The 143,263-nt window shown below is 43.4% G+C and overlaps 8 protein-coding genes across 21 annotated transcripts in view; 3 read left to right on the top strand and 5 right to left on the bottom strand.

The window, feature by feature from the left end:
- skap1.S (src kinase associated phosphoprotein 1 S homeolog) overlaps positions 1-35,175 on the top strand; it is a 152,045-nt gene extending 116,870 nt beyond the window's left edge. Inside the window, exons 5-12 of one of the 2 annotated variants that reach the window (XM_018238028.2) lie at positions 7,139-7,207; positions 8,572-8,655; positions 8,761-8,885; positions 9,636-9,699; positions 10,064-10,222; positions 16,444-16,503; positions 17,877-17,989; positions 34,919-35,175. In XM_018238028.2, the coding sequence (XP_018093517.1) occupies positions 7,139-7,207; positions 8,572-8,655; positions 8,761-8,885; positions 9,636-9,699; positions 10,064-10,222; positions 16,444-16,503; positions 17,877-17,989; positions 34,919-35,011 (767 nt within the window). In that variant the 3' untranslated portion in view covers positions 35,012-35,175. Of the gene's footprint in view, positions 1-7,138; positions 7,208-8,571; positions 8,656-8,760; positions 8,886-9,635; positions 9,700-10,063; positions 10,223-16,443; positions 16,504-17,876; positions 17,990-31,675; positions 32,310-34,918 lie in introns of those variants that run through there. The other variant, XM_018238029.2, reaches the window with a different exon arrangement.
- Positions 35,176-36,278: 1,103 nt separating this feature from the next.
- Positions 36,279-43,640, bottom strand: snx11.S (sorting nexin 11 S homeolog; the record flags this gene model as incomplete). Its single annotated transcript, NM_001094006.1, is given in 7 exon segments — positions 36,279-36,473; positions 36,566-37,402; positions 38,832-38,930; positions 40,548-40,648; positions 41,424-41,510; positions 42,451-42,502; positions 43,590-43,640. Coding segments are annotated over 5 exon segments (498 nt in total). The 3' UTR covers positions 36,279-36,473; positions 36,566-37,218.
- Positions 43,641-43,705: 65 nt separating this feature from the next.
- Positions 43,706-48,960, top strand: cbx1.S (chromobox 1 S homeolog). 3 transcript variants are annotated; one of them, XM_018237486.2, is made up of 6 exons: positions 44,776-45,014; positions 45,650-45,764; positions 46,344-46,513; positions 46,642-46,816; positions 47,495-47,589; positions 48,154-48,960. In XM_018237486.2, exons 1-6 carry the CDS (start codon positions 44,797-44,799, stop codon positions 48,296-48,298), a joined length of 918 nt encoding a protein of 305 aa, XP_018092975.1. In that variant the 5' UTR covers positions 44,776-44,796; the 3' UTR covers positions 48,299-48,960.
- A 3,990-nt stretch (positions 48,961-52,950) lies between these two features.
- nfe2l1.S (nuclear factor, erythroid 2 like 1 S homeolog) lies at positions 52,951-65,246 on the bottom strand. Of its 4 annotated transcripts, NM_001086544.1 has the most exon segments (7): positions 52,951-54,855; positions 54,857-56,118; positions 56,284-56,442; positions 56,528-56,602; positions 56,689-56,871; positions 59,992-60,518; positions 64,787-64,837. In NM_001086544.1, coding segments are annotated over 5 exon segments (2,156 nt in total). In that variant the 5' UTR covers positions 60,469-60,518; positions 64,787-64,837; the 3' UTR covers positions 52,951-54,855.
- A 13,288-nt stretch (positions 65,247-78,534) lies between these two features.
- On the bottom strand, positions 78,535-89,701 carry cdk5rap3.S (CDK5 regulatory subunit associated protein 3 S homeolog). 2 transcript variants are annotated; one of them, XM_041578045.1, is made up of 14 exons: positions 89,610-89,701; positions 88,703-88,748; positions 87,044-87,175; positions 85,427-85,527; positions 84,514-84,562; positions 84,250-84,428; positions 83,680-83,816; positions 81,511-81,661; positions 81,312-81,422; positions 81,139-81,220; positions 80,054-80,133; positions 79,398-79,603; positions 79,115-79,286; positions 78,535-78,640 (listed from the first exon to the last, which is right to left on the bottom strand). In XM_041578045.1, the coding sequence occupies exons 1-14, from the start codon at positions 89,613-89,615 to the stop codon at positions 78,575-78,577; spliced, it is 1,518 nt and encodes a 505-aa protein (XP_041433979.1). In that variant the 5' UTR covers positions 89,616-89,701; the 3' UTR covers positions 78,535-78,574. The 2 variants fall into 2 exon arrangements, with proteins under 2 accessions (XP_041433979.1, XP_041433980.1); XM_041578046.1 differs by lacking the exon at positions 89,610-89,701 and adding an exon at positions 89,362-89,575.
- Positions 89,702-99,971: 10,270 nt separating this feature from the next.
- On the bottom strand, positions 99,972-112,567 carry pnpo.S (pyridoxamine 5'-phosphate oxidase). The gene is given in 8 exon segments (NM_001092859.1): positions 99,972-100,504; positions 101,002-101,209; positions 101,289-101,359; positions 101,442-101,570; positions 101,772-101,825; positions 103,491-103,590; positions 103,714-103,838; positions 112,390-112,567. Coding segments are annotated over 7 exon segments (687 nt in total). The 5' UTR covers positions 112,435-112,567; the 3' UTR covers positions 99,972-100,504; positions 101,002-101,046.
- A 155-nt stretch (positions 112,568-112,722) lies between these two features.
- Positions 112,723-121,744, top strand: XB5788060.S (uncharacterized XB5788060 S homeolog). Of its 2 annotated transcripts, none has more exons than XM_018238023.2 (7): positions 112,723-112,883; positions 114,814-114,949; positions 115,041-115,525; positions 116,182-116,252; positions 116,369-116,680; positions 118,725-118,971; positions 121,218-121,744. In XM_018238023.2, the coding sequence occupies exons 2-7, from the start codon at positions 114,819-114,821 to the stop codon at positions 121,469-121,471; spliced, it is 1,500 nt and encodes a 499-aa protein (XP_018093512.1). In that variant the 5' UTR covers positions 112,723-112,883; positions 114,814-114,818; the 3' UTR covers positions 121,472-121,744. The 2 variants fall into 2 exon arrangements, with proteins under 2 accessions (XP_018093512.1, XP_018093511.1); XM_018238022.2 differs by having other exon boundaries at positions 114,769-114,949.
- A 1,177-nt stretch (positions 121,745-122,921) lies between these two features.
- On the bottom strand, positions 122,922-133,969 carry sp2.S (Sp2 transcription factor S homeolog). Of its 6 annotated transcripts, none has more exons than XM_018237627.2 (7): positions 133,822-133,969; positions 131,800-131,868; positions 130,483-131,346; positions 130,020-130,305; positions 124,709-124,883; positions 124,416-124,612; positions 122,922-123,842 (listed from the first exon to the last, which is right to left on the bottom strand). In XM_018237627.2, exons 2-7 carry the CDS (start codon positions 131,860-131,862, stop codon positions 123,742-123,744), a joined length of 1,686 nt encoding a protein of 561 aa, XP_018093116.1. In that variant the 5' UTR covers positions 131,863-131,868; positions 133,822-133,969; the 3' UTR covers positions 122,922-123,741.
- Between the last annotated feature and the right edge of the window lie 9,294 nt (positions 133,970-143,263).

Genomic DNA, 143,263 nt, shown 5'->3' with positions numbered 1-143,263 from the left:
AAAGTAATGTCTACACTGTGTAACGCAATTGCACTGTCCAAAGCCTATTTTATTCTCTGTATCAGCTTTCTGCCATTGGGTATTGTAATGCCCGGTGAAGCCTATAGCACTCTGGGTGTTTTGACTGCCAAGGTTTTCTCATGGAGATGGAAATCTCCAAAATGCTGTAGGCCTTGTGGGTAATATATATACAGTTATATGCTTGGGGGTATAACAAAGATACCACAACCTAAAATTCTGATCCAAACAGCAACTACTGCTCAAGCTGGAAATATTCCTTCCCATAGTCTTCTAATGTCAGAAATAACTGAACATGTATTACTGCAATCCATGTAAATAGATCTGTGTTACTTACCCTTTGTACATCCCACAGGGGAGCAACACAATGGGTTGGTTGTTAATCATCTCAGTTCCAGCCACGATTCCTCTAAAGAGACGGGTATTTAGTAAGTGACTTCCCAACAACATATTAACATTTGACTTACACTATAGCGTCAAACCTATTTCCAGAAGAGAGAGATGGGGAGATTGATGGAGAGAGATTGATGGAGAGAGAAAGCTTGATGGAGAGAGAGTGAAGAGAGAAGGTGCACACACTTAAATAAAAATGAGGGGTGCCAATCCATAGGGGACTCCCCATAAGGGTCTCCAGGTAAAGCTGCACATCTTCAGAGTAATGGATAGTACACCCAATTATAGAAAGAATGAATACATTTATTACAAAAAAAGGAAAACAATCACAACAACAAATAACGAAAATTATACAAAAAGATATTGGTGAGCCCAACGCGTTTCGACCTTAAGGGTCTTCCTCAGGGGCACAAATAATCAAAGAAAAAACATCAAAAAAGGCCTTTTTGATATTTTATTTGATTATTTGAGAAAGACCCTTAAGGTCGAAACGCATCGGGCTCACCAATATCTTTTTGTATATTTTTTGTTGTGATTATTTTCCTTTTTTTTGTAATAAATGTATTATTTTTTTCTAAAATTGGGTGTAGTATCCATTACTCTGAATATTTGATGGAGAGAGAGAGCTTGATGGAGAGAGAGAGAGAGAGAGAGATTGATGGACAGAGAGATTGATGGACAGAGAGAGAGAGAGATTGAAGGAGAGAGACTGAGAGACTGATGGAGAGAGAGAAAGACTGATAGAGAGAGTCTGATGGAGAGAGAGTGATAGAGAGAGAGATTGAGAGATCTATACAAAGATAGAGAGATCAATACAGAGATAGGGAGATCGGGAGAGATAGAAGGCATGATACAATGTGGTGCAATACACAGTATAAGAAATTGTTTCCATTCTCTTATTCTTGCACGGAGAAGTCTGTAGAAATAATAGAGGGTTTGACATTTACCATAACACATAATGTAGGTTATTCACATGGGGAATAGAGAGATGCAGGCAGTATATACGCTGTATGTTTAATGGGATTCAAGGGAATTCTTGAGGAAGATTGATTTGGGTCGTTAGTGTCATTAACAAAACGGCAGCTCGTTGTCAGTCTTACTCAAAATAAGTAAGTACAATTTCATAGAAAGAGGCAGTCGATTCACATGGAGACAGTATGGCTTTGCATATTCTTGTGCTCCCAGACTCCCTGAACCCCCCAAAAAATCTAAAGCAAGGAAGGCATTAACACTACTACAGTAATAATAATAATATATTAATTAAGGACAGACAAATTAATATTATTTATAGGCATGCAGGAGCTGAATATTAAACATAAACCCTACAAAGGTTTTACAGCAACAGGTTTCATATAGGGAATAGGCAAAATGGTAATGGGGATCAGTGTGAGGGACTGGAGTTACACAAGTGACTGACTCAGTACAGCTTTGGGCTGGGATTACCATTAGCAGGAGTCGTGCTTGTCATGCTCAGTGGTTAGTGCCCATAACTGGAACTGACGTTGCCACTGGCACGGGAGTGATTGCCATTAGTTCTGGAGCTTTCCACATGAACACACCTTTGCCTTGTCAGCAACTGATTGTGGATCTTCAGCAGCCTCACTGGTACTGGGAGTCTAGTGAAACATCTATACATCTTCCTTTGGAGCTGGAGTCAAGGGATATGTAGTATCTGGCAAATTCACTCTCACTGGTGTCTCCTTTCTCCTCCGTGTCCAGGACTTGGAATTACTGTAAGCAGAGCTGTATTGGGCCGTAGGCCTTTCTGTAGGTCCTGATAGTACTAGGACTCACCACCAGTTCTAGGTACAACAGAAAAAGCAGGGAACGTAGAAGATGACCATAAACCACATCCCGCTCTGAAACCAGTTTATTCCATTTTCTTTATTTCTATTCTCAGCCAGTGTCAGACTAAGCCCTGCAAACCCCACCTGAGAATCTGATACTGAGGTCACACCCTGACAAACATTAGAGCTTGTGCAAAATGGTATAGCTGCTGTGTAGGTCTATAAAGGAAAAGGGCCCCATAGGACCTGAGCCTACCAGTAGATTCGGTGGTACTTTGTTACATTGAGGGGCTCAAGAGGTTTTGGGGGGGGGGGCAGGAAGGCATGTCTGATAAGCACTATCCATATATAGTTAACTTTTATTATACCACTAGCTTACATCATAACTCTCTTCCCTTTGTCCTATCCCATCTTCATCATACTTATCTTCATCATACTAATCTTCATCATACTAATCTTCATCATACTAATCTTTATCATACTTATCTTCATCATACTAATCTTCATCATACTTAGTCTTCATCATTCTTCTAGTCTTTTACACTTTATTCTTACCCGGTTTTTACTCCTCCTGCTCTTGTTACCAGGAATTGTTTGCTCATTATGCTGGAACGTTCCTAAAGCCACTCTGTTGAAGCAATTTTATCTTTGTCCCTCTCTGGTGGTCTCTCACCCTCCATCTTGGCCAAGTATTCTCTTCTTTTTCTTCCCTGTTGACCCTTCTCTCCTCTGTCATTCGAGGATGATTCCCATGGGGGGCATGTAGAGTTGCTGACCTGGTTGCTCCTCTTAAAGCAGCTCATTACAGCGTTGACTTACAATTTCTATAGACAATTTGATATAAAGTGACCCCATACATTTCGTGGTAGGAAATCAGCCCTGGCACCACTACCCTCTTTGATCTTCTACCTCTTCACGCAGTTCTCTGTGCTGTGTATCTTTTCTTCCATTGTTTCTTCCCATCAGCATCTTCCACATTTATTTTGTTCCCTTTGCTTGCCACCTCTCTTCCCATATATATGTATATAATACTGCTTTCAAATAACGAAAGGTAAAGGCAGTGCTATTGTATTGTCATTAGCTTAATAGTGTTGGTTGGGAAAGACCTGGCTTTGCTTTTCCGCCTTCTACTCTCTGTCCGAACTCAAGTTTAAAAACAGCAGCATGTTTAAATCGTTGCATCAGGGATGGGGTTAATGACCCATTTGATGACATTTCCAACCCATTAAAATATATTTTGAATTACATTCTGTTTTTATTTTAGAATGGGACAAAAAACTAATTTTGCCAACATTAGAGGGGCTTGGGGAAAGAACGAGGATAAAAGTACAAAACGCATATCATTTTATGCAAACATTTTTGATTGTAAGCTGTAATGAACAGGGTTTTATCGCAATTATTGGGGAGCTAGAAGGGGTCACAGCACCAAAATACTCAAGGGAGATCCACCAGTTCTGGTGTTTCTTATAGAAAGAAATGGAAGTCAATGGCTGAGGTATGGGACCACCCAGTGTGCCAGGCCTTTACACTCAGTAGTACACTCACTCCATAGCTAACCGCGTCCCCTACAGTGTGATGTGGATATGTTACAGGAGAGAGGATGAGTGTTGCTTTCTCTTTATCCAAATCCCACTATTAATTGCAGATGTCAGAATTCAGCTCAGCAGTGCACCAGTAGGAAGCCATTAACCTGCCTTGTATTTTCAGTAGCCTCATTAAGGCCGTTTTCCTTGCGCATGTTCTTCCTTTTTCCTTCCCTCTCCCCAAAGTAATTGGCACAAACTTCAGTTTTTGACTTTGAGTTTATGGACAAAAGGTGATTATGCATTGTGCTCCTGATAAACGAGGGAGCCGCTGATCGGTATCTGTACGGTCTCATGATCACTGTCTCTCTGCATGAGGAACGCCTGTCTCCGCTGTTAATCTTCTGCCTGATGGTCTCGGGCTAATCCGCACATTTCTGTCTTCTCACTCTCCAAAGTGCTGTGGTTTGTCAGCCATGACACCACCTGTCTCCTCTCCCTTCTTCGTGGTGCACAAACCTGAGAACAGCCATATTTTAGGTCACTGGTGACTGTCGGAGATTTGCACTGATCAATGGTTGGATGTTACTATACAAATTCCTTTTCCAATATATATGAACCTGCACAATTTCATGCAGATTGTAATCCTTTTTATTAAACCAGAAAGGCATTCACAAGAGGTCTTCTAGTGACCTTGCTAGACTACATGCAGCATAGGAAGGAACCAGGAGGCAGATTTCCTCCCAGGCTCGCAAATGGGAGACAGAGACAACTAAATAATAGAGGGATCACCCAAGTGAGCTCTCATATAGAGCAGTGGTTGGGCAGTTTAGCTGATATGGGCTGAAATATGCCAGTTTTAAGCTCATAAGCAACACGTAGCTCATCCCCCCTTAAATATTGCTCCCCTCAAAGCAGGTGCTCATTATCCCATGACTTGGAGAACAAGCAAAGAAACAAAGGCTGCTACTAACTATGAAAATATCCAATCGTATCCCTTATTTATCGACTCCCTAGCAACTCTATTCATACTCACATAGATGTTGCAGATTTGAATGAGGCGTATGAATATAAAAGGCTGGAGACCTCTTCTCTAGGGTTATTTATACCGACCTTGAACATTCATTCAGTCATTGTAGGTTGGATATTGTGTCTTCTTGGACCATCATCTGGAGGGTCACCAGTTGCCCATTTTGCTTTGTACCAATAGGTTTTTAGGACTGTTTGGAAGGAGTAAAGTGTCAGCAGAACGTGTGTTTTTCATGAATAAAAGTTTAGTGCACTGCATTCAACCTATCGGGGTAAGCTGCCTGCAGGACTTAAAGGAGAACTAAAGCCTAACTAAAGATGTAGGTAGAAATGGTGTACATGATGTTTTGTGCTTCTGTACCAGCCCAAGGCAACCACCGCCCTTTAGCAGTAAAGATCTGTGTCTCCAAAGATGCCCCAGTAGCTCCCCATCTTCTTTTCTGCTGATTCACTGATTCACATGCTCTGTGCTGCTGTCACTTACTGAGCTTAGGGAGCCACTCACAATATACAGTACACATAGAATAGAAATGTCACAATATAAGGCTGATTAGTAATTAATACACATAATTACTACATGGCAGCACAGAAACCAGTGCAATTAGCATCAGAATTGAATAATCAGCAAACCTGTAGCATCAGCTTATATTACAGCCAGGGAAGCTCATTTTCTGCTGGATAATTAGTGACGAGCCCTAAGCTTAGCTTCTCAACAGCCAATCAGAGCCCACTGAGCATGTGAGTGTCACAGACACTTTCCAAGATGGTGACCCCCTGTGACAAGTCTGAAGTCCTGGATCATTGCTGCTATTGACAAGCTCAAACTTTAGCCTCGTGCAATATAAATTTTTTAGGGTTTAGTTCTCCTTTAAGGAGATAATGATGCTCCATTTACATGTAGTAGAGCTGACATTTGGCCTTGTGCAATTATTTGACGCCCCCCTGCCCCAGTTATCTTGCCCCACCCCCTAACAAGCATGCTGGGGTTAGTAAATGACCCCCTTAATTGCCCATTATTAACCACGTTTTCATGTTTTATCTGGAAAATATAAAGTTCTTAATCGGGTTGGAAGGTAAATCACCATAGAACAAGAGCAGATCCATTTTATGAACAGGAAAGTGTTGGGAACACTTGAATGCGAACGATAAATACAACCTCTTAATTTTAATGGGGCCAAATCCTTCTCCCAAACTGTCAAATAAATACTGTCAGCCGAGGCAGGAAACAATAAGGGCCGAGTCCTACGAGGCCGAGGGAACGGGGAACAAACCTTTTGGTGAACCAGACTCCTGGGTACGTGGCGCGGGGCTTATCTTCCTGTAATTTATACAACATTTTCGTGCCTGTGACATTCTTGTGGGGATACACAAAGCCCCATGCTGCTAATGGACTGAAAGTAAATGAAATTAAATAAGCGAAGCAAGGCTCATCAACATCGTCTCCCCCCTGGGTAATTCAATTCCTGAGTGCACACTGATGGGAGCGACTCTGCAATCCTGCTGCGGGCGGGAGACTTAACGTGGAAATAAAACTTTTACAGCGGCATTTGTTATGCTCCTGCCAGCAGGGTCTGTACTCTGGTGTGGGGGGGACACTAATGTAATATTCATATTTTGTCACATGTTGTGCAAGCCACATAACCAGATACTAAATATTCCATAAATATACATTCCAGCTTAAGTAACGACCTTTGCATTTTCATTTCCTTGTCGACGCTTTATTATTAACCATTCCACCCCCCCAGCAATGTCACATTCTTCAGTCCTTCTTCAAATAGATCATTTGTTCCCAAAACTTCCTGGGCGCTGTGCCATGTTCTATCGCCCCTATTTACAGTCTGCCCTTATTTTTGCACTTACCGTGCCATGTTTTCTATACAGGTATGGGATCCATTATCCGGAAACTCATTACCCAGAAAGCTCCGAATTACGAAAAGGCTGTCTCCCATAGACTCCATTATAACCAAATAATCCAAATTTGTAAAATGATTTCCTTTTTCTGTGTAATAATAAAACAGTCGCTTGTACTTGATCCCAACTAAGATATAATTAATCCTTATTGGAGGCAAAACCAGCCTATTGGGTTTATTTCATGTTTATATGATTTTCTAGTAGATTTAAGATATGAAAATTCAAATTATGGAAAGATCCATTATCTAGAAAACCCCACGTCCCAAGCATTCTGGATAACAGGTCCCATACCTGTATTACCATCTGCTGTGCACCTCAGTTTTCATGGGTGCCATGCCCTGGCCATTCCCCTGTACTTTGCAGCCATTCACCTTGGGCACTGTATTGTATGTATATATAATTTATGTCAATTACGCATAGAAATTATCTTTCCATAACCAATAAAATAATTTCAACTCTTTATTTTTTTTTTTCCAGAGGAATCTGAAGATGAAGATATATTTAATAAAGTCTTGAAACAGGGCTATCTCGAGAGGAGAAAGAAAGGTAATGTGGCACTTTGGAGGCTGCTTTAGGAGGTGTTCATACTGAAGTAGGTTTTTTTTATCTATCTGATCTATCTGTCTGTATCTATCATCCATCTATGTATCCAGCCATACATCTAGCCAGCCATCTAGCAAACCATCTAGCTAACCATCTAGCCAACCATCTAGCCAGCCATCTAGCAAACCATCTAGCCAGCCAACTAGCAAACCATCTAGCTAACCATCTAGCCAACCATCTAGCAAACTATCTAGCCAACCATCTAGCAAACCATCTAGCCAGCCATCTAGCCAGACATCTAGCAAACCATCTAGCCAGCCGTCTAGCAAATCATCTAGCCAGCCATCTAGCAAACCATTTAGCCAGCCATCATCCAGCCGTGATCCAGACATCATTCAGCCATAATCTAACCATCTATCTAATATCTATCTACAGTATCTATCTAGCAAACCATCTAGCCAGCCATCTAGCAAACCATCTAGCCAGCCATCTATCAAACATCTAGCAAACCATATAGCAAACAATCTAGCCAACCATCTAGCTAACCATCTAGCAAAGCATCTAGTCAACCATCTAACAAACCAGCCGTGATCCAGACATCATTCAGCCATAATCTAACCATCTATCTAATATCTATCTACAGTATCTATCTATCTATCATCTATCTATCATCTATCTATCATCTATCTATCTATCTATCTATCTATCATCTATGTATCTATCTATCTATCATCTATCTATCTATCTATTTATCCTTATAAACATAAGGCATTGGGGTTCAGCTGGCTGGTTCAGAAGACTAAAGATACATTATACAAACACAGTACATGTTGGAACTAACAAAACATTTGATAAGATCTGCTCCAGGTATTGGGTCCTGAAATATTGTAGGTCTCTCTTTAAATGTTCTGTATCCTCCTGTAGACTGACTTGCCACAAGTGTTCTGGTCTTTGGAGCCTGGTGATAAATGTTCATATAATGTTTCTTCTCCCTCGATGCCAATAAGCTCGTATATCATAATACTTGTTTTGTTTGATACACAGAATACAACTGCTGCATTTAAAAAAATCTATATTGAGCCGATGTACTTTCTTCGGGAATACTCGAAGTGCACTTTAATCCTCGTGCTCTCCTGTAATTGCCACATATGACTTTGCCCTGTAGCCAGGTTTCTGATGCTTACGGAAGATAATCATTAAGAATAGGATGCAAAATGTGGAATGTGGAGACATGCCTGGAAAAACTGGTGCTTGATAAAAATCCAGCCTAAAAGATCCCCATTTATTTTCTGCAAAACACTATGCAGTTGGCTCACCCTCAGCCTTGCTTTGTATATTCATTGTGGCTCTCCTTCCTTTTATTCTAGATCACGGCTTTTTTGGATCTGAGTGGCAGAAGAGGTGGTGTGTGCTCACTAAGAGAACTTTCCTATATTATTCCAGTGAGAAAGGTAAATAGAAGTGAGGTTCATGAGTTATTGGTTAATATAAGTTTAAGAGAATGTTTGCCATGGATGGGGCAGAATGCCACCAACTATCGCCCTTTGTTATTGCAGGGAAGCAGCCCAAAGGTGGTTTTCCTATAAAAGATTCTCTAGCACAACTGACGCCTCACATTCGCAAAGACTCCCGGCGTGAAGGTTGCTTCGAAATTGTTACTCCAGACCAACATGTCTTCCAGGTAAGAGCCCGGCTCGTTTAGCAAGTATGGAGCTAATTCTGGTGCCCTGATTATTTGCACCTTGCCCCATTCCAATTTGTGTGCTGTGCCATGACGTATGTATCAATCACAATGTCTCCATTCTGCTGAGGTGGGTAGCCAGGTCCAGACTGGCAATTAATGGATTCTTCAGGTAGCTGTAGAGGAAATCGCACACCCACGACACCCGTCCAATATTGTAGTACCTGGTGCCCGGTGATGGAGGAATCGGCAAACCTCTCAAGTAGACACGAAAAAGCACACCGGCACACAGGATTTGAAGCTGCAGGGCAAGCCCTTGCAATTTTTTAATGCAGTGCAGGTGCACCTGCACTGCATTAAAAAATTGCAAGGGCTTGCCCTGCAGCTTCAAATCCTGTGTGCCGGTGTGCTTTTTCGTGTCTAATTAATGGATTCTGGCAGATTCATAGACAGTCGCTATTTATTGGATCTCTGCGTGTACTTGAAATGCCAAGGCCTTTTTAAAATACCCAGTTTGGATCTGTGGGCAGCACATGGGCATCCCTGGGAATTCCAATAGCTTGCACATCATTCGGAACATGGTGAGGTGTTCCTGGGGACACGGAGTTCAAGTTGACTTAGTTTAGGCAGTAAGTTCAAGGCTTCCTTCGGTCATTGAGACAATAATGGGCAATACAGGGTGCAGTTGTCACTTCTAGAACCACAACATCTTTCAGTTGATAACAACGGTGGTGTGTTACTGTCTTACAGTTTACTGCTTCCAGTCCAAACGATGCCAGAGACTGGGTGGAACAGATACAGTTCTTGGTGAAAGGTGAGTCAGACCAAGAATAAATAATATGTAGAAACGCGGGAGGGACACCTTTGCCAAGTCTCACGTGGGGCTCATTTATAAACACTGAATACATTTGTTCCTTGGCAGTAACTCACAGCAACCAATCAATGATTAGCATTTATCAGCCAGCTGCAGGAAGAACAATGAAAGCCAACATCTCATTGGTTGCCATGAGTTACTGCTCAGGAGCAAACCTGCCCCTGTGTTTATAAATAACCCCTATGATATGAAAAGTTTCTGGACTTTTTCAAGTTAACTTTATTAACAAAGGGAAGAAAAAGACAAAATCACATCCATGCTTAAGAGCCAAGATACCTATTATCATTATTATTTCTCTTCCCAGACATACAGTCGACTATTATTCCCTATGATGAGGATGAGGAGGATGATGATGAGGAACCCTATGATGATGTTGAACGCCCAAAATCTTCTCCAGCAGTTGGTCTTCCAAATAATATAAAAGACAGCCTGCAGGAAGATGATGTCTATGAATCGATACCAGGTGATTGGGTCTTGACATTAAATGCAGCCTGTGCCTTTAATTCCCAGTCAGAGGCTTCTCTGGTCTTTGGTTGATTATGTTAATGTGAATACAGTCACTTCAGAGGCCGTTTCTTCTGTCCCTAGCAACGCTCACACACACACACAAAAAGCATTATTTCCTCAGCAAGTCATCGTCGTTAATGAAGTTTTACAAAAACAGACACAACCAAGGAAAAATAAAATTTCACAGGTGATAAATTTTTCCAATTTCCCTGGCAGAATTGGATCAGATTGTTAAATTAAGAGTGAAGGTGTCTGTTAGACAGCAAGGAGCGCTGATGGGTAATTTTATAGAGTGGAAAATTGAATCAAATTGCTACATTAAAACCCAACTCCTGCGAGATTTTTCTCCGGCGCTGTCCATGTCGTCAGTGTTCAGAGTCCATGCACGGCTGTGCCGCGGGCTCTTCCCTTTCTGCACTGTCGGTTATCCCTCATGTAACCAAACAATGCAGAGAGGGCCTAGAGGGTGGAATAAGCTGCAGGGAAAGGGTGCAGGGCTGGCGTTGAGTGTTTGCTACTGTGACCAACACTCTATTAAGCAAAGTATTTAACCTGCTTGCAGGGGATTTCTAATTACTCTCTCTATCTAAACCATTGATGTGCACAGCAGACAGTGGCTGGTCAGCAAACTGCTAGTTAGGGTTGTGTTTAGGGCTTAGCAAGGAGGGTGTTTGCCAAGGGCAGTCCATCCTTTTGAGGTTACTAGGCTATATGTACAAATATACTGTGCATTATCATTAATGTTTAAATACAGGATGACCAACCGCAGTGCTGATAAATTGCAATAATTGCCCCCCCCCATATTAAAAGAGAAGGAAAGGCTAAAAGTAAGTCAGCTTTATTAGAAAGATCTATATAAATACACCAGTAAAGCATCAAAGTAATGCTGCTCTGAGTCCTCTGTCAAAAGAAACAGCACATTTCTTTCCTTCTATTGTGTACTCATGGGCTTCTGTATCAGACTTCCTGTTTTCAGCTTAAACCTCCAGGGCTAGGGCTTGAGCATGCTCAGTTTGTTCCTCTCTTCTCCCTGCTGTAATCTGAGCCCAGAGCTATGAGTGAGCAGGGAGAGACTCAGACAGGAAGTGATGTCACACCAAGCTAATATGGCAGCTGCTATCCTAAACAAACAGAGAGAGCTTCTAGGGCTCAGGTATGGTAAAGCATTCTGCAGAATAAATATAGTGTTACATCTTGCACTGTTGTGGCTACTGGCTTTCCTTCTCCTTTAAGGCCCAGCTTTATTGCTTTATTTTGGGGCCCCTTCTTTAATTGCTGCTATTGTCTTATTTGGAAGCATAGATTTTGTAAAGTCGGTCCCTCTCCAGAGAACGGAGATAAGGGATTGTCTCATATGGGCAACACATGGGATTTAACAAGTTGATACTTCTTAAATCCTTCTTATCATGTGAAGCTGGCCCAGCTCCCACTTCCAGAACTGCATCACAGCAGACCCAGAATACAAATAAAAAACAAATTATCTAAAGGGGGTTAGTGGTTGCCATCTTGTCCCACCTGATGTCATTTACTCAACTATTGGTGACCAGTGGCACGCGCAATTGAAGTCAGGGCCAAATCAGCATCCACTGTGCATGCTTCTGAGCCGAAAGCACTTGGAAAGTAATATCAAGTGGAACAAGATGGCGGCCTTCATCTCCGCAGCACTTCGTTCACAGACAGAGCAATTGAGGTATTTTTGGAAGTCTGCGGTGGTGCAGTTTGGTAACTGTGTAGGATTATTAAACCATTTCCATTTTCCTTTACATGGTCCATAGAACAATTTGCTAAGACAATTTCGGCAGAATTGCCCACCCATGGGACCCTATAGAGACCCATCAGCAGATACTTTTGATCCCATCTAATCATTGTCAGTGTGTGCCCTGTACCTCCCTCCATTGTTCTGTCTCCATTTATGTCTTGAAATTAATGAGCCAATTGTTCAATATTCAACTGGCCATTTTCAAGCCTGTAGCCAATAACCCTGTTTCAACAGACATTGAAAATCAAGTAAAATTATTCATGTAGTATATTTTAAATAAGACCGTTCTTTTCTGTTGCTGATGGGCTGATGGAGAGTGAAATGTTATCAACCGCTCGTTCTTCTTGTGCCAGTGGGGAGGCCTTGACCCTCCCCAGATCTGAACACGACTGTGTTATTCACACTTATGTTTTATTGTTAGAGGAATTTACCCTACTTTCGTACTCTTATTATTTTTCCACCGCTGACTGTAGAGTTTATGTGATTTTCTTTATTTTAATGACTATAAATGATCGTATAACCCATGAGCAGCCAACGCAGGTCTTGATCAACTCTCGGTGATAAAAGTACGGCTGTCAGATATAAACCCAATACAAGGCTGATTCCTTTCTCCTATTAATCTAACTCAACTGACCTTCTCTCAGCACACAAGACCTTTCCAGCCCTCCCGTCGTCTCCGAGATGAGCAGGAATCCAGCTCAGAAGACTGTAAGGCCATTAATGGCAATAAATGTGTATGAACACAGAGACTGTCTGCGATTACAGCAGGAAAAACTCTTCCCTCTAGAGAGAGACTTCCCGTAAGGCAGCGAGAAAGTGAGACGGATCACTATGAAGCCCTGTGGGACCCGCACAGCCGAGCCGGGATACTCTTACTGGCCTTCTCAGTGCGGCGGGGGCAATATCACTCAGTGTGGTGGGGGCAATATCACTTAGTGCCGGGAAACATTTTCACCTTGTGCTCAGAGGAGGGAGCAGGTGCCCGCCATGAAAGCAGGAGATTAAGAAGGGCTCAAGTACGAAGAGAGGTTTCTTTCTCCCCTGCTGTGACTTCCATTGCTCCATTTCAGGGCCTGATTTAGTATTTCTGCACATGGCGCGGGTTGCAATGCTTTGTTAATGGCAACGGCTAATTTAACTCAAGGGATCTCTGCCAACCCTGTGGCTCTACGAGATATGATCTGCATCTTCACCCAGATTTGTCTAGAAAAGGGGCAGAAAGTATGGCTGATTCATAACGAAGGTTTTTTTCTTCCATTAATGTCCCTTAAATAGACGGTAGGGTATAGATGCCAAGCTTGTTTTATTGACATTTATTATTGATATTCTTTCTGGAGGTGCCATATTACATGGGGAGATATGGAGGTGAGAGGAGCCGCATCTCAATGCCAGTTGGGCATCCAGATTTCAGATAATAGGAAGGTCAGCCCATGTCTACCTTGATACCTGTTCAGCTAAAGGCAGCCCCCAATATATGTGTTTACTCTAAAAATAAGCAAATTTATATCTATAAATCTTGCAGGTTAGGTATTTTTTCATTTACAAACCAACTACAGTAGTAGGGGCAATGCTCACAGTAGACGGTCAGATGCAGTAGAAACCCAACCCTTTCCTCTCATCCATTCACTAAAGTAATTATCGACCCCAAACGGTAAATAAACGTACATAGCGCTGAAGCAAATTGGTGGTACGTTACTCTGGCATGCAGTGCTTCACAGAGGGATTTGAGCCAAATAAGTTGGGTGTAATGGTGTGCTCTGTTCATGGTTAGCGCTTCAAATCTCAAAAGCAGAAAATACGACATTTGCCAACAAACTGCCAGCTAGACAAATGTTACATGCTGCTAACAACTGGGCACAAATTGCATCTTTGTTAAGTAAAGTTAAAACAGGGCATGGCTCTTACTGTAAGTCTTAGGTGGGGCCTTGGACTCTTGGGCATGATGGCGTCTAGAGAAAGTTTTACTGGTTTTGTTTTCTATAGTTGTGCCAGACCGATGATTTGACATGTTAGGCATCTGTGCCCCACAGCTTCTGTCCTACTCCCCTATATTAATAAGGCCTCAACAGCACAATCTCTTCCCATACAGGGTGTGGACCAGCAGGAGGTGGAGGGTTGGCTTGGCTTAACGTGTGGGGAACAGGCAAGTCAGATATTGTGGTTACAAAACTGGCACAGACATTTCTTCCAGTAATGTGCCCAAGGTTCCTGCCTCTTCCACAACTATCTATTTGGGTCTATCCTCAGGACCTGAGCTGAAGGAAAAGGACTTCCATGCAGTTGGCAGATTATGCACTATTGGGTAAATACAGGGACCTGATCATTTATATATGATGATGTTATACATAGAGCTTGGGTTGGTTGGGGGTCATGTGTAAAGTTCTGGTGGGTAACATCTGGACAGTGAGCCGCCTTGTTCTAGAGCAGGGGACCCCAACTTTTTTTTAACTGTGAGCCACATTCAAATGTAAAAAGAAGTTGGAAAGCAACACAAGTATAAAAAATGTCCGGGGTGCCAAATAAGGGTTGTGATTGGCTATTGGTAGCCCCTATGCGGACTCGCAGCCTACAAGTGGCTCTATTTGGCAGTGCACCTGATTTTTATGCAACTAAAACTTGCCTTCAAGCCAAGAATTCAAAAATAATCTCCTGCTTTGAGGCCACTGAGAGCAACATCCAAGGGGTTGGGAAGCAACATGTTACTCATGAGCCACTGGTTGGGGATCACTGGTTTAGAGGATCGTGTCTTAAGGCCTGAGAGTGGGTGGGAAGGAGTTGTGACTAAGCATGCTGAAACAAGGAGCTTGTCCGGAGCAAATTGCCATGTATTATCTAAAATGGAAACATTAAGAGATCTGGCTGGGGAGCAGAAAGCAGATCATGTTCCAGACTGACTGGTATAAGCGCGGATGATTGTGTTTGAGAAAGCCACCAATGCCATTTATGTGAGGCCAGGAAACAAGCAGACATTCATTTGCAATGTCCGTTGAATTCTTTATAAGATCCTCGCTGCTAATGATATTTGCCAAACTGCACTGTCCAGTCACGGCTCTAGGTTTTCCATGGAAAAGAATCACAGCTCGAGTTTCCAAGCACAAGGCTTGGCTATATATTTTGTTTGTATCCCACTAAATGGGAAATATTTTCTCTTGTACAGTCCCTCCATGTGTTACTGAAGAGCCATCTCTAATAGCGCTGCCCTCAAAGATTGGAAGGGTGGGGTGCTTCCCATTCCGTTGTATCCACAGCCCATTTACATGGTTGCATTTTAGAAATGCAGAATGCAAGCAAAGCCACTTTCAATAATTTATCTTCAAATCAATGGGAATGAGTTTGTGTCTGGCGGGCACAATGAAGTCTGATTTACTCAGGAGGGATGCTTCTCTCTAATGGGGGGCCGAGCCACCGATTCACTGACCCCTTTGCTTGGGATCCAATTTGTAACTCGCAAAGAGCTGACCTAATTCTCATTGATTGTCGTCGGTTAGCCGAGACAGCGGTACACGAGCATTAGCAGTCAGGTGGGCTCTCGCGCAGGAAGGAGTCTCACCACAGAACATTGCTTTCAGTGTTTGTCCTCAGACCATCTAACCGCTGAACTATACAGTGTGCCGTGTACAGGTGCTGTGCTATAGAGTAGCAGGATTTGGGGCACCCTCATATCAATGCAAATCTATGTTGCCCTTTTCTGGCACACTCTTCTAGAACAGGGGTACACTTCATTGTGTACAGGGCACCTACCTGCTGGCAATCAGGCAAACATGGAAACCTTTTGCAATATTCAATGAATTGTCCAGTCCCTCCACCTTACAGGTAGCAATGAATCCATCTCAGGAGATCCCACAATGGACTTGATGTAGAAAGGAGACTAATGCAAGGGGCGGTAGCAATGGTAGCTTGCAAGTAGCCAAGCATGCAAGTAATCTGGCCTTCATACCTGCTATAGCAAGTGCAGATCAATGGGTATTCCTGTTAAATACAACACTGCTGCAGAAGACAGGTGATTAACACATTTGTCATTTTTAAGCAAATAATCCATTTTTTTAAAAATACATTTTATCTGTAATCTGAAACGCACAACAATCTGTTAAAGCAATTGACCCCATTGTAATTAGGGATGCACCAAATTCAGGATTCAGCCTTTTTCAGCAGGATTCGGCCGAACCGAATCCAAATCCTAATTTGCATATGCAAATGTGCATATGCAAATTAGGGGTGGGGAGGGAAATCACGTGACTTTGTCAAAACACAAGGAAGTAAAAAATGTTTTCCCCTTCCCTCCCCTAATTTGCATATGCATCTGCAAATTAGTATTCGGTTCGGTATTCAGCGGAATTTTGTGCACCTGTTGTAGGACCTTCCAAGTGTCCTAATAAAAGATTTATTTTCCCGAGTTTTGACATTGTGTCTCTTCGCAGGTGAAGAAGAGTTGGAAGAATCCGAAGATGAAAAGGCGACGAATTATGAGATGAAACCAGGTAAATAAAATTAACTTCTTTCACAAGTAACTCAATTCTGCTTCAACCCTGCTCTCATATCGGTAAGATTTGTGGCTTACAAACCTGCAAAAGGATATGCAATGTTGTGGGACTTGTATTGTCTGCAGCAATATATATATTTATTTATACATACAGCCTAGACATGACGAGACAAAGATAGAGCACAAGCCGGAATCCTGCTCTTTCCACCACCTGGCTCAGTCCTGCCACGTGTTTCCTTTCCACCAGAACCTTGTACTTTCCACCTCTGCTCAGGATGAACCTCAGAACCCCGACAGCCAAGGGGAAATGCCTAGCGCTCTCTGATAACACACACCATGATTAGTCAGTGTAAGGGCCCTCCATCTGTGAGAGCCTGTGGTGGGGGGTGTAAGGAAAAAAGATCAGCAGTCGGGTATGGAGGTACATGAACTGCTGGATGGAAAATGAAGCATGGGTGCCCAGAATCGAAAGCATGGGTGCCCAGAATCTAAAGCATGGGTGCCCAGAATCTTAAGCATGGGTGCCCAGAATCGAAAGCATGGATGCCCAGAATCTAAAGCATGGGTGCCCAGAATCTTAAGCATGGGTGCCCAGAATCTAAAGCATGGGTGCCCAGAATCTTAAGCATGGGTGCCAAGACTTTACCAATGTGGGTGAAGGAGACATTATTGGCATGGAGAGAGCTGAGAGGGGAAATGCTCTTTGTAACACTTTTGGGTTCCTACGATACCAATTAGAGCATGAGCACATGTCCGGTTCCTTCAGCTGGAAAAAGAAACTACACAGAGAGTCCTACACATTAGTGGATTTTCCTTAGAGGCTGCAAAAAGGAAAAAGCCAGCAATGATGTGATCAGAGAGCGCGGATGTTACTGTTGAAGGCAGGGAAGTAAGACACTAGAATAGGAACAGTGGTGTTAGATGTATCAGTAAGTTTTACCTTTCAGAATAAAAGGGAACAGCAAATGGTACTGGAGACTGGAGGACTGTGATGGGTACTGGAATAAAAAGCAGAGGGCAGTGTGTCCATATAGAGCAAGAAGGAACCTCTCTTTTTCCACCATAAAAACTAGATGTACGGCCAAACAGAGCCTCGTGTAGGTTGACAATCCACATAGGGGCTTCCAAATGGCCAATAACAGCACTTATTTGGCACCCCAAGAACAGTTTTCATATTGGTGTTGCTCCCCCACCCCTATTACTTATGAATGTTGCTCACGGGATCAAAAGGTTGAGGATCCCTGCTATAGAGGATCTGTCAAGTCAAGAGTCAAGAGTGAGTTAACTGACTTTACTTATGAACTTATCTATCCCTTGTTCACTAATAGCCACAGAAATAAGGACATTTTTCTTCTCCCCCCCCCCCCCCAGGTGAAGCTGTGACCACCTATGGAGATTATTACCAAGGACTCTGGAACTGTTTCAGTGACAATAATGATGAGCTTTCCTTTGAGCGAGGCGACCTTATCCACATCCTGAGCAAGGTGAGTCTCTAACTGGAGGTGCCACGGAGGGAGACCATTAACCTGTGTGGGTGACTAGGGAGCTGCCAATTTGTGGCTTGATAATACGTGCAAGATCAGATGGAACATATGGAGAATAGAGGTACAGGCAAGCCCTGCTTATATAGCTCTGATACTAAGAATAAGCTATGGGAAAGGCCTGCCCATATAGTCCTGATTGTAGGAATAAGCTATGGGAAAGGCCTGCCCATATAGTTCTGATTATAGGAAAAATGTATGGGAAAGGCCTGCCCATATAGTGTTGATTCTAGGAATAAGCTATAGGAAAGGCCTGCCCATATAGTCCTGATTCTAGGAATAAGGTATGGGAAAGGCCTGCCCATATAGTGTTGATTCTAGGAATAAGCTATAGGAAAGGCCTGCCCATATAGTCCTGATTCTAGGAATGAGCTATGGGAAAGACCTGTCCATATAGTCCTGATTCTAGGAATAAGGTATGGGAAAGGCCTGTCCATATAGTCCTGATTCTAGGAATAAAGTATGTATGCAGTTTAAGCAGGGCCAGATTTAGACATAGGGTGCCCCTAACTGGGACCACTTGTTGCCCCCCATCCATTTCCCCGCCTTCATATGTGTGTGTGCATGTATGTGCAAATGTTATCTTGTTTGGTCTGAGCACAGACATTGGCACGTGGGAGATACCAAGCTAACAAATCTCCAGCATGTCCACAGTGCTTCCATATTGCCACCCCTAAAATTCTGCCGCCCCTGGCCCGGGTCCTTTGTGGCCTTTTCCTGAGGGGTAAGTGAGACATAAGGAAGGCAGGTCCCTGCCCCATAGAGCTTACAGCTGTGGCATATAGGGTTAAGGCTGCACTTTAGGGGAGGGCTCCTGAGCAGATATATTGGGGTCCATAGAAGTTTTCAGCTGCCGCCATTGGTTATTAGCGTGTTCTCCTTTCTCCCCATGGCGGAGGGTTTGTGTTAATTACTGGAATCCTGCAGCATTTCCTGATTTAATTGTATTTAGCTGGATGTGGCAGCGTCTCCATAAAGGAAAAAAAAAAAAAGTTAATTTCCTCGGTTGCCATAAATAAAATATATTTGCGTGAGTTGGGGGCGCAGAAGGGGTTTGCTGCCCTCTGCTGGACGCTTCTTCTCATCCCACTTTCCCTGGTTGAATAAGAGCTTTGTGGCCTGTGTCCTGCTGCTCGGAATGTTTGATTTGTGTCCTGGGAGAGGTGCAGGAATTGACGCATTGCTCCCCCGCTGTCACTGCTCCTCTATAGCTGCATGTGTGCGCGCTGACTCACCAGGCAGACCTGCGACTTTTGACCCCATTTATTTGCCTCAAGAGGTGCCATTGAGTTAACAGGACTGAGGGTCAGCTGGAAGGCAGCGGTCACACGCCGGTCACATTCAGCAGGTCATTCCTTTTCTCAGACAGAAAGCAATCGTCTAGAACAAGTCCTGGCAGCATTATTCCTGCCAGGTAATTCTTATAAATGAACAGACACCCAGCAAGAGGGAGAGGAGGGTGGGAGGTAATTACGGGAGAAAAATGTGCTGGGAAATCAGCGAAAGGTCCACAGAAATATACAGAAGCCCAACTACCGTCCCCAAATTCTATTTCTTCCCTTTAGTTACCCCACAAACATTCATGTCACAGGGAGATTTTATTGGTGACTTAAGTGCTGTGATTATGTTTCATTTTCATGCTAATGGCTCTTTCTATATACTCCGTGTATTGCTGACTCCCAGCTCTCCTTTCTTTAATTGCTTGGTAATTATTAATTCACTCACTTTAACCTCTGCACACAAAGGCTTTTTTCTCTTAATAGCTTTCCTGGTGTACAGGTCACACAGCTCTACCTAAACACACTTTGTAGGTTCACTTGATAAAATGTGGGTTAATGGCCTGGTATAGTAGGGAGAGATGGTGCCTATAGTAACAGTGGGATAATAGTCTCTGGGAAGGGAGTGTGACTGTGGGATAGCAGGTATAGTAGGGAGAGATGTGTCTATAGTAACAGTGGGATAATAGTCTCTGGGAAGGGAGTGTGACTGTGGGATAGCAGGTATAGTAGGGAGAGATGTGTCTATAGTAACAGTGGGATAATAGTCTCTGGGAAGGGAGTGTGACTGTGGGATAGCAGGTATAGTAGGGAGAGATGTGTCTATAGTAACAGTGGATAATAGTCTCTGGGAAGGGAGTGTGACTGTGGGATAGCAGGTATAGTAGGGAGAGATGTGTCTATAGTAACAGTGGGATAATAGTCTCTGGGAAGGGAGTGTGACTGTGGGATAGCAGGTATAGTAGGGAGAGATGTGTCTATAGTAACAGTGGATAATAGTCTCTGGGAAGGGAGTGTGACTGTGGGATAGCAGGTATAGTAGGGAGAGATGGTGCCTATAGTAACAGTGGATAATAGTCTCTGGGAAGGGAGTGTGACTGTGGGATAGCAGGTATAGTAGGGAGAGATGTGTCTATAGTAACAGTGGGATAATAGTCTCTGGGAAGGGAGTGTGACTGTGGGATAGCAGGTATAGTAGGGAGAGATGTGTATATAGTAACAGTGGATAATAGTCTCTGGGAAGGGAGTGTGACTGTGGGATAGCAGGTATAGTAGGGAGAGATGGTGCCTATAGTAACAGTGGATAATAGTCTCTGGGAAGGGAGTGTGACTGTGGGATAGCAGGTATAGTAGGGAGAGATGGTGCCTATAGTAACAGTGGATAATAGTCTCTGGGAAGGGAGTGTGACTGTGGGATAGCAGGTATAGTAGGGAGAGATGGTGTCTATAGTAACAGTGGATAATAGTCTCTGGGAAGGGAGTGTGACTGTGGGATAGCAGGTATAGTAGGGAGAGATGTGCCTATAGTAACAGTGGGATAATAGTCTCTGGGAAGGGAGTGTGACTGTGGGATAGAAGGTATAGTAGGGAGAGATGGTGTCTATAGTAACAGTGGATAATAGTCTCTGGGAAGGGAGTGTGACTGTGGGATAGCAGGTATAGTAGGGAGAGATGTGCCTATAGTAACAGTGGGATAATAGTCTCTGGGAAGGGAGTGTGACTGTGGGATAGCAGGTATAGTAGGGAGAGATGGTGTCTATAGTAACAGTGGATAATAGTCTCTGGGAAGGGAGTGTGACTGTGGGATAGCAGGTATAGTAGGGAGAGATGGTGTCTATAGTAACAGTGGATAATAGTCTCTGGGAAGGGAGTGTGACTGTGGGATAGCAGGTATAGTAGGGAGAGATGGTGCCTATAGTAACAGTGGATAATAGTCTCCTGGAAGGGAGTGTGACTGTGGGATAGCAGGTATAGTAGGGAGAGATGGTGTCTATAGTAACAGTGGGATAATAGTCTCTGGGAAGGGAGTGTGACTGTGGGATAGCAGGTATAGTAGGGAGAGATGGTGTCTATAGTAACAGTGGATAATAGTCTCTGGGAAGGGAGTGTGACTGTGGGATAGCAGGTATAGTAGGGAGAGATGTGCCTATAGTAACAGTGGGATAATAGTCTCTGGGAAGGGAGTGTGACTGTGGGATAGAAGGTATAGTAGGGAGAGATGGTGTCTATAGTAACAGTGGATAATAGTCTCTGGGAAGGGAGTGTGACTGTGGGATAGAAGGTATAGTAGGGAGAGATGGTGTCTATAGTAACAGTGGATAATAGTCTCTGGGAAGGGAGTGTGACTGTGGGATAGCAGGTATAGTAGGGAGAGATGGTGCCTATAGTAACAGTGGATAATAGTCTCTGGGAAGGGAGTGTGACTGTGGGATAGCAGGTATAGTAGGGAGAGATGGTGCCTATAGTAACAGTGGGATAATAGTCTCTGGGAAGGGAGTGTGACTGTGGGATAGAAGGTATAGTAGGGAGAGATGGTGCCTATAGTAACAGTGGATAATAGTCTCTGGGAAGGGAGTGTGACTGTGGGATAGCAGGTATAGTAGGGAGAGATGGTGCCTATAGTAACAGTGGATAATAGTCTCTGGGAAGGGAGTGTGACTGTGGGATAGCAGGTATAGTAGGGAGAGATGGTGCCTATAGTAACAGTGGATAATAGTCTCTGGGAAGGGAGTGTGACTGTGGGATAGCAGGTATAGTAGGGAGAGATGGTGTCTATAGTAACAGTGGATAATAGTCTCTGGGAAGGGAGTGTGATTGTGGGATAGCAGGTATAGTAGAGAGAGATGGTGCCTATAGTATTGACTGTATTAGGTAATTAGGTATAGTATGGAAAGATGGAAACATTAATACTTAATACCAGTGTTTTTGGTTGGTGGTGCAGGGAGCTGTAGTCCAACAACAGCCAAATGGCTATAGCTATGTAGGGTGCTTCTACATATTTAGTGTCACCATAAAGTGTCTGTTTTCCTCCCCACCAGTTAAAAGCAGCCCTGCAGATACAAGGTATTTTGGTTTCCATTATTGTTGGAAATGTATAAATGATATAAATATATATTTACAGTATATTCTGCCCAGGGTGCTGGGAGTTGTAGTGAGGAGCGTCTGTCCTCAATCAGCAGAACTTTAGCAGATTCCGATCCTTTGTCTCCTTCCTTATTGTAAGTCTTGGTGTGAATTATTTTGGGGAATGGATACAATGTAATTGCTATAGTGCTGACTAAGATATTACAAGTTCAAACCCCACGGTGGCCCTAAAATAATAAAAGAATATGGGATCCACATAGAAATCCCCCAAAGGCAGAGCCTGCAGACAAGAAACTGGCTACTTTTATTAAAGAAAATACATTACGAAACTCCCTGCAGCTCCGGCTTCTGTCAACAGTCAAGTCTATAAATCAGCAATTAAATCTGCTCATTCCAATTATCCGTACGGAGAATCCATCGTAACATAATAACTGGGAAATAGTGGGTGGGTGAGCAAAGCTGTGTGGGTGCCCTGCGCATCAGAGGTAATACCCCAGTCTGACAGGCAGAGGGCGCCAGAGAGTGACACGAAGACCCCCATGCAAAGTAACACCTCACCCCCCCTGTTATATATCAGATGTTGGCTCTTTGGCTGTAATTAGAGTTAAAGTAACCGGGACACTAGGGTGTAGGTTGCACTGCAGATCTGTGTCTATTGCTCAAAGAGGAAATGATTAAATGGCAGTTTAAAGGGATACTGTCATTGGGAAAAAAATTATTTCAAAACGCATCAGTTAATAGTGCTGCTCCAGCAGAATTCTGCACTGAAATCCGTTTTACAAAAGAGCAAACAGAATTTTTTATATTTAATTTTGAAATCTGACATGGGGCTCGACATATTGTCAGTTTCCTGGGTGCCCTCAGTCATGTGACTTGTGCTCTGATAAACTTCAGTCACTCTTTACTGCTGTACTGCAAGTTGGAGTGATATCACCCCTCCCTTTCCACCCCAGCAGTCTAAAAATTAGGGATGCACAGAATCCAGGATTCGGTTCGGGATTCGGCTTTTTTTCAGCAGGATTTGGATTTGGCCGAATCCTTCTGCCTGGCCGAATTTGCAAATTATGGATGGGGAAGGAAATTGCATGACTTTGTCTCAAAACAAGGAAGTAAAAAATGTTTTCCCCTTCCCACATACGCAAATTAGGATTAGGATTCGGTGCTGTATTTGGCCGAAACTTTCGCGAAGGATTCAGGGGTTCGGCCGAATCCAAAACTAACAACAGAGCAATGGGAAGGTAACCAGATAGCAGCTCTCTAGAGTGAATTATTCGCAGTATAAACTGTAATTTAGAGATAAAAACAACATCATAAAAATTTCCATTATTGGGATCCTTTGCTTTACCTGTTGTCCCTCCTGCTCTTCTAATCTGTTGCTCCCTCTGCCTTTCTTATTCTTTCTTTTAATTGCTCCTCTAAATTTATCCCCTATCCCCGAAATGTTACTTCAGCGTGGGTACGAGGCAGAGCAGCTCAGGCTTGGAGGGTTCCGTCTCTCTAACGCAACTGCCAGATTGGATTGGGTTTTAGAAGTGGTGTCAGAGTTGGAGGGTTCCCCCAACAGATTTTAAGGTTTGGGGGCTGAATTCAAAAGAGGATTGGACAGAATGATCCCCTATGGCCTGGGTCAGACTTGCCTTTCTGCATAACCAGAACTATCCTGGTGGGATCAGCTCCCCCTGCAGGCCGGTGCCTTAAATTGTACGACACAAGCCTTGAGTCTCATCACACCATGACTGATTAGTAGCAACGCACTGAATCTGATATTTGGGAGAAATCCTTCGGGAAAGATCCAGTTGACTATCAAACCAAATCCAAATTAGCATATGCAAATTAGTGGCAGGAAAGAAAAAAGTGGAAGAAAAATTCTTCTTTTGTGACGAAAAGTCATGTGATTTCCTTACCTGCCCCAAATTTACATATGCAAATTAGGATATGGATTCAGGTTCGGCCAGGATTTGGCAGAATCCGAATCCTACTGAGAAAGGCCAAATCCGGGATTCGGTGCATCCCAACTGATTAAAAAGTGATTTTTTAACGTTTCCCACATCTTCCCTAAGCAGAGGAACATCCCAGCAGCCTCTTTCTCCTGACGCGTTTCTCAGGTGGATCATTTTCAGTAACCGACCAGCAGGTGGCGCAGTTGTAACAACGTTTATCCATATTAACACTATGTATTTCCCTTTAGATCTTGTATTCTTAAAGAAAACGATGGATGTCAATTTGAAATTGCTTAAAATAGCAATCAACATCAATTTTACATTCACTTATTTTAAAGGTTTACTTTTCCTTTAAGGGGACATAAAGCATTTTAGAAAATCACTCTCGTCCTGTAGATAATGATAAATAATTGATGGCTCCAGATTTCAGTCTGGGTTCAAATCAATTGTTACCTTTAAAAAAAATGACCCTTTTCTGGTTACTAATTGCTCCCAGTGTTACAAATAAGCAGTGGGCGTGGCTTCCCTGGGATGTGGGCAGCCAATCACAGCTCTGTCTTCCCACAGACTGCACTTCCTTGTTCCATCTGGCTGCTGATTGGCTGCCATCCTATAATGCAAACAGGCCTGGGGTCATTTTTAAATTATTGCAAAAATTACATTCAAATGCACCTTCTTTTATTTTACTTCTATTAGTTCCCCAGAAATAGACTTTTTTTTCAATTACTTTCTATTTTCTCTTTGTGATTGTTTTTTTTTTTTTATAATATTGAAGTTGAAATTACCGTTTGTCTTTCAGAGGGGGGTCAGTGACTCTGTAACTGGTTTAAATTGATCCATGAGTTGATCCATTTCTTGTGTTTATCCCTGCTGATTCAATAGTTACTGAGAAATGGATCAACTAATGCAGCAAATTGTTCAGAATCCCGGGTCAGACTGGAACCCTAGAGACAGGAACATTTGGCTTTAGTTTAGTAAAGAAAACAGTAAAAAAAATGGGGAAAATGTCTTTTATTTCTGGTGAACAATTTAAAAACAACTGAACTCTGAGTGTTTGAAAGGAGAATGACCCCTTTAATGCAGCACACTCAAAGCAAAGCCACCCATGTGTCTCCAAGGAGCTCCAGTACTGCCAGTGCTTGGGGGTTATCTAATAAGGAAATAGAGAAATAAATCAGTTTAAAAAAAAAAGAGAAGGAATGGGAAATAGTTAAATCGTGGACTTGATAGAGAACATGTGATAAAGGGAAAGGTAAAAAGCAGAGGAGAAGGAGAAGAGTAGAAAGGTGGTGAAGAGGAGAGAAGAGAATATAGAGACATCTGAAGGGCAGAGGAAAGATGATTGTGACATAAGGAGGGGGAAATAAAAAAGAAAAGAGAAAAACAAAAGCAACGGGAGCTACAAAAAGGAAGAAATACAAAGAAAGGGAGTCAGAAGAATAGGAGAGAAGAAGAGAAATTGGGATGAAAACAGGTGAGACATATAGGAACATGAGAAGGGGAAGAAGAGACTAAACAAGATAAAGGAAGAAGAAAGGGAAGAGAGAAGATTATACAGAAGAAACATGACAGAGAGGAGGGAGGACAGAGTGAGGGAAGGTGGGGGATCCCCAGGAAAGGTATGGGGGGGAATATATAACAAGGAAACAAACAGAGAAGTTACAGGAGAAGCAGAGGAATATCTGGGACAGTTAGTAAAGCAAAAGCAGAACAGCTGAATATACCAGAGTAACTTCACTCTCTGCCACATTCTCTTTACCAACTTGGGGTGAATACAGAGAAGGTGGGTACAAGACAGAGAGAGGGTGGGAATGCCTGACTGCCCTACTCACACAACAAATACTTCTCACCCTGATCATTGCACGGAAAGAGAGAATTCAGCAGGAACATTGTGTTTTTTGTACGGTCTCTTCTCACTTTAATAATCAGGGCAGGGTATAAAGTGCCAACAGCACAGTGACTTTGCCATCAGTAATGGGCCCCTATCTTTGTGGCATTTTTTACCCGATTAAAACAATGGGATTCTCTTCTGTAACATGACGTTAATGTTATTGCTTGGTTCATGCCCAGCAAACATTTCACCGTAATATTCCGCCCACTGGGGGGCACTCTCTGCTAGTGTTTGATTAGGGAGTAAACGGAGCTGCTCTTTATTCTTGTATATGGATTCAACTTCTTGTGCAGACAATCCTTCCCTTATAGGTTTTAATGATCAATTACAGAAGAAGAAATATAAACCCTGCTCACAAATATTGCACCTTTTGCCTAACGGACCTGTATTAATTATTAATTACAGTTCAGCTCATAACCAGGGGACTAACTGGTATAGCTGGGGCACTTTAGCTGCAAACATCTCCATTCTTCATCAGTTCTAATTACAACTTCCCCTGTGTGATGGTTGGACCAGTCTTGGAGGGTTGGTTTGGGCTACAGTAGATGTGCCAGAGACTTTCCATAGATATTGCCGGAACGTAATACTCGGAAGCCATGATTGGCCTGCGAATATATCTGTGATGTCATTAGTTATAACTGGGACTTATTGAGTCACAGGACGAGGAAATTAGCAGCATAGGAACAAATTTGTTAAACCCGACCCGCATACTTACCCGCTTGGACCCGCTACCCGACCCGCAAGTACCTTATCCACAACTCGATCAGCGCCCCAATGACCCTCAAGAAACAGGAAGTGCTGTCATTGTAAACCAGAAGTGACATCATTAGAAGTAGGCGGGATCAGAAAAAAGGAGTAAAACTCGCTATTGAGAAGATCCGTGACCCTCAAACCCGCCAGAACCGCCAACCCACGTCTATACCCGCTCCTGAAACTTCTACCTGCAACCCGCAGGGTACCACTGGTTTTTGCGGGTAACCCGCGGGTAGCCGACCCGCTGCAGGACTTTAGCGTAGGACTGGGACCACCCAGAACCCCCACCCAAACAATTTTTTTTTGCAGAGGGTCCAAGTGCCCCAAGTTCTTCCCCTGCACCTTGACTTTGGCCATGGCCTGTTCCTCCTGCCTTTTTATGGTCAATAAACTCATTGGTGACTTCTAATATCCTTATATTTTACAATAGGGGGTTCATTATTGACTGAAGGGATGTTTTTATTTATCGTAGGTTGAATTTTAGAAAAATGGGAATTTTTCAAACTTAATAAATGTGATTTTATTCATAATAATGAAAAATTCGATCGGCTGTCAAATTCTTTTTGAAGTCTATGGGGTGTCATTTTTAGTTCAAGGGACCATTGACATGACCTGAGCAGGTTTAGGCGGGGGAATATTGGTATTTTTGAAGGTTTTCACTGTAATACATCTCACATTTGAATTCAAATTTGAGTGGGTGGTTTTAAATTTGTGAGTTTTGACCCAAAAAAAAATACATTTTGAAAATTTGAATTTACCATCCGAACCTTAGTAAATCTGCCTGTTACAGTGTGAACCTGTCGTTCAGCAGGAGTCAGGGGGCTGTAGTTGGACACCCCTTTGGTTTGGGGCCCCTGAAGTCTCATATCTTGTGTTTGGCCCCTGTGCCGACCCCTGACTTGGTGCAAAAAACAAAAGTTGCACCTAAAGCTGAAAGTTTTGCCTTTGAAAAATGACCAGTTTGTGCGGCTGCTCCGGGAATGTTATTAAAATGCTAATTTAAAAGGGGAGAGAAAAAGCGCGGAGTTAAATGTGTAGCAGCGGCGCAGTGTAATTGCCGCATAATGAGCTCGGGAGATGCGAGTGCCCCCGACACCCCGAACATAAAGCGCCAGTAAACACATCATTAGTATCACATCCATTTATTGTGCCGACCTCCCCATGACCCCGGAGCGGAGGGGGGAGCGACAAGCAGGTGGATCTGACTGTGACTCCCCTCGAGGGGATGCAGGAAATGAAGCTGGAAGCTGTTGCCATGGTTACCCCTGTGCAGATGAGGGAAGAGGCGGCAGTTGTCTCCTAACTGTCACCCGTCTCCGTGTTTACAGAAACCAAATGATCCCCCGTGTTAGATTCAAGCCCGAGCCGTGGCAACGGAGCCCCCCAAAAGCTGTAGCGGGTCCGGTCTGATTCAGTACAAAGTCACCTTGCCGGGGAGAGAAGCGGCCGCCGCCTGCCGGTGCCACGAGATGGAAAGCGTCGCCGTTATGTCTCCCCGTAGCAACAGATCACGCAGCAAAGCTAATTAAGAAAAAATACAAATTACGACACCCTTCGCTTCCGCCCATCTGCTAACGAGAAGCTCAATCAGAAGCGGCAGTTGTGCGAAGGGCCAACAAGAGCAGACTGGGATATTTGTCTAATAAATAGAAATTATTCCCCCCCCCCTCCCCGTGCACTTTCCATGAACCCGGGATCCGCCGGCAACGGCCCTTCCAGCGCCACGAGCCTGATGTGATTTAGGAGAAAATTAAAGGCAACGTGGAGATTGGGGGGAGCGGAGAAGCCGCAGCACAGATGGGCCAAACACATTAAACATTTCCTTCACTTTCTTCCCAAATTCTGCCGCCACCTCCTCCTCCTCTGTGATACACCACTCGCTACTAATGACTCACTACACCAGGCTGGACCATTCCACCGCGGGATGGGGGTCAGCACAATTCCCCTAAAACTGGCACTGTCTCCGGCACCTGCAGGGGTCACCCATACTGACTACTCAACAGTCTATATAGAGTGAAGAATGTACCCCCTGCTGTAAAATATAAGGATATTACACAAGGTCACCCATTCCGATTAGAAGAAAAGAGGTTCCGGCTAAATATTGGGAAGGGGTTTGTTACAGTGAGAGCTGTGAAGATGTGGAATTGTCTCCCTGAATCAGGGGTACAGGCTGATACATTAGATAGGTACAAGGAAGGGTCGGATGCTTTATTCACCAGTAGTTCCTCCCAGCAGACAGGAGGGAGCCAATGAGATTAGAGGAGGGAAAGGGGTGTTACAGGGAGAGCTGGGAAGTGAATCAGGGGTACAGGCTGATACATTAGATAGGTACAAGGAAGGGTCGGATGCTTTATTCACCTGTAGCTCCTCCCAGCAGACAGGAGGGAGCCAATGAGATTAGAGGAGGGAAAGGGGTGTTACAGGGAGAGCTGGGAAGTGAATCAGTGGTACAGGCTGATACATTAGATGGGTACAAGGAAGGGTCGGATGCTTTATTCACCAGTAGCTCCTCCCAGCAGACAGGAGGGAGCCAATGAGATTAGAGGAGGGAAAGGGGTGTTACAGGGAGAGCTGGGAAGTGAATCAGGGGTACAGGCTGATACATTAGATAGGTACAAGGAAGGGTCGGATGCTTTATTCACCAGTAGCTCCTCCCAGCAGACAGGAGGGAGCCAATGAGATTAGAGGAGGGAAAGGGGTGTTACAGGGAGAGCTGGGAAGTGAATCAGTGGTACAGGCTGATACAGGGGGAACATTATTTATTATAGTACACACGTTTCAGTGAGTCATGTGACAAATGATGTCACTACGCGCCAGTTATAACGAATGACATCACTAAGCACCGTTTATAAGGATATCATCTGCAGGATAATCTTGTGTATTATATAGTGAATATAGTACCCCCTACTGTAATACATAAGGATATTATAAATTACCAGAGTTCTGCTCTTTGCTGGGAATATTCCCTCAATTCCATTCGTTCATAACGGGAGGGATCAGCAATGGGGCCGAGTCTCTTATTCTCTCTCCTACTTCAGTCAGTCCAAGTCTTCAGTCTATTTCTTCTCCCAAACCAGGACCAGTAGTCGCCTTACGAGTTCTGCGTATGGGGGGACAGCGTTATATAAAGGGGTGCTTGTGCCAGACAGTGTAAATGTAGAGGTTTTCTGCTTTTCTACTGCAGATCAAATAATCACCTGATCACTGGCCAATAGGTTTATTAGAATATTGATCATTCGGCCTTTCCTCGTGTTCCGATTTTGGGTCTAAACTCTGTTTCTAATTGAAAAAAATCTGCTCTTTTGTCCCTGATCTATTTAAAGGGCGAGAGCCCGAGATTTCCTTGGATTTGAGGGTTAATGAGAAATGGAACTGTAACTCTCAGCGAGTGCCACTGGCTTCCTATTGTAACGCTTTCATTTGCAACAATCACTGATCATAAACCAATAGCAGTGATTGATTGGCACCCGGACGTCCAGCAAACGCTCGTTGATCGCGAGTCGCAGACAGATTTATGGATTCTTCGCCAATTCTCCGGCGTGTGGATGAGACACAATGTGGGACTTGTTATACACAGTGCAGGGCCGCACCATCAATATAAAGGGGGGTCCCACTTTTGACCCCTCTGCAGCAGTCAGGGTTGCCAGTTTTCCAGCCAGATTGGGCTACTAATTTAAAGCCCAGGCGGGTTTTGAAAGTACAAACTAGCCAAGGTGCGGATTTAGGCTACTGTTTGGGTCATTGGCTGGTTTGTACTTAATCCGTAATGTGCTGAGCCTGCGTCTCCCAATGCATGTTGGGTAATGTAGTTTTTGTGTAACAATTTGCCAAGTTGAATGTAAGACTACAATACCCAGCATGCAATGGGACTGACTTGTGTAGAAGTTGGGAGTTCCCAGATTTTGGGCTCTGTACCCCAGTCTCCCGTCACGTCTCACATTTTCCAGTCACTTTCCTCAATTTCAGACAATTTTGGGGCAAAAAATCTTCTGGCCGCCAAAATGTCTAGAGGTTCATCTGTTTTACCAATAAATTTGTCCTTATGGGGCCCCTCTGTAGTTACCCCCCCTGGTGATGGGCGAATCTGTCCCAAATTGCGTATTTTCTAGGGGTGCACTAAATCCACTATTTTGGATTCGGCTGAACCCCCAAATCCTTCGTTTTCGGCTGAACCGAATCCTAATTTGAATATGCAAATTAGGGGTAGGACGGGGAAAACTTTTTTACTTCCTTGTTTTGTGACAAAAAGTCCCTCCCCGCCCCTAATTTGCATATGCAAATTCAGATTTGGTTCGGCTGAATCTGAATCCTGCAGAGAAAGGCTGAATCGTGATTTCAGTGCACCCCTAGTATTTTCACATATATTCATTTATTTTTTGGATTTCCTTACTCTGCACATATTGGGCTATCTTTGGGCGACTATTGAGGTGCCTCTTGGCCAGTGTGGGGCTGGTTTTGTAGCCGCGACCCTGATGCAGCCGAGCAGCTTTTGTTGGTAGTTGAGCCCCGGGATGGTGAGCGCAGCACATTTGCTTGTGCCAAACACTCTTCCCTTTAATGGATTCATAAAATGAACATAATTAACAAACATCTGTATAATCCAGAGCGGTGCAATTTGGCTCAGGGAACGGGAGTCTCGATGTTATTGCCGCGAGTTTAATGTTCTTTTAATTCTTTTTGGCAGGCGGCAGTGAGAAGCTCGTGTGGCAGTGGATTTAATTAGTATGTCCCCCCCCCCGCTCTTCATTGCGCCTGATCCCGAGACCCTCGCCGGCGCCCCTTTTATGACACTTTCCTGTCCGGCTGATGTCAGATGTGGCCCCCGAGCAACACACACGGACCAACACTCGTACAACATTCATTTTATCATCCTTTCACTATTCATTAGTCTGACGCTCAATAGGCCACCTAGTTGCTAGGATAATTGGGTCCCTAGCAACCAGATAACCCTTCACATTTCAGCTGCAGAAGAAAACGCCAAATTACGAATACAATGAATAAAGACCAATAATCCATTGAATGTCGGAACTAGAAAGCGACGCTCCCACAACAGTGAAAACTTTTGAAACCCACAAAGAATTAAACCAATCGAGAATCCCACTGTCTGAATGACACTGCCCCTTTAATTGATGGAAACAGTGTGCCCCTAATATGAAGGGTGTATAGAAATATATATATATATACATGGGCCTTTTTATCCATCATTTACTTTTCCTTATTCATTTAAACAGAAGGGTGCAGTTATTATGCACAGAGTAGAGTCCAGCGCGATTAAACCCGAACCCGCATACTTACCCGCTTGGACCCGCGACCCGCTGACCATTAAGAAACAGGAAGTGATGTCATTGTAAACCAGAAGTGACATCATTGGAAGTAGGCGTGATCAGAAAAAAAGGAGTAAAACTCCCTATTGAGAAGACCCGCGACCCAAAAACCTGAAACTTCTACCTGCAATCCGCAGGGTACAGCAGGTTTTTGGGGGGACTTTAGCACAAAGCTCAGTATTAAAGTGCAGCTTTGTGGTCTCTGTCCATAGACTCAGGGAACGTTCCCCTCGGTGGCCACATTATTGGGGGGAATGTTGGACTCCTGGCACCTCTGTGTATATTCTATTTACTCTTGTCTTTTACTGACAATGAAAAAGCCCTTGGATTTGCTCAGTAGAGAAGGCAATTCACTATTTTGGATTCGGCCGAACCCCCGAATCCTTTGCGAAAGATTCCGGCCGAATACCAAAGCCCCTAATTTGAATATGCAAATTTGGGTTTGGTTGGGCAGAAGGATTTGGCTGAATCCGAATCCTGCTGAAAAAGGCCGAATCCCGAACCGGATCCTGGATTCAGTGCATCCCTAGTAGAGAGTGCAGGTGGGGGGGTACAAGACACTGAGCCCACAGTGACCCCCAAAACATAAACACAAATACATTTCCCATTGAGAAGAGAACAGTCAGAAATTTGCAGGAATTGCTCGTCCCTCCCTGGCTCTCTTTTCTCTATTGCTCCACCCACAACTAATGTCCCCCTAAACCTAGTGGGGCAGAGACCCCAACATTCTCACATGGGAAGATCCAGCCCCCCAAGACTTTCCTTCTCTCCCTCACAAATAGAATTTCTTACTAATACATCTAATAAGAATGGCTCATGCCCCCCCCCCTTACTTACTGGGGGGCTGCCCTTGTGTTCTGCACCCTCAAAAGCTGAACAGTTTCAGCTAAATCTGGCAGTGGAGCTGAGGGGAATGAGGGGCTGCACTTCTTTTTGAAATCACTGCAAGTCTGGGCAGTGTATATATCTATCGATAATTATATATAATGGCCAATGCAGGATGGGATCGGTTATCCGGAAACCCATTATCCAAAAACCTCCCAATTACAGGATGGCCGTCTCCATAGACTCCATTTTATCCAAATAATCCAAATTTTATAAACGATTTCCTTTTTCTGTGTAATAATAAAACAGTCGCTTGTACTTGATCCCAACTAAGATATAATTAATCCTTATTGGAGGCAAAACCAGCCTATTGGCTTTATTTCATGTTTATATGATTTTCTAGTAGATTTAAGGTATGAAGGAAATGAAATGGAAAAATCCCAGGTCCTGAGCATTCTGGATAACGGGGGGGGGGGGGGGGGGGGGGGGTGTGTATATAAAGTACAGTATTTTCAGCCAACTTCCATTTCAGGCTTTAGTTCTCATATAATATTGTATATTAAATAGTGACATGTCCAGTTATTTTTATTCCTATGTTATATCTATCTATATATATATGTTTATTGTATCTGGAATGTAAATTGACAGTTGTGAGATAGGAAAAGTACAGGTATGGGACCTGTTATCCAGAATGCTCAGGACTGAGGGTTTCTGGATAACGGATCTTTCTGTGTTTTGGATCTCCAAACCTTAAGTCTACTAGAAAATCATATAAACATGAAATAAAGCCAATAGGCTGGTTTTGCCTCCAATAAGGATTAATTATATCTTAGTTGGGATCAAGTACAAGCGACTGTTTTACAGGTATAGGACCTGTTATCCAGAATGCTTGGGACCTGGGGTTTTCCGGATAATGGATCTTTCCATTATTTGGATCTTCATGCCTTAAGTCTACTAGAAAATCATATAAACATGAAATAAAGCCAATAGTTTGGTTTTGCCTCCAATAAGGATTAATTATATCTTAGTTGGGATCAAGTACAAGCGACTGTTTTATTATTACACAGAAAAGGGAAATCATATTGAAACATTTGGATAATTTCATTATAATGGAGTCTATGGCCTTTCTGTAATTCGGAGCTTTCTGTGTAACGGGTTTCCCATATCTGTACAAGGTTCTGTTTTATTATTACAAAGAAAAAGGAAATGATTCTTAAAAAAATGGATTATTTGGATAAAATAGTGTCTATAGGAGACAGCCTTTCTGTAATTCAGATATTTCTGGATAGTGGGTTTCCGGATAACAGATCCCATGCCTGTAATAACGTTTCAGATTTAGGAAGGAGAGCCGTACAGGTTACAATCTAAGCTCCCCACGACTGTATTATAATACAGGTATGGGACCTGTTATTCAGAATGCTCTGGACCTGGATAACGGATCTTTCCATAATTCGGAACTACATACCTTAAGTCTACTAGAAAATCATTAAATAAAGCCAATAGGCTGGTTTTGCCTCCAATAAGGATTAATTATATCTTAGTCGGGATCAAGTACAAGCGACTGTTTTATTATTACACAATAACTATTTATTAGATGATTGGATTATAATGAAGTGTAGGGGAGATGGCCTTCCCATAATTCAGAGCTTTCTGGATAAGGGGTTTTCAGATAATGGATGCTATACCCATACACGGCTAGTTGTGCAGATGAGCCAGTAAGAAAGACAAGTAGTTTATTGTCAGTAAATACAGTGACTCCTGTGCTGTTTGTGTTACAGGAATACGGTCCATACGGCTGGTGGGTCGGAGAGTTGGATGGAATTGTCGGGATTGTGCCAAAGGATTATCTGACACTCGCCTATGAGTTATAACGAGTGCAGCGTCGCAAATGAGGAGAGCACTCCAACAAAAATTGTGTTTATTCAAGGCTACTTATAAGGAGTGCAAGCCTGCGAGCCCACAGGAAGGTGGAGGTAGAACGTCACTCTCATTCATGTATTGTACCTTTTTATTGCCAATAAATTCACCAATTGTATTTAGTCTTTCCCCTTAGTCTCACACTGCTCTAGAGATAGAATGAGATTATCATTTGTACCCATTGCTCCTGTCTCCGACTCCTGCAGCAAAACCAGTGATACAAGTCTGTCCATGAAGTGATGATTTTATATATATATTTATATAATACACAAAAGCCATGAATATCCTGTAAATTATATCCTTATAAACGGTGAGTTCTGATGTCATCAGTTATAAACGGTGAGTTCTGATGTCATTTCTGTCACATGACTCACTGAAACTTGTGTATTATAATAAATAAAGTACCCCCAGTTGAAAAATATGAGGATATTAGAAGTTACCTCGGAGTTCCATGACTCAGTAACTTAATATCCTTATATTTTACAAGAGGGGGCACTTTATTCACTATATATTATATGGACTTTATTCTCTTACATCTCATATGTCAGCACCTGCAGCCTAACTGCCCAATAGGAACCCACCGATTATTTATGTCTCAAGAACAGCACAAATTGACATTAGAATGGCCAGTTCTTGGCAACGTTTAATTTTTCATCGTTTTCTAATTATTTGCCTTCTTCTTCTGACTCTTTACAGCTCTCAAACGGGGGGTCACTGACCCCATCTAAAAACAAATGCTCTGTAAGGCTACACATTTCTACTTTTTACTCATCTTTCTATTCAGGTCTCTCCTGTTCATATTCCAGCCTTTTATTCACAGCCAATGCATGGTTGCTAGGGGAATTTGGACCATAGCAACCAGATGCTGAAACTGGAGAGCTGCTGAATAAAAAACTAGACCAAAACCAATTGCAAATTGTCTCAGAATATCCCTCTCTACATCATACTGACAGTTAAAGGGCAAACCTTATCTGTCACTTTTACTTAACTTTACTGACAGTTAGTACATGTAATAGTTGTTCTATTAGATACAGTAAAAAGCTCAGAGATCTGAGCTCAAACCTAATTTGACCAATATTGTCCTATAGGTGTGACTTTGTTATGAGATACACTGGGGGAGGGGATTGAACTAGTTAAAGGCACAAGCGCTGCTCTCAGTTGTAATTGAACTGTATATGTCGTGTGTAATGAATGACTCTGGATTAGAAGCAAAGCAAAAGCTTAACTAAAATAGAACATTTATTGAGTCCGTAACATACAGAATAATATTAATCCTCAGAGGTTTAGGGCAGAGACACACGTGGAGATTAGGGGAGATTAGTCACCCGGCGTCAAATCTCCTCTTCTTCGGGCGACTAAACTCCCCAAACTGCCTTCCCTACGGCTAGAATATAAATTGCCGGCGGGATGGCACCCAGAGATTCGTTTTCCGAAGTTTCCTCGTGAGGCAACTTTGGAAAACGAAGCGCTCTGAGTGCCATCCCGCCAGAGATTTGGATTGTAGCAGGTGGGGAGGCAGTTTGGGGAGATTAGTCGCCCGAAGAAGAAGAGATTTGTCGCTGGGTGACTAATCTCCCAGAATCGCAGCGTTAGTGATATGCGGTCGTGGTTTCCCGACCCCAACCCGCCCTCTTTCAACCCATGCTCACCCGCACTTCCGGGATCCCTTTATAGACCCGCGCTGCCGATGATGTCACAAAAGGGGCGGGGCGAGCAGGTGCGTGGCTATAAAGTTGGAAGGTGGCGGGCGGGGAGAGCAGGAGAAGAGCTCAACCTGCACCCGCAAAGAGCAGCGCAAGGTCGACCCCAACCCACCCGACCCGCAGGTATGGGGTCGGCCCGCCCATCACTAGAGCGCGTGTCTCTGCCATTGAGCTGTTTTGCAGACAGTGGAATCATGTTGCATCTTCTTTCACAGTCGTAAGAAACTTGTAACTAAGTGGCCTGTCCCTTTAACAGAAATTGCACTACAGATAAAGCGCCAGTTCTTATTATACATTAAACACAGACGTAATTCAAGTCCTTCCAGAACGAGCAGCTCCCAATATGTACAGGCAAATACTGACGGAATGGCCAGTCTATTCAGCCTCTATATATTTATATTTATTACTCGGAGTCCCATGGAGTAAAGTGCAAAGTGTCCCTGAGCCCAAAGACTCCGCTAGCTGCCTGGGGTCTCCTCTTGGGTCCAGCCTCGGTTGGATAAAGCGTAGTTGAGAATGGCTTCAGTAGCCGAGTAAGAGCAGTGGCCCAGCACACAGGCCTCGATCTCTGCCAGGGGCAACTGACTCTGAACAAACAGATGTAATCGACTGTCTGACAGCAGCACCATGTTCTGGACAATCCTGCGAGAGGATTAAACATAAGCGATTAGATAGATTACATTTAGCTTTTTATTCAGCAGCTCTCCAGTTTGTAATTTCAGACATCTGGTTGCTAGGGTCCAAATTCCCCTAGCAACCATACACTGATGTGAATAAGAGACTGGAATATGAATAGGAGAGGCCTGAATAGAAAGATGAGGAATAAAAAGTAACAATAACAATACATTTGTAGCCTTACAGAGCATTTGTTTTTAGATGGGGGTCAGTGACCCCCCCCCCCCCATTTGAAACCAGAAAAGGGTAAGAAGAAAGCAAATAATTCAAAAACTATATAATATAAAAAAATGAAAGACATTTAAAAAGTTGCTTAGAATGAGCCTTTCTATAACAGACTAAAAGTTACCTTAAACATTAAAGCTTCAGGCATGTGGGGCTCTTAAAGGAGAATTTAACCCTAAACTTAAAAACCCCTACATAGACCCCCTCCTTCCTCCCCCAGACTTAAGGTGGCCATACACGGGCCGATAAAAGCTGCCGACAGACCGAGTCGGCAGCTTATTGGCCCGTGTATGGGGGCCCCCGACGGGCTTCCCCGATCGAGATCTGGCTGAAAGTCGGCCAGATCTCGATCGGATGGGGTTAAAAATCCCGTCGGATCGCGGCCGCATCTGTTCGTTGATGCGGTCCGCGATCCGACCGCCCGTTTGCGAACGTGAAGGATCCGATCGTTGGGCCCTAGGGCCCACGATCGGATCAGCCCGATATTGCCCACCTCAAGGTGGGCATATCGGAGGGAGATCCGCTCGTTTGGCGACATCGCCAAACGAGCGGATCTATCTGTGTATGGCCACCTTAAGTGTTACCCCTAATGTTTTACTTACCCCTCGGAGCAGATTCAGGTATTGGAGTTCACAGGCGCCATCTTGAGCCGCTCCAGTAATCTTCGGAATGAGACGGCGTGTTGGCCCATGTGCAGTTGAATCACACGACTGCGTCAGAACTCACAAAAATTGCTGAATCGCCGGTCTCATTCCGAAGATTACTGGAGCGGCTCAAGATGGCGCCTGTGAACTCCAATACCTGAATCTGCTCAGAGGGGTAAATAAAACATTAGGGGCATTTGCCTGGGGTAACAGGCTGGGGGGAGGAAGGAGGGGGTCTATGGAGGGTAGGGTTTTTTAAGTTTAGGGTTGAATTCTCCTTTAAAGGGGAACTAAACCCCTGCAATGTTAAGTCCCCCTCTTAACTAAAAATAAAAATTTTGATCTGGTACCTTTGAATGAACCCAAACATCGGCCATTGTTAGTGCTGAATCGTCAGATACAGGTAGAATTCTATTGTTTCTATATGTCTATCTGACCATTCAGCTCTACACGTGTGTATTGAAACCAACAAAGAATAATTATTAAATGTAAGGCACCTAATAGTTCTGCTGTAACAATGAACTTACTGCTCCAGAAACTGCTGCAGACCTTGTCGCCTTCTCTCTATAAAATCCTCATTGTTCCCCACGAGGAAGGGAAGTTTTCCAGGCAGCGCTGGGACCGGCCTGAGGGAAAGAGAAAAAGTCGGTGAGTGTTGGTGTTTGTGTGTTAGAGACACAGCGAGTGAGGGACACAGGGAGCGAGGGACACAGGGAGCGAGGGACACAGGGAGCGAGGGACACAGGGAGCGAGGGACACAGCGAGTGAGGGACACAGGGAGCGAGGGACACAGGGAGCGAGGGACACAGGGAGCGAGGGACACAGGGAGCGAGAGACACAGGGAGCGAGGGACACAGGGAGCGAGGGACACAGGGAGCGAGGGACATCGTGGGAGCGAGGGACATCGTGGGAGTGAGGGACACAGGGAGCGAGGGACACAGAGGAGACCAGAGATAATGTGCAATGGTCTCAGGCTGGAGGAAGAACCAGACACAGACATTTTATTATAAAGGGAAAGAAGAACCAGTTGATGAAGAATAAATAGAATAGTCACATGACTACAGATTACTCTTCTCCGTCATTCCCACCAGGGGGTGCTGTGTCCAAAACATCCCATTGCCCCAGATCTAACACCCCCAGACACTCGGTGTTAAAGCCTCAAACTATTTGTCTAAACACAGAATGAAAGGGAAACACGGAGATTCCTGAGTAAGAAGCACCAGTCTCTCCTGCTCAACGGGGAGTTTTATTTACATTCAATAAAATGCTCCACAATGTTCTTCCCTTACACTATAGGAGAGAGACTGATCTGTACAACTAATACAATTCAGCAGATACAAAGTGAAAGCAGTGCGACGAGAGAGACTGTTGGGGTAACGTCACACTGGACAATTTGGGGACATTTATTCGCCTGGCGACTAATCGTCTCGACTTTGCTGCGACCGATCTCCCCAAATGTCTTACCTCTGACTTGCGTCGGCTAAAATGAAAAATCGCCTGCGGCATGACACACGTCGCTTCATATTCCGAAGTCGTCTGGCGAGGAAACTTCGGTCGACTTCGGAATATGAAGCGACGCATGTGATTAGCACTGGCGATTTTTCATTTTAGCCAGCGCAAAACAGAGGTAAGACATTTGGGGAGATCGGTCGCCACAAAGACGAGACGATTAGTCGCCAGGCGAATAAATCTCCCCAAATCACCCAGTGTGAGTTTGCCAATGAGGTGAGTTGAGGCTGACCCCCTCAGGCGGCAGAACCCCACTAGGTACCAGAGGCGGCAAAAATGCTGCTCCTTGTACTTTAAGAGCCAAATTTCCGGTTTTCAAACCGTAAATTCAGCTCTTCCAGCGCAGAGGGAGCAGTTAGTCTTTCTGTACTAATGTACTGACTCTCTCTGCTGCTGCCTCAGGTGGTGGAGGGGTCAGCATCGCCCCTGACCTTACCCTAAATAGTGTCAGCTCCTGGGCACACTCGGATCTACAAGCCGCATGGATCAAAGACATGAGGAGCAACTGGAACAATCCACCTCTTGGTATTTACAACGTGAGACGGAGAAATGACAGTTGGAGCTGCAGGAATCCTCGCGCACAGTGTGTACCCCAACATTTTATTGTTACAAACTATAAAGACTATTGGGGGGCAGAGTTAGTCACAGCCTGAGACCTACAGGTTCTATAACAAGTAACGACATGACACTGAATTCCTCTAATAATAACATCCCATCACTTGTGTTTTACTCACACTAAACCCGAATTCTTCTGCAGTCGCTTCCTCAGCCAATCAAACTCCCTGTAACGTCTCCTCACACACGACGTCTTAGCTGTGAAAGCCTTACTGTTAGTCTGAAACAACAAGATGGCGGGAGACTGGTGTAAGAACAAGATGGCGGGAGTCTGGGGAGAGAACAAGATGGCGGGAGTCTGGGGTAACAACAAGATGGCGGGAGACTGGTGTAAGAACAAGATGGCGGGAGTCTGGGGAGAGAACAAGATGGAGGGAGTCTGGGGTAACAACAAGATGGCGGGAGTCTGGGGAAAGAACAAGATGGAGGGAGTCTGGGGTAACAACAAGATGGCGGGAGTCTGGGGTAACAACAAGATGGCGGGAGTCTGGGGTAACAACAAGATGGCGGGAGTCTGGGGTAACAACAAGATGGGGGAGTCTGGGGTAACAACAAGATGGGGGGAGTCTGGGGTAACAACAAGATGGGGGGAGTCTGGGGAAAGAACAAGATGGCGGGAGTCTGGGGTAAGAACAAGATGGCGGGAGTCTGGGGAAAGAACAAGATGGTGGGAGTCTGGGGTAAGAATAAGATGAGAATGGAGACACAGACATAGCAAGTGTCAGTTCTTGGTCCCTGGGGGGGAGGGGCTGTATAGCAAGTGCCACATAACAAGACAATCACATCTGAGCTTCTATTACATTCTGCAAAATATGACTTTCCCCTCCAGGTGGCGCCAAACTATTTCCTCTCATTACGGCACCGAGAATTCCTTGTGTATTTGTACAATTCATTCCTCCCCTTGTTATGAAATAGGATGAGCCCAATCTTTATCTAATAATAATCCTTCCCGTATGTATCGCTGTGGCCCCCACGTGTCACTAACAAGGACTTACATGGAGGAAGATTTTATAGTCCACATACGAGGTCCATGATCCTTCATTCTGGAGTCTGGGATCCTGCACACGGATTGTGACAAATTCCTGCAAAACAAAGCGAGGCCACACATTGAGTTTTATATATATATATGTGCCCCCCCCAACATGGCCACCGGGGCTTCCTCTTCAGCTGTGGCTAGTGCAGGCCATGGCGGCAGAAACTAATTAATTAGGGGGCTCTAAACCCCCTCAAAAGCGCTTCTATGAGAACTTTTATCATTTACACTCGTTTTCAAGCAGTTTCTGGGATATTTGCAGCTTTAGACTGATACTACCTGTAAATATCTGGTGTTAGCGGAATAAAACTGCGAATATCCCAGAAACCAGAAAATGAACTGTAAAAATAGTGCTCAGCACTAGAAGGCTTTTTCTTTTGCCTGAATTCCCCATGCTTGTACAGGTGTGGGATCCGTTACAAGGAAACCCGTTATCCAGAAAGCTCCGACTTACGGAAATGCCGTATCCCATAGACTCCATTTTATCCAAATAATTCAGTTTTTAAAAACGATTTCCTTTTTCTGTGTAATAATAAAACGGTCGCTTGTACTTGATCCCAACGAAGATATAATTAATCCTTATTGGAAGCGAAACCAGCCTATTGGCTTTATTTTATGTTTATATGATTTTCTAGTAGATTTAAGGTATGAAGATCCAAATTACAGAAAGATCCATTATCTGGAAAACCCCAGGCCCGAGCATTCTGATCCCATACCTGTATCATATACATTACTCCCTACAGAGGTGCATTTGAGTCTTCCTAGTAATCTACAAGCAACTTTAATTTTTCGGGTTTAAAGCTCTGGATAATGGGTCCCCCTCACCCCAGTCTAATCATGCGCCCGGTCCATATTATTCTACAAACTGCTTTAAGGGAGCCATTGAACGGTAAATGTAAGTGCTGCTGAGTATCTCTGGTTATCCCCTGCACTGGCAGTTGCGACTCCTGAACGAATGTAGCAGACTCCACGTCCCTCCCAAGTCTCACCTCTGAGCCGGGATTATCCTGAGACATGTTACAGTTACTTCGGGGGAGTCATCTGCAGAGAAAATAAGTAGTAATGAGTAAAACACGAGCAGACGAGTCCAATGGAAGATAAAGCAGAGGAGCGACTACAAGATTCACCTCCAGACACAATAGGGGGAGATGCGACTGCCCAGAGATCAATCAGGAAACAGCGACAGAGAAATCTATTTGATCCCCTGTATAATAATAATAAATGTCCATTAGTCTGACTAATCCCCAACAATCAAATCAGAACTGGGCTGCAGAGCTCACACTCATGCGCACAAATTACCCAAATAGACGTCAGCGAATTGCTGCCAAACCCACTATAACCCGATTCTCCCACTTTCCTGCCTCAACCTGTCCAAAATCTGATTTGTGGCCCACCCCCCTGTCACTGCCCCTCCCCTCATGCCCCACCTACATCACTGCCCCTCCCCTTTAATAGGTGCGCACTTCTCACCCCGCCCTATTTGTGACATCATCTGTGGGGGCGGGGCTAAAAAGGAACCCACAACTCGGGCTTGGATGGTGGGTTGGGAAAAGCCTGACCCCCCCACATCACTGCCCCGCCCCTTATGTCCCCCTAACTTTTCAATTATCCCTTATTTTTATAATGTATTTGCTTCTTTCTGGCTCTTTCCAGCTTTCAATAAGGGGGTCACTGACCCCATGTAAAGAAACGATAACAATACAGACTATTTGTTACTATTTATTGCTCCTCTATCTATTCAGGCCTCTCCTATTCATATTCCAGTCTCTGATTTAAATCAATGCATGGTTGCTAGGGGAATTTGGGCCCTAGCAACCAGACAGCTGAAATGACAAACTGAAGAGCTGCTGAATAAAAAGCGAAATAAGTCAAAAACCAAAAGTAATAAAAAAGAAAGCAGCATGTGCTGGTGTAAGGGGAGGTGCAGTTGCTATGGTTACAAGAGCTGACAGCGACACTGGCGCATTTGAGGGTCAGTATAAAGGGAAAGGCGGGGCGGCGGCAGCTCATTGGTCCAGGCAGGGAGAGAACTGGGAGCAGCGGCTCCGCTTTTAGTCAGTAAAGCCCCGCGACACTCGCTTTAATGTCCCGACACCAGCGCGCTGTGATATTAAGGGATATCACTTACCTGCGATTATACAACGCTGAGCGTCCAATTCTCCGGTACCCTACTTCCGCCACGTCACAGTGACACAGCTGGGGTGGGAGGCGCTTGACTTTACTTGCGCAGTAAGGGCGGATGTCCAACTGGATACAACTTCCGCCCTCCCCTCGTGCCTCACATTCACGCCCCCAGCCAGCGATATTGGTTTGTCTTTACACTTCTATGGGATTTTACATTGAGCAAAAGTCCAGCGCTGGTGTCAGTGAACAGAATGGTACGTTCCACACGCGGGTCAGCCCATTGGCCGCTCAATAGAGGGGGGGGGGTGCTATAGGGAAAGAGGGAGGTCCCTGAGCTTGTGCTTCTCTCACATACAGACTGGGGCGGGGCCAAGGAGGAGGGATGGGTTTTCTTTAGAGGGGCGTGTCTACATTATTATTATTATTATGATGATGTATTTATAGAGTCCCAAGAATTTTTTTCTTCTTGAATTCTTTGCTTTCTCCTTTTCTGCTTTCAAATGGGGGGTCACTGACCCCATCTAAAAAACAAATGCTCTGTAAGGCTGGGACAGACGAAGCTACTGGGGGCGATTTAGTCGCCTGGTGCCAAATCTTCTTCGGGCGACTTATCTCCCTCAACCGCCTCCCGCCTGCTACAGTGGAAATGGCCGGGGGGGGGTGTCACTCAGAGCGATTTGTTTTTCAAATTTGCCTCTTGATGAAACTTTGGGGACTTCAGAAAACAAATCGCTCCGAGTGACACCCCCCAGCCATTTCCACTGTAGCAGGCGGGAGGCGGAGGGAGATAAGTCGCCCGAAGAAGATTTGGCACCAGGCGACTAATGTCCACATGTGTCTGTAAAGCTGCACATTTATTGTTACTTTTTATTGCTCCTCTTTCTATTCAGGCCTCTCCTATTCATATTCCAGGCATGGTTGCTAGGGGAATTTGGTCCCTAGCAACCAAATGGCTGAAATTGCAAACTGGAGAGCTGCTGAATAAAAAGGTAAATAAGTCAAAAACCACAAATAGTAAAAAATTTTAACTAATTACAACTCGTCTCAGAATCTCCCTCTCTATATCCTACCCACAGTTAATGTAAAGGGGAACAAGTTGAAATGTATGAGTAAGACACGTGATGTACAGGAGGGAGAGACTATAGGGGCACGTGTATTACTGAAGTGACTATGGAGGCACATGAGGAGTCACAGGAACTACACGTCCCACAATGCCCGGCGGCGGCGCTTCCTGTCGGCGCATGCGCACTCCCCTGGGTTCCTCGGCGGCAGCTCCTTTTGTTTGGAGGCGCCACATCCATTCGATTCCGGCTCGGGGGGCGCAGGCGATTCCACTGGTTCCATCTCCCGGGGGAGCCGAGTCCGCGGAGACATTTGAGCAGGAAGTGAAGCCCGAGGCACCGGGAGGAGGAGGCGAGTCACAACAGGGGTAAGAGCGGCCTCATCCAGCGCCTTTTCCTTCCAGTCCGCGTGTCGCCGCCGGGACTGCTGGGAGTTGTAGTACCTGCCGCCCTCCTGCAACTTCCTCCGTTTCCCAGCGGCCCCCCTGCTCGAGGCTTTGTCTGCCATTGGCCTGTTGCTTCCCCCGTGGGGGCTGATGGGAGTTGTAGTCCAGCACGCATGCCTCATGTACTTACAACTTTATATATATAACTAGACACATTCAGCTGCAGGGAAACCACGTGTCACGTGTCAGACTGGGCTGCAGAGCTTACATTCTTTCACTTGGGATGTTTGTTAGAATCAGCCTCGTACATTGTGTGGGGAGTCGCTTCCTCAGTAGCAAAAGTGCACAAAGGTGAGTCTGTGATAGACACAGAGTGTGTGTGGCCCACAGAGCTTACAATCTAATCAGTCTCAGTCCTACAATTTACACAGTTCAAACAATTGGAATCACACAGTGCGTCTGTCATTAAAGGGGAACTTAACATTCACTTTAACGCTTACTATGTCGGACATAGACCTTTTCTAAGCAACTTTACAATTGGTCTCCTTTGTTTTCTATGTTTCGCTTATGTATTAGCCTTCGTGTTTCTGCAATTGTGTCTGGTTGTGTTTCATCAGCCCCAGAGCTTACAATCACATTAACACGAGACTCCGTTTAAGGGTAGGACTACACCAACGTTTTTGGCGTGATGCAACAAAGCGGCAGCATTTAATTGCATGTGACGGAACTAAGGTAAGAGATAGAAATGTCGGATGAAGTCGCAGTATCTGCATCGGTCAGTCGTGTTGCGTCGGATTAACGCTGCGACTTCTTCCAACAATGCATTCACTTACCTTATTTTCATCGCATGCAATTTTACGGCGGCATTTTACCGCAGCACATCAAATTGGGCTGAAAACATGCGTGTTGTCGTACCCTTATGGTCAGCGGCCAATTAACACACGTGTATGTTGTGGGAGGAGTACATAGAGAATAACACAACCCCCTACTGTAACATATAAGGATATTACGAGTAGGGTTGCACTGAATCCAGGATTCAGATTCGGGCGAATCCTTCTGCCCGGCCGAACCAACTCCGAATTTGCATATACAAATGAGGGGAAGGAAATCATGTGACTTTTTGTCACAAAACAAGGAAGTAAAAAAGGTTTTCCCCTTTCCGACCCCTTATTTGCATATGCAAATTAGGGTCCGGTATTCGGCGAATCTTCCGCGAAGGATTCAGGGGGTCCGGTCCGGCAAGTCTAAAATAGTGGGTTCAGTGCCTCCCTAATTACGAGTGACCCGACTCTCGTGCTTCTCCCCACGCAGCTCAGCGAAGCAGATAAACTGGCGACCTCCATGGGAAAGAAGCAGAACAAGAAAAAGATGGAAGAGGTTGCGGACGAGGAGGAGGAGGAGTATGTGGTGGAGAAGGTCTTGGACCGACGGGTGGTGAAAGGGAAAGTGGAGTATCTGCTCAAATGGAAAGGCTTCTCTAAGTAAGTCCCGCCCCTTGTTCTATTTAACTAATATCTCTGGCTGCTAAAAAAAACTATTACCAGTCCACTGAGAAGCCCCTGCTAATGAGCTGCTGCTTTGTGTGTGTGAATCCCTGTGCTGTTTGCAGCGAGGACAACACCTGGGAGCCAGAGGAGAACTTGGACTGTCCCGATCTCATCGCCGAGTTCCTGCAGTCGCAAAAATCCGCGTACGAGTCGGACAAGTCAGAGGGCGGGAAACGCAAGGCGGATTCGGACACGGAGGTCGGGGAGGAGAACAAACCCAAGAAAAAGAAGGACGAAGTGAGTTAAAAAATGTATACATAATTTACATATACATAATTTACATATACATGCCATTGCCCAGGTTGAGAGGAAACGATAATAGTCGGTCTCATCAAAGCCAAATGCCCCGCCCCCTATAGGCTGGCAGTCATGTAAACCCACCCCCATCTTCCTGTTGCACAGTATCAATCACTGAGTTAAACGGGTGCTTCACCTTTAAGTTAACTTTTAGTATGTTACAGAATGGCCAATTCTAAGCAACTTTTCAATTGGCCTTCATTTTTTATTTTCTGAATTATTTGACTTCTTCGGGCACTTTCCAGGTTTCAAATGGGGGGGGGTCACTGACCCCATCTAAAAAACAAATGCTCTGTAAGGCTACAAATGTGTTGTTATTGCTACTTTTTATTTTTCATCTTTCTATTCAGGCCTCTCCTATTCATATTCCAGTCTCTTATTCAAATCAGTGCATGGTTGTTAGGGGAATTTGACCCTAGCAACCAGATGGCTGATCTTGCAAACTGGAGAGCTGCTGAATAAAAAGCTAAATAACTCAAAAACCTCAAATAATAAAAAAAAATAATAAAAAATTAAGACCAATTGCAAATTGCCTCAGCATATCACTCTCTACATCATACTAACCGTTAATTTAAAGGTAAACAACCCCTTTAATTAATTTTACATAACTAATTTCAGGCAGAGAAGCCCCGTGGTTTTGCCCGTGGACTGGAACCAGAGAGGATCATTGGTGCCACAGACTCCAGCGGGGAGCTGATGTTCCTTATGAAATGGTGAGATCTGGGGGCCCTCCACGTTTATTTGTAGCTTTAAAGGGGAACTGTCGCAAAAAAAAATTTAATATTCACTTCAGCACACTGAAATAATGAAACTTTCTAAATACAACCGAATAGTTTATCTTCACTATTCCTCTCTCAGCATCTGTTTCTCTTCATTCTGTCTTCATGCGACAGTTGGGTGTCAGATATTCACTGACACCCAACTGCTGCATGAAGAGAGAATGAAGAGAAAGAGATGGTGAGAGAGGAATAGTGAACATAAACTTGATTATTTTAGAAATGGTACAGAATTTTTGATTATATTTAGAAAGTTTATTATTTCAGTATGCGGAAGCTTATATTACACTTTCATTTTTTCGCTATAGTTCCCCTTTAAACTAGGAAAGTAGCTTTAAAGGGTAAGTAAACCTAAAGCAATCAGCAGCGTTTCATGGTGGATCTGCTTGTTGGGAGCCAGTATAGTCACATGTTCATAGAGGGTTCGCTCCCTATTCGGGGGGTACAATGCAAGTAAAGCTTCTAAATCAGCAACGGGTATATCTCCCCCCCCCCCCAAAGGAAAACCTCGGATGAAGCCGACCTTGTCCCGGCCAAGGAAGCCAACGTAAAGTGCCCCCAGGTGGTGATTTCGTTCTATGAGGAGAGGCTGACGTGGCATTCTTACCCTTCAGAGGAGGACGACAAGAAAGATGAGAAAAATTAAAGTGCCCCCTCCCTTCACCAACCATCGAAAGTTAGCGGGTGAGACATATCCGCCAGTCACTCACACCTGAGTGAGGAAGGGGGAGGAGCCATGCAGGATTCAGTCTGTCCTGGTATCCCGGGGACGGACGCACAGACAGGAGGAACTCTGCATCCTACAAGCTCCTCCTCTTCCTCCTTCCCAATAGTGTTACAGACTCTGTATTGTTACTGAGTAGCATGTCCTGTAGTGACTGATGATGAGACGGAAGAGACCACTGCGGGGCGGAGGGGGGCTTTCAAATCACTTGGGACCCTGCAACGAGGCAAAGTCTAACCAATAGCTGCAGATCCTGAACTCGCCCTTTGGCCCCTGTACAAGAACGGTTTTTGGGAATCTCGTTGCTGATTGGGGGGGTCTCCCGGGAGGCAGGAATCTAATGCAGGTGCTGATCCCATTTTCTAACACATCCCCCAAACCAGAATTCCTACACGCTGAGGCCCACGAGGTCTCTGCCATCACGCTGTGACTACATACAGGATCATTGTATAAACTGTCAGATTTGTAGTTTTTTGTTTGTTTGTTTTTTAAAGAAAAAGCATGTGTTTTAGGTCTGTCTCAATGTAAAGTAATTCTTAGTGTTTTGTCAGTCTGTCGTTGTAATAAAACTTTTAGATTTATAATTCAGTGTCGCTCACTTTCCTGCTCCCTGAGCCTCTGCGGGGAATCCCCCCGGCATTCAGCTGTCTGGTTACTAGGCTCCGGTTTACCCTAGCAACCAGGCTGTGATTTGAATGAGAGCCCGGACTAGACCAGTAGAGAGTAAAATAAGAAGCGGTACAAGGTTACCATAGAGATAACATTGTAGCCTGTCAGAACAATTGTTACTTAGATGAGGGGGTCAGTGACCCCAATTTGAAAGCTGGAGAAAGGCAAATAATTCAGTAACTATGAAATAATGAAGACCAATTGAAATGTTGAATAGGCCATTCTATAACACTTAAATTCAAACTGAAAGTAATCTAAAAACGACTTAAGATCTGTAGCACGGCAATGATACTAGAAGTCACTGAGGGGTTGTTCTGTGACCATATAAAGGCACAAGGCTGCAGGCTGAGTTATACAGGGAACTCTGAGTATCACTCATGTATTATAAGGGATAATGTACCCCCTACTGTAAATGATAAGGATATTAGAAGTCACTGAGGGGTTGTTCTGTGACCATATAAAGGCACAAGGCTGCAGGCTGAGTTATACAGGGAACTCTGAGTATCACTCATGTATTATAAGGGATAATGTACCCCTACTGTAAATGATAAGGATATTAGAAGTCACTGAGGGGTTGTTCTGTGACCATATAAAGGCACAAGGCTGCAGGCTGAGTTATACAGGGAACTCTGAGTATCACTCATGTATTATAAGGATAATGTACCCCCTACTGTAAATGATAAGGATATTAGAAGTCACTGAGGGGTTGTTCTGTGACCATATAAAGGCACAAGGCTGCAGGCTGAGTTATACAGGGAACTCTGATTATCACTCATGTATTATAAGGGATAATGTACCCCCTACTGTAAATGATAAGGATATTAGAAGTCACTGAGGGTTGTTCTGTGACCATATAAAGACACAAGGCTGCAGGCTGAGTTATACAGGGAACTCTGAGTATCACTCATGTATTATAAGGGATAATGTACCCCCTACTGTAAATGATAAGGATATTAGAAGTCACTGAGGGGTTGTTCTGTGACCATATAAAGGCACAAGGCTGCAGACTGAGTTATACAGGTAACTCTGAGTATCACTCATGTATTATAATGGATAATGTACCCCCTACTGTAAATGATAAGGATATTAGAAGTCACTGAGGGGTTGTTCTGTGACCATATAAAGGCACAAGGCTGCAGGCTGAGTTATACAGGGAACTCTGATTATCACTCATGTATTATAAGGGATAATGTACCCCCTACTGTAAATGATAAGGATATTAGAAGTCACTGAGGGGTTGTTCTGTGACCATATAAAGACACAAGGCTGCAGGCTGAGTTATACAGGGAACTCTGAGTATCACTCATGTATTATAAGGATAATGTACCCCCTACTGTAAATGATAAGGATATTAGAAGTAACTGAGGGGTTGTTCTGTGACCATATAAAGGCACAAGGCTGCAGGCTGAGTTATACAGGGAACTCTGATTATCACTCATGTATTATAAGGGATAATGTACCCCTACTGTAAATGATAAGGATATTAGAAGTCACTGAGGGGTTGTTCTGTGACCATATAAAGACACAAGGCTGCAGGCTGAGTTATACAGGGAACTCTGAGTATCACTCATGTATTATAAGGGATAATGTACCCCCTACTGTAAATGATAAGGATATTAGAAGTCACTGAGGGGTTGTTCTGTGACCATATAAAGACACAAGGCTGCAGGCTGAGTTATACAGGGAACTCTGAGTATCACTCATGTATTATAAGGGATAATGTACCCCCTACTGTAAATGATAAGGATATTAGAAGTCACTGAGGGGTTCTGTGACCATATAAAGACACAAGGCTGCAGGCTGAGTTATACAGGAACTCTGAGTATCACTCATGTATTATAAGGGATAATGTACCCCCTACTGTAAATGATAAGGATATTAGAAGTCACTGAGGGGTTGTTCTGTGACCATATAAAGGCACAAGGCTGCAGGCTGAGTTATACAGGGAACTCTGAGTATCACTCATGTATTATAAGGGATAATGTACCCCCTACTGTAAATGATAAGGATATTAGAAAATATGTGTTCCCACTTACACATTAACCTCTTGATGAATGAGTGGCATTTATCAGAGGTGGTAGAGAAGCCCAGTGGGGGGGGGGGTACATCTGAATCCTGATACCCAGGAAGCACTCGCTGTATTTAAGGCTGTGGAATTCCCTGCATTGCAATGACTGGTGTAGCGGAGCACTAGGTATTTTCCTCTTATTAATAACCTCACATCCAAGAAATAGGAGTGTGTTTGCGTTTGCTTTGTGTTTCTGCACCCTCTGCACTCCAGTCACTTTATCTAATCCCACAGAAGTAATCTCACACAAACTCCTGGTTACATTTCCATTCAATGCACGAGGGAATGTTGGGGGATTTTCCTGGGGTTAAACATTTAACTGGAACAAACGTGTGCAAACATGGAGATGTGTTTCAGTTTCACCATGAACAGCCTATAGTGTAAATAGCTACCGAGACATATTTGAAGCACCTGCACAATAAGGCATGTAGGGTGCAGGGAGTTGGAGTGCTTCCTGTTTCGGTCATTAAAGGAGAAGTAAAGTGTAAAATAGAATAAGGCTAGAAATGCTGTATTTTGTGTACTAAACATAAACATGAACTTACTGTACCACAAGCCTAATCAAACTAATGATTTATGCTTTCAAAGTTGGCCACAGGGGGTCGCCATCTTGTAACTTTGTTATACATCTTTGCAAGACCAAGACTGTGCACATGCTCAGTGTGATCTGGGCTGCTTAGGGATCGACATAAATGATCAAAACAGCACAAGTCAAATAATATCTGCCAGAAGCCGATACAACAAGACTGATTAATAATCAGAATATACAGACTGCACTGGGTCCTGTTGTCATGTAATCTAATGTGGATTTTATAGTTTTTGTATTGTTTAATACAAACTTTATCCAACTCTGCAGAACCAGTGGCTGCAGCAAAATAATCCTCCAAATAGAATTATATTTAAATCTGGCTCCATGATCTTTGTCCCTGCAGCTGGAGTTGGAAACAGTAAAGGGGATGTAAAGGCAAAAATAAAATCAAATACTAATCTCTACACAGTTGCTGACTGCTCTACAGTGAAACAAACAAAGCTGCTTGAGTTCTGCATGGCTGGGAAGTAAGGCGGGGGGCTCCCCCTGCTGTTCATAAGTATGATTGTTTCCCTGCAGAGCAGTTAGGGACCGTTTGACAATTCTTATTCACAGCAGTAAATGAAGGGAGAATTTTACTGCATACAGTCAGGTTTCTTCTAAAAACGGTACACAATTCAATTTAATTAAAGTATATTTATTTTTTATTAAAAAAAGTAAAAATGGGATCTTATTTTTTTGCCTTTACATGCCCTTTAAATATTTAAAGGGGTTGCAAGGGAAATAATGGCACCTTGTTTCTTTAAAATTAAATGAAAGTGTAACTTTGCTCTTCTGAGCAATTTTGCAGTGTATAATGAATGATTCTCATTGTAATTGATAGGATACGTTGGATAAGTTAAATTGTACTTACAGATCAGAAGTTTTTTCTTGTTGCTGCCGGGATCACGGTCTAGGAGAGAACGGAATATGCTGGTGGTGTCCCCAGTCTGCACGTGCTCCTTCCCTGGGGAGTGGTTTCAAAAGTACATGTACTCAGATGTGGGTGCAGAGGCCACCCTCCATTTTTCAGATTATGACATGAAACCCTGAATGCCCAGCTCAAAGCTGTCCAATCGCCAAGTCTTCATTTTTATTCTATCCAACCCACGAACATGCAGCTTAACCAATAATGGGCACACTAACTGGATCAGAACCCCCCCCTAGTCATGTGACTTTTGAGCACCGGCCAATTAAAGACGGGAGCCTCAATCCCCCCGCCCACATCTTACTAACAGAATAAAGACAAAGCTGCAGAGAGTAAGAGAATATTTTATAATCTGTTTATTCCTCAAAAACGTTTGCTTTAATTTCTTGTTTTGGGGACAAAGATCAAATCTTATAACAATGCTGAACAAGTTCCGGGATGACACTTATGGAACGTGCATATTTCCATCACTCAGAAGAAGAAAAGAAACAATAAAACAGCAAAACCTCAAAGCCAGTCGTTCTCCATGTCAGTAATTGGGCCTCGCTGGAACAATGGCAGAGCAATATTTGCCATCAGCCAATTTTACATGGGTTGCTATGACAACAGAACATTCGCTCCTTTTAACCCCCCCCCCCCCTAATGTTTAATTGGTGATAATAGCTCACTTTAAGGGTAAGGGCACACAGGCAGATTAGTCGCCCCAGCAACAAATCTCTTCATTGTGGCAACTAATCTACCCGACCTGCCTTCCCACCGGCTAGAATGAAAAATCGCCAGCGGGATGCCACTCGCAGCACTTCGTTTTCCAAAGGTGCCCAAAGTTGCCTCCTTCCCTAAACTGTGGGATTTGCCAAGCTTTGAGATAAGGGATGTCTGGGACAGTTAAGTTGTTTTACAATCTGCTCCTCCTCAACCAAAAAGTAGAAGTGTTTTCTTTTTATTGAAATAAGAAAAAGCCCAACACATATCTTAATTGAAACAACAGGCAAAACGTGCGTTTATCACCAGCCCTAATGTTAAGAGGAGGGTACACTTCCCCTTTAAACCTTACGTTCAGCACCCAAGCCAGTTATTCTATAGGGACTTTAGCCTCAATATGAGACATTTTAGTCACTCAAATGATATTTACACTCAAGGGGGCAGAGAAGAGACACACATATTCCAACATACTCTATCAAACAACCTCCCCAGCAATGTCTAAACCCAAATATTAAAGCTTCTTCTGCCAGAAAGCAGTTCTGACTTTGTTACAGCTGTAGATTCTTATAACACTAAAGCAAAATCTTGGGCCTATACTGGTATATCTCAAGGACTGACACGGAGATGGACGGCTCCAAATCTTAACAGATTTCTTCTACTCTATCAAATGTGGTGGGGAAGGATTCATTTAATCAATACTGTTGTTTCTTCAATAAATACACTTCCTGCTACTAGCATTTATAGTACAACACACCATCTTTTCTACTACACGGGATCTCGTGAAGACACAAAGCCTTGAGCAACACGTTGTTGTTGTTGGTGGGCTGTTACACTGTGCCGGGCAGTTGAAGGACGTGGCCAAAAAACACTGGATGATGTTGGGGAACTTTTATGAGGAAGTAAATGACCCTTTTACTCACTTTAGACAAATATGGAGGATCCATGGACACCAACTCCCCCCCCAAAAAACCGTCCCCTCTCAATTGCATTTAACTTACACTGGTGTTCTTCTGGTAGATCTCTCAGCACTAATAGTGAGAGAACACTATGCCCTGCAGGACAAAGCATCCGGTATGTTCCTTATAACTGGCAGCATATAAAACCCTACTGCCCACCTGCTCCTCAGGATCTCTGTACAGTAACACTGACCCATCCAGGGCACCGTACCCCAGGTCTCTGCTCAGTGACTCTATGGGGTACCACCTGCTCCTTCTCATGCAACATGACACTTCAGTCCCTGACGCACAGCTGACTACATTTCAGACAAGTTTTAGGATCAAGAATAAAAAAAGAAAACTACTTTTTTTTTTTTTTATAACCCTCCCTTTGTCGGTTTCGTAAGCTTTGCAATTCCTGGGCCGGACAGGCCTCCTTCTCATTTCTGGTCAGATGGGCTACACAGCCCTTGATATATTGACTTAGGAGACCTCTTCTTGGTCACTCACCGGGGTCAATCTTGTGTGAAAGGTTTGATAGAGGCCTGAATGAAAGCACAGCCCACACCCCCTGTCCTGTAATTTTCCTAAAGTCAAATACAGACCCCCTCACTTCCTCCGATCCTTCCTCTCAGCCCTGCGGCCCTGTTGCCCGTCAGCATTGCGAGGAGTGAGTATTACGCTGCCGTTGCTTGTGTAGTGCAAGGCATATTGCTGGGGAGAATATGGACGGCCATTCTGGTCTCTCAATTGGCTAAACACTTCCTGATACAGATGCTCTACTTCCTGTTTCATTCTCTGCAAGGATCTCAAGTTTTCTCCTTTCTCACGAAGCTGCGAGTTCCGTTCACGATTAAGGTGTTTCACTTCTTGCTCCAGGTTCAAAATTGTATCCAACTTTCTCTTGCGGCAGTTTTGAGCTGCCATTTTGTTCTTGCCTCTCCTGCGAATGTCCCTTATCAAACAAAGCTGTGCCTCGCTTAACTGGTACTTGGCAAGCAAGTCGTTAAACTCCTCCACAGGCAGGTTAATGATCTTGTCATTAGTGAATGGAATCTTCATAGCCTTGGCCCTCTGTTCATCACGACCAGCCTGTCGGTCTAGAAAACCTGCCTGTCTCCGGCTGTTCTTCTCCACTATTGGCTGCATTTCCTCTGGCTCCTCGGGAGCCATATTGTATGTGTGATTGTGCCCAACATGCTCCAGGAAAGGCAGGTGTCTGAATCGACTGGGATCCTGGGAGCTCATCCGACAGAACTTGCTGTATTGTGGTTGATAACCACTGGCTCCTTCAGACTCCTCTAGCTCAATCATTTCAGAATCAGAGCTGTAACCCACTGCTCCCTCTTCAGAGAATGAAGAGGATGAAGAGGATGATGAGCAGGAGGAAGAGGTGGAAGATTCAGATCCACTTGGAGACAAAGGGCTGTGATGAGAATCCAGGGACAGGCCAGAATCTGAATCCAGTTCTTCCTGGAGCTGTGAAGCCTGAACCTGACTGAAACCTTCTTCAAGGGCTAGCTCCATCAAGCTGATTTCATCCAGCAGAGCTTCATCCAGAAGCCCAGAAAGAGTGTCCGGCATGGTGGTAGGGGATGTGATGTTTCCTGTATTGTTCAGCTGTGACGGGAAGAGGAGTCCAGTCAGATTAGTAAAGCCAAAAGTTGAGTTTAGGTCAGTGGAATTGTGGGAAGAGAGTTGTGGCACGGGGGACTCAGGAGTGGAGAAAGGCTCTAGGGTGGGAGTGAAAAGGGAAGACGTATTGTGAGAGCAGCCTGAGAGAGAAGCCTGATCCAGATTCACATCCTGCTGAAGTGGTGGATCCAAACTCAGATACAAGGGATCCTCAGCGGAGCTATCCACTTCCATTGCCTGAGAATACAGAAATAGCACAAGAGATCAATAACTGCACTGCGGAAAGGAAAAGCCAAAGTGGAGAGTAAGACAAGTGCAAAATGTCCTGAATTTATATTCACTTTGCCATGCTAAGTTGTAAGAAGTGACAATCAAAATTTCAAAAATGGCTGGTGGTGATACCTGCATATCCACGAGAGACATTAGGTCCTGCCATTGTTGCTCCAGATCCAAAGTGCCACTCATGTCTGCTAGTAAAGGGGACAATAGGAGGTCTGTTCTGTTAGACACCACAGGGCATTGCTCAGCATCCACAAGAGCAGAGGTGTCAGATGCAGGAAACTAGAGGACCAAAGAGAAAGTTATTAGACAGAGGAGGCCCAAGGCACAAAACCAGCAGAGGCTCAGGGAGTGCAGAGCAACTCACCTCAGGAGAGTCACCAAAAGGAAAAGTTACATCCAGGAGACTCAGACATTCCTCCAAGGAGAGATCAGTCTGATCCTGTGAGGACAAGGACACTCAGCTCTGCACTCAGACACAGCGAGGTCACTACTACTACTACTACTACTACTACTACACACACTTACCTGACGTATACTCTCCCCGGTCTCTCCATCCACCTGCACGGCAGCCTCCAGGGGCTCTGCGCCATCTCTTAAGGGCTCCCACACCTCCTCGTTTTCATTCTGCTGTTGCCGATTCTCAAAATCTTCACGGCCGACACCCAAGTCAATATCCTGGCGCCACAATATATCAATCAGGTCAATATCCTAGCAGAAAAAAAAAACACAACTTAAGAGTAGAAATAGAAAGTAATTGCCATATAGAAAGAACGACAGTTGTCACATAACTTACAGCATGTGGGAAATGACTCAGATATTGAATTACGGTATAAATTCCAATGTTGCTTTATGTTTCGCGTTTTGCATTTTCTAAGGGCGCGTCGCGCTTCAGCTCACCGACTGTCAGTGAAACCCGAGGCAAGAAACCAACAGGCAGCAGCAGAGTGTGGTTAGAGGAATATTCTATTACTGCCTGGACCTTTCACTTTCTAAATTAATGAATTGCTCACATTGGAGGGAGATTAGTGCCTACCCAAAGGGGAAACTAACAGGATGCAATTTTTCCCTAATCCAACCGCCCACAAGGGAGATATGTGCGTGGCACCTGAACTATATAGAAGTATTACAAAGAACAGTCATGAAAACAATGTATGCCACACTTATTTGTGGAAAATACAACATATACTTTCTGCTCTATCATGAAACACTAAGGGGCCGATTCAGAAAAGGTCGTTATTCCTTAACGCACTGTTTTGTGCGTTATTTAAGGAACGATTCATCAGAGTATTTTCTCATGCGTTAATAGACATATTGAAGCGTTAATTCTACATTTCTGCACAGCGTTATTCTAATTGCATTGCTATACTTATAGAATTAATCCTAACGCATTATTCACGAACATCTTTTAAGCGATAAAAGCATAAAATAGTGCGATAATTACTATGAAATTTTAACACCTCCTAGGAGTAGGCGTTACTAAACAACATCAGATGGATTAATAGAGGAAGATGTATGAGGAGCTGTAGGGCAGCATTTAAAGACCTTTATGAGGAACTGGAGCCTTACCTACAGCCATTAACACATTTTCATGATACCTTGGGCAGGTCCAGAATTAACTGCGTTCTGTGTCATGGAATTCTATTAAGTTTCCCAGGGAAAGGAATGAGTAGAATACTGTAAAAAGAGACTTCTACTCTGCCAGTGGCACCCCAAATGTCTTCAGTGCTATAGATTGCAGTAATAACGTGTGACTGTATTAAACGCCCCCAAAATATCACATGCTATAAAATACCGCACACAATTCAGCTAAAATGAATGTAAAAATATCACTTGTTATGTTAGACAAGTAGACTTTTAGTGAATCGATCGCTAAAGCTGGCCATAGATTTTTAAAAGATCAGATCTTGATCGTGAGACCACGATCTTTTCAGAACGATCGTACGAATTTACCATCAACTAAAAAGACCAATTTGGCAGGAAAACAAAGGGGAGCTGCCTGCTTGGCCCTGCAAACATAGATACATTGCACTGGGACCCACAAAGATTTTTTGACCTGGCCGATCAATTTCCTGACAGATGTCGGCCGAAAAATCGGAAGATGTACAATCGTTCGAATCCCACTAACCGCATGATAATTTCGAAGGATTGGCCGGACTTCGCTAAAATCGGTCGTTCGGCAAGAAGAATCGTCGCGTCTATGGGGAGCCTAATTCTAAAAATATAAGGGATAACATTTTTACGCCATGCTATAAATAACACTTTATCGACCTTTAGTGAATCGACCCCTAAGTCTTTAAAACCTGGTGGATAGACGATACCGACATGCTTCATCAGTGTTATCGTACTTCTTCAATAGAATATTGAGATCTTTTATACCACAGAAGCTCTACATTCCCTTACAAGTGTATACTTACTGCTATATTATTTTCCTGATAAAAACAAAGGCCACACGGTAACTGCTTTTCATTATAAATAGCATTGCCAGTGTCTGCCTAAAAGACAGAATCCCAGAGTGATCCCTTCCTCCCATGAATGATGCAGGACCTGTGCAGCTCCCAAGGTCAGGCTCATTGTCGCATCTCATTTCCTGCAACAGCTGCACGGTGTTTGGGATGCATGGGTGGAATTCTAATAGAACCTCAACTGGTTTGCACCTACAGGGGGACAAGAGCTCCCCATATCTGAACCCTAACACAGCTTGTAGTGTTAGATATACAGTTCTATATACACACACACAATATGTTAGAGACTGCTAATCGGTGCTGTGTCTGAAGTCACATTCCTAGCCTATAAGCATACGAGCCAAGCCTAAGAAGAAGTATTTACAGACTTATTTTAAGATGTGAGTGGGCAGTTACCCTGCCTTGTTTCCGTAAAGCAAGTGCTTGCATATAAACAAAGTCATAGGACTGTCCCTGTCTCCATGTCAGGCTTTTGCTCCCCAGTGGATATATAAACAGGTTATATGACTGTTCCTGCCTGAGCCACAGTATTGTGTGAGCCCAGACCTGATCTCACACACACACCTGTCCCCACTTGTCATATAGTGAGAGTAATAGCAGCTGTATTCCTCAACATTTGAGGGGTTGTGCATCTCTAAGTTAACTTTAAGTATGTAGAGAGTGATATTCTGATACAAAAAATCAATTGCAAATCATTATTTGTGGTTTTTGACTTACTTAGCTTTTTATTCAGCAGCTTTCCCAGTTTGCAATTTCAGCAATCTGGTTGCTAGGATCAGAAATACCCTAGCAACCATGCATTGAGATGAATAAGAGACTGGAATATGAATAGGAGAGGCCTGAATAGACAGATGAGGAATAAAAAGCAGCGATAATACATTTGTAGCCTTACAGAGCATTTGTTTTTTTTATAGATGGGGTCAGTGACTGGAAAGAATCAGAAGAAGGAAGGCAAATAATTCAAAAACTATAAGAAAGAAAAAAGTAAGACCAGTTGAAAAGTTACTTAGAATTAGCCATTATATAACATACTAAAAGTTAATTCAAAGGTGAACCACTGCAGGGACCACAAGCAACGCACAGCTTAGTAGGCATTTGATTCAAAATTGCAGATAACAGGCAAATTTAAAAAAAAAAACAAAAAAAAATGCACCTCTATAAATAAGATCTGAAAAGTGCTCTGGGATAATCCATAAAAAAAAAAAAACAAGAGCTCCTTTTGTAACATAGCTCCCCAAGCAGAGCCAAGCTCCTAGAGATGAAGAGAGTTGTAGTTCTTGTCCAGCTGAAATGGCAAAGTTTCCTTGTCCTACTCATTGCATTCAGTTCTTCAATATCCACATTATAATTGCACATAAACACTTACCTCCTTGCTCAAATCTGAACTTCCAGGCTGAGCAGTTGCCCCCAGTTCCTCTAGTCCTTGCCCGTCACGATTTGGTTCTGATCCAGAGCTGGTGAGATCCTGTGGGCTGTCTGAGGGACGACTGGAACCAGTCTGAGACACAGATCCCTCAGTTTCCCTGTGCACTAGCCACGCATCGACTTCTGTGCTGGGCACGGTCAGGCGGTCGAGGGCTCGCACACAGCCCAGCAGTCTCCTGGATGTGAAGAACTGGTCCAGATCGACACTTTTGGGATGTACCCCATAGCCATCGGAAGTGCCTCTCAGGCTGTGGAACTGGGTCTGGGTGTAGGCCGAGGTAGGTCCTAGAATAATCTCATGCAAAGGGGGCAGATGGGAAGGCAGGTAAGAATCCAGGTCCAAACGTACACCCATCAGGCTTAGCAGAATGGTGAACTGAATCAGACCCTCAGTGAGATACTTCTTCAGAGACAGCATGTCTGGGAGCCCCGAAGAAGCAGGGACCCCCAAAAACACACAATCTTTACCTAAAACAAAATGACAAGATAGTTAGGCAACACATAATTCTTAAAGGGGTCGTTCACCTTCCAACACTTTTTTCGGTTCAGTTGGTTTCAGATTGTTCACCAGAAATAAAGACTTTTTCCAATTACTTTCTATTCTCTATATGTGACAGTTCTTCTGAAACTGAAGTGTAAAGTCTAATTTTTCACCTTCTAAAGCAGCTCTGGGAAGAGGGGGTCGCCGACCCTCTGAACTATGCTAAATTGATACATTTAGTTGATACATTTGTACGGTTTGTCCCTGCTGAGCAGAATTCCCGAGTTTCATTACAGGCAGCTGTTAGACTTGATACAATAGTTGCTAATACTCCAGAGATACTGCTGAGAAATGGATCAACTAAATGCAGCAACTAAATGTAGCAACTAAATGTATCAACTAAATGCAGAAACTAAATGTAGCAAATTTGAGACAGGGACATTGAATTTTAAACTTAAATTTTGGAAAAACAGTATAAAATAAAAGATGGAAAGTAACTGAAAAAGTCTATTTCTGGTGAACAATCTGAAAACAACTGAAAAAAAGTGTGTTTGGAAGGTGAACATCCCCTTTAAACCTCTTCCAAACCCCGCCCTCTGCCCTAGAACATAAATAACCGTCCTCTGGACACTCGCAAATGATTTCCACACTGGGGGAAGTAAACAAGTCTATGGGAAACAATATCTTTCTCGTGTAGCCTGGTATTGTTATTCTTAAGCACCCACATCACTGCCATTGTTTATATTCAAGAAAAAAAGTCCCTTTTCTTTTATACACCCCACCTGCAATCAACAATTGTTTGCTATTAAAGGGGTGATTCACCTTTAAGTTAACCTTTAGTATGCTGCAGAATGGCTAATTCTAAGCAACTTTTAAATTGGTCTTCATTATTTATCTTTTTATAGTTTTTTTAATGATTTGCCTTCTTCTCCTGACTCTTACCAGCTTATAAGGCAACAACATTTATTGTTATTGTTCCTTTTTATTACTCAACTTTCTATTCAGGCCTCTCCTATTCATATTCCAGTCTCTTATTCAAATCAGTGCATGGTTGCTAGGGGCATTTGCATTCTGGCAACCAGACTTCTGAAATTGCGAACTGGAGAGCTGCTGAATAAAAAGCTAAATAAGTCAAAAACCACCATTAATAAAAAATGCAAATTGTCTCAGAATATCCCTCTCTACATCATACTAACAGTTAATGTAAAGGTGAAGAAACTCTTTAATAGTATATTATTACTTTTAATGTGCCTAGAGAGTATCTGTATTGTATCCACCTAGGAGTTTCATGATCTGCCTTATAGTCTTACAACCTTCAAATTCCTGACACCCATGTCTGAAGCAGCGGTTTTAAATATATCCCACAACGTCGTCCATTTGTTGTTCTCTTTTCAGCTTTTAGGCCCCAATGCAAAAATGACTAATTCTGCTTAATTGAAATTCCCGGCATCCCACAAGAAGCCAGCCATACGATAAAGTGAGTTCTAGTAGTTATTAAAATGTTATAGTACCAAAGGCTTATTTTATTATCTGTCTGGATAGTCCTATTCGAATGCATTGTAGAGTATAAGTCACCTTGCACACAATTATCCTATTGACAGTCCAATGTCCTTGCACCGTATTGGATTAATCCAATCATCACACAGCACCCTCTTCCTTTGTATGCAAGCGGCCAATCCGGTCAGCCTTACAGATGTAGAGAACAACAGTAAATATGGGGTACGTTACCACTGCACTCTCTAATGTTTCATGTGGCCTTGGCTACTAAATAATAATTGGTTAATCCTCTTATTGTCATATAACTGCAAAGCTAAACGATGCATGCTTGTGGCTCTCTCTATCCCCTGGCACCCCAAAATCTCTTTCTTTTATGATCTCTCCACACATGCAGACATGGTCCTAGAGCCCCCTACATGTCAATGAATGCAGAGGCGTTTGCTATTAAAAGGAATTCTTCACCTCTGAGATAACTGTTAGAAGGATGTAGAGAGCGATATTTTAAGGCAATTTGCAATTGGTTTTCATTTTTTCTTATTTAAGAATTTTGAGTTATTTCACTTTTTATTAAACAGCTCTTCAATTTGTATTTTAAGCAACCTGGTAGCTAGAGTCCACATTCCCCTAGCAACCATGCACTGATTTGAATAAGAGACTGGTATATGAATAGGAAAGGCCTGAATAGAAAGATGAGGAATAAAAAGTAGCAATAACAATACAGTTGCAGCCTTACAGAGCATTTGTTTTTTTTTAGATGGGGTCAGCGACGCCCACTTGAAAGCTGCAAAGAGTCAAAAGGCAAATAATTATACAACTATAAAAAATAAATAATGAAGAACAATTGGAAGATTGTTTAGAATTGGCCATTCTATAACATACTAAATGTTACCTTAAAGGTGAACCAGCCCTTTAAGTCAGAGTCACAGAGAGGATAAATGCCACAGGAGATTATCACTTACATTCCAGTGCCACAGAGGCCCGACAACACTTCTAAACTGGTCTCTTGTTGTCCGAAGCAACAAACATACACACAGCTGACTGATTAGAACATTCTCCTTTATCTACAGTACTCACGATGGAAGAGGATTCACACACATCACTTAATCTACGTGTTACGACAGGTGAGCAGTTCCCAAGCAGAAAGCCACACCTGGTACATGTTGTAGCCCTCCCGCAATTTGCCAATCTCTCCGCACCAGTTAAGATGCCCATAGAAGTGCGGATTTTACCTTTGTATCAATGAACGAGCCGACATCGCAATCTTGCCACCTGTCACTAACCATTCAGATTTAATAAAGTAATAAAAGAACAAACCAGACGATGTGCTGCCCGACAGCAATTGTAGAAAGGTTTTGTCTGACAGATAGAAGTGACAGTCACCCATTGATATGGTCAGATAGGCAACACATGCAGAGAGATCATCGTTAAGGTGGCCATACACGGAGAGATCCGCTCGTTTGGCGATGTCGCCAAACGAGCAGATCTCCCCCCGATATGCCCACCTTGAGGTGGGCAATATCGGGCTGATCCGATCGTGGGCTCTCCTAACGATGCCTAATGGGCGGTCGGATCGCGGGACCACATCAACGAACAGATGCGGCCACGATCCGACGGGCTATTTCGTCCCATCCGATCGAAAGTCGGCCAGATCTCGATAAGGGAAGCCCGTCGGGGGGGACCCCATACACAATAAACTGCCGACTCTATCTGTCGGCAGCTTTTATCAGCCCGTGTATGCCCATCTTTAGCTGACAGAAATCTTCTAACCCATCGACTAAACAACCGATCCCCCATGGTAAAGGCCGTACACTGAGATCCGCTCGTTAGGCGAAGTCGCCGAATGAGCCGATATCTCCTCCGATATGCCCACCTTGAGGTGGGCGATATCAGGCTGATCCGATCATGGGCCCCGGGGCCCAAAAATCGGATCATAACGAAGAGTAAATGGGCGGTCACATCAATGCACAGATGCAGCCACGATCTGACGGGATTTTAACCCTGCCAATCGACATCTGTCTGACTTTCGGGCAGGTATTGATCAGGGAAGCCCAGGTCTGGACTGAGATTCAACATAGGCCCTGGCATTTCAGGTAAACAGAGGCCCAAACAGCCCCCACCAGCCCAATAAATAGTGACTGTCTATGGGACCTTACAGCAGCCCCTCTGGCATTTGCCAGAACCCACAGATTGCCAGTCTGGGCCTGGAGGGCCCCAAACACTGGCCAATAAATTGCAGATTCGGTCTGTCGGCAGCTTTTAACGGCCTGTGTCTGGCCCAGCTTAAGAAAAGGGTAGGGACGATCCAGGGCACTGATCCAGGCTTGGGTTTGTTTATCCTTAACCCAATAGGCCTATTATTGATGGGACACAATGTGACTGATGTGATGATACAGTGGGTGGAAGGAGAGTCTCTAGGCAACACTCCAGCCCATGCCAGGAAGGAACATGGCGGCAGCAAGTCATGGGAACCAATAGAAATGTGAGGGGTCCCATTGCGAGTTAAAGTGAAAGGGACTTGTCCGTGTTTGTGAAGCTTGGGGACGTAGAGGCTGCTGGGCTACAACTCCCTGCAATCTCCAGTGTGTAAAGAAGGGCTGAAGCCTGCAGGGAGTTGCAGTCTGATAACAAATAATCTCCCGCCCAATTATCATGAAGGAAAGGACAACTGCCCTCACTACTGTCTGTTATTACCTCACGGGGTCCCTCACAGTCACAGGAGGACTCCGTAGAAGGCGCACCCTATCCCCCCGGTACACACCCGCTTCTCTTACGCTCTCCTCGTGTCAGTACCGCCCGTGGGTCTCCAAGCTCCAGACTCTCACTTCCGCATCATCCGGCAACACTGAAAGCCAACGGCATCAGCCAATCAGAAGGCAGGAAGTACTGAGCCCATCAACGACAGCCAATAGCGAATAGACTATAACTCCGAAAGCCAATAGGACGAGTGGAGAAAAGGACGTCACCATCGTGTCTCTGTCACGCAGTTAGCCAATAGCGCGCCAGCAGGCTGAGTTACTTGCGGTTACATCACCCGCTGCCGCCAGGAAGCCAAGGTTAGAGTCCGGCTCGACTCCTCAGCCAACTTCCTGCTGTATCCGCTGTGCAGCTCGCACACAAACCATGTCTGGCCCCTGAATGAAACCTCACGGGGTGACAGAGAGGCCGGAAAATAAGCCGGTTTGGGCCTCGCAGTGACTTGCAAAAAAGAATGCGTCTTGCGTCACACGTTCTGGAAGGTTCCGTGCGTCTGACGTCGACGCAGGTCCATAACAAAAGCCGTTGCGCAATGGAGGCGGCGGCACGTGGTTCCGATGTCATTTCTGAATGCGTGTTTGTCAGCTGACACGTGACTGACACTTTATTGTCCTATTATTAGGGTCATAGATTATTGGCCCCTCCTCTAATAGCCACACCCTGCGCTGCTCACATTCACTTATGATAAAACCTACAGAGGGATATTCTCAGACTATTTGCAATTGGTCTTTTTTTTTTTTTTTTTTTTGCAAGTTCAGCCATCTGGTTGTTATGGTCTGAATCCCCCTAGCAACCATGCACTCGTTCAATTGAGACACAGGAATGGAAACATGAGTAATAAAAACAATAACAATAAATTTGTTGCCTTTAAGCCACTCCTGTAGGCTGTCAGTCCATATTATAGGGGCTACCAATTATTATTTGCCAATAACATCCCATATTTTGCACCCCTAGGAACTTTTTGTAAAGCTTATGTTGCGCTCCAACTTTTTACATATGAATGTGAGTTGTGACTCACGGGTTAAAGGGTCACTTTACTTGTCCTTTATATAAAAGAAAGCAATAAACCTGCATCTAACATTCAACCTGTGTCCCTACAAGTTACATTATCCTGTATCTTCCAACTCGTGTCAGTCTGAGTGCCAGTAGGGGAGGTGCTTCTGCCAGTCAGGGCCGCCATCAGGGGGTTTTCCTATACCAGGCCCGGGCCTAAAGGGGAGCCCAGCTGTGCTGCACTTTTCAAAATAGCCGGGCCCCCTTGACAGCGCTAAAGCCTCTTCTGAAGTCCCGAACCACCGAAAAGCCTAAGTCCCAAACAGACGAAGTCCCGGAAAGCCGTAGTCCAGACCCGTGAAAAGCTGAAGTCCCTAACCACTGAAAAGCAGAAGTCCCGAACAATCGAAAAGCCGAAGTCCCAAACAGACGAAGTCCCGAAAAGCCGAAGTACCAAACAGACAAAGTCCCAAACTGCTGGAAAGCCTGTGTCCAGAACCTGCCGAAAAGCCATAGTCCAGAACCGCTACAAAGCTGAAGTGCAAACAGCCAAAGTCCCGAAAAGCTCAAGTCCCAAACAGCCGAAGTCCCGAACCACCGAAAAGCCGAAGTCCCAAACAGCCGACTCCCGAACAGCCGAAGTCCCGAACCACTAAAAAGCTGAATCCCAAACCACCGAAAAGCCGAAGTCCCAAACAGAGGAAGTCCCAAACCAATGAAAAGCCAAAGTCCCGAACCACCGAAAAGCCAAAGTCCCGAACAGACAAAGTCCCGAACCGCCGAAAAACCGAAGTCCTGAAAAGACCCAAAGCCACGAAACGAGCCGAAGTTGAAGTCCTGAAGTCCTGAAAAGATCTGAAGTCACGATAGGAGCCGAAGTTGAAGTCCTGAAGCCACGAGTTCAGTTCTACTGAATACCAATGTGTCTTTTTTTTTTAAATTGTAAGGGGTACCTGACCACCATTTTTAAAAAAGAAAAAAACTATTATGGGGGGGCCCTGGCACCACATTTTTTTTTTTTTTTTAAACTTATCTGGAAAAAAATACCGGCCTTCCTATATATTTAACTTTTTTCCCTATTAATAACATTGGGCTCAACCATCATCTTTACCAGAGAGGTGGCAACCCCAGCTGGAGAACATGGATACGGCTTTGCTCATCCTGGATGAGATCATAGTCCAGGGGTGAGAGCAGACGGAGGAGGGCTCTTAGTTAGAGGCCTGTGATTTATACATATTTATAGATATATCGGAGGGGTAACTCAATGCACATTCTCTTGTCGGGATTATTCTAGAGAGCGATAATCAGCAGGTTGTGCAGCGACTCAGCTTTAAGGAAGTGACCTCTCAAGTCTCTTGTTACAAAAAGTAGACAAATTAAAGGGAACATTTTCCCTGTTACGGGTGAGAAATGTACTTCTCATACCTGGCATGAACATTCCCCTGAGCAGTGTGAGCTTTGTCCGACACATCCAATCCAAAGTGGACCTTTCCAAAGTGTCAGTTTTAGTGCCGGGAGCAGTCATTTGCCTGGGCACATTGTATTGGCATTATTACATTTAGTATAACGATTATGTAGTTCTGCTGGATCCAAACATGTGGCCAGCTGTAGCTGGAAATCTCATAACATAGGCCCTGGTCTCAGTTGCACATCCCCAGTATAATATAGTGGAGATGTTTAGGGCATATTCGGTGTATTTTGCAAGCTATGGACATCGGCCTCTTCTTGCTGGCAGTGCACCTTTAATTTCCACAAATTCTCTGTATTGGTATTGGCATTAGGGATGCACCAAATCCACTATTTATGCAAATTAGGGGCAGGGAGGGAAATTGCATGACTTTTTGTCACAAAACAAGGAAGTAAAAAATGTTTCCCCTTCCCATCCCTAATTTTCATATGAAAATTAGGATTCTATTTGCATATGCAAATTAGGATTCTATTTGCATATGCAAATTTGCATTCTGGGTCGTTATTCGTACAAATCTTTTGCAAAAGATTTGGGGGTTTGTCCGAATCCAAAATAGTGGATTGGGTGCATCCCTACTTAGAAGCACCTGCCCCAAAACATCAGGCATAGCGTGAGCCTGGATAGAGCTCTGGTTATCCTGCCAATAACAAATGGCTGAGAAATGTCTCCTTTACTCTCTGTCTGAGTCAAACAAGTGGCCTTGTGTCAGGTGACTGGCTAAGCATGCTGGGAGTTGTAGTTCATGGCAGTTGCCTTTGCCATTCCTCGCTGCTATCCGAGCTATCCAGAATCTCTTTGGATTAGTGTCGTTATTTCTATTGTTGAAAAACACGGCCAGATGTCTCTGCAAATGAGTTTTATAATTAGAGGCTGGCACTGCACCCAAATAAAGGGGAAAAAAAGCTTTCAGACAAATGTTCATCCAATTTGCTCCAATGATGTTCGGCTGGTGGGTTCAGCGAGGCAAGTGTCAGTTTTGTGAGTGATGTCTCGGCCCACTGATTGTTACCCTGGGTGTGAGAAGCAAACCTATTGGGTCACATTGTTCCTCTTCCAAGAGAATTCTCTATATTTGCTCATCTTATGGGCCCCTACTACTCCCTGCTTTGAGCCCCTCTAGGGGGTCCGACCCTATAAATTAAAGCATGTGTTTTGAGGCTCTGAACCCTTCTGGAACTTAATACTATTTTCCCCTCAAACCAATTTGTTTCTGCTGCTGCTGCCGCTGCCACCTTTTCACCATTGCCAAACAATTCTCCAGTCTCCTGCACAGTAAAAACACATTTTATACCCGCTGATATAGTAGGGAAAGTGTGTTTGATAAGAATTCTGAGAAGAACCTTGAAAGGGCAGTACGACCCCACTAGGCAGCCTGACTGTCATCTCACTGTAATAAGGCTTCCCTAACTGCCACCTTGTATCCAGTTACAATATACCTGATCATCACCAAAAGTTATCCTCTGGCGCCATCTGCTGTTCAATCAGCATTCAGAGAATATATATATATATAGGAATATATTGGTGTCCTTTCACTGATAATAAAGAAGCTTCTATACAGTTGTAGGTCAGTGGGAATATTTCTGCATCACTATCATCTCCTCGGATCTGTCACATGTGTGTAAAGAATAAGGTTACACAACAGATACATATTGTAGGATAGAGGCATATGGGGATAGACTCTCTGTTTAACCCTCTAGTGGCCAGTCTATTTATCCATTGCATTTCTAATCTCACCAGCAGCAGAACGGTCTCCCGCTCCCGCACAGCAACCTGATCATTCCGATGAGTGACCGGAAGTTTGACTTCCTGAAACTGAGCAGAAATAGGTTAATGTACATTTCTACTCCCGAATATCTCGCTTTGCCTACACAGGCAATTGTAATGTAAAAAGTGACCAGCTCCATGTTGTAGCTCCCACCCCTCCCAGCTATAGTCATGTGATCCCACTGGTGTCTAATAAAAGGGCAGCCAAGTTTGGGAGTTTTACTTTGAAAGCAGCTAGTAAGGAATATAAAATATACAGGTTCAAGGTCCTACACGGAACAGTTGGTATAAGCTTATAGTAATGTATAACAATCCTTGCTAAAGGGTGCGCGTTTGGGGCTTAAAGGTGTGTGTGCTTTGTGCTGTTTCCTCACCTTAAAGGAGAACTAAAGCCTAACTAAAGAAGTAGGTAGAAATGTTGTACATGATGTTTTGTGCTTCTGTACCAGCCCAAGGCAACCACAGCCCTTTAGCAGTAAAGATCTGTGTCTCCAAAGATGCCCCAGTAGCTCCCCATCTTCTTTTCTGCTGATTCACTGATTCACATGCTCTGTGCTGCTGTCACTTACTGAGCTTAGGGAGCCACTCAGAATAAACAGTACACATAGAATAGAAATGTCACAATATAAGGCTGATTAGTAATTAATACACATAATTACTACATGGCAGCACAGAAACCAGTGCAATTAGCATCAGAATTGAATAATCAGCAAACCTGTAGCATCAGCTTATATTACAGCCAGGGAAGCTCATTTTCTGCTGGATAATTAGTGACGAGCCCTAAGCTTAGCTTCTCAACAGCCAATCAGAGCCCACTGAGCATGTGAGTGTCACAGACACTTTCCAAGATGGTGACCCCCTGTGACAAGTTTGAAGTCCTGGATCATTGCTGCTATTGACAAGCTCAAACTTTAACCTCATGTAATAAGTTCACTATATAAAATAGGCCATTTTTAGCCACTTTCATTTTAAGGGTTTAGTTCTCCTTTAAGTTGGAGATTAACAATCAGATCCCCCATGTTCTCTCCTCATTTCCACTATCTCTGCCAGGAAAGTGCTGGTAACCGAGTCACAGTTCCGTTACCTGCCTCATTCTGTTTAAATGTTTTTCTTGTTTTTCATATTAAACAATCAGGATTTCAAACCAAAGAACAAAAGCTATACAACGAGGCACTCCGATACAACTTGTTGTGGCTAAATGCACAGAAAGGAAAATAAAATCTAGTTTTTCATTGGCCTCCTAAACCGTTTACTAGATTACAAACGAGTAAATGAAACCAAAACCAACAACCTAACTACCGAATGACGTTGAATTATCTGCAATCCTACAACAAGGAATGGAAACGACATTTGATGGACACACCAGATTAACCACTTTATAACCGTAACAAGCCCAGAATACTTGGTTTGAAATCGATTTGGTCCCAGAATATTGACGTTCGTTTCAGTAAATCTTCTTTTCAGAGGGGTTTTTCAGATGGGGTTCTGCGGATTTAATCCTTATTGCTTCTCGCCAGCAGAGTTGAAAGGGACTGAGTCTGTTAAAGGAGGATGAATTCAGAGAGACAATTTAAGAACAATCATTTCTTTGTTATAAACAACAAAATCAGGCTGAGCAATAAAATCACTTTGGGGTTTGGGTCGCCCCTTTGGATCGAGTCCTGGAGAATACAGATGTAGTGCAAATTTTGGGCTTAATTCAATATGGAGCTTAAATTTGAGACTCAAAAACGTCTCCATGGTTAACCATACCCTGTATACATTAAGACAACTCCAAAATGAGTCTACTTTTTGTTGTTTACATTTCAGACAGAAGGGCTGTGAGTCCAAATAGGTCCTGCCATTCCAAGTACACAGAGGCCCAAACAGCCCCCTACCAGCCCACTATATGTAGGGTTGCCACCTTTACTGATAAAAAAAACGGCCGGTGGGGGGCGGGTACAAAAAGGAAGCGCCCCATGACGCAACAAGGGGCGGGGCAACACAGCGTGACGCAAAATGGGGCCGAGCAACATCGCGGCAATGTGAAGAACACTGGTAAGTTCTGCGCTAATGGGGGCAGACCGAGGTTTTTTTTTAAAGGGTAACTGCATTGCTGGTAAATTTGTAATACCAGCCCCGGCCTTGGCAGGTGTGTTACCGGCTAGGCCCGTAAAATACCAGCCGGGTGGCAACCCTAACTATATGGTAACTTTCTATGGAACCATCCAGCAGCCCCTCTGGCATTTGCCATAAACCACAGATTGCCAGTCCGGGCCTGCTAGGAGCTAGGGTTGCCACCTGGCCTAGCCGGTAAAACCCCCGCCAAGTATTGCCGGTATTACAAATTTACCGGCAATGTAGCTGCCGGTAAATTTGTAATATCCCTAACTAAAGCCCTTGGCCTGCCCCAATCTGCAGAAAATCTACCTTTTCTTCGGCGCCTGGCTAGTTGCACGCCGCCCCCTTTGACGTCTTGCCCCGCCCCTTTGACGTCACATCAAATCGCACGCCGCGACTCCGCCCTATTTGCAATCACTCCCCGTCCCCTTTGACGTCACATCCCGCCTCTTTTTACTGCCCCCAGCACCAGCCGGTGCAAATTTTATTGAAAGGTGGCAACCCTACTAGGAGCCCAAGCTCTATGTCCTTTTTATACAATTTTCCATAACCCAAGTGGACCAATTTAAAGTGTTGTACTCTCCAGTTTTCAGACACCAAGTACTTGTCATTACTGGTCTCATTCACCTAATGATTTGACTTTAGTGTCTTACACGGGAGGCGTGAGATATCGGAGCTGCTGCTTGGAAGGAATCCAGTGTAAACTCATTCCCCATCCCCCACACACACAGGACTCGGCATTTCTTCTTAGTCTGATTGTTGTGTGGATTCCACCCATTAGACACACTTGTATCCAGGGGTTAATGCATGTCCATCTTGGAATGCTAGAGACTGGCACACCCATGGTGTTGGCAAGCAGAGGCAATGGGGGGTAGCTGACATTTGGGTACAATATTGGCAGTTGTACTATATTCCATTAGCTTGTCACTAGGGGGCACTGGAGATGGAGTTTTCCATTATGATCCTTATTCTCATAGGCTGAAGATAGAATGAAATATGCTCTAACGACTCTGTTGCATCTTCTCTTTGGTTCTGGTATTGGTCACAGGTCTCACCACTCCGTACCCTATTTCAGGCCACACATGGGCAGAACTATCCCTTTACCACAGCAAAGAAGCAGATGTGGTGGTTAAATTATTGGCTCCATCCAAGCAGTGTAACCTGGGAAACCCATTCATCCCATGACTTCACAGGCCAATGTCATCATCGTTTCGTTTCCTCCACGTCCAATCAGAATCCGTTTTAATTCCTGAGCACATTGAACACAGAGGTAGATAATATTGTGGCAATGCCTCTGACACTGTGACTTACAGTTATTCAGAAGATTTGGGGACAGAACAAGCTATTTCTGGATACGAGGTCCTGCCATTATCATCCTGCAGCAGGTACAAGACGGAGAGGTTAAGATGTAGAGCACCACTTGCTAGCTCCACTCCTCCATTACTAGAGACAGTGCAGGTTTCTGCTAGATTGATCAGAAATGGAGGGACAGCTCCAACTAGGTTGCCCCAAACCCTGTACTGTTGGGGGTTCTGAAGGGCAAGGTCAAGTGCAGCCGGAGGATCTATTATCAAAAACACATTGGACCTGGGGATTTCCAGATAAGGGATCACATCCTTGTACTCTGTGTTCCCTAAGATATTGCTTGAGTGAAGCGAGCCATAGACAGGCAGATCTGCTAGTTTGACGATTTTCAGGGGCCCCATGCGGGGACTGGTAAGCTGCCGACTCGGTCTAATATAGGCTAAATCGGCAGCTTTTATTGGCCTTTGTATGGGAAAAGGTAATATAAGCTTCCTCATACTGAAGTAAGAAACTTTCTAAATACAATCGATTAGAAATTCTGCATTGTTTCTGAAATAATCAAGTTTATATTGACTATCCCTCTCTCAGCATCTGTTTCTCTTCATACTCTCAGATATTCATTGACAGTTAGATCCAATATATCTTATAGGGGGGCTCCTTTCCCAGCAGATGTATTAGAGCTCACTCAAATAACTGATTCCAGTACAAACAAAATAACTGCCTTTTGCACAAATTCTGCATGTAGAGAGACATGATGTCTGGTGAGTTTAATAGAGTGACCTCTAATACATCTTCTAGACAAAAGGAGCCTCCCTATAAGATATATTGGATCATTCATCTGACTCCCAACTCCTGAATGAAGACAGAATGAAGAGAAACAGATGCTGAGAGAGGAATGGTGAAGATAAACTTGATTATTTCAGAAACAATGCAGAATATTTAATGGATTGTATTTAGAAAGTTTCTTATTTCAGTATGATGAAGATTATATTACATTTTTGTGATAGTTCCCCTTTAAATGCATGTCTCAAGAGCAAACAGCCGCATTCATTCTTCCCTCCAGACAATGGGAGACTGGGGAGAGAGGGGATATAGTGGATTGTAAAGACATAGCATTGCTGTTCTCAGTACTGGCAGACAGGGGGCAGCAGTGAGCTGGCACAGAGCTTATACTAATTGAGAATGTAGCTGACAGTCAGCACCAAGCTTTAGCCATGTCTCCAGCCTTCCATTGGCAAATATCAGGAGACTCAGCTGCTCATGTTGCTTTAGCCTCTCCACAAGCCCCAGCTGAAAAAGAAACGACATCTCACAAGATTTCTATGCCTTAAAAATTACCTAAAATCACTCAATTGTCCCCAGGATTGTCTAGAAAATCAAATAGGCACTCTATTGAAACATGGCCAACATGATGGACTCTCATTGGACAATTATAAAGCCCACTTGGGGAGCAGCCAATGGCTTAATAGTATAACATTATGATGAGTAAACATAGAGCTGCCATCACTGTACCTTTAATATTATTACATTATATTATAATCAATGTATTATCCACCCCGTCCCCATTATCCTCTGATTTAATGTATTCAGCATTGAACCCATCCCACTCCCAAGATAATGCAAATCTGAATGGCTCTGATTGGACTTGGTCTGTCAGAGGGGGTTGATGTTAGGATGATGGAAAGGGGCGGGTTCATCATTCATTGGTTGGGTTGTCCATGATGTTAATTTATCTATGAAACCATTGGCTAATGTTTAAGGAGGGGGGATCAGGACAGAGCAAGGGAACATAAGTGGGTCAGAAATTCGTAGATACTGGCCAATAGATTTGGAGGCACATTTATCAAAAGGTCGAATTTTGAATTTATGTGAGTTTTTTTTTTTAACTCTATTAAATTCGAATATACTCAAAATTGGATGGGCGGTTTTCAAAAAAAAAATCTAATCTCTAAAACTCGCACTAATTTTACCAACTCGAATTCTAATAGAAAAAAACTCAAGTGTCAGGAAGGCTGGTAACGTCCAAATTGGTCCCTGGACCTCTCCCATTGACTTATACATGAACTCGGCAGGTTTGAGGTGGCGAATAGTCAAATTCGAATTGTTAAAGGGCCAGAGTTTGATAAATGTCGAAATTAAAATTGGAATCGAGTTTGAATAATTCACTGATGGGGCCCCTGTGATTCCTGATGGGGGCCCTGTAGAGAAGTGTGTGTACAAGTCAAATGGACCCTGAACCAGCATGGCCCCCGACTGAAGCTGAGCTTTCCTAGTACACAAATTCCATACAAATAAAGCCGCTTGGCTCAGTTCAGGTTTATCACAAATACCAACTTTACTACACACTCCTGTACCACACACTCCTGTACCACACACTCCTGTACCACACACTCCTGTACCGCACACTCCTGTACCGCACACTCCTGTACCGCACACTCCTGTACCGCACACTCCTGTACCACACACTCCTGTACCACACACTCCTGTACCACACACTCCTGTACCACACACTCCTGTACCACACACTCCTGTACCGCACACTCCTGTACCGCACACTCCTGTACCGCACACTCCTGTACCACACACTCCTGTACCGCACACTCCTGTACCACACACTCCTGTACTACACAATGATGTTCCTTACAGACAGACACACAACCGTTACCTCCAGACTGGCGAGACAAGTCTATAACACACAGAGAGACACAATACAATGGCTGGCACAGCTGATAATGATGACAGGCGTAAATAAAAGGCAGTGTATGAGATCATACACACACACATATACACACACACACATATACACACACACACAAGGAGTCAGCAAACATGGCAGCCGTCAATAGAGAAGTTGGAAGGGGGAACAGACACGACAGCCAGTCTGCAGCTCGGCCCCTTGTTCTCTGACACTTTCATTGTTTCCCCCGTGTCTGCGTGAGTGACGGGAGCTGACACTCTAACAATCCCCCAATAGGAGAGGTGCCAGCTGTCAGACTGCTGCAAGAGACACTCTGTTTTCATAGAGACCGTTAATGATCAATGTGAGAACTGCCAGGGAGGCAGAGACCCGGATCAACTAAACAATAAGAGCAGGAGAAGCGCAGGCTAAATAGGAGCGACTCTTCCCACTAACCAGATCCACAAAGGGGATGAAATCCTCACATACATTTAGCAGAACAGTGTTGATAAAAGTGTAAAACAGAATTAGTAGAGAAAGACACAGCTTCAGCATTACACAGGGACTGTATATCTCCAAACTCACACAGAACGGGCAGTGTAGGTGCAACTGTCAGACAGAGTGGGGCACTAGTGATCAGACAGAGTGTACAGGGGCGATACAGAGTTATCAGATCCCAGTATGATCTGTAGCTTCAGCAGGGAGAAGGGACATAAGGAGTAAAGTGAATCAGCAGAGAAAGGAAAGGATAGTTATTGTTAAGCAAAGAAAGAGCAGCATTGGCCATAGTGTATAGCTAAAGAACAGAGAGATATGGAGAGAATATAGTAGTATTAGAGAGCAGAGGTATGAGAAGAATACATTATTATTAGAGAACAGAGAGGTATGTAGAGAATACAGTATTATTAGAAAGAAGAGACAGGTGCCATTGTGTATAGTTAGAGAACAGAGAGGTATGGAGAGAATACAGTATTATTAGAGAGCAGAGGTATGAGAAGAATACAGTATTATTAGAGAGCAGAGACAGGCGCCTGTGTGTATAGCTAAAGAACAGAGAGGTATGAGAATACAGTATTATTAGAGAGTAGAGGTATGAGAAGAATACATTATTATTAGAGAGCAGAGGCAGGTACCAGTGTGTATAGCGAGAGAGAAGAGGGGTATGAGAAGAATAAGGTATTATAAGAGAGCAGAGAAGAATGAGAAGAATACATTATTATTAGAGAGCAGAGACAGGTGCCCGTGTATAGCTAGAGAGCAGAGAGGTATGAGAAGAATACATTATTAGTAGAGAGCAGAGACAGGTGCCTGTGTGTTAAAGAGCAGAGAGGTATGGGGAGAATACAGTATGATTAGAGAGCAGAGAGGTATGAGAAGAATACATTATTAGTAGAGAGCCGAGACAGGTGCCTGTGTGTATAGTTAAAGAGCAGAGAGGTATGGGGAGAATACAGTATGATTAGAGAGCAGAGACAGGTACCTGTGTGTATAGCTAGAGAGCAGAGAGGTATGGGGAGAATACCGTATTATTAGAGAGCAGAGAGGTATAAGAAGAATACAGTATTATTAGAGCGCAGAGAGGTATAAGAAGAATACAGTATTATTAGAGAGCAGAGAGAGGTGCCTGTGTGTATAGCTAAAGAGCAGAGAGGTATGGGGAGAATACAGTATTATTAGAGAGCAGAGCAAGTAGTACTGTGATGCATGAAGCCAATCTGGCCCATGTGGAGAGAGCACACAAACACACACACACACAGTAACACACTTGTACATTCAGATTATTACACATATACACACCATGTGCTCTGGGCAGCAGTTAATTGAGGAAAGATAACACCAGAGGTTTAATTAAGAGAAAGGTCTGCGAGTCACCCAGGAGCAGATGGACTGAGCCCTAATTGGTAATTACAATGCAAGTGGCAGCTGAGAGCTGTGTGTCCTGCGCTGGGATGACACTCAGTCTGTCACACTGACATGCCACTCGCTGCACCCCCTCCCCAAAACACAGCGGAATTCTGGGTAATCTGCAACACACACACACACACAAGCACCTTATGGCAGCGAGGGAAGTGATCCCATGTGATACACAAGGGCACTGGCATATGCCAACAGTAAAGGAGTCTGAGGGCAATGCACTGGAATGTTACATATTTCATGCTGGAATCCACATCCCACACCTTCCCTGCATGAAACACAGGAATATAAACTCATTAATTAGAGATTTCTCCCTGCCTGACCTGTGAAGCAGCAGCAGCAGCAACAAATAAATGCAGTAGCGCAGAGATGGATTTCACTCCTTGCATCGATTACTCACTTGCCATCATTATACCCCGGGCCGGATCTTCCCCTTTAACATACGTTGTGGGTGTTTGTGAAGATTCTCATTCATCCAGGTCATGGGATATCTGTAGAAATAAGTCAAATCAACTGCACTTGCTGTCTTGCGGATCCCTTAACTAATGGATAGATCCAGCAACCCTATCAATATCCTGCTGCTGAACTACAACTCCCAGAATACTTTGTGACATAGAGGGCCAGGAATAAAGAGAGCTGCTGTTCTACAACAGCTTGAGCAGGTAAGATATACTACTCCTTACCAATCAGGACCTGGCTGAGGAAAGGTTCTTGGACATACGTGCAACCTGCTATAATGTATGAACAGTACAATAAAAACTGCTCCAGATTTGTACACCATTGTCCACCACTCAGAGGTAAATTCCTCTAACCCAGGGATCTAAGGTCTAGGGATGAGGGCTGCAGTTCAACAATAGACTCACATGGAATATCCCTATAAGACAACAGAGAAGGCGTTTTATACTCTTTTTATTCTACATTATAGGAATAACTAAAGAGTTCAGCGTTGAAGCATCTCATTATGCTTAGCATAGAACAGGACTGCTTGAGATATATACATATATAGGACTGACCACTTTAACAGGGTCTGGATCAGCACCAGCATCCTAACCAGTTTTCTGAGGGTCCCCAGACGTATCATTAGCCACAGCCCTGCACAGCGCCCACCCACATCTCCGCTGGTGGGGCACAAAGTGTGCAGAGCCCCGTGCTCCGGTAATGCTCCGCAAGGATGCTGATTAATAGATGCCATCACTCATTGTCCGGCTGGAGGGGGCAGCTCCCCACGAGCGTGGAGATAACAAGCAGCCAGAATAATGAGCAATGACAGGTCACTTGTCATTCTGATGGGATGTAATTAGGGAGCGAGAGAGAGGGGAAAAGCATGTATCACACAATGTGCTATGATATGAGAGAATAGGGGAACAGCAGAGACATGTATGATAAGAGAAGGGGGGGAGAGGACTGGAGGGAAATAAAAAGACTGAAAGAGAGTGGTGAGTGGGGCAAACAATAAGGACTGCAACGGTCGGTCGTGGTGCAGTGAGGCTACGTTCCATTCAGCATAAAAGACATTCAGACTTTACCAAAATAATGCTTTTTTTTTTTAATTGGAGTTGAAAACATAAAGGTCAGAGGCCTGTACCGATCAGATTGACAGGGCGGTTGTTGTATCTCTTGGACAGGTCTGCTTCAATCTGCAAAACAGAGAGGGAGAGGTAGGCCTATGTCTTTAGTGATTACTACTACAACTACATCGTCCCAGTAGCCTTTGCCTGCTCTTCTGTATCCAATCAGGACAGTCCACACCAGCCCCTATTCCAGGGGTCCCCAACCTTTTTTTACCCGTGTGCCAAATTCACGTGTAAAGTAATGTTGGAGAGCAACATAAGCATGCCATTTCCTGGGGCTCCCAAATAAACGCTGTGATTGGCTATTGGTAGCACCTAATTGGACTGGCAGCCTACAGGAGACTCTGTTTGGCAGTACACCTGGTTTTTATGCAACTAAAGCTTTTCTTTAAGCCTGGAATTCAAAAATAAGCACCTGCTTTGAGGCCACTGTGAGTAACATACAAGGGGTCGGAGAGCAACATGTTACTCACAAGCCACTGGTTGGGGATCACTGCTCTATTCTCTGCTCCAATCTACAATGCATGCAACCAGGCTCACCTTCTTCTTTAGCTCCCGGCTTCTCTCCTGTAGAAGGGACAGCCTGGGCTCCAGACTCTGCCTCTCTTCCTGAGCTGCTCTGCCTCTCTCCACCCAAGAAACACTCTTCTTCTCCAGCAGTTGTGCTTGTCGCAGGCGTTGGTGCAGATGATCCGTCACACGGTCCACATATCTAAATACAGCATCATGTTAGTAACGCCACACATTGCCCAGCTGCCAAACACATCCATGCATACCCCCACCCTCCAGTGCCTACCTATACCATGACTACTCAGGAACTCACCTGGGAGATGCCAGGATCAGGAACAGCTGGCGCATCCGTGTGTCTGTCAGTTGGCCAATCAAGCCCCGCACAACAGATAGCATGGCAAGCACTTTCCCCTGTGTCTGTCCTTGCAGGATAGATGGGGCTGTCTGGAATTGTGTTATAGTGACAATGTCTGTGTCGCAGTCCATGCTTTGTTGCCACTGGCACAGGAACAACTCTAACTGCAAAGGGAAGCAGTGATAATATTACACCGAGTAGGGAAGATGGGAAATACAAAAAGGGGGTTGTGGGTGCAACTCCAAGTTAAAATGTGTTTAAATACAATGAAAGTGCTACCTATTTGCCAAATGAATCAATGCACATTCCCTGGTCCCGTCTCATGAGTAATTCAGTATAAATGCAAGTGCACGTGTTTACAAAAACAGGGGTTTTTAGTTATGATCATAAAGTAGATAAGCCACCATACCACCAGTTTACCTCTGGTCATAGTATAAAAGGGCTTGTACCTCTCTGCATAGTAGCATTACTTGGGATAAGTGTCTCCCGAACCTTGGCATTGGTTTCAGTCTGAGGGCTAGATTTAACTTAGCCTTGGAGTGCTCCCACAACCGCCGCTTTTTTGTAAGATGGGAAATAGTGGCAGAGAAAAAAGCAAAAGACTGAAAACTCACCTCCATTAGTTCATCAACAAACTGATTTCTTGTGTCTGTACTTTCTAGGACCGACAGAGCGTCTGAACCACGAGCAACACCTGGGAGAAATAAGAAAATAGGATTCCGTTATTTGGGGCAACCGAGACCAGAGGTGAGAAAGAAAAACATGGGGTAGTGTCTCGTTGGTCTCCAGTGCCCCAATAGGGAGATTCATCTGGCACAACTGAGACCAAAGTTGGGATCACATCACTTGGAGCAGTTGTGAAAATGGGAAGGTCTAATACCGTCACCTCGAGGACTAAATGTGGCTATAGACGCACCAATAATATTGGACAAATTTTGGTATAATATTCGGTTTGTGTATAGTGGGAGACGAGCCGACCGATATCAGCAGAAGAGTTGGATATCAGTCGGCTCGTCGGGCTGGCTGGAAAATGTTGAACATCAGCCATTGTTAGTGCTGAATCTTTAGAAACAGGTAGAATTCATTTGTTTCCACTTGTCTGACGATTTAGCTCTAGATGTGTGTATTGAAATTAAAGATCTTTTCCAGGATCTTTTTCAGAAAGGTCTATGGCCAGCTTTAGACCAAAACAAAGGGATATATTTATCAAAGAGTGAAGTTAAAGATTACCACAGTCCACTAGTATGAAATTCCGCCACTCTTCATTAATTTCTAAGGGATTTTCAAAAGAGTATTTATCAATGGGTAAAAGTGAAAGTTTGCCATTTGATAATTATGCTTGTAAAAATCCCATAGAAATGAATGGAGAGTGGTAGAATTTCACACTTGTGGACTGTGGTGATCTCTAACCGTTCTGATAAATATACCCGGAAGACTCATTTTGTTTCCCTGGATATGCAGAGTCACCTAAACAACTAAGCCAGAACTATTTTAGAGTGCTAGATGTTGCCTGCCATGAGATAAAACCTGACCTAATTCTCCTTTTTCTTAGAAGACTCGTTTTCAATTACAAAAAATGTAATGCAGTTTAATTAACAATAGTAACAAGTAACGGTATTAAGAGATACTTTGCTCATTGGCGTTTACCATGGGTGCTATGCAGCGACACCTGCTGGGAGTAAAACAGCACAGAGCTTACCATCAGTTCCAGTTTCGAGCAGAGTGATCATTGCAGTAGGCTCCTCCCCTGCGTCCCAGTTTATGCCGCCCACTTCTGCAGCCTGAGAAGATTTGGAGCAATATATGATGTAGAGTTAAGCAATTAGCAAATTCATACAGATCCATTGGCTTATTAAGACATTCTCCCTGTACCTCTGGTTCTAGAGAGATGCCCCAGTCTATGTCTCCTGTAGCCATACTGTCAGGCCCTGCTTCTATTTCAGCTGTTGTTGATGGTTGCACCTCAAAATCTCCCCAGTTGATCTAATAAAGGAAAGAATGGGTCAATAACACAAGTACTAAAGACCCTATAAAAGAATGGGTGCCCCTTGACTCTGCTCCACAAACTTACTTCTCCTTCTTCGGGGCATGGTGGGGTCGCTTGTTCCCCTTTATCAGGACGCTCTACCCTCTCTGGTGCCCTCCCCACACGCCACTCATAGACAGTGGTATCTCCGCATTTCTGCACATGCCGAAGGAGGGGAAGGGCCTTTTCAGGTGAGCTGTATGGGGAAACAGAATTATTAACAAACTCCTTTCCATATATAAATCTCTGCATTTTTATTTCCCCAATGTCTTTGTTAATCTTTTCTTTAACCCTTGTCTTTCTCCATATCACAGGTAATACCTTTCTCACCGACATCTCTGTTCTTTTCACTTAAAGGGGCTCTATCGTGAAAATGAAAGTTGAATATAAATTTTATCTCACTGAAATAATACATTTTCTAAATACCAACAATTAAATATTCTGTTAAAGTTTAAGAAATAATCAAGTTACTCTTCAGTATCTGACTCTCCAGAACCTGTCATTCTTTATGCTCTCTTCATGCTGAGGTCTGGGTCAGATTTTGATTGGCAGGTAGGTCTAATATGTCTTTTAGGGGGGCTCCCTTTCTTAGCAGAATAAACAAAAGGTAACAGAACAGGCTCTGGCAAACACCATCTGGCAAAAGAAACAGGATTTACATCAGAGCCGGTTATTTTAAAGAGTGAGCACCTTTGTTAAGGGTGTAACCCCAAAGGATGTATTAGCCCTAACTGTCAATCAAAAATGAAGAGAGACAGGTTGCTCAGAGGGGGAGAGTAAATTTTCATTTTGGCAAAAGATCCCCTTTAACCTTTATTTAACTGCCCCCTTCTCTACACTCAAGAGCCCTCTACTTGCAGGAATGGTCTCAGCGAATCCGTGTGCATCCTGCCAATAACTCAGATATTTGCCTTTCACTTCATATCCACATTCTATACTCCACTTACCAACCTTACTTCCTTCTATCATTCCAACAATTGTACAGGTGCCACACACTCCTCACTCCTACAAACAAAGACCGATGAAACTGAAGCATTAACAAAGACCCCAGATGCACCCCTTAGCGCTCATTCACTAAGCACTTATGTCAAGAACTTTGCTGAGATTTGCATCTCATACTGATTTTAGCAGTGACAGCACTAGCAACCCTTGTCTAACCATCTGCCATAGGGTGGGCATTAAAGGAATTGTTCTGTATAAAAATAAAAACGGAGTAAATAGAGAGCCCGTGCAAAATAAAAAATGTTTCCAATATAGTTAGTTAGCCAAAAATGTAATGTATAAAGACTGGAGTGACTGGATGTGTAACATAATAGCCAGAACACTACTTGCTGCTTTTCAGCTCTCATGCTTTGCACTGATTGGTTACGAGGCAGTAACTTGAGGAGGTGGGGCACATGGGTCATAACTGTTGCTTTTGAATCTGAGCTGAATGCTGAGGATCAATTGCAAACTCACTGAACAGTTATGTCCCATGTGGCCCCCCTTATAGTCACTGACTAACTCAGAGTTAGAGAACTGAAAAGCAGGAGGTAGTGTTCTGTTCTGTTCCACATCCAGTCACTCCAGCCTTTATACATTACATTTTTGGCTAACTAAATATATTACAAACCTGTTTTATTTGCACAGCCTATTTATTTACCCAGTTGCTATTTTTACACTGAACTGTTCCTTTAAGGACATGCCTCCTGAGCACTCTACTCCTCCCAGAGTTTCCTAACTTGCCAATCTGATGTGCAAGTGATGGGTTCAGTGTGGGGGATGTCTATATACCTCCCACCAGCCCACCCCTTATAAATACAGCTCTTCCAGCATTTGGGGGGAGTGACCAAGTCTTTGTGCTCCACTGTTTTTTAACCCCAGTCATTGGTGACAGGTGGAGCTCAGTGCCAAACTGCTCACTTGACCTCAGCTCTGCATTTAATACATTCAGTAGCAGTGACAAGTGGACAGGGGCTCTGCATCCCTGCTGTTCTCCACTGGACAGCAGTTGCAAACAAAATGCGATTTCTATAAGCCTAGGGGAACATTATTCAGGCTGCAAATCTGAGGGACAGCTGTGAAAAATGCTATGCCAGAGAAGGTAGAAACACAAATGCATATGTATTAAAAAAAGAGTATGAAACAATAGCCATGCATTTGGACGTCCTAGTGGGGACTGTGGTTCTGCTATCGTCCCATTCCCGCATTATTCCTTTTCTGCTATTTTCTCACCTGTCACAGACAAAGGTCACACAGGCCTGGTACAGCTGAATAGCAGACAATAACCCTACTGCATCAGCCCCAATCTGCCTCAGGAAGGAAGGAACATCACAAACCAACGCCAGCAGCTCTTTTTGTATATCCTCACCCTGCACAGGGAAAATAAATGAGATAAAGCAAGTACATTGCAACTAGGGGATAGGGTGGTGGAAAGAAAGAGATTCACCAATCAAAAGGCAAAAGTGTTTGCTGTCCTCAGAGAAGTAATGGAATCTGGGTCCCAGTGCGGTATCACATGGCATTCAATCAGAAATTAGTTCTGATCTGTGCACTACAAATAGTATAGTGCAAGTAAAGTCTCTATAGGTTACTGTCTCAAGGAATATTTGCAGCAGAAAGGACAATGGAGAGAATTCTGGGAGGGGATGGAATAAATAAAAGATGGAAATCACAAACAGTAAAAGGAGAAGTATTCTGTATAAGGAGATAATGTCTTGCATATACAGAGGGGTGGAGAGTTTTGTTTCACTAAAAGACGTGCTCAGTTAAGATCTGACAAAGGTAAGGGCAACATGTTCTTACACTGATCCCATAGTTTTTGCAGCTGTTATAATATTGTTCTCGCTGCTCTGCTGCTCCGTGCAAGCATTCCACTGCCCTGCGCTCACTCTCCAGAGCCAGCTGCTCACAGCGAGACATTTGCTTCTTCAGAGATGGGATCTCATAGCTCACGCTGCGCATCAGGAGACTGGCTGACTCCCCTGCAGAAAGGATTCGCACACACTGTGAGCTCTCACCTCACTGCACTGTCACACACACCAACCTGCTACTCCATAACAGACTCACCCAGATAAGTGTTGTCAGCCTGGTACAAGGACACTACCTCCTGCCAGTCCTACCGAGGAGAATAATAAGCAATGATGCCATGATAGAAATCAAACAATTGAGCTAAGAGAGGAAATCTCACAATATACTACAATCATTCTGCAAGGAACCTGTGATGCATGGCTAACAGTGCAAGAGAGCCGGGTTATAAGACGTGCAGAAAGCTGTGACATGGTCCGATCTGCAAGAAGCTGTGTTACAGGGGTAGCTTTGCATGAAGTAGATTTATAGGGTTAGTCCTGCAGGATGAGGCCATACACAGTAAATTTACGCTGCTGATGTGTCCCTTTCAGACCAAGTTGGCAGCTTATCTGCTCCTGTATGGGCCCCTCCAATGAGCCTTTCTGGCCAATATCTGGCAGAATATGGAGGAAGTTTAAATTTTCATGAGGACCACATCTGTACTGATAAGGTCCTCTCCTGACGGGTCTGCACAGGCGCCCATTATGATCCAGCCTGAGCCTGGGGGAATGTGGTCTTTATTAAAGGGTTATTCTGAATAAATCTGTAGTTGGGGGGGTTTCAAATTGAAAGTGATAACTCACCACATAGGAGAAGTGGCCCAGGTGCACCGCCCTGAGCCCTCAGCACGGGGAGCGGACAAACCGAAAATTTCTTTGGAGCAGGCACTCAATGAAGGCAAACTTCCACCAGGCAGTCAGTTGAAAGTAAAAAGAGTTTTATTGTGTCCACTGCCTGGTGGAAGTTTGCCTTCATTGAGTGCCTGCTCCAAAGAAATTTTAGATTTGTGTTAAAGGGATAGTCCAAAGCGAAATTTGCACAACATCAATTTGAACCAGTTAGAAAATGTAATTGATTTTCAGAATTAACATTTTCAGAGGGATGAATGAATTGCATGGAATGAGTCAATCACCTTCATTCTCTGAGAAGAATACTTCCCAAACAGATTCCTGGATGCTGCTTCAGTTCCTTTGAGGATCTCCACAATCTTCAAGCAGTGGAAGTAGTTGATATCTGCACAGTGTGAATATATGGATAAATTAATATTAAAATAACAATAAATGAATCGTTAAAGCATTCAGCCTTTGACAATGGCCGTTGGAGGTAGGTGGGAATGACCTCATATTTCTATTTGGGATATATTTTAAATATAAACCTACAGGCCTGTTCCTTGCATTTTCACACAGGTGTATATTGCCCCTCTAAGGCCTATAACCAAGACACACTGTACAAGGTTACCCTGCATTGTAACCCTAATAAAGCAAAAATATGCCCTATACAGTACATAATTATAGCTCATCCATCATGTATCTTGCTTTTGTTGCAGAGTGGAATGTATTTTGACAGACAGTTAAAATATACCTGCTAAATCCTAGGGCACATACATAGGGATTCTGTCATGATTTTTATGGTGTTGTTTTTATATCTAAATGACACTGTTTACACTGCAAATAATTCACTCTACAATAGAAAATGTCATTCCTGAACCAACAAGTGAATTTTTTTTAGTTGTAATATTGGTGTGTAGGTGCATCTCAGGTCATTTTGCCTGGTCATGTGCTTTCAGAAAGAGCCAGCACTTTAGGATGGAACTGCTTTCTGGCAGGCTGTTGTTTCTCCTACTCAATGTAACTGAATGTGTTTCAGTGGGACCTGGATTTTACTATTGAGTGCTGTTCTTAGATCTACCAGGCAGCTGTTATCTTGTGTTAGGGAGCTGCTATCTGGTTACCTTCCCATTGTTCTGTTGTTAGGCTGCTGGGGGGGGGTATCACTCCAACTTGCAGTACAGCAGTAAAGAGTGACTGAAGTTTATCAGAGCACAAGTCACATGAAACTGACAATATGTCTAGCCCAATGTCAGATTTCAAAATTAAATATAAAAAAAAACTGTTTGCACTTTTGAGAAATGGATTTCAGTGCAGAATTCTGGAGCAGCACTATTAACTGATGTGTTTAAAAAAAAAAAAAACTGGGTAAATAGATAGGCTGTGGAAAATAAAAAGTGTTTCTAATATAGTTAGTTAGGCAAAAATGTAATGTATAAAGGCTGGAGTGACTGGATGTGTAACATAATAGCCAGAACACTACTTCCTGCTTTTCAGCTCTCATGCTTTGCACTGATTGGTTACCAGGCAGTAACCAATCAGTGACTTGAGGGGGGCCACATGGGTCAAATTTGTTGCTTTTGAATCTGAGGATCAATTGCAAACTCACTGAACAGATATGTACCATGTGGCCCCCCTTCAAGTCACTGACTAACTCAGAGTTAGAGAGCTGCAAAAAGCAGGAAGTAGTGTTCTGGCTATTGTATTAGACATCCAGACACTCCAGCCTTTATACATTACATTTTTGCCTAACTAACTATATTAGAAACTTTTTAATTTTGCACAGCCTATCTATTTACCCAGTTTTTATTTTAACACTGAACTGTTCCTTTAAGATCTACCCGATACCAACATGGCTTAGTGTTTACTGCCCCCAATAAACACAGCATCTCTCATATGTAAATCCTAGCCCTGCCACTCACATGTCCCTGAGAGCAGACTCCGGATCTCATCGTGCTCGGGCATGTCCTGCAAGGCTTGGTTGATCTTCTCTCTTATCTGCAGGACTTTGCTTTGCCATTTTAGAGTGCAGTGGCGCCGGTCCACCAGCCAATCTGCAGAAATACCAGAGAAGCAGTTTAACATAGGAGGCATGTGACAGCTGCTATTAATGTAGATATACAGACAGGTGCATAATTTGGGCTATGCCACACAGAGCATTTTGATTCCTTACTTACAAATTGCATCCCACTCACATATGATTTGCAGTTTGGGTATGACAGAAGGTCAAGGAGCAGAGAGTGCCCCTTAATCTGTTTTACTGGGTATTTATTTTAATTTGTTGCAATGTTTGTCCCCATCTGCATCTATTGTAAATACGGAAAGGGGTTTTACATCACTGGAGAATGGTGGTTGCTGCATTTATATGACCCACTGACACTGACTAAACCAGAGCATTCCTGTGCCAGCAGGCTGAACCAATCAGAGGTCCCACATACAGAAGAGTGGTGTTCCTGCAGGGAGAATTGAGTCAGCGCTGCAGGAGGATCACATTATGTGTTCTTGCTCCTCTGCGACCTCCTCCCCTCGGGGGCCCATTCACACAAGCGGCCGTTACATTAACCTCTTTTATTACATTTTTAGACACATTGAAATCCTATTAAAATGGAAGGAATAGAATCTTATGGGTCAGCGCACATCACATTTCTTTTTCTTGTAGCTGCTTTAGATTGTACAACCCGACTATTTGCTCCAGAAGCATATTCTTAGCCCTAGAAAAGGAGGCAACACTTGATAGTACATCATAAAAGATAGACTGAGTAAAAAATGAATAATACAGTGAGATATATATACCGTGAATAGAACCATTTGGTAAGGGATAGAACAATTGGTTTTTATCATACACAGGCTGCATTTGCTCAGTGATGGGAACTGAGATCCCCCTATCACAATGTGCATTACGTTGGATGATATGGGAGGCATTTTAGCCAGGATGTTACCCAAAATCTGCATTCTCTTTGTTCGGCCTCGACAGATGTCATGTTGAAGCTTATGGGAGGCAAGATTTAAAGTTAATCACAGGTAGGATCTGCCTAGGGTGCTTGGGGGGGGGGGGTAGTTCCAAGCAGACCTGTCACCCAGAGACTGCCAGCAAAGGAGTGACAGTTTGGGGTGGGAGGCAACTACTGGTGATGACAACTGGGGATGGGGGGAGTGACATTTTTGAGGGGGGTGGCTAGCAGCAGCAACGGGGGGGGTGGAGGTAGTGTGCACGAGGCAGGCACTTGTCCCACGCTGATTACTGCAGCTCCCACTGCAGCCTGTCATTTCTTTGGGTTCCGTCACTTCTTTGGGTTCCGTCTTTTCTTTGGGTTCGTTCCGTCACTTCTTTGGGTTCCGTCTTTTCTTTGGGTTCGTTCCGTCACTTCTTTGGGTTCCGTCACTGCATTTATGCAGCAAATATAAAACTAGGGATGCACCGAATACAGCATTTGGTTGGGATTCGGCCAGGATTCAGCCTTTTTCAGCAGGATTCGGCTGAATCCTTCTGCCCGGTGGATTCGGTGCATCCCTATATAAAACCCTTGTTTTCCTTTAAAATAGCCTTGAATTGGCTCCACAGATCCCTTATTTCCCCTTACCGAGCAGCCGGCTGGTCTGTATATCAATCGGCAAATTCTGTATGTCCTGTAAGTCAATAAGAATATTTGATTAGCGCTTTCTCCTCCTGCGCATTGAGACCAACATAATACTGACACTTTACTATCAAGCGACGGTGATATTGCCTATAATAATCTCTAGGTAACCCTTTCCCTGCCATTGCCTATAATAATCTCTAGGTAACCCTTTCCCTGCCATTGCCTATAATAATCTCTAGGTAACCCTTTCCCTGCCATTGCCTATAATTATCTCTAGGTAACCCTTTCCCTGCCATTGCCTATAATAATCTCTAGGTAACCCTTTCCCTGCCATTGCCTATAATTATCTCTAGGTAACCCTTTCCCTGCCATTGCCTATGATAATCTCTAGGTAACCCTTTCCCTGCCATTGCCTATAATAATCTCTAGGTAACCCTTTCCCTGCCATTGCCTATAATAATCTCTAGGTAACCCTTTCCCTGCCATTGCCTATAATAATCTCTAGGGGAGATGTTATTCAGGTGTCAGAGAATCTGTGTAGCCGTCATTATATAAAGCTATAATATATATATAAAAATCTGAGGGAAAGAGGCGCCTGACACTGTGAGCCTAAGGGGGATAAGGGGGGAGAGGGTCTCAGTAAGAAAGGAGATATATTTTACCTCAAATCAGACACAATTCCCGCCCAATCACTAAAGCTCAGTCAGTTTGATACAGAAATAAATATAAAACATTGCAGTGAGGTAAAGTATCAGTATAACGGGCCTGCCCAATCCCTGCACATAATAAACCGGATTTATGACGCGTATCCTGCGCCCTAAGCACCGCAGAAGCCAATAACGTCCCATTTTCGGTGCTTTAATCGCCGGGACAGCAAACACTGACGTCAAATATAGCGCACAAGCCATACCTGCATCCCGGCTCGCTCCCGTGATTCTTAGCCCACGTGTACCGGACACAGGAACTCCGACCAATCACGAGGCGCCGTGTCAAACTCGCGCCCCGCCCATGACAGATAATATAGCCAATCAATGTACAAGGGCCTTTCTCTGGGAGGGAGCCTGTAGTTCCGTAAACAAAGCGGCAGAGGGCTCGAAGTCCAGTGGAGATTGGCTGTGCCTGTCACTGTTGGGTTTCAGTCACAAAGTGGCTGCTCATGTGTCATTAAATAATTACATGCCCTTGCCACTTGTTTATTTATGCTTTATTACTGTTTACTGCAGGCAGCAGGGTACTATGGGAAAACATTTCACTCAACACTTAAAGCTGCTCATATTCCAGGGGTTTATATATTGCCTCAGGGGCACCTCACTTCTAAAACATAAACTCTTCCCAGTCTATATACCTCTTCAGGTAGAGAATACAAACTCCTCAGGTCTATATACCTCTTCAGGGGCATCTCTGATATATTATATATACTTTTCAGATCTATATCCCTCTTTGTGGGCAATTCTGATATACAGTATAATATAAACTCCTCAGGTCTATATACCTCTTCAGGAAGTTCAGGGCACCTCAGGTATAGAATATAAACTCTTCAGATCTATATACCTCTTCAGCGGCACCTCTGATATATAATATAAACTCCTCCAGTCTATATACCTCTGGTCTATATACCTCTTCAGGAAGTTCAGGGCAACTCAGGTAGAGAATACAAACTCCTCAGGTCTATATATCTCTTCAGGGGCATCTCTATATAATATATATACTTTTCAGGTCTATATACCTCTTCAGGGGCACCCCATCTATATATTATAAACCCCTCAGGTCTATATACCTCTTTGTGGGCAATTCTGATATATAATATAAACTCTTCAGATCTATATATCTTTTCAGGGGCACCTCTGATATATAATGTAAACTCCTCAAGTCTGAATACCGCTTCAGGGGGAACCTCGGATATAGAATATAAACTCCTCCAGTCTATATACCTCTTAAGGGGTACCCCAGGGTTGTAAACCCCCCATACTATGGTCAGACTAGCCCACAGGGGTACCATGAGAAATCCAAACAATGTTGTTATAATATAACATTAATGATAACATTTTGATCAAGCTTATGGCCAAAGTCAGAGAAGAGGTGGGAAGCTGTGGAAGAAGGGAACTTGGGGTCCCATCTCAGACTATGGTGGGTATGTCCAACCTGCAAAACGACAGCAATTCAGGGCTGCTTTTAGGCTAGGGTCAAAGGATCCTTTGTACTAGGCCCCCAGCAACAGAAGGGCAAATGTAGCTAAAGGATTGATGCCAGATTTAACTAAGTAATTGTCCTCAGTTGGGGGGCACCAGCCTGACTGCATTGTGATGTGAAGACCCAGTGCAGATGTCCATTGACCCACCCTAACACCGGTCCTACTCATTCTCCAATATAACCAAACCGACAAGTAAAGCTTCCAACAGCAATTATGCCGTTTTCAGCGGAGATTCCTGCTAAAGAATATCCCTTGATAATATGCAATATACTGTATGTAAGTATATAATTGATTTTCTAAGAAAACGATCTGTCACCTTTTGGGAGCCGAGTGAGAAGAATCCATTGTCTTGCGCAGCCCCCTCCCTCCCGCTGTGTTAGCTCTGAGTCAGGCTTTCTGCAATGTACACAATGGCTGTACAATAAGACTGTGCAGATTGTGCAAAACACACTGGTGAATAGTACAAGCAGCTCTTTCATATAAGGAAGATTGTATTTTCACTATTGATTTCCAACGGCATCACAATTGTTTCCCAAATAATGAACATCCTCCATGTTAAATATATAAAGCACGACCATCAAAATATACTATTTTAAAAAGATCTCTTTTGTTTTGTTTATGTTTTCTAATTAATACGGGATCTGTGTCTGAGTGGAGTGGTTTCTGCCATAAAGCACAGAACTGCTGCTCTCCATACAAGCAGGAAAGTGCCTGTAGTTTTTTCAACATTTCAATAAACATTGTTCTCTAAATGAAACTAACATTACACACTGTTTTTAGAGACGTGCCCAAACTTGATTTCTGATTATCAGTTCCAAGAAGGGGGACAGATAACGGGATTTCTGCAGCTTTGGGTAGCAAAATGTCCCAATGCACCCCTGCCCAGGGCACAAATACATTATCTGGTATCATCATTAGGGCTAATCAGATTATAGGGGCCATTTCCCATTTTCCCAGGCAGAAATGCAAGGACTAAGAGGTGCAAGAGCAAGGCAGCCCTTGCATTTTGGAGCACCGAGACCTGCTGCAATTCAATGAAAGTTGAAGACCGTGATCCAAGTGCAAAAGATTGGGGGATTGCACCCATGTACTTTGCACAATGACATATGCTTGTAAACTAAGTCTCTGTATACCAGCTGTGCAGGTCAGCAACAACAAAGAGAGAATATTCAGGACCTGCTGGGGGCTTACAGAAGTGCAGGCATGGGAACCTGGGGTCTACAATGACTTTTTACAATGCACAGCACTATGCCTAAATAATACTGAAAACAATATAAAAAAAAAACACTAAAACCCCAGTTGCTTTGCTATGAGCAGGGTATTATAAGCTGTCAAGCTAATTTTTAACCAGGGAGGGAAGAAGGTGCTAAGTGCCATATTTTCTGCAATTTGCACCTTGGCCTCCCAGAATTTTCTTCCACATGATGCTCGTGCCTGGCACATGAACAGGCGTCACTTGGGCAGATGTTGGTCTCTACTGTGTGCATCATTCAGGACTCCCAACACAGGTGCACCACTAAAGGTGCAAGGGGTGCTCAGGAAAGGCACCCTAGTATCTGCCATAGCTGGGGTCTGCGCCTTCTATTTTCATTCTGGTTCAAAGTGGACCAGCACCTATCATATACAGAAGCTTAAAAACGAAGTGTATGAGTGCTATGGGGTGTAACTTTGCACCCTTCAGTCCTTCAGACCTTCTATCCCTGCTTGTAGCAAATGAGCTTGATTGTCTACAAAGAACATTAAAACATTAATCGTTTGATTAAACAAATCACTATGACAAATAGCATTGCTGATGTCAGTGCCTTCTGGATAATGGGTTTCTGGATAACAGTCCCCATACCAAGTGCTAGTGTGTCGCGCTCAGACCCACATCCATGCAGAAAGAGTAGGAAGCATTGTTCCCAGGGGCACAATTAGTTATACTGTACTGTATATAGGTTTGTGAGTGCACAGTGTGGAGGGTCCCTAATGGTACAACACCGACCATATGCCATGCAAATGGCAGTTCTGATCCGCGAGAAACCCACGTAATGGAGAACACACTGAGAACGCCAAACACAATATTAGTTGCACAACATGGATTCCTGACTCTGCTGCTGTAATCCCACGGCTGCATTCTTTTATCTGACGGTTAAGAACGGTCTCTGTCTCTTTCCCCCGATCTAACCCTAATGGTACAGATTGAAAGATTTTCTACATTCCTCCACTATTCATATTTTGGGTGTGTGGTGATACTTAGCCCTTGTTTATACTGCAGTACATTCCTGTGCCTCTCGATCACCTGCTGGACTTGGTTACAAAGTGACAGGTGTGTCCTTTCTATAAATATTCATGTCACAGTTCCTGCTCTCTCCTGTTTGTTGAGCTGGGAGGGTCAGGTTTAACCTTCAGAAAGAGGCAGAGACACCTGTACCAGGCTGAGACTCCAGTGAAAGCGACTCACCTCTATAAACTGGCACTGACAGACATCCCTACCTGCGGGGGGAACAAGAGGGTTCTCTGCATGCTGGAGACAAACCCACACCTGCGGTGTGAATAAAAAGAAGGCAAAGGTACCACTGCAAGTTAGATATAGACTGTCTTTTTAGACAAGCAGATATTAATACAACCTTGTTCTCAGGATTTGAGATACCACGGTACAAGAAGAGAGTTGCTTTGGTGCAAAACCTAAGACGCCTAAAAATTAGGTGGGAACAAGAACAAGACAGACCACCTGTGCAGCACCAAAGGTGCAGGAGAGAGTCTTTCATTCGCAGAGCAGTCTCACCACCATTCTGGGTGCCCGGCACAGAGAGAGACGTAGCCTTGGGAATAACTGTCTGCCAGTGGATAAGGATAAGGCCTCACTACTGCTCTGTGACGGGGCAACTCTGCACCTGAGGGTGAAGCCTATGTGCTGACGCAAGAAGGAACCATCACTGAGGGTCTAGCAGACAGAGGAAGGGACAGCAGCACAACCCCACGTCTAATAACCCAACTCTCACAAACAGGTTCGTTTCAACAGCTTCTTTACAAGGTATTTGTGACCATCTTCATTTTATATTCCCCCACCCCTCTTCAGGTATACAGTACTTGGTCTCCTCTTTCTCACTTGCCCTCCCCCAGTCATTCTGATCCCTCTGTGCTCCCTCCCTCCCTCTGTTCTCAGCCTGTCTCCTTATCCTCTCTGAGGGTTTTCATTGCATCTCCTCAGCTCCTTGTGTCTCCCTAGCACAGGGGTCCCCAACCTTTTGTAGCCGTGAGCCACATTCAAATGTAAAGAAATTTGGAGAGCAACACAAGCATGAAAAAAGTTCTTGGGGTGCCAAATTTGAGCTGTGGACCCCTCTTCTTTCCTTCCTTACTTGGAAAGTCCCATTTAGCATCCACTTGGTCCAGATTACTATGACCCAAAGCAAAGCTATCTTTATGGGGATGAGTACTCTTGGACCCACATTGCAGCAAATGTTGGTAGGAAGAGTGGGGAACCAAGGACAGCAGGACAAGATGGAGAATGTAGAGCAAAATAGCAACTATAATACTTTACGTCACGTTCCTTTTGTCGTCCATACCCACCAGCTAGAAAAGGTTGTAGGTCGGGAAGTCTCAGTTGTACATACAGTTTGCCTCAAGCAAATCTGAAGGGGCTATTATAATGATCACAAGGTAGAGCCTCACAGTCTCTATTTGCTCATGCTTGAAATATAATGTTTTCATTTTCATCTGGCACCAAAGGATTTTTTTTAGTTATGAAATACTCTAGATAAGGGGGTAAGTTAACAGGGATGTCTAAGGAATAGGGAATTCATGGAAGACAGATGCAGGTAGGGCCAGTTGGAATGAAACCTGTGGCACCTTCTTTCCATGCCCAATGGGCAGGTATTCTTTCTGTGCTGCCCCTGCCTGGGGTATGAGATATTCTAAACCATTGTGAATCATCCGTGACAGTGTTTGATAAGGTTTATTTAACATCACAGCGTTACTAAGATGCAATGGGACCCAGTAAATATGCTTGTGAATCTCATAGGGGCCCTCTGTAGTGTTCCACCATTCTGTGTCTTCTTATATTCATCAGCATATGCTCTCTTCTCTTTCCAGCCATCTCCTGTCTCCATGGCGGAGGCCTCGCATAGCTGGTGGAAGCTCACCTTTCTGCGCAAGAAGAAGTCTACCCCGAAGGTTGTGTATGAGTCTGTGACAGAGCACATAGGCGACGAGAAAGCAGCGGAGGAAACCCAAGGAGAGAATAACTACACTGCTCGACTAGAGAGAATTGTAGATAAGAACACTAAGGGCAAACACGTGAAAGTGTCCAACTCGGGACGTTTCAAAGAAAGGAAGAAGGTCCGCCCTGCACTTAATGAGACCCCAGGACTATGTCCTGAGCCACCACCAGGGCAATGAGGTCCCAGCTGATGTACAAAGACTGTGCTAAAAAGCTTGCAAGGCAATATGGCAGCAGGACCCTCTATACTGTGTATCGAGTTCCCTGCCAGGCAAAACTCCAGCAGGATCCCCTTCCTCATAAATGTAAGGGGGGATCATAGTTACTTGATTTCTTTTTACTGAATGCTCCTTTTGTAAAGCAGTGAAATAAAACAGCCAACGGAAAGAGGAAAACTTTGCCCTTGTGACGTCTCCCTGCGCAATGGCACGCCTGGCTTCACAAAGCCGGCTGGAATAAATAGGCAACACCTAGCCCATGACTGTTCATGCATGACCTCTAGCCATCCATGCTTGTGAATGCTCGGCTTTCAGTTGTCCAATCCCGTTCAAAGCCACATCCATTGTGTTACTGGGTGCGTGCACAGCTTGGGTCCTTAGCAGGAGAAGCGTTCATTCTTTAATGTCTGCATAGGCTGCTTTTGTCTTCTCCATGTTTAGTCTGTCCTGATCTTTCATGTGACTGCAAAGCCACTTACACCCAATGCCAAGGGCGTAACTGTAAAGGAAGGGGATTCTAAAACCTGGTCAAGGGCCATAAGTTTTAGGGTTCTTAAAATACATTTGCTAACATCTATTACAGCACTGCCAAATATACCTATACACAGAGCTGGGAATTTCCACCTGTCGGCTATATTGTAATGGGTATCCATTACATATATCCATTTAATTCAGGTATAACTGCCTCCATGTACACATCTAATTGATTGGCAGAAGAGTTAAAGGTGGCCATACACAATAAGATCCACTCGTTTGGCGAGGTCGCCAAACGAGTGGATCATTCCACGATATGCCCACTAATGGCAGGGCCCATATTGGGTTCATCTGAACATTCGGCACTAGGGCTGATATTTGGCTTGACATGATTGGGGGGACCCATAGGAAGCCCCCACACACGGGCAGATAAGATGCTGAATTGTTCTACAGGACTGATATTGGCAGCTTTAATCTGCCCGTGTATGGCCAACTTAATTGTTAAATTGACCATACACGAGCAGATTAAAGCTGCCATTTCTGGGTTTTCTAGGTATTTCTAAAGCCTCTCCTGTTCTGCAGACGGGTGAACCTGCTACAGTTTCCAGCACTGCCTATATATTTATATATGCACTGCTTGTCCAGCCCTTGTGTTTGTAAAGTATGAATCCAGTCTATGGGGGCTAATATTTTGTGGCGAGAAAGCTCCTGTGGATTTACCAGCTGTAGATTATTTGTATAGCCTATAATTCACAAATGCTACCACATTTCCTCTATCGCTAAACCCACCCGCACAGACCTATAGATTCTCCCTCATCACCTCTACAAATATATGTATCACCCATTTTACTCATCGTTCTACAACCTGACATTCAGCCATGCGCCTGCTCCTGCAGAGAGTTGGATCCCCATGGGGTGACCTGCAGGTACTTTGCAAGCTGTAAGATCCGTGGGTCCCACTCTGTGAATTTGTATGTTCTGCTTCTCTTTCCTGCTAATGTATCCCTCACCCAATCCTGCAGGCAATTTATGCACAAATTCTCCTCTAGATTAATGTATGTATCACCTAATGCTTCTGACAGTTTATGCACTACTTCTCCTTCCCATCATTGCATTTATCAGCCAATAGTCCAATCTGTTTATGCACAGCATCTCCTTCATACTCACGTATGCCTCACTTGTCATCCTATCATCTGCCCCATGCCTCTACTTGAATATACTGTAGGCATCTAATCCACTCCTGTTTTGCATATCAGCTAAATTTACATACAGGTATCAGCTCACCACAATGCATCATATATGCATGACAAATCCCACACTGGTGTCCGTTTATATCATATTATATGCATTACTTGTCCAACACCTTTCCCCCAAGCACCTCGCCATCTCTCAGACAAATCTAAGCATCTCCGTCCCCATAACCATTGTATTTCAGTACCGCAGTCCTATTCGACCAAACCCCAAAAGCTCAAGAAAAGACGTTTGTTTACAAATCAATCACTCCTGTAAACTGGCCTGAAATCATTCTTTCCCACGCAAGCAAAACCCAATGTGTCTGATCAGCTGTGCTTTTGTTATTTATATTTATTCAGATGCAGGGAATCGATATTCACTGTGTGTAGATTAATCATGTGATTGGTTGACAGGGTATAGTAACTGTACATCTCCTGCACACGCTACCATCATAGTGTCCTGTCCCTATTCTCAATCCTTTCCATATGCACTTGGTATTTGTTGTATGTTTATCACGTCTGTGGGCACAGTGAGTGCAAGCCTTGATTCCAGTCTTGATTCATGCTTCACGTATAATGTAAGGATGTACAAATGTTTTGTATTTGCAGGGCTGGCAGGCCCAATGTTTTTGACATTTCCTTTTTGCTAATAAATTGCACACGTTCTTGCTCAATGACCTTTGCAGATATTGTTGTCATGGTTCTATATTCTCGAGTCCTTCTTCTCAAACACTCTTGTCCACCTTGTTGTTGGCATGCCACCCTGCCTTGACTGCACATGGGGGCAAAATCTTGGTGTAGCACCTGCCCCTTGCTTTGATTAGAGGACCGTATATGCTTATACCACTATTTCTTCTGAAAACAAATAGGGGTAGCACTGTCCTCTATCGAAAAAATGCCCCTTGTGATACTGTCCTGAGTCCTTTACACATACCTTGCCATTTTCAGGGTACCCATCTTGCACCAGTTGGATCCTTGTGTAACCCACGCTGTATCCGGATTTGGTTCTGTTTGCAAAACAGGTCAAGAGTCTGATAACGTCTCTTTTCTATTTCTGCCCAGCTTTTCTAAAACACACAACTGAAGTAATCATTTACCAACCAAAGTGCAAACATGCAACCAATCTCATATTTAGCCATATTATTCTGCCCAATCAAAGTAAACAGCTGCTGGTGCTATGAGTTACTGGTGCAAAAATGCATCTCTATAGCTCGAGAACCTGCACCATCCAAGTATTACCACTTGAATGTTTCATATCCCCCTAGGCATCTATCTAAATATCCTATTAAATCAGCATTTCCTACTATTTATTTCATATATCCAGAGTCTTGTGTCCTTGGCCAAGTTTCGACTGAATGTGCGATTGCTGGTTGTGTTCCAACTTCCCATTTCACTTCTTCTAAAGATCAGAAAACGGGGTGGTGGTACAATAGCAAAAGGGACATACAAAATAAAAAGACTTGGTTATTATATTTATGCATAATTCTCCAAAAAAAGCAGTGCTAAGGTGGTGTCTGCCTCATGGTGTGGGCACGGAACAAAAAGGCATTGTCTCCTGTTCTTTGCGTGTAAATAAATCCTTATTTTTAAGATGTTATTTTTAGTCGAGGCTCCTTTGATGTTTAAAATACCAGTTCACCACATCACCTTTCTGGCTTTGCTATACTGGCATGCTCTGGGTATTTGGATTGGTTGTGACTCATTGTTCCAGTCATTGCATGTATTTGTGTTCCCAGAGATGTTGGCATGTTAGCTGCCAGAGGATGGGGCAGGGGGGTTGGGATCCATGTGCTCTAATTATTTAATGACGCCTGTCTGGGACTTCACTGTCTGTCTCATTTACATATTACTCATAATGAGGTTGCATTTCTGCTACTAATATTAAAAGCGCCTATGTTGAGGCACTGTAATCATCTAGGTCAGGGGTCCCCAACCTTTTATACCCGTGAGCCACATTCAAATATAAAAAGAGTTGGGGAGCAAACAACCATGCAAAAATGATTGGCTATTGGTAGCTCCTATATGAACTGGCAGCATACAGGTGGTTCTGTTTGGCAGTACAACTGGTTTCTATGCAACCAAAATTTTCCTCCAAACCAGGAATTCCAAGATAAGCCCCTGCTTTGAAGTCACTGGGAGCAACATCCAAGGGGTTGGTGAGCAACATGTTTCTCGTGAGCCACTGGTTGGGGATCACTGATTTAGATCATCTTTGAGGGCCACGTTCCACTGAAATCAACTTTTCCATGTTCTTCAAAAAGTAACAGGTGCAACCTCTCCCCTGCACATCTTTATTGCTGCCGTATTCTGCCTTCTCTGTGTTTGCACAAGGTGTTCCATTATGACTCACCTGTGAACACCTGACCGATATGTTTAGTCCCTTCTCGACTGTCACGTTTCCCTGGTTACTCAAAGAGCAAAGTTCATGGCACCCGCAGCAATCGTCCCTTGCAGGTATAATTGTAATCATCAGAAAATGTAGAGAGCATGCTCAGTATACAAAACGGCAACATCTGGAGCACAGCTGCCCCCTGTAAGGGTAACTCATTCAGCTACCCTTACAGTGGGGGGGGGAATAAAGCCCACTCATAATACATCAGACAGAGCCCTGTAGATTGAGTCCCTTAATGCGTCAATCCCCTCTCAAGAGGTGCTAGTAAAAGTGTTCCAATCAGGCTTTGCACATACACCAAACACAAACCAAGTCTATCAGTTTATACACCGGCCGCACGAAGCATAAAATCAACACAGAATATTTGGCTTCAGATGTCCATCAAAATATAGGACAATACTTTTTGTCACAACACGTTGCATGTCTGATTCCTGCTGCTGAGGCTGAATGCTACAGTCCTTCCGCAAATCTATATCTATATATTCTAGAAACAAGACAATGGATAAGAAGAAGTTGCAATAATGTTTATGGGTTCTGTAACACAACTGAAATGACAAATACTGGAAGTGATATTGTTTATTATATTTATAATTAAATCTTACAGTTTCAATATATATTGTTTTATAAACTTCAGGGGTGCTTCGCCAATGAGGCGAGTTGAGGCTGTCACCTCAGGCGGCAGCGCCCCACTAGGTACCAGGGGCAGCAAAAATGCTGCTCCTCGTACTTTAAGTGTGAATTTCCGGGGGAAGGGGGGGCAGCAGCAACTGCCTCAGGCGGCAGAGGGGCCAGGATCGCCCCTGATAAACTTAATGTACTAATATACCTTGGGGGGTACCAAATGATCAGCACTACGCAATATATTATTTCTGTGATTTCATGGTTCCATTACAAGGTACAGACACAAAGTCACTAACAAACGCCTAGAGATACAGACACAACATCATAGAGAGCCCACTGAGTGACAATAGCTGTGCTTTTTACCTTGGGACAAATACCCCAAAGCAATAATGTGTTGAAGAAAATTCATAGTAGATGCCGACACATGGGATCTAGAGGTACAAATGAAATGATTGGCAACATCATTGAGACTCCTTTAAAGGAAAACTATACCCCCCAAACAATGTAGGTCTCTATTAAAAGATACTGAGTAAAACAGATCATGTGTAAAACCCTGCTTCATGTAAATGAACCATTATCATAATAATATACTTTTTTAATAGTATGTGCCATTGGGTAATCATAAATAGAAAATTGCCATTTTAAAAAATAAGGGCCGCCCCCTGGGATCGTACGATTCACTGTGCTCACATACAAACCACATGTAAGGTCACATGAGCCAATTAACAGACAGAGTTCTGCCTTTTGCTTCCTCACTTCTTCCTGTTACAGTTAGTGTTGTAGTATTTCTGGTCAGGTGATCTCTGAGGCAGCACAGATAGAGTCACGAAATGGTGGTTCAAGGCAAGAGATGTAAAAGGGCAAGATTTATGTAAATATATATTCCAGTTTGGTGAGATTCTTTAATATGTCATTCAATTTGATATAAACTATCTGTTGCTTAAGTATTCATTTTGGGGGTATAGTTTTCCTTTAAGATATGTAAACCTCATATACCAGACTCCAATCTCTGAGGTTAGGGAGCAAGCCTCTTGTACACCCAACCCCCTTCTCCAGGGTGCGTCCAGGGGCCCAGCTCTTTGTCTGCCTCCTGCTTGTGAAACACAATACGGTCGTGGAGGCGATTGGTCTGTCCCTGCCAAAATTCTATGACAGATGGACGAACAATGTAACCACCCCTGCAGAGTCAAAGAGGACAGAGTGAATAAGACAAACTATAATTTGCCATCTCCATCACCACTCATCTCATTCACTCACCACTCAGGAGGTTTGGGCACTTCTTTGTCCTTGTACTCCGCCTCCAGTTCAGCATTCTTCTGGCGCAGATACTACAGTAAACATGAGAGTTAGTATGACAGGCAGATATGAAGCATAGTAAAAATAGCAATGGCGCCCTGCTGCTGCACTCACCTCCCTGTCAGGGATGACTTGGCTCTGTTTGCTTACAACTGCCCCAATCTGGCTACTTTTTGGACGGGAGTGAAAATACTTCTCGGTTTCATCTTCAGAAAGACGTTCGACTGAGCCTTCAATCCGAACCTGAGCGAGAGCCAAAAAATCAGCCACAAATAATGCACTGCAGCCACACAGAGTCAGGCTCAGACAGAAGGAAATTTCCATATTCAAACGCACACAAAAACACAGTGAAACGGCAACATCTGCCATTCATTCTGCCCTTGGACAGGGCATATCTAGAATAGGAGGTTCAATTGGGATAGCAGCTCTCCCAGGGGTTCTCACCTGACGGTTGAAAGGTTCCCAGTAGAACAGAAGAGATGCAACAGGGTTGGTCTCCTGTAGAGGCAAATCATTTTTTTAATATCTCTTTCACCTCATCTACCTGTAGAACAATACACAGTTGGATTTCTTGATAGAATTGGCATCTCCCATCCCTGCTCTACTCTATATTGTCTCTGTGATGAATAAGGACTTGTGGGGTATTTCATCCTCTGTAGTAACAAATAAGGTATCATTAAAGGGATACTGTCATGGGAAAAAAAATTTTTTTCAAAATGAATCAGTTAATAGTGCTGCTCCAGCAGAATTCTGCACTGAAATCCATTTCTCATAAGAGCAAACAAATTTTTTTATATTCAATTTTGAAATCTGACATGGGGCTAGACATATTGTCAATTTCCCAGCTGCCCCAAGTCATGTGACTTGTACTCTGATAAACTTCAATCACTCTTTACTGCTGTACTGCAAGTTGGAGTGATATCACCCCCCTCCCTTTTTCCCCCCAGCAGCCAAACAATAGAACAATGGGAAGGTAACCAGATAACAGCTCCCTAACACAAGATAACAGCTGCCTGGTAGATCTAAGAACAGCACTCAATAGTAAAATCCAGGTCCCACTGAGACACATTCAGTTACATTGAGAAGGAAAAACAGCAGCCTGCCAGAAAGCATTTCTCTCCTGAAGTGCAGGCACACGTCACATGACTTGGGGCAGCTGGGAAATTGACAAAATGTCTAGCCCCATGTCAGATTTTAAAATTAAATATAAAAAAATCTGTTTGCTCTTTTGAGAAATAGATTTCAGCACAGAATTCTGCTGGATCAACACTATTAACTGATTCATTTTGAATTTTTTTTCCCCCATGACAGTATCCCTTTAAATTATATTAGTCCCAGAATCAATCTGTCAGCCCGGGGAATCCATTAACAACTATTCCATTAACCCTGCAGAACCAATTGCAAAGAGTCTAGAACTCGCAGCACGAAAAAATAATGCTGAACCAACTCAAGTTTATTATTTATTGTTTATAAGTTTATTATCCAGTGCTACGCAATATGTTGGCGCTATATAAATACATGTTAATCCTAACACACGTGTATCGAACATGAGCTAGAAAAAGACCAGTCCCTTTTAGTTCAACTCTATGTACGACCTCCTTGAACTGCTGCTTTTCTTTAAACAAAAGCAATAATCTTACAAGTCCAAAGTCTAAAGCACTAAGGAACCATCTCATAAACCTTTTTCATAAAGCTCCTTGATTTGGAAAGGTAAAACGTCTGACTTGCTGAGAAAGCAATGGCGAACAAACGACTACTGTATCAAACCAGGAATGGGAAATTCATCATCCTCTGCCTTTGTGAACTACATTTCCCAGAATTCTCAAAGAATAACTAACAGGCCTTAAGGTTGGCCTTAAAGTTTCAAGTCTATATAGTAGTAGGAATGTAGGAATCTAAATTAATCTCATCCCCTGTCTGGGAGTCATCTATTGGACCAATTTGAAGCATGTTTGTCTGTACCTTAAAGAACCTTTATCATAGACATTAAGCAGGTGCATATACACTGTACTAAGGCATGGCTAAGAACTATGGGTAAAAATATGGAGATTTGAGTGAAGAAGAAAGAACCGGAGACCGCTGCCTCCATGGCGATTCTCTACTTGTGAGTAGACGGTGATCCCCCTATTGACTTAAATGGAATTAGATTTCAAGAATTCTTACCAAATCTAGGCCTTTTCTGCTCTCCCGGTTGGTGTAGAATCGGAATCCGTCAGGGCCAAACCCTTTGAGGAGAACCATGCGGGCAGACGGCCTCCCGTCTCTATGAAGAATGAAGCAAAGGCCATTGTGATAGGGAGAAATGGATATGGTTGATGGATAAGTGTAGAAGGAGTCAGGTTAGAATGAGGTTAGAAATGCTGAATAAGAGATAGGAGATGAAAACCTGGTAGCCGTGGCTAGACACATGGCATTTGGCTCTTCGATGGCGGGACACTGGGTGACCTCTTGGAACCAGTCATTAAACTGAACGATGGGATCAAGGGAAACCAAGTGTTTCTCTTCAAAGGCCTGTGAAAAAAAACAAGAAGAGACATTCAGCACCCAAGGGTGTCACATATGTAGCAGTCGGATGCCTGGGCTTCTATCAGCTGAGTGTAGTTACCTACTTATATCCAGAGTGAATGCTTAGGGACCACAGACCACTGGGAGTTTCTATGGCAATAACCAACATGGACATCAACCTGCAGTAATGTCCAGTAGCAATGGCCCATCTGCCGCATATTATTTATTCTTTAGGACTTTCGGGATGGAGTATTTAAAACTTTAAACTTTATTTAAGGGATTAGTTGGAAACTTTGAACCACACTCCTACACGAGGACAATAAAATCCCGAATAAATCAATCCGCAGCGCCAGCCGAAACCAGAAACTTTAATACAAAGGCAGGGCCAACGGAACAGGGCCATAAAGTGAGATCTCTATAGCAGGGCAAGGTCTTCTCATAGTCTCCATCATAAAATAATACTGCAGCGTGGGAGTCCAAATAGCAGGCTCCTTGCTTAGGCCCGGATGCATTGCTCAGAAATATATGTGTTTTATATACAAAGGAATGTTTTACAGGAATGATTTGGCAATATAATACCTTCAAAGCAATAAACTGATTAAGCTGAGTCTATGTTCAGAGTTGCACTAGAGAGAAAGCAGTGCAGTCTGTAGTACACATTAACAAGGAGACACCTCTGGAGCCAGGGATCCTCACTGTCCTATCCTTAGGCTGGTATGATAAGCTCTGTGTATAAGGTACTAGTCTAATCCTTTCTTAGACTTTACTTCTCCTTTAATTCATGGATTTCCTTGAAATCAGAAAAGAGGTGACTATCTATCAAAGGTTGAATTTTGAATTCATATGAGTTTTTTTAAAATTGAATATACAGGTATGGGACCTGTTATCCAGAATGTTTGGGACCTGGGGTTTTCCGGATAACGGATCTTTCCGTAATTTGGGGCTTCATGCCTTAAGTCTACTAGAAATTAATTTAAAATTTACATAAACCCAATAGGCTGGTTTTGCTTCCAATAAGGATTAATTATATCTTAGTTGGGATCAAGTAAAAGCGACTGTTTTATTAATACAGAGAAAAAGGATTTGGATAAAATGGAGTCTATGGGAGACAGCCATTCCGTAATTCGGAGCTTTCTGGATATCGGGTTGCCGGATAAGGGATCCTATACCTGTACTCACAATTCCAAAAATTTGAATGGCTAATATTCAATCGAATGGTTTCCGACATGAAAATTCTAATCATATTCGAGTCGTACGAATCAAATTTTTCTCCCCCCCCAAAAAAACTCGAATGTCAGGAAGGCTATTAACATCTCCAAATGGCTCAACGGACCTCTGCCGTTGACTTGGACATGAACGCAGCAGGTTTTAGGTGGCGAATATTCGAATTAGGACTGTTTCCATGGTAGAGATTTGATAAATATCACATTCGAATAGGGGGGTTCAAATTTGAATGTGTGAATTTTTAAACTCGAAAATTCGAATGGACTATTCGATGCTGGATAAATCTGCCCCTTAATGTGATTTTCTCTGTTGCTGAACTATAATTCCCAGAATCCCTCTACTAGAGAGTATAGACTATTCCCAAAAGCAGGAGATGATGAGGATGCAGACACCTGTATACCAGACACTGGGCGTGTGAATATAACAAGTATTGAACCATTATTCATGATAAGTACTACTAACTAACCTTACCTGCATTAGTAACAGGTCATATGTCATTACAGCTAATTAAAGATGTCTCTTTAATGTTCTTATTAACCACACTCAGTGTGATGATATATTTCACGGACTGCTAATAAGGGGAGATGATAGTCATTAGATCCTGGAAATAATGAAAGATAATTGGCTGGTTCTTGGTATGTTACTTGCTCTCATACCTTTGGCGTTATGTTTCATATTTAGTCACTTTAATAAAGGCAGAGCTGTTATATGTGCATAGGAAGGACCCGTGCCGAACCCTAACCTGTAATAAGCCAAACAGCCCCAAGGAGGTGTGGCAAGTGCAAATTTATCAACATAAACTGCCAATCAGATGCCATGTTGCTTGCCTTGGAAGAGGTTACTCCAGAGGTGCCTAAGAGTTACACAGTCACAGTGCAAGGGGTGTCTGGAGCACATTGGGGGGTGCCACCTCAAGGGTCCACCACCGCTGGTGCAAATACTCTACCCTAACACATATCTCCTCCCGGAGCTGAAAAATGAACCCCCTTCTGGGCAGAGAGCAGGTCAGGGTTGTTGAGCCCAATTAAAAGAGTAACCATGATGCTAGACAGTGTTGTATTTAAAGTAAACACAAAACCCTAAGAATGAATAGGCCTAAAACTGTCATATTTTAAATAGTGAACTTATTGCACAAGGCTATAGTTTCAGCTTGTCAATAGAAGCAATGATCCAGGACTTCAAACTTGTCACAGGGGGTCACCATCTTGGAAAGTGTCTGTGACACTCACATGCTCAGCGGGCTCTGATTGGCTGTTGAGAAGCTAAGCTTAGGGCTCGTCACTAATTATCCAGCAGCAGAAAATGATCTTCCCTGGCTGTAATATAAGCTGATGCTACAGGTTTGCTGATTATTCAATTCTGATGCTAATTGCACTGGTTTCTGTGCTGCCATGTAGTAATTATGTGTATTAATTACTAATCAGCCTTATATTGTGACATTTCTATTCTATGTGTACTGTATATTGTGAGTGGCTCGCTAAGCTCAGTAAGTGACAGCAGCACAGAGCATGTGAATCAGCAGAAAAGAAGATGGGGAGCTACTGGGGCATCTTTGGAGACACATATCTTTACTGCTAAAGGGCTGTGGTTGCCTTGGGCTGGTACAGAAGCACAAAACATCATGTACAACATTTCTACCTACTTCTTTAGTAAGGCTTTAGTTCTCCTTTAAACAACTAGTTCTCTCACCAGGCGATTTGGGCACCCTTGGGTGAAACTGAACACTGCCTGTAGGCAGAAACCAGCCCCCCCTTGTCTAGAAGGAGTGCATGACGTCTCTTGCTGGGATTAAAATAACATGAGACTGCTGCAGCCAACGCTCTAAGCTCTAAAGTTATTCAGTGATAAACTAAAGCAAACAGTGGAGAATTCTTGTGGCAGCGAGGCAATGTCTTTGTGTCTCACAAATGGCTCATATTCACAAGTACAGCAGCTGAATAAGTCTATGGCTTTATATAAGAATATCACGTGAAAGTGTTCGCTATGTATAAATGTGAAATTCCTATTTTTTTAGACTTTTTTTTTTAATTATCTGTCTAGTGATAGTGGAGTCACCATTAAGTTACACCCGATACCACTGTAGATTGCCTTTGTGACTCCACCTCAATATAAAACATCAGCTCGTGCCAGGGCTGCAAAACAACAGGGACCCACACCTAAGGCTAGACTGCAACTGCCAACAACAAAATGCCGGGTCAACAGAACTGACGATTCATTCATTGCATTACGCAAGGAAATCTTGCTTTAGTACTGGGCCCCACAGCAAATTCATTTTAGGGCCCCCAACTTATCCAGAGATTGACCTTTTTTACAAACATATGTTGAAATTGCTCATTAATTAGGGGTCATGGGTACGACCTGCACCCACACGTTCTGCTTCGTCCGTAGTCACGCCCCTGTTTATTACCTGACCTGATGAAGGTCACGATTTGGTGAGCAAAAATTTGGATTAGCAGACTTTACACATCACAGTATAAACGCCTTTGCTTTTAAACGCTAATCCTTGGATAGTTGGAGGCCTGTGCTACAGCAGGGGTTCAACGACTACTAATTGTAGCCAACTAAAAGAAGGGACATAATCAATCATTTATCACATAGGAAACATTGAAAGCTACAAGTGACTGATCCTTGGTGTGACATGGGACTATGCTTAGGGGAATACCATAAGGGTTAATATAAGAATAAACAGGGGGTTATTCCGAGTAACATTCACGTCAGTCCCTGCCCCAGTGGAGCTTACAATCTAAGGTCCTTATCAATATTCTAAGGAGACAATGAACCTGCTTGTATGTTTTTGGAGTGGGGGGGGGCTGGAGTACCTGGAAGAAACATACAGATTCCTTTCAGATAGTATCCTCAAATAGAGTCCTGTGTGGGTCCAATTGGGCAGACCCGTGCCGAACTCAGACTTGCAGACCTGCAAGCCATACCTCTCCGACCCCGCACCTGCAAAAAGTGGAAGTGGCGTCACTTTTTACCCTGAAGCGCGGTTGCTTTTTCCCCGGAAGCGCGGTTGCTTTTTCCCCGGAAGCGCGGTTGCTTTTTCCCCGGAAGCGCGGTTGCTTTTTCCCGGAAGTGCGGTTGCTTTTTCCCTGGAAGCGCCCTCCCGTTTTCCCCGGGAAGCGCCGTCGCTTTTTCCCCAGAAGCGCCCTCTCGTTTTCCCGGGAAGTGCAGTCACTTTTTACCCAGAAGTGACGTCACTTTTTACCCAGAAGTGACGTCACTTTTTACCCATTTTCCCCGGGAAGCGACATCGCTTTCTCCCCGGAAGCGCCGTCGCTTTCTCCCCGGAAGCGCCGTCGCTTTCTCCCCGGAAGCGCCGTCGCTTTCTCCCCGGAAGCGCCCTCCCATTTTCCCCGGGAAGCGCCGTCGCTTTTTCCCCAGAAGCGCCCTCTCGTTTTCCTGGGAAGTGCCGTCACTTTTTACCCAGAAGTGCCGTCACTTTTTACCCAGACGTGCCGTCACTTTTTACCCGGAAGTGCCGTCACTTTTTACCCGGCAGTGCCGTCACTTTTTCCCCGGCAGTACCGTCACTTTTTCCCCGGAAGTGCCGTCACTTTTTCCCCGGAAGTGCCGTCACTTTTTCCCCGGAAGTGCCGTCACTTTTTCCCCGGAAGAGCCGTCACTTTTTCCCCGGAAGTGACATTGTGCAGGATCCTATTCCGCTAATACAAACAGAGGATGGGAGGAACCACAACAAAGCTGGGTACCCAGACATTTTACCCGCACAATCAGGTACTCAGAAACTTCTGCCCAGAACCTGACCACCTTGTGGGTTTTCCGACACGATGCAGGACTCTACCCTCAAAGTATCGCTTTAAGGCTACTTAGAGAAATGCTGAGAAATCTGCACAATGTTTTAGAAATTCATCTCTCTGTCTCTAAAGCAGATGTGAAATGACTGTAATAGGGATGATGTATTCCTGATAATCAGAGCGGCACGTCGCAGGCTGTTAAGTACGTTAATGATCACCGCAACAGCACCTATTTGTCTTTTTAATATGACAAAAAATAAAATACTGTAAATAACACTGGGTCCAAAAGCAATGGACGTACAATATGAATTTCTGACCGCGGCCTACAGGTTATAGCCGAAGTTACGAAATAGAACAATGTCTCTGCTTTCCAGTTGCAGCAGAACGGTCTCTTTTTATTAGAGTCGTGTGCTTCTTTGCACAAAGGGTAGTTCCTCCTTCTTCATTATTTAGCACTGTGTCTTTTGTATTGTGCAGTGTCAGCAGGTATGGCAACCCTTCTCAGGACAGTCAGTATTCCGTGACTCGGTAACCGCCGCTCAAACTACCACTAAAATGATTGGGGGGAAGGAAAAGTTGAAAGCTGCAGCAGTGGAATCTCTTCTGTTTAAAGGAGAGGTGCCTTCAAACAATGAAAATAAATAATTAATTACACATTTGCTACTGAAAGATGTGCCTGTCTCTTACAATTCCCGGGTAATTCCCTATAGTCTTACCCCAGATCAGCCACTATCCCTCCCGCCCCCCTATCAACCACCAAATTCCCTTCTCGTGCAAATTGGAAGGTTGCTTAGTACTGCATTTCATCTCACAGTTAAAACCAAACCTCTATTCTCTATCATCAGCCACTGAAGTAGCCTTTCTCTATCCAAATGGACATAGGGAACCCATAACCCACCTGGTAAAAAACTGACCCACGCATGGCACCAAAACTGCCAACTTTCCCAATTTAATCTGAAATGATAGACAGACTGAGCCAGGTGGAAAATCTGAGCATCTGAGAACCTCCATCAGCCCATAAATGCAGTTTACAATGACCACATTACAAAAGACCCCTGTTTGATCCAACACTTGATCCAAAGGCCAAATACTCAGGTCCCAAAGATTTGCCAGCTTAAAAATATAGATTTTAGTAAAAAGAGCAGAATTTATAAATACCAGCCCTATGGTGCCACATCGATCATGCCGAGATGTTGCAATTGTTTTGTAATTTACATTTACTCTCTCTCCCAGGATAAAAAGGTATCATAAACTCACTCTAATTCCTTCACTAATTATCCAAAGTATGAATAGATCTTCATATGTGATACCAGCACAAAAAAATATGAATTATATCAAACCGATGTTTTGTCTCATATTCCGAGCGTTTCAAGGTGACCTTGGCAGAGGCTCTGTACATGAGCCGAAGCAGAGGTAAGAGACGAGCCGGTGATAAATGACATTATTTTGCAATTCTGAATTGCTGGCCCCACTAATATCAGCGGCACACCATAAGGGATTGAGGAGCAGATCGGCAAGAGGATGATTTTATATTCGGACTAATGTTGCTGAACAGTACGGAGTGAAACCATTGTCTGGAGTGTTTTGGGAGGCTTGTCTAGCACGTAGGGTTGACACCTCACCCCTTTAATACCACATCCCTCAGGGCTAGTTAGCAGTTCATTTAGCTGCAGTTCAGTCTGCAGCATGCATCTGAATTCATTGCCAATTAGCCACGCAAGGATGTGAATTCAATATGTTGCAGGTATTAGGGCAGGGGCGAATGGGGAGCCCTTGATAAAAATGCACGACTGCAGGCAACAAATCTCCTAAAAATACCTCTCCAATGGAAATAACTGAACCAACACATTGTTTCGTTCTTCCGAAGTCGCTTTTGGAGGAAACTCGGGAGACTTTGAGATAAGTAGCTATTAGCGATTTCAGTTATTTACGCTGGAGAAGCATTTTTCACCCCCAAGTGCAAGAAGACTTTCCTTCTCCTTTAAAGGGGTGAGGTATCAACACATCTAGCAGGTCTTGGCCTCTTTATTCTGCATTCATCTGCCCCAGCCTCCTTCATCTCTTATTCACACAGGAAAGGTAATGGCACAGGGGCATTTTTGGGCACTTTGAATGCTACATTTTTAAGCAACTCAAAAATATGGAGCAACCATCAACTATGGATTCTGATGTAGGCAACTAGAGTTGATTGCAGCAGCATTGCAGTCTGTCTTGTTGCTCGGACTTAATCATCCAAGCTGCCGTTGGACAAGTTAGAAGAGGAGATGAAGAAGAAAGAGGAGATAGATAAGATCTAAATAAGATCATATAGTGGAGGCCTATGCAGGCTTATCGGGAGAGGATGGAATTGACCAACGCAGTCTTTGCCCAACGGGATTTACAAATCTGCCCAAAAGATATCTGACCAGTTTTCAGACATTGGGGTATATTTATCAAAAGGTGAAGTTAGAGATCAACGTCCACTAGAGTGAAATTCCACCACTTTCCATTCATTTCTATGGGATTTTGAAAGGTGTATTTATCACAGGATGGACTTTCACCCATTGATAAATACTCTTTTAAAAATCCCATAGGAATGAATGGAGAGCGGCGGAATTTCACTCTAGAGGACTGTAGTGATGTGAACTTCACTCTTTGATAAATATACCCCATAGAGTCTAATATAACAGTTAGTTGATAGTCAGGTGACAGTTAGTTGGTAGTCAGGTGGCAGTAAGTTGGTAGCTAGTTGGTAGTCAGGTGACAGTTAGTTGGTTGTCAGTTAGTTGGTAGTCAGGTGGCAGTTAGTTGGTAGTCAGTTCTCAGTTAGTTGGTAGTCAGGTGACAGTTGGTAGTCAGATGGTGGTTAGTTGGTTGTCAGTTAGTTGGTAGTCAGGTGACAGTTAGTTGGTTGTCAGCTAGTTGGTTGTCAGGTGGCAGTTAGTTGGTAGTCAGGTGGCAGTTAGTTGGTAGTCAGGTGGCAGTTAGTTGGTAGTCAGGTGGCAGTTAGTTGGTAGTCAGGTGGCAGTTAGTTGGTAGTCAGGTGGCAGTTAGTTGGTAGTCAGGTGGCAGTTAGTTGGTAGTCAGGTGGCAGTTAGTTGGTTGTCAGTTAGTTGGTAGTCAGGTGGCAGTTAGTTGGTACAGACTGGTGGCAGGAGCCTGTTCATATTCAGAGTGCCGGACATGTTTCAGGCCTAGTGGCCCTTCCTCAGGAATGAAACATGTGGAGTAATTGTGAATAAATAAATGAGTGAAGAAGCAATTGGTTCTCCAGAGTCATATGTAGGATTAGTGAAAGTCTGAATGTCTGGCGGAGTCTTACTCTGAAGGGAAACCACATTGTACTAAATAACGAAAGGATCACATGAAACATAAGAATTTATTCCCTTCTACCATTTCACTTCTGAATTATCCCTGAGGAGACTTACAGGACATTATTGATATTTCCCAGCTTTTATTGCTGAATATTCACTGATTTACCTTGGGCTTCACGTCATTCTTGCTCAAAGGAGCTTGCACTCTAATTTCCCTACCCCACGTGACTGCACTTCATGAAATCAATGAACTGACCCAACAAGCTCAAGGCCAAGTCCTCTCACCTCATTATCACTACGGTAACGCTTCCGCATAGAACTCAGGTCCATGACGTCACTTCCAGACGCGCCGCTGACCACTCGGAACCCAACCGGTCTGACAGGAGGAACCACTCGACACAGCGACGTCACCAAGACGCGCCAATAGGCCGCGACAGAACCCGGCTTCATGACAACCCGCGCGCGTCACCCGGGTGGGAAGGTTCCATAGACCGTTACCGTGGATACGAGGATCGGTGGGCGGGGCGCTGGGTCGGTTGCTGGAAAGGTGAAATGGATAACCAATGCGGCGAAAGGAAAGGGGTGGGGTCACTCATCTTCCACCAATCTGAGCACAGGATGGGAAGCGTGACAGCCAATCAGATAACAAGCTACTGAAAGTGAGGGCAGGGAGTCAAGACCCGGAAACGTCTTCTAATATAAACAAACACATGTAGGGTACCGGAGGGAAAGGAGTCACGGATCTGCCCCTGCGGGAGGAGACGGACCCGGGGATGGAGGTGAGATCTAAAGCCTGAGGCTTGTGTGTAACATGTCCTAGTGCAGCCTGGATTCTGAACATTGAGTGTTAAAGCTGTTTCTGAACTTCAATTCCCAGAATCCTCTGTCAGATGGGACGTGGGGCTTCTAGTGCATCTGGAGGAGATTAGGGTGGTGCTGATGCTATGTATTTGTGTCTATATCTTCATTTCACACACCCCCAGCCTGCTGTCTTCTTAAAGGAGAAACAAACCCTTAATAAAAAAACACCCTACCTTCTCCCCCCCCAGCCTAGCTGCCCCCCATCTGTAACTCTTTACTTACCCCTCGGGGCAGATTATTTCCAGCGGAGTTCACGGGCGCCATCTTCAGCCACTTCGCTAATCTTCAGGAGTTTTTATGAGTTTCCGCGCGTGCGCAGTTGTACCGGAACAGAAAGTTTCTCCAACTGCGCATGCGCCGATTCGCGGGTCTCATTCCGAAGATTACTGAATAGAACAAGATGGCTGCCGTGAACTCCGCTCGACAGAATCTGCACCAAGGGGTAAGTAAAGAGTTAGGGGCATTTGCCCAGGGGGGCAGCTAGGCTGGGGGGGGGAGGGGAGTCTATGTAGGTTGGGGATAGGGTTTTTTTCATTAAAGGGATACTGTCATGGGAAAAAAAATTTTTTTCAAAATGAACCAGTTAATAGTGCTGCTCCAGCAGAATTCTGCACTGAAATCAATTTCTCAAAAGAGCAAACAGATTTTTTTATATTCAATTTTGAAATCTGACATGGGGCTAGACATATTGTCAATTTCCCAGCTGCCCCAAGTCATGTGACTTGTGCTCTGATAAACTTCAATCACTCTTTACTGCTGTACTGAAAGTTAGAATAATATCACCCCCCTCCCTTTTCCCCCCCAGCAGCCAAACAAAAGAACAATGGGAAGGTAACCAGATAGCAGCCCCCTAACACAAGATAACAGCACCTGGTAGATCTAAGAACAACACTCAATAGTAAAAACCCATGTCCCACTGAGACACATTCAGTTACATTGAGAAGGAAAAACAGCAGCCTGCCAGAAAGCATTTCTCTCCTGAAGTGCAGGCACAAGTCACATGACCAGGGGCAGCTGGGAAATTGACAAAATGTCTAGCCCCATGTCAGATTTCAAAATTGAGTATAAAAAAATCTGTTTGCTCTTTTGAGAAATGGATTTCAGTGCAGAATTCTGCTGGAACAGCACTATTAACTGATTCATTTTGGAAAAAAAATTTTTCCCATGACAGTATCCCTTTAAGGATTTGTTTCTCCTTTAAAGCAGGAGCCTCCCTCTTGGCAGAAAGGCACATCCCCAACAGTTGCATCATCAACTAGGAGTCCAATACACTTTTTCTTCAGCACACCACTTACTCCTTTTTAGGGTGCACCCACTCCCAAGCCACCTCCAAGCCAACCAAAATACTTTCTTGAATAACGGGATATGAAGCACACCATGCTTTGCCTTTAAACCACTTTTATTACAGCGGAAATGTAACACAAGCTTTCGGGGAGAACCCCTTCTGCACCTGAGGAAGGGGTTCTCCCCGAAAGCTTGTGTTACTTTTCCACTGTAATAAAAATGCTTTAAAGGCAAAGCCGGAGGATGATGTGTTTCATATCCCGTTATTCAAGAAAATCATCAACTAGAAGACATGCTGTGCGTCTATATTTGCACACAAAAATCTTGTGAAACTTCCATTCGTACCACTATATCTTTGAGTCTATGGCTCCTGTTTTGAAGATAATACTGTTATGGCAAATATAAAATACCTGTCCTGGAATATGAAGTAAAGCTTGTACAGAAAATATTCTTATTAGTATGATGGAAGATCCGTTTCAGCAGGTATCTGCTCACCTGTCTGTTCATGTTCTGCTGCAGGTCGGGCACTTCTCCCAGTGTTAATGGCTTGTCTGTCCCAAGCAGCCCGAATGGACCTTGTTGCTGGAGATACGGCAAGGACTGACCGAGAGCGGAGGTTTGACCAGTCAGATGCTGCCTTGAGTAGTAACCGCTTCCAAGTTCCCAACAATGGCCGCACACAGGGCCTAATAACGTCTAGGTTTGTGATACTGCTGTTAATATGTGACCGTGTTACTTGGTGCTGATTAAAATAACTGCACTGTTTGACCCCAGTGACATTTTTATTTCAGTGCTCTTCCTGCCTCCGTCCATCGCATCTCTGATGAAGACTTTCTCTGCAGAAAGCGCCAGAGGACCTCAAACACATCCGTGTGCTGCCCGGGACTTGCTCAGCGTCTGGCTGCACCACAACAAGAGGCTGGTGAATGTACTGCGGGGGCCATAAATAGAGGAAAAGACCAAGGAACACTTTCAAGTCATTCTGTGCAGGGGGAACACTGCTGGGCTACTCGCTCAGGGAGCCGGGTGACCGCACTGTATGCAGAACTAGTAAGAGAACTGGAGACACAAGTAGCAGAGCTTCATGAAATATTAGCGTCTCGAGATGAGGCCGCCGCTGTGAGAGAGTGGAGGATCCAGGAGCTGGAAGTGGAGAACCAAGAACTGAAAAGACAAGTCCAGTGTCTAGAAGAACAGAATGATGAACTGTCCCACAGGGATCAGGATGCTCCAAGGGACGGGGAACGACTTCTTGGACCAGAAAGCCGTTGTGTTGGTGAGAATTGTGCTCCTTTTTTTTTTAACTTCAATGTATTGTTCAGTGTAAACATAAAAACTGGGTAAATAGATAGGAAAACAAAAATGTTTCTAATATAGTTAGTTAGCCAAAAATGTAATGTATAAAGGCTGGAGTGACTGGATGTGTAACATAATAGCCAGAACACTACTTCCTGCTTTGCAGTTCTCTTGCTTTCCACTGATTGGTTACCAGGCAGTAACCAATTGGGGGTCATAACTGTTGCGTTTGAATCTGAGCTGAATGCTGAGGATCAATTGCAAACTCACTGAACAGTTATGTCCCTTGTTGCCTCCCTTATAGCCGCTGATTAACGAGCTGAAAAGCAGGAAGTAGTGTTCTGGCTATTATGTTACACATCCACTCACTCCAGCCTTTATACATTACATTTTTGCCTAACTCTATTAGAAACATTTTTTATTTTGCACAGCCTATTTACCCAGTTTTTATTTTTATACTAAACTGTTCCTTTCAAATACTCAACAGCTGTCTTGAACCTCCATTCGCAGCTGAGGGTGGTGGGAATTCTTCATACACTTGTAACTAAGTCATATGCCATAGCTAACAATACAATACACCATCAGTTTATTGTATCCCAATTTCTTTCTGCAGCTTTGTCTTTTTTTTTTTCTCAGATGTCAATGAAAATAATACATCTTTCCCGAAAAACGTAACCGGTTTTCTGGAGACAAACTCGACCCCACCGGTAAGTGGAGCTTGCAGGGGAGTTAAGTGGCAATGTTTGTGATCTTAGATTATTATGTGTGATCCCTATACCTGGACACAAGGCAAAAAGTTTCCACCATTTTGTGCTCTTTATAGATGTCTGCACCACTGACGTCCTCCTCTCCTGTTCCACCAACTGATCCTAAACTCGCTAGACCAGAGGTTTCCATCTCTCCTGTTGTTCCGCATGCAGTAGAGCCAAGACCACCGACTAATACACCTGCAGAGGTTTCCAACTCTCCCAACGAAGGAATACTGAGAGTCAGTGGGGTTACCAGCGGCTTTCAGTATTGGATGAAAATGGATGAGAGTGGAGAAAACACTCTCCCAGAATCCTGTGTGCTGTGGGATGAACCTCTACAAGAGACTCTGCCAGATGGAAGTCCTGCCTGGGCCTCCCCTGTAGAGGTTAGTATCATCTGAGGAATAAGTGATAACCAGAACAATGCTGATTAGATTATGGACGGAACCTTCTCTCCCTGCTCTGAGCTCAGATTACAGCAGTGATGGGAGGCGCAAACTGAGCATGCTCAAGCCCTAGCCCTGGAGGTTTAAGCTGAAAACAGGAAGTCTGATACAGAAGCCCATGAGTACACAATAGAAGGAAAGAAATGTGCTGTTTCTTTTGACAGAGGACTCAGAGCAGCATTACTGATGTATTTATATAGACCTTTCTGATAAAGCTTACTTAGTTTTAACATTTCCACCTCCTTTAACAATTATTCCTATATTTCCAGTATGAAGTATAAAACAGGCCGAACTATCCACATGCAGGCACATACAAAAGCCAGAGAAATTAGGGATCCCCCCCCCATTACTTACCAGAAGGTTCTCAACTGACTGGAATGGCTGCAGGTCGTCTGAGATCAACTTGAATTCAATGATCGAAAAAAAGCATTCAGGGTTCCCAGATCTCAGCATGAAGTTCAACATCATCTACGAACAGCGCTGAAAGATAAAGCATAGAGCGTAAATAGTTGATCTGGGTTTTTAGCTGGTTACTTGAAATGATTGGGGTTAAAAAGGTAAATGCTGTTACCCATGAGCTGCAGCCAACATCTGGGAGACCCGGTTATCCTATTTCTAGGAAGGAAGGAGGAGCAATGCTAATTCAGGGTCAGCAGAAATTTCCGTTTGGGATATCCGTTGAAAAGTCCAAAACTTGTACTCTATAGGGCATGACCACCATCAATTTAAATAATCCCTGTGGCTCTGACACTTTTGAAAACAATGAGGCGGGTGAGCAGAAAAGTTTTTTTCTGTACTAGTGTTATCTAGCCTGTTTCTGTTCTGTATTGCCATATTGTATCCCATTTTGTTTCCAACAGGGGGGATTCTAAATCCCTTTCCCAAGCTTCCCCTTATTTGCAGGGAGTATCAGGGGCCACTGCAATCAGTTGGGGAAATATGTGAGAAATTGTTTCCGAATTATACAGGGAAGACTTGCAATGAGACTCAAATAAAGACCCTTCTGATGTTGGTCGTCATGAGCCTCAAAAATCGGAGGTCTTGCAGTAAAAATAAGAGCTGCAAACGACTTCAGATCTCAACGTGTAATTAGGTGAAATTGGTGTTGGGACTAGTGATGTGCGGGCCGACCCGAGGCCCGCGGGTCAGGCAGGTTCGGGCCGACCCCTGGACAAAATGTGCAGGTCGAGCTCTTCTCCTGCTCTCCCTGCCCGCGACCTAGTACTGCCAGCTTCCAGTTCCGGAATTTATAGACTTCTGCCTGCCCCGCCCCTTTTGTGACACCACTGCGGGGTGGGCCTATAAATAAAGGGGAGCAGCGCGCCGGGATAGGGAGCGGGCGGGTTAGGGTCGGGAAATTCTCGACCCGCACATCACTAGTTGGGACCACCATGAGAATGTTGTTAGTCCAGGGGGAAATCTGGGTTGCCTATTATAGGACAACTGTTTTTTTGTATAATAAAATATAAAGGGGAAGTATATTCCCTTTATAGAATTAGCTCAATGAATAGAGCTTGTGCAGAACATACTTTTTGCCCATTGTTTTAATTAGAAAATATCTATGGTTTCTGTCATTTCTTCCGCCTCCTGGGTCTGGTGAGTAACTGTTTGAGGAGGAGTAGGCAGCAAGGCGAATTGCCACTCCACAGTCCTTATCACAAAGCCTGGCAAAGGTTGCAGCGTGGGGAAGGGAGGCGTTTTATTTAAACAGCGCTCGTTATTATTTAGAATGTATTTATATTCTGCAGCTCTGTACACTAGTGGGGTGTATATTCTGAACATACACAATGTAAACAATTCCTTATCTCCTGATAACGGGGCAGGGGAATGTACAATAGCAAAGAATTAGGATCTTTTGTTTTGTTTTTTCAGAATGGGCAAAATGTATTTCCAGCACAAATACTATTTATTGTGCTTAAGTCGAGCAAAGGCTCAATATTCTAGAACTCGTGGCTGCAGTCTGATTAAATGTTCCCTATTTCAGGGTAATGGTCGGCCTAAACTGGAGATGGTGCCATCATCGGGCGTGTATATCACCCACCAGCAGCTGGAGGATCTCTCTCATATTCCCCCAGATAAGCCTAAACTGATGACACGGAGACTCTTAGATTACTTTTTCTCCCGGGAGACACTCGCTCGATCATCGGCAACAGGGCAGCGCATCGCTCACAATAACACCACTATGGAAAAACCACTACGACTGCCTGATAATGTGGTCACTGCCATCAAAGGTCAGGAGCCTTAACTACTGTCTTCCCAGTGCTTCGTTTTCTGTTTCCTTTAAATAATTGTATGTAAATTCACCTCCTCCTGGAAGGACCAGTGTACGTTCACAGTTTATGGGGCTCTAAGAGCGCCATCTACTGTGTGTTTAGAGGAGAGAACTTCCACTGCAGAAAAACCTTCTCCCCTTGATTTCTGCATCCTCAGAGCTTTTATGTTTATGCAATTTCTGTAGGTAAATCTGTAGAACAGAAGTTGCAGCCTGTTGGCTAGTGCAGAGATTTAGCTCTAACAATGATTTGCACATTTATATAGTACACCTCCTGATATTAAACAAAAAAAACACCTAACTAAAGTAGTAGCTTCTGTACCAGCCCAAGGCAACCACAGCCCTTTAGCAGTAAAGATCTGTGTCTCCAAAGATGCCCCAGTAGCTCCCCATCTTCTTTTCTGCTGATTCACTGCACATGCTCTGTGCTGCTGTCACTTACTGAGCTTAGGGAGCCACTCACAATATACAGTACACATAGAATAGAAATGTCACAATATAAGGCTGATTAGTAATTAATACACATAATTACTACATGGCAGCACAGAAACCAGTGCAATTAGCATCAGAATTGAATAATTAAGATTAAAAGATAATTGCTTGCTAATAAAATGACACTTCCAAATTGAGAATATAAAATACTACAGGTTATCCAGAATGCACGGGACCTGGGGTTTTCAGGATAACGGATCTTTCTGTAATTTGGATCTTCATACATTAAGTCTACTAGAAAATCATATAAACATGAAATAAAGCCAATAGGCTGGTTTTGCCTCCAATAAGGATTAATTATATCTTAGTTGGGATCAAGTACAGATATGGGACCTATTATCCAGAATGCGCAGGACCTAGGGTTGGATCTTCATACCTTAAGTCTACTAGAAAATCATATAAACATTAAAGGGGTTGTTCACCTTCCAGACACTTTTTTTTCAGTTCAGTTGTTTTCAGATTATTCCCCAGAAATCAAGACTTTACTTTACCTTATTTTTATTTTTTTTTACTGGTTTTTCCAAAATCTAAGTTTAATGTTTCTGTCTCTGGTGTTTCAGTCTGGCCGTATTCAGTTTCTGAACTGTTACAATTTTGCACCATTTAGCTGATCCATTTCTCAGCAGCATCTCTGGACTATTAGCAACTATTGTATCAATTCTAACAGCTGCCTGCTCAGCAGGGACAAAGATAAGAAATGTATCAACTACATATCAATTTAGAACAGTTTACAGGGTCGGCGACCCTTCAATATTAGAAAAACGGTGGCATAGAAAAAGTCGTTATTTCTGGTGCTCTATCTGAAAACAACTGTTGTTTAAAGGTGTACAACCCCTTCAAAGGGATTGTTCCCCTTTGAGTTAACTATAAGTATGATGTACAGAGGGAGATTCTGAGACAATTTGCAATTGGTTTTCATTTTTTATTATTTGTGGTTTTTGACTTATTTGGCTTTTTATTCAGCAGCTCTCCAATTGGCAATTTCAGAAATCCGGTTGCTAAGGCCCAAATTCCCCTAGCAACCATGCACTGATTTGAATAAGAGACTGGAATATGAATAGGAGAGGCTTAATAGAAAGACGAGGAATAAAAAGTAGCAATAACAATAAATCTGTAGCTTTACAGAGCATTTGGTTTTTAGATGTGCTCAGCGACCCCCATTTGAAAGCTGGAAAGAGTAATAAGAAAACAGCAAATAATGGAAAAACTATAAAAAGTAAATAATGAAGATCAATGGAAAAGTTGGCCATTCTATAATATACTAAAAGTTAATTGAAAGGTGAACCTACCCTTTAAGTAAACCCAATAGGCTGGTTTTGCCTCCAATAAGGATTAATTATATCTTAGTTGGGATCAAGTACAAGCGACTGTTTTATTATTACACAGAAAAAGGAAATCATTTCTGAAAATCTGTATTATTTAAAATGGAGTGTTAGGGAGATGGCCTCCCTGTATTTCAGAGCTTTCTGGATAACGGGTTACTCACTCGTCAAGTTAAAAGGGGAAATATCAAGGGTTTTGCCCCTGGAAACCTGAAGACTTGCATAACTTTTAAACATTATGGATTATTTGGCTAAAATGGAGTCTGTGGTAGACCTTTTGGATAATGGGTTTCCGGGTGACGGATCCCATACCTGTACACTGAAAAGTCATAACACAAACATAAAATGTAAATGATAGATGTCATAGCTATTTTTTTTTCTTGCTCTCTAGCATATGTTACAAGGGCCTGCGGACGTGGCTGTAACTTTAACGCTGTGATAAACAGTAAGTGTGGGACGTCCCGCCGAGCAGTAAAAAAGATGTCCATTCGGATTGACTGGACGGAAGGTGGAGCTAAACTCTGCCCACGGACAGCACCCGGTTTACTTGCTCAGAAAGGTCACGGTCAACCGGAAAAGACACACGTCGCGGCGATAAGAGGAACGGAATTACTACTGCCACAATCTGTGCCACTAAATAGCTGAGCATTGGCAAAACTTTAAATACAGACTTGCCAATACGGTTCTAGCTCAGGCAGCCATGCAGAATTGGAAGGGGGGATTTTTTAGGACTGATCAAATACCTCCCCTTTCTGTGCAGCTGCAATAATGGTGCTGGGTATTCGGCTACCCCCCGTGTGTATAGATAAGCGTGAAACCGTATGCTTCCTGTACATAGCAAACAATAAAAATATATATATTTAATGTATATAACACCTTTTCTGAAAGTAAACAACTGGAACGATCCATGGTAATGTATAACTTGGCTATAGAACCTGCAGTCCTTCAAACATTGTTCTACTCCATTTCCCAGCACCCACGGCAGCAGATTCTGGGAGGAGGAGTTTGACACCAGTTAACGATGCTAGTCGGCATCCCTATTAGAAAGGTACACAGCCTTAAAGGATAAGTAAACCTTTAAAATAAGTGAATGTAAAATTGATTAAGGGGCTATTCTAAGCACTTTTGTCATTTACATTCATTATTTATTTTCTTTTTATTCCAAGATATTAAGGGATACATGTGCATGAATTTTGCTACAACAGCACCACCTGCTGGTCATTTTCCCACCAGTCTGACCAGCGAGTAGTCAAGGAAGTTGTCAGGAGAAAGAAAGAGGCTGATGTTCTTCTGCTTAGGAATAAAATTAGAAACGTTTCTCACATCTTTCCTAAGCAGAAGAACATCAGCCTCTTTCTTTCTCCTGACAACTTCCTTGACTACTTGCTGGTCAGACTGGTGGGAAACTGACCAGCAGGTGGCGCTGTTGTCACAAAATTCATTCATATTAAAGGAACAGTAACACAAGTAATGAAAATATATTGTAGTGTTGCCCTGCACTGGTAAAACTGATGCGTTTGCTTCAGAAACACTACTATAGTTTATATAAACAAGCTGCTGGGGAGCAATGGCGGAAATTGAAAAACAGCTATATGGCACAGGTTAACTAATGGATAACAGATAACACCATTAGACAGACAGAGCTTATTTGCTATCTGCTGTGTAACCTGAGCCTTTTCTCCTTTGAATGGCTGCCCCCATTGTTTATATTTATATAAACAATATTAGTGTTTCTTAAGCAAACACACCAGTTTTACCAGTGCAGGGCAACACTGCATTATATTTTCATTACTTTAAAACACTTTTTACGTTTGACGTTACTGTTCCTTTAACAGTAAATATTTCCCTCAATATCTTGGAATAAAAAGAAAATAAATAATGAATGTAAATGACAAATAGCCCCCTCATCAATTTTACATTCGCTTATTTTAAAGGTTTTCTTATCCTGTAACGGTGGCATCAGCATGAACGCACGTCTGAAGTAAAACTGGATATATCTAAATGTAAAAAGGTTTAAACCCCTGTGACTCCAGCCACATCGAGGAAGCAGAGGCTCAGCTGAATGGATAAGAGAACACACAACAACCCAAAGAAGCGTAGTCCCCCTGTAATTTAATAGCTCAGAAATAGCCAGCCTTGCTGTAGTGCATGGGAGTTAGGGAAGGGATTTCAAGCTATAGCTGCCTTGAAACGAAATCGCAGAAGGAGGGGCATTATCCTGTTACACCTGCCTGACCTATATATATTTTTTTTTTTTTGCTCCTCCTGAGCAGGATTTTTCTGGGGGGGAAGAAAAAGCATTGCACAAATACAAATACGCTTGAACATAAAATGACTGGGAGATGGGAAGTAATAAGGCACCTTCCTGCAGGGGGTAAACAGTACAAAACTGGGAATGTTCTAGCCTGGCTGGCCAGTTGGTGTGCCTAGGGTTGCCACCTGGCCGGTATTTTAACAACCTGGCCGGTAAAGATTATGGTTGATCCCAATGTTATTAATAGGGAAAAAAGATAAATATATAGGAAGGCCGGTATTTTTTTCCAGGAAAGGTGGCAACCCTAATTGTGCCTCTCCTTGGGTTAATTCTTCTGACTCCCAGAAGTCCACCATAGTCTGTGCAAAATGTTTTCTCCACGGTCCCTTATAACGGAACCCAAAATCTTATCTAGAGAGGGGTGAGTGCAGGAAGGATGGTTCTACTCTCCTGCTTCCCTTACTACCAAACATTCTACTTCCCCCCGTCACCTGACCAGTGCAAGAGGGTTGGTGCCTTTATCTACTGGGAATCCCAATGGCCAAGCACTGTGTTCCAACAAATTTCAGGTTAACTTGAACCACATATGTGGTTTACAGGGATTCCCCGAGTGGAGTCAGTCCAAGGATTCCACATAACTGGGCTGAGGGCTGTGTTGGCATCACAGCTTCTTTATGGCAAGGTGTGTCTTGAAGTGCTTGGAGACATGGTCGCTCCTTGTGAACCTCTTCTGGCACTGAGGGCATTCAAAGCGTTTGTCACCTAGAGAGAAACAGCAAAGTAAGATTTATTTGTGGCTACTGATTGGTTTAAAGGAATTGTTCAGTAGAAAAATAAAAAATGGTTAAATAGATAAGCTGTGCAAAATAATAAAATGTATCTATTATAGTTAGCCAAAAATGTAATGTATAAGAAAGGATGTGTAACATAATAGCCAGAACTCTACTTCCTGCTTTTCAGCTCTCTTGGTTTCCACTGATTGGTTACCAGGCAGTAACCAATTGGGGGTCATAACTGTTGCTTTTGAATCTGAACTGAATGCTGAGGATCAATTGCAGACTCACTGAACAGTTATGTCCCATGTGGCCCCCCTTATAGTCACTGACTAACTCAGAGTTAGAGAGCTGAAAAGCAGGAAGTAGTGTTCTGGCTATTATGTTACACATCCAGTCACTCCAGCCTTTATAAATTAAATTTTTGGCTAACTAACTATATTACAAACATTTTTTATTTTGCACAGCCTTTTATTTTTACGCTGAACTGTTCCTTTAAATGTGCAAGACGGATACAATGAAGCGCTACGGTTACATATGAAGTCACGCCTGTGTCACACACCTGTGTGCGTGCGTGCATGTCGTTGCAGCTCGTCGCTGCGGGTGAACCTCTTAGTACAGAATCCCCAATTGCACACGAACGGCCTCTCCCCAGTATGCAGACGGACATGGGCTCTCAAGAGGGATGTCTTGCGGAACGTTCTCCCACATTCAGGAATGTGACACACGTGTCTTTTTCTTCCAGGGGGGCCCCACCTGCTAAGAGGGAGAGAGGGTCTCTCCTCTGCCCACAACTCCCTTGCTTCCTACCCTCCCTTCATTCATTACACAAAATGACACCCTTTCATCACTCACCCCTTTTCACCATCTTTGCAGTTTGGGCAGGTGCAGGCCACTCTTCTCCGCTTCTCCCCGGGCTGGAGCTCTCCGGACAAGGCCTGTTCCATCTGCAGCTGAATCTGCGACGGACTAAGCCCACTGATGGCCACGTTGCTGCTGGATACATGCTGCACGCTAAGCTGTGGCTGCCCTGTGTTAAAAAATACACAAACATATTTACAAAGATACAGGAAATCAATCAAATTCTTTTCCATGTAAAGCAACAAGCAGTAACACCAAAAAAATGAAAGTGTTTTAAAGTAATGAAAATATCATGTAGTGTTGCCCTGCACTGATAGAACTGATCTGATTGCTTCAGAAACACTACTATAGTTCATATAAACAAGCTGCTGTGTAGCCATGGGGGCAGCCATTCAAGCACAGGATACACAGTAGATAACAGATAAGTACTACTATAGTTTATATAAACAAGCTGCTGTGTAGCCATGGGGGCAGCCATTCAAGCACAGGATACACAGTAGATAACAGATAAGTACTACTATAGTTTATATAAACAAGCTGCTGTGTAGCCATGGGGGCAGCCATTCAAGCACAGGATACACAGTAGATAACATAAGTACTACTATAGTTTATATAAACAAGCTGCTGTGTAGCCATGGGGGTAGCCATTCAAGCACAGGATACACAGTAGATAACAGATAAGTACTACTATAGTTTATATAAACAAGCTGCTGTGTAGCCATGGGGACAGCCATTCAATCTCAGGATACACAGTAGATAACAGATAAGTACTACTATAGTTTATATAAACAACCTGTTGTGTAGCCATGGGGGCAGCCATTCAAGCACAGGATACACAGTAGATAACAGATAAGTACTACTATAGTTTATATAAACAAGCTGCTGTGTAGCCATGGGGGCAGCCATTCAAGCACAGGATACACAGTAGATAACAGATAAGTACTACTATAGTTTATATAAACAAGCTGCTGTGTAGCCATGGGGGCAGCCATTCAAGCACAGGATACACAGTAGATAACAGATAAGTACTACTATAGTTTATATAAACAAGCTGCTGTGTAGCCATGGGGGCAGCTATTCAAGCACAGGATACACAGTAGATAACAGATAAGTACTACTATAGTTTATATAAACAAGCTGCTGTGTAGCCATGGGGGCAGCCATTCAAGCACAGGAGACACAGTAGATAACGGATAAGTACTACTATAGTTTATATAAACAAGCTGCTGTGTAGCCATGGGGGCAGCCATTCAAGCACAGGATACACAGTAGATAACAGATAAGTACTACTATAGTTTATATAAACAAACTGCTGTGTAGCCATGGGGGCAGCCATTCAAGCACAGGACACAGTAGATAACAGATAAGTACTACTATAGTTCATATAAACAAGCTGCTGTAGCAATGGTGGAAATTAAAAAAAAGGCTATATGGCACAGGTTAAATATAATAATAAACAATAGTAGCGTTTCTGAAGCAAAGAGCAGTTTTACCAGTGCAGGCCAACACTGCATTATATTTGAATTAATTTAAAACGCTTTCATTTTTTGACATTACTGTTCCTTTAAGTAAAGCTATAGCTCTGTGTGTTGACTGCAGCCTACATAACATGTGCACTTGTGTGGCCTGCCCTTACCAACACTAATCAGATTCCCACATTTGTGTACGAAGTACTTATCTCACAGCACAGCTGTTACTGCTTTAGGTGCAAGTCTAGACTGGGTGCTTACAATTATCACGTGTGATTCATCAGCATTCCTCTTAGTAGCAGCTACTGTACATAAATATAACGGAATAGAGAAGAAGGGGTACATTTAAAAGTATAGGGATTGAGGGAAACGTGCAGATCTGTCCAATAGTGATTGGGGAGACAGGTAGGATATGTACTATGCCTTAAAGGAGTCATTCACCTTCCAACACTTTTTTTCACTTCAGTTGGTTTCAGATTGTTCACCAGAAATAGAGACTTTTTCCAATTACTTTCTATTTTCTATATGTGACCTTTTTCCAATATTCTAAGTTCCATTTTTCACCTTCTTAAAGGAGAAGGAAAGGTTAAAATAAAGTAAGCCTTATCAGAAAGATCTATATAAATACACAGTAAACCCTCAAAGTAATGCTGCTCTGAGTCCTCAGTCAAAAGAAACAGCACATTTCTTTCCTTCTATTGTGTACTCATGGGCTTCTGTATCAGACTAACTGTTTTCAGCTTAAACCTCCAGGGCTAGGGCTTGAGCATGCTCAGTTTGTTCCTCTCTCCCTCCCTGCTGTAATATGAGCCCAGAGCTATGAGTGAGCAGGGAGAGACTCAGGCAGGAAGTGATGTCACACCAAGCTAATATGGTGTTATCCTAAAACAACAGAGCTGCTATCCTAAACAAACGGAGAGCTTCTAGAGTGGCTTACTAGGGTGTGGTAAAAAATTCTACAGAATAAACAGTTTTATAGCTTGCATTATTGTGGCTAATCTATTAGCAATAAACTGCTTCTGTAGCTTTCCTTCTCCTTTAAGCAGCTCTGGTTAGGGGGTCATCGACCCTGTAAACCGTTCTAAATTGATACATTTAGTTGATACATTTCTTTGTCCCTGCTGAGCAGAATCCCTGAGTTTCATTACAGGCAGCTGTTAGAATTGATACAATAGTTGCTAATACTCCAGAGATGCTGCTGAGAAATGGATCAACTAATTGTTGCAAAATTGTAACAGAGACAGGAACATTAAACTTAGATTTTGGGAAACCAGAAAAAAATTGAAAACGGAAAGTAATTGAAAAAGTCTTTATTTTTTGGGGGAGAATAATCTGAAACCAATTGAACTGAAAAAAAGTGTTTGGAAGGTGAACAACCCCTTTTAATCCCATATAGTTAGGATGAAAAGCAACTGGTTGAACTAGTTCAATACAGGCATGGGATGTGGAATGCTGGAGAGCTGTAAATTTGGATCTTCATACCTTAAGTCTACTAGAAAATCATATAAACATGAAATAAACCCAATAGTCTGGTTTTGCTTCCAATAAGGATTAATTATATCTGAGTTGGGATCAAGTACAAGCGACTGTTTTATTATTACAAAAAAAAAGGAAATCCGTTTTAAAATGTTGGACTATTTGGATAAAATGTCTATGGCCTTTCCCCTTATTGGGAACTTTCTGGATAACGGGTTTCCGGATAAAGGATCCCATACCTGTACTCAAAAAGTTTAACGCTATTTGGGTAAAAGCAAGGCCAACGTATAACGTTCCTAACTACATTTGTATATTGCAAGTCATAATAAAACATGAAGTATGAACACATGGATTCAGTGTTATTTTGGAGTCTATGCTGGTGAACGGGTCACTGGCACGGCAGAATATATCAATGACTGCAGTGTCTGTCATGTGATTATTGCTGCAAAAAAAAAAGGTAAATTGCAAACGTGCTCATTAGAGTAATTAGACGGCAATTTGAGCATATTTACTTTAACTTAATCTGATAGTTTATCTCCACTTTAATTGCAGAGAACTGTGCTCTCCCCAGAGTTTAATCAGAGATGAACTGCTGGGTGTAGGCTCGGTGCATTCCTTTTGCTAATAAAAACAGTAAATGTGGCTGCATAGAGGAAACACATCACTCACTTTACACAAGCGTCTTCAACCTTTTTTACATTTCTGAGCAAGGTCTCACATCTCTCTCTCTCTCTGGGTCTATCTCTCTCTCTCTCTCTGGGTCTATCTCTCTGGGTCTATCTCTCTCTCTCTCTCTCTCTCTGGGTCTATCTCTGGGTCTATCTCTCTCTCTCTCTGGGTCTCTCTCTCTCTGGGTCTATCTCTCTCTCTCTCTGGGTCTATCTCTCTCTGGGTCTCTCTCTCTCTGGGTCTATATCTCTCTGGGTCTATCTCTCTCTCTGTGTCTATCTCTCTCTCTGTGTCTATCTCTCTCTCTCTCTCTCTCTCTCTCTGTGTCTCTCTCTCTCTCTCTCTCTCTCTGTGTCTCTCTCTCTCTCTGTGTGTCTATCTCTCTCTCTCTCTGTCTATCACCCTCTCTCTCTCTCTGTGTCTATCACCCTCTCTCTCTCTGTGTCTATCACCCTCTCTCTCTCTGTGTCTATCACCCTCTCTCTCTCTGTGTGTCTCTCTCTCTCATCCAAATCCTGCTGAAAAAGGCCGAATCCTGGCCGAATCCTGTATTCGGTGCATCCCTAGTTCAACCCCAACTAAATTCCTTAGCATAAAGTCCTTCTGCTAACATTCAAAGCTCTTCACTCCTCTGAAACTACATTTCTTCACTTGTCTCACAGTACTTTCCTGCCGTCTTCCCTGCTGCTCTCAAAGCCACCTTTTTTCATCCACTGCCACCTCTCTCCTAAAACCTTTCTATCCTTGCTGCTCTTTCCCTTTGGAATTCCATCCCTGAATTCCTAAGGAATGCTCTCTCAATCTCTTCAAGAAAAAAAACGAAGAGTACCTTTTGAAGCACTAAAACATTGCATAGTAAAATAGTAACTTAGGTTAAGTACATCAAGTTCAACCTTTTAAGTCTATATATAACCTGCCTGCCAGTTGATCCAGAGGAAGGCAAAAACCCCAGTTGAAGCCTCTCCAATTTGCCTCAGAAGGGAAAGGAATTCCTTCCTGACTCCAAGATGCAATAGGACCAGTCCCTGGATCAACTTGTACTATGAGCTATCTTCCATATCTCTGTATTCCCTCACTTGCTAAACACCATCCAACCCCTTCTTATACCTATCTAATGTATCATTGATATAGTCCTCGCACATATTGGACAACGCCTTTACTATGTGCACTTTTCCCCCTCCAATTTGTGCCTGTATTTTAGCCACCCACCCACTTTGATTGTAAGCTCTACGGGGCAGGGTCCTCCTTAACACTGTGTCTATTACTACATAGCACTTATGCTCTGTGTCCGTTTTTGACCTGTGTATATTTACTGTGTACTTTTATATATTTGTTTATATTGAAGTTTTAAGCATTATACGGCGCTGCAGCTCCTTATAGAGCTTTACAAATAAAGTTATACGCACAACAGGGAAACTATCACTGTGCATTTTCAGGGCAACTCTAGCTCCAACTTGCTCCTTGTTCTGTCATAAGGTTTAGTGTCAGCTTCTTTCTTTCACTAATATACCAACAGGTTTAGATATGGAGTACAATGCATAATCGGGGAGTAATTACAGAGCTAGTGGGATGAGAAAGGAGACAGCCATAATAGGTCTCCTACCACACACTAGGTTTCAAACACACAATTTTTTTTTATTAAACTACAAGTTTAACAATATTTAGGGTATAGGCAAAAAAAGAATACACACCTGGAGTGCTGGTAATTGTGACAGGCATCTGCATTGAAACCCCATTGATATTGATGGTCTGTATGTTCTGGGCTGCAGTTGCGAGTTGTGTTGTATTCAGGTTAATAATACCCCCTGCTGGAGCAATTTTGGCTAGGGAGCGCTCTTTGCGCATAGGGTTCTTCTTTGTAGGAGTGCCAGTCTGTGTCACTATAGGTCCTGCATTGGAGGAACAAGGCTGGGGGGCAGCTGGAGCTTCCTGCATCATTACAGCCTGCACATCCCCTGTTGCCGTTCGGATGTATAACTGTGAAAAGACAGGAGAAAAGTTATTCTGCTTCAGATTTATTACCTAAAATAACACAGCGAATAAGGTAAGAAAAAGTTCCTGGAATGGAATAAAAAAATGATTACATACAGAATACAAAATCACAGAGAAGGCAGAAAAGGAGGAGACAGTGGGTAAAAGAGGAAACATAAGTACCTGGGTGGGGGTACATTCTGGACTCTGCACTGGTTTCTGTGGAACAGTGGGTAATGTTGCAGAAGCAGCCTGTACTACTCTAAGAGCTTGCTGGGGGATCTGCACAAGTTGTGTTTCCGTCTTGGGCTGCATCACTTGAAGAACAGCGTGCTGGCCAGTGCCGGGGCTCTGTACAATTAACAGGTTGTTACCTGCTTGCAAAATGTTCTCTGCTGTTGTCTCAATAACAACGGTTTCCACCTGATCTTGAGTGGGGGAACCAGGAACTGCTACGGAGGTTGGTGGCTTCTTCCGGACTTTTTTGTTCTGCTTCCCTGAGACAAGCTGAGTTGCAGTATCTGCGGTGGAGTCTGACAGATTACTGATGGGCAGTGTAAGGGTGAGACCAGTGCCAGGATTGTTTGGCACTTTAACCAGGGTACTGCATGTTTGAGAAGGTGCAGGCTTGATGGGCACATGCTTTGAGGTGTTAGTGGTGGGGGCAAGAAGAGCTGTCCCACTATCACTTATGAGCTGGATTTGATTACCAAAGCTGTTCTGAAGACCCTGGTTAGTACTCTGCAAAGTCTGGTATCGTCCAATCTTGCCCCCTGGGTTCTGGATGGTAAAGATCAGCTGCCCGTTCCCTGTGCCCACTGTGTTTAATTGGGGAGCTTGGAGTTGAATAATATTTCCTTTGGCAGGAGAAAAAAGCCCAATGCTAGCCTTGCCAGGGCTCAGGGGTAAAGGAGCTGGCTTAATAGGTACCAATCTCTTGCGTGCAGGTCGAGGTGGTGCTGCAGATGTCACAGTAGATTCTACGGCAGGAGGTCCAATCTTACTGCATGTGGCTGCAAGGAGAGCCAGGGGTGATGGTTGCGCATCCTGTTATAAAGAGTGAAGTAAAAGTACCATTACACATATGCGTGGCTGCTACTATATAATCAGTTCATTATTACATGCTGACCAATAACCCACAACAATATAATCAGCAGTTAGCTGTATATTGCCATTGTAATGTCAAAATAAAGAAAGGAGTTTTGTTTGTTAGTGTTATGGTGCATAGCCATGTTACTGCCTTGCTTCCTTTTTAACATGTGCTGCAAACATACAGCAGCATTGTTTGCTCAATTTCCTGCTGGGTACAAGGAAATGTTTAGATAAAAGAAGAGGAAACAAATAACTTTTTAAGATGTTAGTGAGCTTAATACTGCATACCTGTGGGTTCTGGACTGCTTAAAAACACCACTTAAATAGTTATTGTCCCACCACTTAACTGCCTTCAGAACATGGCCCCCCAATAAAGCCCCAAGTGCTCCACTATATATAACTGCTTACCTGCCCAGAACTGGCAGCTGGCTGTAGGTACTCGCTTGGACTCACAGCAGCTGTTGCAGTCATACTGAACTGGAGGAGAAAAGATTGGTAGATAAAAGTCAAAAACTACTGTACTACTCCTGACATCATTGATTATTATTTTATAACTTACAGGAGACTGAAAGATCTTAAACAATTTATATATAGATCAGTCCTCTAGCATTAATATACAACCTTTACACAGCTTCAACCTTGCAAGTCTTAAGGTTTCCGGGGACAAAACCCTTGAAATCACCCCTATTAACTTGACAATCACTTGACGAGTGAGTAACCCGTTATCCAGAAACCTCTGAATTACAGGAAGGCCATCTCCCTAACACTCAATTTTAATCAAATAATACAGATTTTCAGAAATGATTTCCTTTTTCTGTGTAATAATAAAACAGTCGCTTGTACTTGATCCCAATTTAGATATAATTAATCCTTGTTGGAAGCAAAACCTCTGGATCAACTGGCAGTTGCTGGAGCCTTCCTCTGGATCAACTGGCAGTTAGGCAGGAATGAGGGGAGTATTTTCAGGTGCGGATATAGCCGCGGGTCGGGTTGCGGGTCTCATCTAAATTTCTTATCGTATGTAATATGGTCTATATTTTACTTCTTTTAAAGTTTTACAAAACGTATTTCTGTCCCCGCACACTTTTGATGACATCACTTCAGGTTTGCAGTACCATCACTTCCTGTTTGATGGTGTTCGGGTTGCGATAAGGTAGTTGCGGGTCCAGGTAGCGAATCAAAGTGGGTAAATATGCGGGTTGCGGTTCGGGCTGAGGGTTTGGGTCTCTAGCACCAGGCCCCCCACACTTTGTCGAATTTGTCCAGGGCCCTTCTTGTTTCATACGTCAATTTAAATAATGGAAGAGCTCCATCTACCAGCCGTCTCCAGAAGGGTATGGTAGAAGGGTTATTTCCAATCCAGTGCATAATCACTGATTTTTTTTGCGTAGAACATACGGGAGCGCATCCGAGTTGGTGAGGAAACCTACGTGTTTCGTGCCTTGATGAAGTGCCGGGAGAGTTAAGGCACGAAACGAGTAGGTTTCCTCACCAACCCACTGCCAAATGTTCCCTAGATGTGCACAATAAAGCCGCATGATTATTGAGCATGGTGCGTCTCCTGTGAATCCTTCGGTCAGCGCCGTACAGCGAGTTAATCTTTGTATTTAGCAATCAGATCCCTGCTGAAATCTTTCACCTTTCTATTCAGGCCTCTCCTATTCATATTCCAGTCTCTTATTCAAATCAATGCATGGTTGCTAGGGAAATTTGGACCTTAGCAACCAGATACCTGCTGAAATCTTTCATCTTTCTATTCAGGCCTCTCCTATTCATATTCCAGTCTCTGATTTAAATAAATGCATGGTTGCTAGGGGAATTTGGGCCTTAGCAACCAGCTACCTGCTGGAATCTTTCATCTTTCTATTCAGGCCTCTCCTATTCATATTCCAGTCTCTTATTCAAATCAGTGCATGGTTGCTAGGGGAATTTGAAGCCTAACAACCAGATGGCTGACACTGGAGAGGTGCTGAATAAAAAGCTAAATAAGTCAAAAACCACAAATAAGAACAAATGAAAAGCAATTACAAAGTGTCTCAGATTGAGCCTCTGTACATGAGACAGAGTTTAATTAAAGGGGAAGAAGCCCTTTAGGAGGAGTGAGAGTCGAATGAGCTCATAGAACATCAGTCTGACGAGTGTCAGGCCTGTGTCCCGGGGGAGCAGCCCAATCCGCTTGGAACTCACAAGTAGTGTAAATACGTCACTGCTGCCCGGGAAGTGACCAGGCGGGAGACTGAAGGAATAAAGCTGCATCACGTGACTTACAGCTCAGCTCTGAGGTAAACACGTTCCATATCTCATCGCTGACAACATGGAAACCTCTGACAAGAGGAACTTTGGCAAAGGCCGTAAAAAAGTAGTCCCCCCTTTTCCCGGGACAGTGACGGTTTTACCGAACACAGACCGTAGTCCCGAATCGCTACTTACACACTCCGCAACGCCGTTAATCGCAAGCTCTTTGGCTCCTGTCTCGCAGGAAATCCCGACGTCACAAGTCTCATCACGCGAGACTGCGGCGTCACCACTACACGTATGCGCGCTGACGTCTTGCGGGGTGTGACGAGCTGTGTGTTACGTAATCATACGCTTCTAGTGAAGGGGAGCGCGGGGTGTTGTTGTTTTTACCTGTTACTTCCTAATTTGAGGCATTTGTGGTGCAAACAAGGGCCTAGATTGTTCCTACAATGTTCCTTCAATGGCTAATTCATGACAAGGCAGTGGCTGAAGTCGCCTAAATTAGATTTAGAGTTTGTAGGCTGATTGTTTTCAGGGTGATATTGGGTCACAGTTGTTCTGTGAGGATTTTTCACAGACCTAGTGCTTGAATAAGAAAAAACTGGGGGAAATTGACTGAAAGTTCATATTTTTTCCTCTGGTTCTAACTGTCATGTGTGCAGGTTCCCTGGCAGTTCCGCAGCATTGGGGTGACACCTGGCGGCTGTTTTAACGGCCTGGCTGGTAAAAATGATGGCGTATTCCAATGGGAAAAAAAGATAAATATATAGGAAGGCCGCTATTTTTTTCCAGAAAAGTTGGCAACCCTAGTTCCGCAGGAGAAAGTTCCAGGGCCCCAAAAGGGCGTTGGTGAAGACCGGTGCTGGCAGCGGTTCCCCTTGTTTCACAGAGAAGTTAGACCTCAGCGGCTGTCACCCACGGTTACCGATGTACAGACGTTCTGTTATTTTGAATTCCGGTCCAATGTTTTATGTGAAGACAAGGACAATATTTTTCAGAATTAAGGGGCAACATGTGGGCTAATATAAGAAAATCGAGTGTCATAAAGGATTTAGAGCGTGGCGGTTATCCATATACAGACGTTCTGTTATTTGGAGTTCCAGTCCAATGTTTTATGTGAAGACAAGGATAATATTTTTAACATACGGTCTAGTTTATGAAAATCGAATGAGTGTCATAAAGGATTTAGACCATAGCAGTTATCCATATACAGACGTTCGGTTATTTTGAGTTCTGGTTTTATGTGAAAACAAGAACAATGTTTTTCACAATTTAGGGGCAACATACGGGCTAATTTAAGAAAATCGAGTGAGTGTCATAAAGGATCTAGAGTAGACCATGGCGGTTATCCATATACAGACGTTCTGTTATTCGGAATTCCAGTCCAATGTTTTATGTGAAGACGGACAATATTTTTAACAATTTAGGGGCAACATACGGGCTAATTTAAGAAAATCGAGTGAGTGTCACAAAGGATTTCAACCATGGCGGTTATCCATATACATATGTTCTGTTATTTGGAATTCCAGTCCAATGTTTTATGTGAAGACAAGGACAATATTTTTCACAATTCAGGGGCAACATACGGGCTAATTTAAGAAAATCGAATGAGTACAAACATTTATCTATAGTTTTTAGGCTGTTTTCTACGGTGACGTACCTTTGTATTCTTCGTTTCCTCTGGTTCTAACCATGATGTGTGCAGGTTCCCTGTCAGTTCTGCAGGAGAAAGTTCCGGGGGCCCCAAAAGGGCGTTCGTGAAGACCAGTGCTGGCAGGGGTTCCCCCTGTTTCACAGAGGAGTTCGAGACTGGCACCCATGGTTACAAGTATACGGACATTCTGTTATTTTGAATTCCGGTCCAATGTTTTATGTGAGACTAGGACAATATTTTTCACAATTTAGGGGCAACATACAGGCTAATTTAAGAAGAGTACAATTTATTAATCTATAGTTTTTAGGCTCTTTTTTACAGTGGCATTGGATATTCCTGCCGCCATCAGAGCCGCTTCTTCCAACTTGACCAAAACGGAAAGAGTTTTTTGAGTAAACTAGGGCCAGATTAAAGTCATCTTTTAGTTTTTTTTTGTACTTTCAGGGCTAGTTTATGAGAAGTCCAATGCTTTCGAATTCTTTCCTTGTCTGATAGCAATAACTGACCAATAGAGGGAGCTTAAAATCTATAGAAAACATCGAAGTAGACATCAGTTTAGAAGTGAAAATGGTTTTCTACGGCTGAGCTTGTTACTCACAAAAACGTTAAGAAATAAAAAAAAAAAAAAAAGTATGCATAGGAACAAATACACATTTTAGAGAGAAGGGCCTGCTGTACCCCATTTGTGAGATATCCAATACGAGCCATGTGTTACTTTTGTAATGCCTGTGAACGTTTCTTCCCAGTTACTGCATGATTAAAATGAAAACATGATTGAATAACGTCATTTTTATGTTGCTCTTTTTAATCCACATAAAACAATACTATAAAAATGCACAAGTATTGCTTTATTTTTTATCATCAGCATGATACAGTGGGGGTCATTTATCATCACCGGGCAAATTTGCCCATGGGCAGTAACTCATGGCAACCAATCATATTGCTGCATTCATTGTTCTACTTGCAGCTGGCTTTAAAAAGCTATTCACTGATTGGTTGTTATGGGTAACTGCCCATGGGCAAATTTGCCCAGTGTTGATAAATGAGCCCCAGTGTGTGCATGATAACAGGAGGTAACCTGAATGGAGTCGGTTATCAATCAGTTCATTTTACTAGCTTTTGGCATGTGTCAGAATTATGGGTGGATCCAAGTGTGGTGCGTTAAAATGGGTGCAAAACGTATACTATGGAGGAACTGAATGTGGTTATTATGATTCGGCCAAATCTGAAGTCACTTGGTTTTAATGGTTTCAATTCAGTTCGACCATGCACTTGGATTCAGCTGAATCCTGTTGAAAAAGGCTTGGATTAGGCAGAATCCAGTATAAGGTGCCTCCCTTATTGACACAATTCAAGGAACTTGCACCCAAACATGCTCCTTGCACTTCCATACGCTTGAGCGAGCATCAATCATTCTGCTTTGATAAACAATGCTCAATGCTCGCACATATAAATGTAAGGAAACTTTGCAATCACTGCCAACCTCAACATGCCGGTAATAGCAGAGTTCTTCTGATTGGATGCATCACTATTGCCAAATGAATCCCCTTCTAATGCACATTCGAATGCTGACGTATAAAAAGTGACTCTGTACAAATAATGCCCACAACTCGTGCTACTTATGAAAATGCAATTACGTCGGACACAACATAGGGGCCGATTCACAAAGGGTCGAATATCGAGGGTTAATTAATTAAAATCCTTCGACTTCAAATATAGAAGTCAAAGGATTTTAGCGCAAATAGTGCGATCGAAGGATTTTAATCCAACGATCGAAGGAATATCCTTCGATCAAAAAAACTTAGGAAAGCCTATGGGGACCTTCCGCATAGGCTAACATTGAGTTTGTTAGCTTTTAGATGGCGAACTAGGGGGTCAAAGTTTTTCTTAAAGAGACAGTACTTCCACTATTGAATAGTCTAACGATTCTTAGTTCGAATCCTTCGATTCGAAGTCGTAGTCGAAGGTCGTAGTAGCCCATTCGATGGTCGAAGTAGCCCAAAAAACACTTCGAAATTCAAAGTTTTTTTACTTCGAATCCTTCACTTAAAGTTCGTGAATCGGCCCCATAGAGTGCAGCCATAAAAAATTGACAATTTGTGTCTGGAAAGTGCACCGAGCACCATTCACAAATGAGTCATAAAATTGTTTGTACATCATTTTGTCTTTTTTTGTGTACAGGAGACATTCAGGGGCACATTTACTAAGCTCGAGTAAATGATTAGAATATAAAATACTTTGAATTTCGAAGTATTTTTTTGGCTACTTCGACCATTGAATTGGCTACTTCGACTTAGAATCGAACTAAAAATCGTTTGACTATTCGACCATTCGATAGTCGAAGTACTGTCTCTTTAAAAAAAACTTCGACCACATACTCCGCCACATAAAACCTACCGAGCACCAATGTTAGCCTGTGGGGAAGGTCCCCATAGGCTTTCCTAGCAATTTCTGATTGAAAGGAAAATCGTTCGATCGATGGATTAAAATCCTTCGAATCGTTCGTTTCGAAGGATTTAAAGGAGAAGGAAAGCTACAGAGGCATTTTATTGCCAATAGATTAGCTGCAATAGTACAAACTAGAATTCTATATTTATTCTGTAGACTGTTTTACCATACCTGAGTAAAAAGCTCTAGAAACTCTCTGTTTGTTTAGGATAGGAGCTACAGTATTAACATGGTGTGACATCACTTCCTGCCTGAGTCTCTCCCTGCTCTGGGCTCAGATTACAGCAGAGAAGGGAGGGGTGGGGGGAGAGGAACAAACTGAGCATGCTCAAGCCCTAGCCCTGGAGGTTTAAGCTGAAAACAGGAAGTCTGATACAGAAGCCCATGAGTACACAATAGAAGGAAAGAAATGCAGTGTTTCTTTTGACAGGGGACTCAGAGCAGCATTACTTTGGGGGTTTACTGGGATATTTAGATGGACCTTTCTGATAAAGCTTACTTAGTTTTAACCTTTCCTTCTCCTTTAATCGTTCGATTAGAAGGATTTAATCGTTCGATTGAACGATTTTTCCTTCGATCATTCGATCGAACGAATTGCGCTAAATCCTTCAACTTCGATATTCCAAGTCGAAGGATTTAACTTCGATGGTCGAATATCCAGGGTTAATTAACCCTCGATATTCAACCCATAGTAAATGTGCCCCTCAATGTGTACATCAGACATTGAGCTTCTGCATTTGATCCTGACCATCAGATGGCTGCAACAACTGCAGTCCAGCCATGATTTAAGTATTTATCAGGGGAGAATACATTGAATATCAAAGGAGTTTTTTCTTTTGTGTTGTCGTGTGCCGTCTGTGAGCTCGCCATAACTCAGACATGAACAAATGTGTTAAGTCCAGGGGCCGTACCAACGTCATTGTGGTTACTAGAGTGGTCACCACAAGCTATAAATGAAAATAGGTGCTGAGCTCCACCCTCAATAACGCCACTTGTGGGTTGATATCTTGTGGGTTGCTGGCGTTCTCTTCATGGAAGTGCAGACATAAATACGTGTGCATTGCTGCTGCAAAACAGGATTATGATTTATTGTTAATAAGACGACTATATATCATTTGAAGATAAAAATACATCCGGCCTTTTGGTCATGCTTTTATTAACAAGAGTTGGCAGGCATTTTCTTTTCTGTATCTTCTAGATTGTATGTTCTTGTGACCAGGGCCCTCCTTTATTGTCTCTTAAAGGAGAAGGAAAGGCTAAAAGTAAGTAAGCTTTATCAGAAAGGTCTATATAAATACACCAGTAAACCCCCAAAGTAATGCTGCTCTGAGTCCTCTGTCAAAAGAAACAGCACATTTCTTTCCTTCTATTGTGTACTCATGGGCTTCTGTATCAGACTAACTGTTTTCAGCTTAAACCTCCAGGTCTAGGGCTTGAGCATGCTCAGTTTGCTCCTCCCTCCCCTTGCTGCTGTAATCGGAGCCCAGAGCTATGAGTGAGCAGGGAGAGACTCAGGCAGGAAGTGATGTCACAACAAGCTAATATGGCAGCTGCTATCCTAAACAACCAGAGACAGTGTCTAGCGCTGTTTACTCAGGTATGGTAAAGCATTCTGCAGCATAAATATAACATTCTAGCTTGCACTATTGTTGGCAATAAACTGTCTTGGAGCTTTCCTTCTCCTTTAACAACACCTGGGCTTCTGGATTCTTTCATTTAAAGCAGCATTCGTTAAGAATTTAAAAGCATTCAAAACACAAACATGATGGTTTGGCCATCATCACCATGGGGTTCTGCAGCTCAGTTACCAAATACAAGGTGTATGTTTCATTATAGAGAAAAAGGAAATAAGTCAAACATATAAGAAATGTGTTTAAAGGGGCATCCTTGTCGTTCTCAGCTTTCTGGGTAATGGGTTGCTGGATAATAGGTCTACTTGTACCAGCATTACCAGGAAAATGTCCCTAAGGCAGTGATCCCCAAGGCTCGTGAGTAACATGTTGCTCTCCGACCTCTTGGATGTTGCTCCCAGTGACTGCAAAGCAGGTGATTATTTTTGAATTCCTGACTTACATTAAATATTTTGCACCTGTCGGAACTTCTTGCATGATTATGTTACTCTCCAACTTATTTTACATTTCAATTTGGCTCATGGGTAGAAAAGTTGGGGACCCCTGGCATAAGGAGACGTTTCATAAAAACATGTTAATATTTTTTTAAAAAAAAAAAACAAATGAAATCCTGTGTATCCATAGGTCCAGTAAGTCTAACTCCCTCCCTCTTTCACCCTCATTCTTCTCTTATCTTCACCCCTGGGGGGGGAAACAAGTAAATCTAATAGTGTAACTGCAACGCTTGTGTAATTTTTGTTTTATTGCAATGTTGTAAATGTTCACACCTAAAAAACCCAATAAAAACTGTTAAATAAAACAAAGGTGCTTGATGCAGCCCTAATTTGTAGCTTATGAGGGTGGCACTTCATATCCAAAATATCTCTAATAATCACTCTTATTCAGTACTAGGGGCTCGTCTTTCCCATCAGTTTATTCCCATCTTAATAAAATGGGGAAATGGTCTACTGAACACAATTTAGCCTTAATCAATACACTATTCTCTAATACATGCTGCTTTGCAGATGGCAAAGGCTGGCAGTTGTATCTAATAACAGGAATCTAAGTGGACATTGTACATGAGCTAGCCGAGGATTATGGGAGTTTTACTCTTATTTTAATTCAAAGACAGCATTTTTTCCAGAATTCTGCAGAATTTGGCAGTGGCCCCTTGAAGACTGTATGCTCCTCACATGGAAAGTTACTCAAGAAGGCTGGAGGATAATAGGATTTTTTAGATTTTAGCACTGCTTCCACTGCTAGATTTGGCTTTGATGTCGAGAGGTTTTAGGGAACATCCACGGTGCCAGCCCAGACTTGTCATGGTTCCATCTTCCATGCGTCGTGGAGGGGCAGTGACTCGTGGGATTGGCAGAACCAGTGAGATGATCTGTACATGGCATTACGAGCACAATTATCCTGTGTGGTGGCTTTTATGAGCTGGAAAGAATCCAGGGCTTGACTGTACCTTTTTTCCCCGACCTGCATAATGGAAACAGAATTTTACTTGCCATCCTTCATTTAAACAACTGAATGACTATATTGATCTCCACCAGTGAAAAAGAGATGTTCTTGTAGCTCCTGGAAGAAAATACGCAATAGAAAATGGTGATTTCGCAATGATAAACATACTGAATTTAGGACTTGGATTAAGAAGTGGGTAGTGAGTCATGGATGTAAATACTGGGGTTGTAGGGAGGTCCGCTAATGCCCATACATAAAGGCCCATAGGTTTCTAGTTGCACCACTGCTGGTAGGTAGACATCCTATGAACCCAATATAACCAGAGCAAACTGACTTTATAGACTCCGCTTCTAAATTCTATATATCCCAAAACAAAAATAACAGAACATGGCCTTTATTCATGTTTGTTAACTATAAGTTACAAAACTACCTCCGAACCCTAGAAATGAAAAGGAGTCGGTAGGAGGGGCCCCTCAACAATTTCGCACAAGGGGTATTGTTAATGAACAGAGGACACGTTTTTTCTAAGAGATTTATGATCTAGAAGTGGAGGATATAATGTACGTTTGGTCCGGCAATATTGTGTTTTTAACTCATTGGCTGACTTTCCTCCTATGTAACAGGGGAAGGATTTTGGGAATGATTAGTTTCCTAAGGTTAGATAGGACACGTAGATGAACATTCACTGCAGTATAGCTGACTTGTACGCTTTTAGGGTCAATGTACTTGTATCTAACAGTACAATGACTCTGAAACAGTCTCTTTAGATAAATGGAAGGTACTGGTGGGTCCTGTACCCAATCTGCCCATCCTTCCCTATTATATTGTCTCTCCTGTCTCTGTCCTCTGCATCCCAACGTGCCTTTGATGCTGTGCCCAGTGCTGGGTTTGTGTCTGATTGTGAATTACAGACTGGCTGGTAATTTAAGGGCTGCAGACAGCGCACAGGACGTGCCTATTATCTACTTTTGTTGCATCTACTAATCCTGACACAGCTGCTTCTATGTCTGCCAGAGGGTTAGACTGTGTAGGAGTTGGGGTGGAGGACTTCCTGCGCTTCCTACAGGTGGGAGACTTGGGGGTCTTGTACATCAATTTAATCCACAGAGATTTTGTCATTGTCTGAATTCAACAAGTTCGTTTGCAGTTGCCGCACACTGGGAACCCGGAAATTCCTTATACCTGTCCTTATACCCGAAAAGTAGACTGGAGTCTTCTCGCCCCTGCTGATTCCTGTGTCAAACTGTTTTTTTTTTCTAAAAACAGACTTGGGCTGATTTACAGCAAATTTGGGCTGACTGCTCAAAATTGATCAATTTGGAGGCCAATATCTATGACTGGCTCGGTTTTTTCCCTGTGGTGAGATGTTGAGCCCATTGATACACTCTGATGAACATCCAACTGGTTTTACTTTGTTAGTACAAGATACACGTTCCTTGAAAACACATCCAAAGGGAGTTTATGAATTGTATCGCTGCTCCAACATTTGATGACATATCTGAACCTAAAAATGATAATTGCTTTGCAAGGGACAACCCTGTGCATCTACAACCCATCATGATTAATTGCAGTCAGGATCATTGATAGGGGGCTGTTAGAACCCTAAAGATCTCCTTGACTTACAGAGATGCAGACGATAAAGATGCACTATTAAAATATGTAATATAATGAAGAACATTCAATTGTGAAATTTATTTGTATTTTTGCAGACGGAGTCACTAAGCGCTCAGGAGATGTCTCTTTATTCCAGGAGGCCTCAGGTCCCGACTGACAGGTTTATATCCCAGACGTGAGGAGGGGAGCCAGGAGCAGCTGAATGGAGCCAGGGGAAGCGGGAAGCCAGTTCAGGCTGGAGAATATTTGTGTGTATTTATGTCATTAGAATATCCCGTGTCCTTATTTGCTCCACTCAATGATACACGCTCTCTGCAAATGTGACATCCTATATATGAGGAAGTCCTACGGGCTACATTGGAATTCAATTAAAGGGCCAGTTCACCTTATAACAAACTATTATGATGAAGACAGTGGTATTCTAAGGCAGTTTGTAGCCTTGCATGTAAATGCAAATATCTGTTGAGCTGGTGAATATATTTTATTATTTAACTTTGTTATTTGCTGTTTGTTCCCTATTCCTTATAAATTAATATAAATCATAACCTGTTGGCCCTATATAAATAAATGATGATGAACAATTACTAGATCTTTTTAGCTGGTACATAAGGGAAATCCAAAACGTGGCCTCTCACAGAAGAGCCAAGGCCAAATCCTATTCCCTTAAATGACAAAAATCCAAGCTGAAATATGAAGGTGGTCCTTTAAGAACTAGCTGAGCAGTCTGGCAAATAAAGCCATTAAACATAATTTTGGCTTTCTAGCCTATTGAGGCATCCAAGACATATTTTTTTTGAAAGAAGGAATACAGCAGATTTGTCTCTCTTCGCCTGTTAATTCAGTG

This window comes from Xenopus laevis, chromosome 9_10S, assembly GCF_017654675.1.
Source record: "Xenopus laevis strain J_2021 chromosome 9_10S, Xenopus_laevis_v10.1, whole genome shotgun sequence".
NCBI lineage: Eukaryota > Metazoa > Chordata > Amphibia > Anura > Pipidae > Xenopus > Xenopus laevis.
This window is presented reverse-complemented; position numbering and strand designations above follow the sequence as displayed.

What these genes read in the sequence shown, in the direction of transcription:
- cbx1.S (XM_018237486.2), top strand. Translation starts at nt 44,797, where the DNA reads ATGCCCGGCGGCGGCGCTTCCTGTCGGCGCATGCGCACTCCCCTGGGT. An exon ending in GGAGGCGAGTCACAACAGGG is followed by an intron (nt 45,015 to 45,649) that starts GTAAGAGCGGCC and finishes GTGTTTCATCAG; the next exon opens with CCCCAGAGCTTACAATCACA. An exon ending in CTGATGTTCCTTATGAAATG is followed by an intron (nt 47,590 to 48,153) that starts GTGAGATCTGGG and finishes CCCCCCCCAAAG; the next exon opens with GAAAACCTCGGATGAAGCCG.
- nfe2l1.S (XM_018237212.2), bottom strand. Translation starts at nt 60,468, where the DNA reads ATGCTGTCTCTGAAGAAGTATCTCACTGAGGGTCTGATTCAGTTCACC. An exon ending in GTTCAGATTTGAGCAAGGAG is followed by an intron (nt 56,872 to 59,991) that starts GTAAGTGTTTAT and finishes TTTTTCTGCTAG; the next exon opens with GATATTGACCTGATTGATAT. An exon ending in CTTTTGGTGACTCTCCTGAG is followed by an intron (nt 56,443 to 56,527) that starts GTGAGTTGCTCT and finishes TTGGTCCTCTAG; the next exon opens with TTTCCTGCATCTGACACCTC.
- cdk5rap3.S (XM_041578045.1), bottom strand. An exon ending in GCTCGAAACTGGAACTGATG is followed by an intron (nt 80,134 to 81,138) that starts GTAAGCTCTGTG and finishes TATTTCTCCCAG; the next exon opens with GTGTTGCTCGTGGTTCAGAC. An exon ending in CTGATCCTGGCATCTCCCAG is followed by an intron (nt 79,287 to 79,397) that starts GTGAGTTCCTGA and finishes TGCTGTATTTAG; the next exon opens with ATATGTGGACCGTGTGACGG.
- XB5788060.S (XM_018238022.2), top strand. Translation starts at nt 114,792, where the DNA reads ATGGCTTGTCTGTCCCAAGCAGCCCGAATGGACCTTGTTGCTGGAGAT. An exon ending in AGACAAACTCGACCCCACCG is followed by an intron (nt 116,253 to 116,368) that starts GTAAGTGGAGCT and finishes TGCTCTTTATAG; the next exon opens with ATGTCTGCACCACTGACGTC. An exon ending in CCTGGGCCTCCCCTGTAGAG is followed by an intron (nt 116,681 to 118,724) that starts GTTAGTATCATC and finishes TCCCTATTTCAG; the next exon opens with GGTAATGGTCGGCCTAAACT.
- sp2.S (XM_041577875.1), bottom strand. Translation starts at nt 133,647, where the DNA reads ATGCAGCTTTATTCCTTCAGTCTCCCGCCTGGTCACTTCCCGGGCAGC. An exon ending in CAGAATGTACCCCCACCCAG is followed by an intron (nt 130,306 to 130,482) that starts GTACTTATGTTT and finishes GTCTTTTCACAG; the next exon opens with TTATACATCCGAACGGCAAC. An exon ending in ACATGCACGCACGCACACAG is followed by an intron (nt 123,843 to 124,415) that starts GTGTGTGACACA and finishes GTTTCTCTCTAG; the next exon opens with GTGACAAACGCTTTGAATGC.